At 50.2% G+C, this 121,896-nt stretch overlaps 2 protein-coding genes across 3 annotated transcripts; one reads left to right on the top strand and one right to left on the bottom strand.

Moving 5' to 3' along the window:
* The first annotated feature begins 57,433 nt into the window (after positions 1-57,433).
* On the top strand, positions 57,434-93,609 carry NUB1 (negative regulator of ubiquitin like proteins 1). Of its 2 annotated transcripts, none has more exons than XM_068972298.1 (15): positions 57,434-57,485; positions 61,084-61,201; positions 68,208-68,375; positions 70,071-70,129; positions 71,090-71,160; positions 73,823-74,005; positions 74,197-74,288; positions 75,507-75,613; positions 80,712-80,898; positions 81,730-81,837; positions 82,470-82,622; positions 88,699-88,845; positions 90,888-90,983; positions 91,628-91,805; positions 92,019-93,609. In XM_068972298.1, exons 2-15 carry the CDS (start codon positions 61,085-61,087, stop codon positions 92,195-92,197), a joined length of 1,845 nt encoding a protein of 614 aa, XP_068828399.1. In that variant the 5' UTR covers positions 57,434-57,485; position 61,084; the 3' UTR covers positions 92,198-93,609. The 2 variants fall into 2 exon arrangements, with proteins under 2 accessions (XP_068828399.1, XP_068828400.1); XM_068972299.1 differs by having other exon boundaries at positions 90,909-90,983.
* Positions 93,610-97,445: 3,836 nt separating this feature from the next.
* On the bottom strand, positions 97,446-121,377 carry WDR86 (WD repeat domain 86). The gene is made up of 7 exons (XM_068973247.1): positions 121,302-121,377; positions 120,831-121,116; positions 110,170-110,311; positions 106,790-107,192; positions 100,565-100,700; positions 97,850-97,953; positions 97,446-97,607 (listed from the first exon to the last, which is right to left on the bottom strand). The coding sequence occupies exons 2-7, from the start codon at positions 120,991-120,993 to the stop codon at positions 97,446-97,448; spliced, it is 1,110 nt and encodes a 369-aa protein (XP_068829348.1). The 5' UTR covers positions 120,994-121,116; positions 121,302-121,377.
* Between the last annotated feature and the right edge of the window lie 519 nt (positions 121,378-121,896).

Below are 121,896 nucleotides of genomic sequence, written 5' to 3' on the forward strand. Positions count from 1 at the left end.
AGGTGGAACTTTACACCTCAGGTGGGGAGAGAGTGCCCCTCGAAGAAGTGGTATTTAAGTCAAGACTTGAAAGATGCTTTCAAAAATGCAATCCAGCATTCCCTGCCAAATAGTTGCTAAATCCCTGGCATCTGTGTCTAGCCCTCAGAGGGTTCAGGACCTGGGGGTAAGGGTGTGTGACTGGTCCCTTCCCGTACCCAGGCTTACCTGTTGGGCACACATACTGATCATGGTGGTGGTTTATTCGCTAAGTTATGTCCAACTCTTGCGACCCCATGGACTGTAGCCCGCCAGGCTCCTCCGTCCATGGGATTCTCCAGGCAAGAATACTGGAGTGGGTTGCCACTTCCTTCTCCAGGGATCTTCCCAACCCAGGAACTGAACCTGGGTCTCTTGCTTTACAGGCAGATGAATTGACAGAGGTCTTTATTTTCCTATGAGGATAATCCCCTTCCCCAAGAATGTGACTCTGTACTTGATTCCCGATTTTAAATAGACTTCCCTGCTGCCTGACACATTGGAAACTTTGTTGTAAATACTAACAGGCAGTGCATTCTTCCAGTTGCTCTAAATTTTATCTTTGGATTGAGCACAGTCAGCAGGACTTAAACGGCCGCGTGATGTTCTGTCAGCCCTCGGCTGTGCCTGAGGGAACTGCTGTGGAATTGTTGAGGACGTCGCTAAAACTGTCACACAGGATTCCCCTCACGTCACCTCATGGGAGACACTTCTCGGGGTCTCCGGGCCAGAAACCACAGTCTTTCGGGGGCAGATGGTTAGGTTTTCGTCCTACAGGCAAGTGTAACTGCTTACACTTGCCCTGTTACAAGTGTAACACTTAACACTGCCCTGTGACACCGAGCCTCCTCCCACTCACTCACCCTGGGCTGCAGCGTCCCCTCCCTGCCCTTCGGTCCCCTGCCCCGGGCCCCTCATTCGGTGTGTCTTTGCAGACCACCTCAAGCTCTCTTGGAACAAGGCAAGTGCATCTTTCCTGCCTGCCTCTCCCCTCCCCCGCCCTCCCCGCACAGCGTACTGCTCCTCACTCCAAGCCCCAGAACGTTCTTCCGTCTGGAAAGGAAGGCCGACACGGGAGATGATCCAAGTTTGTTACATTCCAGTAAAGGCACCGACAGCCACAGGCTCCTGAGACGATTTCTCACATTTCCTGGAAGTGAGTTCAGGTCACAGAGAAATGGGTTTCACAGCGTAGGAAGCAGATCGAGATGTGGGCTGGGCTGAGGCTGTCCCACACAGCTATGGCTGCCCCCCACAAAGTCCCCCTCAGCCATGTTCCCACAGGCCCCTGTGAGGTACTGGGGGTCAGCAGGTCCCACACAGCCATGGCTGCCCCAGACAAAGTCCCCCTCAGCCATGTCCCCACAGGCCCCTGTGAGGTAACTAGGGGTCTGCAGGTCCCACATAGCCATGAGCGCCCCCCACAAAGTCCCCCTCAGCCATGTCCCCACAGGCCTCTGTGAGGTACTGGGGGTCAGCAGGTCCCACACAGCCACGGCTGCCCCCAACAAAGTCCCCCTCAGCCATGTCCCCACAGGCCCCTGTGAGGTAACTAGGGGTCTGCAGGTCCCACATAGCCATGAGCGCCCCCCACAAAGTCCCCCTCAGCCATGTCCCCACAGGCCCCTGTGAGGTAACTAGGGGTCTGCAGGTCCCACACAGCCATGGCTGCCCCCCACAAAGTCCCCCTCAGCCATGTCCCCACAGGCCTCTGTGAGGTACTGGGGGTCAGCAGGTCCCACACAGCCACGGCTGCCCCCAACAAAGTCCCCCTCAGCCATGTCCCCATAGGCCCCTGTGAGGTACTGGGGGTCAGCAGGTCCCACACAGCCATGGCTGCCCCCCACAAAGTCCCCCTCAGCCATGTCCCCACAGGCCCCTGTGAGGTAACTAGGGGTCTGCAGGTCCCACACAGCCATGGCTGCCCCCGACAAAGTCCCCCTCAGCCATGTTCCCACAGGCCCCTGTGAGGTACTGGGGGTCAGCAGGTCCCACACAGCCATGGCTGCCCCCCACAAAGTCCCCCTCAGCCATGTCCCCACAGGCCCCTGTGAGGTACTGGGGGTCAGCAGGTCCCACACAGCCATGGCTGCCCCCTACAAAGTTCCCCTCAGCCATGCCCCTCAGGCACCCTGTGAGGTACTGGGGGTCAGCAGGTCCCACACAGCCATGGCTGCCCCCGACAAAGTCCCCCTCAGCCATGTCCCCACAGGCCCCTGTGAGGTAACTAGGGGTCTGCAGGTCCCACACAGCCATGGCCGCCCCCCACAAAGTCCCCCTCAGCCATGTCCCCACAGGCCCCTGTGAGGTAACTAGGGGTCTGCAGGTCCCACACAGCCATGACCGCCCCCCACAAAGTCCCCCTCAGCCATGTCCCCACAGGCCTCTGTGAGGTACCGGGGGTCAGCAGGTCCCACACAGCCATGGCCGCCCAGTCACCCTCAGCCGAGTGTCCCCCAGCAGCAGCTGAACCCTCTGGCACAGCGATTCAAGAGGGCTCAGAATCCAGCCCAAATCAAGGACTGTGTGCTCATCCTGAGTGTCTGTGGCTCTGGGTCCCCTGATGACACCTCCCCAGGCGACACCTCAGCTCATTACCTCTGCCGCTCACAGCTCACTGACAACCAGCTCTCACTTGCAATCACACTGCGGGCATTTGGGGTGAAGACAGCTCCAGCTGTTGCACGCCCGGCCCGCCTGCCCACCCCTCGCGCCGTCTAGACGCTAGCACGGGCCTGTCAGCATCCAAATGACAGCACGTGCCCAAGCCACTGGGCGTCAAAGCCGGCTCCCTGCCTGCAACTGCACACGCAGAATGAAGGCCAATTTTATGGTAGTGAAGTGAAAGTCGTTCAGTCCTGTCAGAATCTTTGCGATCCCATGGACCGCCAGGGAATTCTCCAGTGGGTAGCCTTTCCCTTCTCCAGGGGATCTTCCCAACCCACGGATCGAACCCAGGTCTCCTGCATTGCAGGCAGATTCTTTACCAGCTGAGCCACAAGGGAAGCACAGTTTTTTTTTTTTTTTTATGGTAATGGGAACTCCAAAATATAACGCCAGAAACCCCACAGCACCTCACTCCTTACCACCTTCATCACGTGGGGAGGTCGGAGCACCCAACTCCCCAGGAGTCTTAGACTGAACCCTCGATTCACTGCATGACTGGGGCCACTGGGGGACCAGGGGTCACTAAGGTGCACTCACTGCTCCCAGAGCCTCCTGACCCCCCGGGATCTTCTCAAGCCTCCCCTCTCTCTCCACCCACCCCTTCAGCTAGGTGACCTCCTCTGGTCCTCCGGGCAAGGCATGGAACAGCCCAGGGCACCCACCGACTGCTGCTGGGAACCCCCTTAGAGATTATCTCAGTGCACCCCAGAGCAGCTGCAATTCACGAGGATTCACCACGTGGAGGCCTGGCTCTGGGGTACCTAGGAACCTCGGCTGCCTTCCCATCAACCAGCCCCACATTTGACCTGGCCTCCACCTTCAGACACCCCAGAACTTCAGAGCTGCCTGGGAAGATTTAGTAGACTAGCTCACACCTTTACAATCCAGCCCCACAAGCTAAGGAATACATTCGCCCTTAACCTTAGCGGAGGTTAGGTTGCAGGGTAGGGGATCAACCTTTGTCTGGGGGCCTGGATGAGCTGCACCTGTTTCCGCGGTGGCCAGCACCAGGTCATGGCCTCTCTGCTACCCAGTGCTGCTCCATCTCTGGGCCAGCCAGGCTCCCCCTGCCCCATACCACCCCGGGCACAGCCTACCCGAGGGGTGCAGGGCAGAGAGGGGACAGGACTGCCTTGGACTTCAGAGCGGTCCAGGCAGGAAAGCAAGTTCCTCTGCTCTTTCCGAGGGAGGAGAAGCTGAGACTGGCACTCTTATTTGGTCGACCCCCTACCCTCGCATCACCAGTCTACCCCACCTTCCTGCTCTCCCAAAACGAAAGTCGCTCAATAGTGTCCGACTCTTTGCGACCCCGTGGACGATACAGTTCATGGAATTCTCCAGGCCAGAATACTGGAGTGGGTAGCCTTTCCCTTCCCAACCCAGGGATTGAACCCAGGTCTCCCTCATTGCAGGCAGATTCTTTACCAGCCAAGCCACCAGGGAAGCCCCCTGTTCTCCAAAGCCTACTTCAAATCGCCCTACTTAGGGCACTTCCTGTGGGCCAGCCGAGTCGCTCCCTCTGCTGGACTGCCGGCCTGAGGGCGGGAACCGGGCCCTCACACCTCCAGGGCCCCCGACAGCACCTAATCTGTTACCAGGTGATGCCCACTGGTGAGGCTGGACTGGGAGAGCTCACACTGGGCTCCAACCCCCTCCCATGGATGGTCTGGGCTCTGGGGCAGGCAGCCTTTCCACGCAGTGCCTTAGTGCTTCCTTCTGGACCAGGGACACCACCCTGGGACTAGCCAGGCTGTCCCCCTCTCTGCCACGCTGCCAGGAGGAGACTCAGGAGGATCCAACTCACGAGCAATGGGCCTGAGAGCACCCTTGAGCCCGGGGCCTGCCTCGTGTCAGCACGGGACTAGCCGCCACCAGACGCCCAACAACAGGGTGCCACCATTACCCCCCCACCCCAAACAAAGCCCTGCCTGGGGCACAGAAGGCTTGCAGATGTGCGCCCTAGCATGTCCGGGGTAGGTTTCCCGGGCCCAAGTTGTGCCGGAGCTCAGCAGGTTCCCCTTGGCTGCAGAAAGTGTGTGTGTTTGTGGGGTGTTATGGACGCATGTGAGCACTCACACACAGGTGCGGGGCATGGAGGTGTGTGTCTGGGGGGACTCTGGGCACAAGCCAGGAGGAAGGAAGAAGGAGGAAGTGGGACAAGCCAGAGCCCCCAGACCATTTTCACATGAAGCAAAAATTTGGCTTCAGGCTCACGTGTCCCTGGCTCCAATGGCCGTGCAAGGCAGGGCCCAGGGACGGCTAGAGGTGAGGGACACCGAGCAAGACAGGGGGCGGGGGGTGCGGGGGGTCGGGGGTTGTGGGTAGGGGGAGCTGCTCTGGCCCTCGCAGGGCATGAGAAGAGGCACCACCAGGGACCAGATGGGGGCGGAAGTGCCAAGAGGGGGCCATGGAGTGTGAGCAGAGGCCCAGCAGCTCCAGGGCTGGTGGGAAAGGCAGAGCCTACCTGTACCACGGCGGGCAGGTGCTGAAGGCCTGCGGTCATAGGTGGCAGGGTCCTGCAGCGGGGGACTCATCCAGTGCCCCCTCGGGGCCCGCGCCCAGAGCCTACCGTGCCTGCAGCACCAAGGGCCATTCTGAGGAGGATCTGAAAGAAGAGGGCAGTGGGAGGGGCGGCCCAGACCCTGAGCACAGAGCAGACTCACAGTGGGCCCGAGGAGGCAGGGGAAGGTGCTAGAGGGGCCCCACGTGTGGGCCATTCCCTGGCACAGTCTGGGGAAGGCAGGAGGTGCACTGAGCAGGAGCCAGCCCTGCTGGGTGGTTCAAGAAGGACCAGTGTGAGAGCAGAAAGCTGTCGGAGGCCAGGTCCTCCTGCCGGCAGAGCTGGGAGGATGAGAGCAGAGGATGCAGGCAGAGCCCGGGCCCTGGCAGGGGAGGCCAATCTGGGAGACTCGGCAGAACGGAAAGGAGGACCGTGAGCCAGGATGGGAGCTGGATGCCTTCTGGGGCTCAGGCCCATCTCAAGGGAATCCTGGGGGTGGCCAGCAGGTAGAGCTGACCTGCTCTGTACTCCGCCCAGCTCACACTGAGCCCTCCCTGTGCGCACAGCCCTCCTGGCTTCACTCCCTGCGAGAGCAGGACAGTTGGGAGCGAGGGGCACTACCGGGGCAGATGGTGGGGTGTAGGGGGCAGTTCGGTAAGTATGGGGCTTGAGAGCAGTTGAGGATCACGTGTAGGTGGTGTTGGCCGGAATGGTGAGGAGGAAGGGGAGGCAATGAGATGGGGACGATGCCAAGAGGGAAAGACAATACCAGGCCAGGGCTGGGAGGAGGTGACCTGCGGGAAGGTGGGAGACAGCGGGACAATCTGAATGGGGGACAGGTGTCCAGGCTGGAGGATGCCAAGTGGAGACAGGGGAGGTGCCAGGCAGGCAGTGGGCAGGAAGGGAGATGTCAGGCTGGGGAAGGAGGGCAGGTGCCAGGCGGGGAGTGGGGAGGAGGCAGAGGGTGCCAGTCAGGAGCAGCACAAGGAGGTGCCAGGCGATGGGGAGGGGGGTGGGTGCCAGACACGGGGGAAGAGAGGAAGGTAGCAGGCAGGAGGGTGCCAGGCAAAGGGAAAGAGGGGAAAGACGGGGGAGAATGGGGAGGTACTGGAGGGGGAGGGAAAGATGCCAGGCAGGGGTGAGGAGGGGGGAGAATGTGAGGGGAGGGAGGGGAGTCTGCCAGGCACGGAAGAGGTGCAAGAGTGGGAGTGGGGGAGGTGCCCGGCAGGGGAGGGAGAGAGTCAGGAGTCGGGGGTGGGGGTCAGGAAAGAAGGAGGGGAGGAGGAAGAGGCAGAAGGCGGCTGCCAGGTAAGGGGAGGTGCCAGGCGGGGGAAAGAAGGGAGGTGCCAGCCGGGGGGAGGGGGGGGACAGGGAGATGCCAGGCCAGGGGAGGCGGGGGAGATGCGAGACGTGGGGGGGCGAGGGATGCCAGGCGGGCGGGAGGAGAGGAGATAGCAGGCGGGGTCGGGGAGGAGGGGTGCCAGGCAAGGGAGGGAGGGGTGATGTCAACACAGGCAGGACGGGCACGGACAAACAGGGGAGGCCGGGGCGCCGGCGCAGCGCGGCCCGGCGGCGTCTCCTCTAGGGGCCTGGGGACCACGCGGCGCGGGTCGCTCACCTGCTCCCCCGGGACCCCGGCCCGGAGCGCGGCCGCTCGCTCCCCGCTCGGCGCTCGGCTCGGCCCGGCGCCTGCGCCGCCGCTGCAGCCGGGAGCGGGGGAGGCGCAGGGAGCGTCTGCAAAGAGCGAACGGCTTAATAATGAGTTAGGGATCGGAGCGGACGGCGTCGCCCCGTGCATCCGCACTTGTGATCGCCGGGCTCGCAGGCCCGTCGTGAGCTTCGGGCTGAACACGGATGCCCTGCAGGTCTGTAGACGCGCCTGCTCCTCCGCGGGCTCACCCAGACCGCCCGAGCATCCAGTGGTCGCAGGCGGTACCCACTTCAGGACACATACAGACACACACCACACACACCACACGCGCACACACTGCCACACACCACACACACACCACACACAGACACACACCACGCACACACATCACACACACACACACACACACACCACTCATACCACACACCACACATACCACACACCACACACACACATCAAACACACACACCACACGCACACATTACACACACACCACATTCACATACCCCACACGCCACATGCACACCCCCACACACACATCACACACACACCACATGCACACCACACACACACGCACACCACAGGCACACATACCACACACCACACACACCACACACACACACACATACCCACACACATCACGTGCACACATCACACACACACCACATGCACACCACACACACATGCACACCACAGGCACACATACCACACACCACACACACACATCACACACACACCACACCCACACACACCCACACACACCATGCGCACACATCACACACACACCACATACACACACACCCACACACATCACACAAACACCACACACATACACACACCACACATATCACACACCACATGCACACATCACACACACACCACATGCACACATCACACACACACCACATACACATACACCACACACCACATGCACACCCCCACACACACATCACACACACACCACATGCACACCACACACACACGCACACCACAGGCACACATACCACACACCACACACACCACACACACACACACATACCCACACACATCACGTGCACACATCACACACACACCACATGCACACCACACACACATGCACACCACAGGCACACATACCACACACCACACACACACATCACACACACACCACACCCACACACACCCACACACACCATGCGCACACATCACACACACACCACATACACACACACCCACACACATCACACAAACACCACACACATACACACACCACACATATCACACACCACATGCACACATCACACACACACCACATGCACACATCACACACACACCACATACACATACACCACACACCACATGCATACCCCACATACACACATCACACACACACCACATGCACACCACATACACACACACCCCACAGGCACACATACCACACACCACACACACACACACACATATCACACACACACCACAGGCACACATACCACACACCACATACACACACATCACATACACCACACAAACACACCACACGCACACACACCTCACACACACCACATACATACCACACACACACACATGCTGGGACAGGCTCGGACCAATATCCCCTACCCCATTATCTGCTTGTACACTCATGGTCTCAATCTGAGTGAGTGAGCAGAAGTCCCTCAGTTGTGTCAGACTCTGCATGTGTCAGATTCTCCAGGCCAGAATCCTGGAGCGGGTAGCAGTTCCCTTCTCCAGGGGATCTTCCCAACCCTGGGATCGAACCCGGGTCTCCCACATTGCAGGCGGATTCTTTACCAGCGGAGCCACCAGGGGAGCCCCAAGATCTCATGTGGGTCCTTCCAGCTCTGCTCCTCTCTCTGCAGGGACTCTGGAAGCTCAGATGAACCTCTCTGCTCACTCGCCCATCTCTCTATCTCTGTGAACCTGACTAGTTTGAGAGCCTGGGATAAGCGAGATCCTACAATAGCTGCCCTTAAGTGACTGACAGCTCACTAGCATAGGACCTCGAGGTTCTTCCATGTTGCAGCATGTGTCAGAATTCTCTCTCTTTCAAGGTGGAATAAGATTCTGTTGCCTGCAACAGAGAAAGACAAACGTCATACACTATCACTTGTACGGAATCTAAAAAAAATGATACAAATGAATTTATTTACAAAACAGAAATATACTCACAGACAAAGAAAACAAATGTGGGATTACCAAAGAGGATGGGGGTATAAATTAAGTTTGGGATTAACAGATACACACTATATAAAATTCAATCGTAAGTGAGATCTGGGGTTGTTCACTGTAGTACTGCTTGAATACCAAGAAATTGGAGATGTCTAAATGCTCACTGACAGGTGACACAGTAAATAAATCAGGTGGCGGATGTAAACATGTGACAAGATAAACACACCACTCAATGAATCTATCGAACAGTAGGGAAACCCTCTGTGTACGGATAGAGGAGGATAGAGAAGAATCTCAAAGACGAGACAACAGAATAAAATAAAAGCGTGCAGAACAGTGTGCAGAGTGTGCCAGAGTGTGTGATGTGTGATGTATGTGCTCGTGAGTGCTCCACTGTACACACGCACAAGTCCTCTAGGAGGATCCAGGAGAAAACGGGCACAGTGGTGGCCTCTTGTGACGGGCTGGAGGTCGGAGTGGAGGGACATTTACTTTCCACTGTATCTTCACTTGTAGCTTTTGAATTTAGACTGTTTTACCCATTCAACAAATACGCAAATGCTTACAAAAATCATCTGTATCTTCTGTTAGACTTTTAATATTTTCTGATCACCTGCTATGTAAAATCAGACCAGGAATCCACGAACCCATTCGAGACCTTCTGTCTGTGTATCTCGTTCAGGGGTCCTGCATCTCTTCCTGGAGCTGGTATTACTGTGGGCCTGGCTCTGTACCAGACTGTGGGGCAGGGGTGTGAGACGCCTCTGGACCATATGGGGGTTGAAAAGTGAAAGTGTGAGTCACTCAGTCATGTCCGACTCTTTGCGACCCCATGGACTGTAGCCCGATCCTCTGTCCATGGGATTCTCCAGGCAAGAATCCTGGAGTGGGTTTCCATTTCCTTCTCCAGGGGATCTCCCTGACCCAGGGATCGAACCCAGGTTTTCAGCATTGCAGATGGATTCTTTACCATCTGAGCCACCAGGGAAGCCCCAGATGGGGGATAAATACATGTAAATAGATAGCTCAGTTGGTAAAGAATCTACCTGCAGCGTAGGAGACCCTGGTTCAATTTCTGGCTCGGGAAGATCCGCTGAAGAAGGGATAGGCTACCCCCTCCAGTATTCTTGGGCTTCTCTTGTGCTCAGCTGCTAAAGAATCTGCCTGCAATACGAGAGACCTGGGTTCGATCCCTGGCTTGGAAAGATCACCTAGAGAAGGGAAAGGCTTCCAACTCTGGTATTCTGGCCTGGAGAGTTCCACGGACTACATACTGTATAGTGGGGCTGGGAAGAGTCGGACACGATGGGGCAGCTTTCCCTTTCACTGTCACACACTGCAGCCACAGAGGCCAGTCCCAAGGCTGGAGGGGACAGAAGGTAGAGCGGAGGGTGCCGGGGGCTGGGGGAGGGGGAGTGGGCAGTTAGGCTTTAATGGGACAGAGCTGTCTTGCTGGATGGACAGAGCCCCGTGGACAGGCGGTGCTGATGGCCTCACAGCAAGGTGATAGTACTTGATGCCACAGATCTTTACACTCAAAAAATGGTTAAGATGGTAAATTTTCTTTTTTTTTTCTTTTTTTCCACAAGTAAAAGAAAAAATAATGCTGCTAGGCAGCAAGAAAGATGTGTTTCCTCACCCTCACCACATGCCCAGCTCTGGATCAGGTGTTTGTTCTTTCCAGCCCTCCTGTAGGACAGACATTAGTATTTGTATTTATAGACGATAAAGCACAAAGCTCTGGGAGGTCAAAGGATGTGTCCGAGGCCATGTAGCTCATACGTGGCAGAGCTGGGACTCAAATTGGCCTCCAGCTTCTTCCCACGCCCTACAGGAAGCCCTGGGGAAGGGGGTAGGGGGGTACGTTCACAGAAGAAGGGGTCTTCGTGCTGAGTTTTGAGAAGCTGAGCGCTGCCGGCCCCCTATTTGTGCAGGAGCAGGTGAAGACGCGTGTCCAGGGCAGGGTGTCTGGGGTGCTTGCTCAGGAGTTTGGGCTTTGTCAGGACAGGGAAAGTACAAAACTTCCAGAAATTGCTCAGATTTGATCAGATTTTTTTCTGCTTTAGTGTTTTTCTTTTCTTAAAGATTTCTCCCTCAACTGTATAAACCTCAGGCCCCAGGAAACCTGGCTGAGCCCATATAGCAAACTGTGACTGTTCCTCCTTTCCTGGGTACCTTTTATTTTCTCTAGAGTTCATCCTTAGCTTAAGCCTGCTTTATTTTTTTAGAGCTTTTTTTTTTTTTTAATTTTGGTCACACCACATGGCTTGCAGGATCAAACTGCAGGCCTTCAGTAGTTAGAGCGAAAAGTCCTAATCACTGGACCGCCAAGTAATACCCTAGGGCAATTTTAGATTCTCAGCAAAGTAGAGCAGAAAGCAGGGCCAGTTTCCTTATACTCCCTCCCCCGCCCCACCAGACACACAGCCTCCCTGTAGCCAGCATCTCCCACCAGAGCGGTTAAACTTGTTACCACTGATGAGCACGCACACTGACACATCTCAATCACCCAAAGCCCATAGGAGACCATAGCAGTCACCCTGGCTGCTGCACATTCTCTTGTTTGGATGAATGTATAACAACATGTGTCCAGCATCACAGTATCATCCAGAGCAGTTTCACTGCCTAAAGATCCTCTGTGCTCCGTCTCTTCATCATCGTTCCCTCTCCTAACCTAACCTCTGGCAACCACTGATCTTTTTACTGTTTCCCTCGGTTCAGTTCAGTCACTCAGTCGTGTCCGACTCTTTGCCACCACATGGACTGCAGCCCACCAGACCTCCCTGTCCATCACCAACTCCCAGAGCTTGTCCAAACTTATATCCATTGAGTCGGTGATGCCATCCAACCGTCTCATCCTCTGTCGTCCCCTTCTCCTGCCTTCAATCTTTCCCAGCATCAGGGTCTTTTCCAAGGGGTCAGTTCTTCCCATCAGGTGGCCAAAGTATTGGAGCTTCAGCTTCAGCATCAGTCTTTCCACTGAATATCTAGGACTGATTTCCTTTAGGATTAACTGGTTGCATCTCCTTGCAGTCCAAGGGATTCTCAAGAGTCTTCTCCAACACCACAGTTAAAAAGCATCAATTCTTCAGCACTCAGTCTTCTTTATGGTCCAACTCTCACATCCATACATGACTACTGGAAAAACCATAGCTTTGACTAGACAGACCTTTGTCTACAAAGTAATGGCTCTGCTTTTTAATACGCTGTCTAGGTTGATCATAGCTTTTCTTCCAAGGAGCAGCCATCCTTTAATGTCTTGTCTGCAGTCACCATCTGCAGTGATTTTGGAGCCCTAAATAATAAAGTCTGTCACTGTTTCCACTGTTTCCCCATCTATTTCCCATGAAGTGATGGGACCAGATGCCATGATCTTAGTTTTTTTTTAATGTGGAGTTTTAAGCCAGCTTTTTCACTCTTCTCTTTCACTTTTATCAAGAGGCTTTTTAGTTCCTCTTTGCTTTCTGCCATAAGGGTGGTGTCATCTGCATATCTGAGGTTATTGATATTTCTCCTGGCAATCTTGATTCCAACTTGTGCTTCATCCAGCCCAGCATTTCGCATGATACACTCTGCATAAAAGTTAAATAAGCAGGGTGACAATGTACAGACTTGACATACTCCTTTCCCAATCTGGAACCAGTCTGTTGTTCCATGTCTAGTTCTAACTGTTGCTTCTTGACCTGCATACAGATTTCTCAGGAGGCAGGTAAGGTGATCTGGTACTCCCATATCTTTAAGAATTTTCCACAATTTGTTGTGATCTACACAGTCAAAGGCTTTGGCATAGTCAATAAAGCAGAAATAGATGTTTTTCTGGAACTCTCTTGCTTTTTCCATGATCCAGCGGATGCTGGCAATTTGATCTCTGGTTCCTCTGCCTTTTCTAAATTCAGCTTGAACATCTGGAAGTTCATGGTTCATGTACTGTTGAAGCCTAGCTTGGAGAATTTTGAGATTACTTTGTTAGTGGGTGAGATGAGTGCAATTGTGCAGTAGTTTGAACATTCTTTGGCATTGCCTTTCTTGGGGATTGGAATGAAAACTGACCTTTTCCAGTCCTGTGGCCACTGCTGAGTTTTCCAAATTTGTGGGCATATTGAGTGCAGCACTTTCACAGCATCATCTTTTAAGATTTGAAATAGCTCAGCTGGAATTCCATCACCTCCACTAGCTTTGTTCGTAGTGATGCTTCCTAAGGCCCACGTGACTTTGCACTCCAGGACACCTGGCTCTAGGTGAGCGATCACACCGTCGTGGTTATCTTGGTCATTAGGATCTCTCCATAGCTTTGTCTTTTTCAGAATGTCATATAGTTAGATTCATTCTAATTAGCATCATACTAATAGAATGTCCTATAGTTAGAATGTAGTCTTTTCAGATTAGATTCCTTCACTTAGTCATATGCATTTAAGCCTTCTCCTTTTATGTCTTCTTATGGTTTATAAGCTCATTTCTTTTTAGAATAATACTCCATTGTGTGGATGTACCGCAATAATAATTTCCTTTTCCAAAAAAAAATGCTTGTTTGCTTGGTTTTCTACATACTTATCATCAAATCAGGAAGATCCTCTGGAGAAGGGAGTGGCTCCCCACTCCAGTACTCTTGCCTGGAGAATTCCATGGACAGAGAAGCCTGACGGGCTACAGTCCATGGGGCCACAAAGAGCTGGACACAACTGAGCAACCAACACACGCACGTCATCATCACCAAATCGACCCCAATGCTCTGCAGACTATCTGAAATTCTCAGGGCACACAGGCCCTACAGGCTCTTCTGGGGCTTTCTGACTGGTTCTACCGGGACTGGCTGCCCACAGCTGGCCTCTCCCTCCACCTTAATCTTGGCAATTCTCCCCATCTCTATATTGTTTTTTCATTCATTCAACAAATAGATAATGAGAGCTCACTGCATGCCTGGGGGACTAGAATACAGCAGTGAGTAAAATGAACCAAAAAGTTTCTTTCCATTTGGAACTAGCCTTCAGATGAGATAGACAACAGGTAAGAAAAATATGTGAGATGCTTATTCCAGGCATGCAAATTTGCTTCAATCCAGAAGAATCCATCAATGCAACCTACCACATTAACAGGCTGAAGAAAAATCACATGCACATCAGTCAATGCCGAGAAAGCATTTGATAAAATTCAACACCCATTCATGATTAAAAAGAAAAACTCTCAGGAAACCTAGAATAGAGGGACCTTCCTCAACTTGGTAAAGAGCGTTACAGCACACCTTGAGCTCACAGCACCCTTAATGATGAAAGACTATTTGCTTTTTCTCTAAAATCCAGGACAAGGCAAAAATGTCCACTCTTGTTACGTTTATTCAGCACACTGCTAGAAGTTCTAGCCAGAACAACAAGGTAAAAAGAAAAGAAAAGACATAGAGATTATAAAGAAGAAATAAAAGTATCCCTATTTTAAGATGACATGATGGTCTGTACAGAGAATCCCATAAATATTTTTTTTAAAAAATCCACACACAAACCAACCTCCAAGAACTAATAAGTGAGTTTTGCAAGACCACAGATTTTAAGATGACTTTAAAAACTCAATAGCATTTCTGCGTACTGGCAATGACCATGTGGACATTGAAATTAAAAATACAATACCATTTATGATTACTCAAGGGTGAAAATGTTTAGTGTAAATATAACAAAACATATGCAGGATGTATATGTTGAAAACTATCCGATGAAGAAAGACGTCAAAAAAGACATAAATCAGTGGACAGACAGCATGTGGATGATTTGGAAGATTCAACATAGCCAAGGCATCAGTTCTTTCAAAAATAACTGATATTTGCTGCTGCTGCTAAGTCGCTTCAGTCGTGTCCAACTCTGTGTGACCCCATAGATGGCAGCCCACTAGGCTCCCCCGTCCCTGGCATTCTCCAGGCAAGAACGCTGGAGTGGGTTGCCATTTCCTTCTCCAATGCATGAAAGTGAAAAGTGAAAGTGAAGTGGCTCAGTTGTGCCCGACTCTTAGTGACCCCATGGACTGCAGCCTACCAGGCTCCTCCATCCATGGGATTTTCCAGGCAAGAGTACTGGAGTGGGGTGCCATTGCCTTCTCCCAACTGATATTTAGGTTAACTCAGTTCAGTTCAGTTCAATCACTCAGTCGTGTCCGACTCTTTGCGACCCCATGAATCGCAGCACGCCAGGCCTCCCTGTCCATCACCAACTCCTAGAGTTCACTCAGACTCACGTCCATTGAGTCCGTGATGCCATCCAGCCATCTCATCCTCTGTTGTCCCCTTCTCCTCCTGCCCCCAATCCCTCCCAGTATCAGTCTTTTCCAATGAGTCAACTCTTCGCGTGAGGTGGCCAAATTATTGGAGCTTCAGCTTTAGCATCATTCCTTCCGAAGAAATCCCAGGGTCGATCTCCTTCAGAATGGACTGGTTGGATCTCCTTGCAGTCCAAGGGATTCTCAAGATTCTTCTCCAACACCACAGTTCAAAAGCATCAATTGTTTGGCGCTTAGCCTTCTTCACAGTCCAACTCTCACATATGGACATGACCACAGGAAAAACCATAGCCTTGACTAGACAGACCTTAGTCGGCAAAGTATGTCTCTGCTTTTCAATATACTATCTAGGTTGGTCATAACTTTTCTTCCAAGGAATAAGCGTCTTTTAATTTCATGGCTGCAGTCACCATCTGCAGTGATTTTGGAGCCCAAAAAATAAAGTCTGACACTGTTTCTACTGTTTCCCCATCTATTTCCCATGAAGTGATGGGACCAGATGCCATGATCTTCGTTTTCTGAATGTTGAGCTTTAAGCCAACTTGTTCACTCTCCACTTTCACTTTCATCAAGAGGCTTTTTAGTTCCTCTTCACTTTCTGCCATAAGGGTGGTGTCATCTGCATATCTGAGGTGATTGATATTTCTCCCGGCAATCTTGATTCCAGCTTGTGTTTCTTCCAGTCCAGCATTTCTCATGATGTACTCTGCATATAAGTTAAATAAGCAGGGGGACAATATACAGCCTTGATGTACTCCTTTTCCTATTTGGAACCAGTCTATTGTTCCATGTCCGGTTCTAACTGTTGCTTCCTGACCTGCATACAGGTTTCTCAAGAGGCAGGTCAGGTGGTCTGGTATTCCCATCTCTTTCAGAATTTTCCACAGTTTATTGTGATCCACACAGTCAAAGGCTTTGGCATAGTCAATAAAGCAGAAATAGATGTTTTTCTGGAACTCTCTTGCTTTTTCCATGATCCAGTGGATGTTGGCAATTTGATCTCTGGTTCCTCTGCCTTTTCTAAAACCAGCTTGAACATCAGGGAGTTCACGGTTCACATATTGCTGAAGCCTGGCTTGGAGAATTTTGAGCATTACTTTACTAGCATGTGAGATGAGTGCAATTGTGCGGTAGTTTGAGCATTCTCTGGCATTTCCTTTCTTTGGAATTGGAATGAAAACTGACCTTTTCCAGTCCTGTGACCACTGCTGAGTTTTCCAAATTTGCTGGCATATTGAGTGCAGCACTTTCACAGTGTCATCTTTCAGGATTTGAAACAGCTCAACTGGAATTCCATCACCTCCACTAGCTTTATTCGTAGTGATGCTTTCTAAGGCCCATTTGACTTCACATTCCAGGATGTCTGGCTCTAGATGAGTGATCACATCATCATGATTATCTGGGTCGTGAAGATCTTTTTTGTACAGTTCTTCTGTGTATTCTTGCCACCTCTTCTTAATGTCTTCTGCTTCTGTTAGGTCCAGACCATTTCTGTCCTTTATCGAGCCCATCTTGGCATGAAATGTTCCCTTGGTATCCCTAATTTTCTTGAGGAGATCTCTAGTCTTTCCCATTCTGTTGTTTTCCTCTATTTCTTTGCATTGATCACTGAAGAAGGCTTTCTTATCTCTTCTTGCTATTCTTTGGAACTCTGCATTCAGATGCTTATATCTTTCCTTTTCTCCTTTGCTTTTCACCTCTCTTCTTTTCACAGCTGTTTGTAAGGCCTCCCCAGACAGCCATTTTGCTTTTTTGCATTTCTTTTCCATGGGGATGGTCTTGATCCCTGTCTCCTGTACAATGTCACGAACCTCATTCCATAGTTCATCAGGCACTCTATCTATCAGATCTAGGCCCTTAAATCTATTTCTCACTTCCACGGTATAATCATAAGGAATTTGATTTAGGTCATACCTGAATGGTCTAGCAGTTTTCCCTACTTTCTTCAATTTAAGTCTGAATTTGGCAATAAGGAGTTCATGATCTGAGCCACAGTCAGCTCCTGGTCTTGTTTTTGTTGACTGTATAGAGCTTCTCCATCTTTGCCTACAAAGAATATAATCAATCTGATTTCGATGTTGATCGTCTGGTGATGTCCATGTGTAGAGTCTTCTCTTGTGTTGTTGGAAGAGGGTGTTTGCTATGACCAGTGCATTTTCTTGCCAAAACTCTATTGGTCTTTGCCCTACTTCATTCCACATTCCAAGGCCAAATTTGCCTGTTACTCCAGGTGTTTCTTGGCTTCCTACTTTTGCATTCCAGTCCTCTATAATGAAAAGGACATCTTTTTTGGGTGTTAGTTCTAAAAGGTCTTGTAGGTCTCCTCCCGGCCGCTACTGCCCTTGGACGCAGGGTAGCTCCTCCCGGCCACCGCCCTGACCTCGGACCGGGGTTGTCTCCTTCCGGCTGCCGCCCCTGACCTCGGACACGGGGTAGCTCCTCTTGGCCGCCGCCCCTGACCTCGAACCTAGGGTAGCTCCTCTCGGCCGTTCCTGCGCCGTCACAGCCTGGCACTCTAAGCCGCTGCCCCTGACCTCGGATGTGGGGTTGCTCTTCTCGGCCGCGCTTAGTGCGCCGGCTCGCCGCAGCCGCCTGCGCTTAGTGCTATCCCACCTTGAAGGTCAGGAATGGCGGCAGTAAGGAGATACCCCTCATCCAAGGTAAGGAGCAGCGGCTGTGCTTTGCTGGAACAGCCGTGAAGAGATACCCCACACCCAAGGTAAGAGAAACCCAAGTAAGATGGTAGGTGCTGCAAGAGGGCATCAGAGGGCAGACACACTGAAACCATAATCACAGAAAACTAGTCAATCTAATCACACTAGGACCACACCCTTGTCTAACTCAATGAAACCAAGCCATGCCCGCAGGGCAACCCAAGACGGGCGGGTCATGGTGGAGAGGTCTGACAGAATGTGGTCCACTGGAGAAGGGAATGGCAAGCCACTTCAGTATTCTTGCCTTGAGAACCCCATGAACAGTATGAAAAGGCAAAATGATAGGATACCAAAAGAGGAACTCCCCAGGTCAGTAAGTGCCCAATATGCTACTGGAGATCAGTGGAGAAGTAACTCCAGAAAGAATGAAGGGATGGAGCCAAAGCAAAAACAATACCCAGTTGTGGATGTGACTGGTGATAGAAGCAAGATCTGATGTTGTAAAGAGCAATATTGCATAGGAACCTGGAATGTCAGGTCCATGAATCAAGGCAAATTGGAAGTGGTCAAACAAGAGATGGCAAGGGTGAACGTCGACATTCTAGGAATCAGTGAACTAAAATGGACTGGAATGGGAGAATTTAAGTCAGATGACCATTATATCTACTACTGCGGGCAGGAATCCCTCAGAAGAAATGGAGTAGTCATCATGGTCAACAAAAGAGTCCGAAATGCAGTACTTGGATGCAATCTCAAAAACGACAGAATGATCTCTGTTTGTCTCCAAGGCAAACCATTCAATATGACGGTAATCCAAGTCTATGCCCCAACCAGTAATGCTGAAGAAGCTGAAGTTGAACAGTTTTATGAAGACCTACAAGACCTTTTAGGTTAACTCAATTCCTATCAAAATCCCAGCAGGAGTTTTGGTTGACAAAGAGAAGATTATGTTAAAATTTATGTAGAAGAGCAAAGGAACTAGAATACCTGACACATTTTTGGAAAAGAATCAGGTGGAGAATCACTCTCCCCCATGCTGAGCTGTAGGAATCAACACTGCATGATACCGACAGGGGTACATAGGTAGATCAATAAAGCAGAACAGAGGACCCGGAAATAAACTTGCACTAATAGGCTCCACTGAGTTTTTAAAGTTTTATTTATTTACCATGGCTGTGCCGGGTCTTCGGTGCTGCGTGCAGGCTTTCTCTAGTTGCAGAGAACAGGGGCCACTCTCTAGTTGCGGGCGCAGGGGCTTCTCCCGCTGTGAAGCACAGGCTATAGGGCTCGGGCTTCAGTAGCTGCAGCTCCTGCGCTCCAGGGCACAGGCCCCAGAGCTGTGTCCCATGAGCTTAGTTGCCCCACGGCATGTGGAATCTTCCCAGACCAGGTATCGAACCTGTGTTTCCTGCAGTGGCAGGTGGGTTCGTATCCACGAGCCACCAGGGAAGCCCTGCTCAGCTGATTTATAACAGAAGTGTGAAAGCTATTTAGTGGATAAAAAACAACCTTTCACCAAATGGTGTTGGAACAACTGGACATTCAAAGGCAAAAAAACAAAAAGAATTCCATTTAACTCTCACACCTTATACAACATTAATTCAAAGTGGATTACAGATTTCAGTGTAAAAGATAAAACTATAAAACTCTGACGTCTCTGGTGGTCCAGTGGCTAAGACTCCATTCTCCCAATGCAGGGGCCTGGGATTCAATCCCTAGTTAGGGAACTAGATCCCACATGCCTCAACTAAGACTTGGAGCAGCTAAATAAAAAATGTGCAAGCAAGCAAAAACCAGATCCAATAATTTAAAAAAACAACAACTATAAAACCCTTAGAAACAATATTAGAGGAAATCTTTGGGGTCTAGAACTAGGTGAAGAGCTCTTTGATTTGACACCAGAGGCACCACCCATAAAAGGAAAAATTGATAAATCTTTTAAAAATTTGCTTTTGAAGGACTCTGCTAAGAGGATGATAATAAAAGCTAAAGGGTAGGAGAAAATATGTGTAAATCTCTTATCAGACAAATCCCTAGTATTCAGACTACACAAAGAGTGCTTCAAACTACGGTTTAAAAAGAAAGCACCCTAACAATCCAACCAGAAACTGTGCAAAAGACATGAACAGACACTTCACCAAACAGGAAGTAAGGGTGGCAGATAAGCCTATGGAAGGCTGTTCACTGACTCTAACCATTAAAATATACACCTATCAGAATGGCTAAAATATACACCTATCAGAATGGCTAAAATATACACCTATCAGAATGGCTAAAATATACACCTATCAGAATGGCTAAAATATACACCTATCAGAATGGCTAAAATTACACCTATCAGAATGGCTAAAACAGAGCCTAGTGACACCACCTAATGCCGGTGAAGACGCAGGGAAACTGAATGGTCTGCTTGCCCATACATCACCAGTGGGGATGCAGCCTAGTCCTCTGGAAAACAGTTTGGCTGCTTCTTATAAATCTAAACATGCACTTACCACAGTCATTGCATTCTTGGGCATTTATCCCAGAGAAATGAAAACTTATGTTCACCCCCAAATCTGCCTGTGAATATTCATAGCAGCTTTATTCATAATAGCCCTAACCTGAAAACCACCAAAATGGCTTGGGTGGGTGAATAGTGGGTTAAACAAATAGGCACAACCATACCATGCGTTCCCCCTAAGCCATGGAAAGGAATAAGCTATTGATACTCACAAAGGTCCATCTAGTCAAAGCTATGGTTTTTCCAGTAGTCATGTGTGGATGTGAGAGTTGGACTATAAAGAAAGCTGAGCACTAAAGAATTGATGCTTTTGAACTGTGGTGTTGGAGAAGACTCTTGAGAGTCTCCTGGACTGCAAGGAGATCCAACCAGTCAATCCTAAAGGAAATCAGTCCTGAATATTCACTGGAAGGACTGATGCTGAAGCTGAAGCTCCAATACTTTGGCCACCTGATGCGAAGAACCGACTCATTGGAAAAGACCCTGATGCTGGGAAAGATTGAAGGCGGGAGAAGGGGACGACAGAGGATGAGATGGTTGGATGGCATCACCGACCTGATGGACCTGAGTTTGAGTAAGGACAGAGAAGCCTAGCATGCTGCAGTCCACGGGGTGGCAAAGAGTCAGACACGACTGAGCAACTGAACTGAACTGAACTGACTGATCCCTACAAGTATACAGGTGACACTAAGAATGATTATGCTGAGTGGAAAAGTCAGCTTCAAATGTTACCGTGTGATTCCATTTATATAACATTCTTGAAATGACAAAATCATAGAGAAGGAGAAGAGATTAGTGGTTGCCAGGTGTTCAGGAGAGGGTGGGGATGGGAGGGACGTTGGTGCGGCCACAGAGGGCAGCTCGAGGGATTCTGAGGTGATGGGGAGATGTCCCATCTTCACTGCTGTGCTTAGCTGGTTAACAGCTCCCAGGAACAGCAAACGCTGCTTTCTTCAGAGAAAAGGTGTTTGTGGGTTTAATTAAATTAAGGATCCTGAGATCAGGAGATTATCCTGGATTATCTGTGTGGGCTTCAAATGTCATTACAAGTGTCCTTATAAGAGAATGGCAGAAGGAGATTACACATGCGTGGGCATGTGTGGGCATGCACGCGCGCACACACACACGCACACGCACACACACACGCACGGGAGAAGGTGATGTGAAGGCAGAGGAGAGGAGGGTGTAGTGGACCAGCCACCAGAGCTAGAAGGGCGAGGAGTAGGTTCTCCTTAGAGTCCGGGAGCGGGCAAGGCCCGGCCTACAGCCTGGCTTAGGACTTCTTGTCTCCAGAGTTGTAAGAGAGCACATTGCTATTGCTTCAAGCCACCCAGTTGGTGATAATTTTTTCCAGTATCCACAGATAACTAACACTATCATATGTTATACAATAGTTTTGCAAGAGGTCACCAATGAGAAAAATTGCAGGATAAACAGGGCCTTTTCTGTATTATTTTCTATAGCTGTGTGTGAATCTATAATTAGCCCCAAATAAACAGTTTAATGGGTTGCTCAGTGGTAAAGAATCCACCTGCAGTGTAGGAGACGCTGGTTCAATCCCTGGGTCGGGGAGATCCTCTGGAGAAGGAAATGGCAACCCAGTATTCTTACCTGAGAAGTCCTGCGGACCGAGGAGCCTGGCCAGCTACAGTCCATGGGGTCGCAAAGAGAAGGACATGACTGAGCGACTGAACACAAAAAGTTTAATTAAAAAATAACAAAACAGGGAAAGGAGATGAAAAGTTTGAATACTGAGCAGTGGCCACAGGTTGTAACCATGAGGAGGCCGCTGGTGGATTTGATAGAAACAGCCTTGGGAGGTCCGTGGGGCAAAGGGAAGAAGAGGAATTACGGACACAAGCGCAGACAATCTGTTAGAGAAGTTTTGCGGGGAAGCAGTAGCTGGAGGGAGAATTGGGGTTGAAAAGCCTTCTTGAAATTGGGAGAATTGGGACTTTGCTGGCAGTCCAGCGATTGAGATTCCGTGCTTCCAGTGCAGGGGATGCCAGTTCAATCCCTGGTCGCGGGACCAGCATGTCTCGAGGTGCAGCCAAACAAAGAAAAAAAATAAATTGGGACAGTTAACAGCATGTGTGTAGTGGATGAGAAAAGAGCCAGCGGAGGGAAAATGAATGGCGGGGGGAGGGAGGGAACGATCTCTGGGACAACGTCCCCAAGTGGGCGAGGGGGAAGAGCTTGGGTTACTCATCTGCAGCAGGACTCCAACCTTGGGTGGGGGTTAGAATTGTCTGGGAGCATTTAAAGACCCCAGGTCCAGGCCACACCCCTAATGCATTAACTCGGGGTCTCTGGGATGACTTGGCAGAGATGGGGAAGGGAGAGTTTGGGAGCACGGAGGCAGGTGGATGGGCCAAGCAAGGGTGGGAGGAGATCTCTTCTGACCACTGCTGCCTTCTCAGTGAAACGGGAGCAAACTCGTAACTCAGAGGAGAATGGAGGAAGAGACGATCTGGCATGGGAAGATGGTGGACATGGGGATGACCAGGTCTGGGGAAGACGGCGGAAGCCAGCGACGGAGACAGGGTGGAGGACAGGATCAGAGTGGGAGAGGAGTTGAGAAACCGAGCTCAGGGTCCTGGAAGTAGCCTCTGTATGTGGATATTCCAAGTATCAGGAATTAATGGTGGCGCAATGGTGGACAGCATGAAGGGGCGCTGGAAGGATGCTCTCTGGACCCCAGTACAAGTGGAACTAGGGAAGCTCTACCATTGCCTTCATGCTTCAGCAAAACTGAGCTAGCTACCTAAAGATCTCACATATTGTGTCAGCATTCCTGTTTCTTGTATCCCATATCATCCTCGTTTAACTCCATCTTCAGGTCGTAGCTTAATTCGTCAGTCTTTATTATTATTGCTAAGACTATTGCAGTAGTCTCCTTACTGGTGCTCCTGCTTCTAACCTTGCTTTATTCCACTTGTTCACCAACACCCCCACTTCTTCTCCACGATTCCTCGAGAATAACTTTGTGAACCACCAGATCTGACCTGGTCCCTTCCTTGCTTACGACTCGGCCATGACTCACCATCCCTAGTGATGCTGATGGCTTGCCACGCAGCGCTGCTAAGGTTTTCTCATGCCTTCTTTAATCTACTCCACACAGTCACCCAAAGGGGTGTGCTGCCATTATCCTTCTTTTTATAAAGGATGAAACTAAGGCAGAGAGGTTGGAGAGCTCGTCCCAGGCATGTAAAGGTGACCTTATCACAGTGCTTGGAGCCTCTCAGGATTGATCAGCGTCCCTACGCAGCTTCATTACTTATCCATTTCATCCCACCTTAAACTTTATGCTTCAGTAAAACTGAATTACTTAAAGGTCCAGGATCACTCACGCTCCCAGCAAGAAGGATATGACACCAAGAGAAGGGTTAATTGAAGAAGGTTAATGAAGAGCCTCTTTATGAGATGTGGGCGGGGCTAAGGGAGGCAGGAATGATGATAAAGCATCCAGACACTAGGTCCAAGGGGGACCAAAGGGGCAAGGAGAGACGGTGATGCTGTCAAGGCCACATGGGGTCAAGGCCAAAGAAGAGGGCTGGCCAAGCGGGGGCTCTGTGGGGACATGCAGCCGCTGTCAGAGTCGTGATAAATCTCCTGATCTACCTGTCCTCCAGACCTCGGAGTCCATGCTGCGCCTCCACTGACCACATCCAACTAGAAGCTGGAAGGTGAGGGAGCTCAGATGATACGGTCCGTCAAGGTCAGCCTCCTGGGACGCAGCGCAGGCAGGAAGACAGGATGGATCAGGAGGGCCAGAGAGGGTTCCTGTCCTTTGCTTCAAGGAATAAACCCCAGGGTCTCCCCCCAGCAGACACACCAAGTCCCCTCACCCATTCATCACAGCAAAGCGCTGACAGTCAGTCATACCTCCAACAAGAATAGGGTTTGAGTCCCACTCTGCCCTGCACAGAAAGTAACAGGAAAAGAGGAAGACGGAGAAAAGCCGCTTGATGCTGGTCACAGGACCTAAGCTGATGCGCTTCGCTTCCTCTTTCCACCGCCCTGTCCTTATTGCCCTTGCCTTCTGGCAGGGCTGGTCCCATCCTTCCTTCCCACATGATCCAAGTTCTCCTGGTCCTGCCTTTCTTTAAAAAGTTTATTTACCATTGGTTGCGCTGGGTCTTTGTGGCTGCGAGGGTTTTTCTCTGGTTGCGGTGAGCGGGGGCCGCTCTCCAGCTGTGCTCCTCATTGCAGGGGGTTCTCCTGCTGCGGGGCAGGTGTTCCAGGTGAACAGGCATCAGTAGTTGCAGCTCCAGGGCTCAGTAGTTGTGGTGCATGGGCTTAGTTGCTCTGCAGGGTGTGGGATCTTCCCAGACCAGGGATCGAACCCGTGTCTCCTACTCATAGGTGGGTTCTTTACCACTCAGCCACCAGGGAAGCTCAATTCCATCTTGCTTGAGTCACCAGCTCCCTCCTGGCCATCACCTTTGGACAGAGGAGACTGCGGGGGACTCCAGCACAGCCTCTGGTTCAGACACCATCCCCCGTGCCCTGTTCTGTCCCAGTGGTCCAATTTCCCCCGGTAACTGTGACCAGTCAGCCCGACCAGTATGGTGGACCCGTTCTATGCGTGCTGGTTCACTTGAGACCTATCCCGCCTCTTGGGATGCCCTGTGAGAGATCAGCCCCCAAGTATTCTGGCCACAGGGGAAACAGAACCATATGAAGGTGGTGTCTCCCCGAGGAGACACTGCACCCTCGAGACAGGCACCTGGCAGGCTGCTGGTCCTGCAGCAGGTGCCAAAACCGAGCCTCCGGAAGTCCGTTCCCCGGTTCATCCAAACAGCTGCTGCTGAGGGTTACCATCACGGCACACGGCCCCGTGAATTCCTTGGGCATGAACTCAGTGCCACACGTCTTTCACTCTATAATGAGTTCCTTGCTTGGAGAGGATGTTGTGTGGGTTGCCATGACAATGAATGGGGCATTCTGAAAATCTGGGGCTGGCAGAAGCTCTGCGAGCGGGGAAAACAAGTCTGTTTCTGGAACAGGACTCCATTCCTAAGGGAACAGACCACTGCTCCCTCCCGTGAAGGAGCGAGACAAATGATCAGGCAGCTCAGCCATACTGGGGATCCAGTGTTGGTCTTTGTTAGTATTTGTCAGCTGGGGCCTCAGTGGAGATGATATTCGTGTCGGCCGTGATGAAGAGTAGCTACTGAAAAAGCACTGGGGTGAAAGGGCAGGGAGACCGGCATTCACAGGTGCGCGTGATGAACGAGAGATGAATTCACAGATCGCTTCATCAGCCTGATTACCGAGAGCCTCCTCTGCCCCGACGGGAACTTGCATGAAACCTTCGTGTCTTCACCTGGTGCTCGTCCTGGGACTTCTATTCATGCAGCTCTTTCCTGTACTTCCCGGTTGTAACCATTCGAGGCTCCCAACCAGCCAGCTAAGCTACTGTCCCTCACTCATCAGTCAGTGCGGATCCACGGCACCAAGCCACCTTTCCTCCAAAGCAAAGCCCACGGTCAGATTGCCTGGCCAGAGTGGGAATACTGGGAGGCTGTCCCTTCACCGCTGTCTTTCAGGACCACCCAGGAGTGGGACTGACTGCAGTGGTCAGGCACTTCCATTTGATGGTGGCTAACAGACTGGTTCCAAGTTGGGAAAGGAGTACGTCAAGGCTTCTTGTCACCCTTCTTATTTAACTTAATTGCAGAGTGAAAGTGAAGTCGCTCAGTCGTGTCCGACTCTTTGCGACCCCATGGACTGGACCCAGGCAAGAGTGCTGGAGTGGATTGCCATTTCCTTCTCCAGGGGATCTTCCCGACCCAGGAATTGAACCCGGGTCTCCCGCATTGCAGGCAGACCCTTTACCGTCTGAGCCGCAGAGTACATCATGCAAAATGCTGGGCTGGATAAAGCACAAGCTGGAATCAAGATTGCCAGGAGAAATATCAACAACCTCAGATATGCAGATGACACCACCCTTATGGCAGAAAGTGAAGAGCTAAAGAGGAACTAATGAGGGTGAAAGAAGAGAGTGAAAAGCTGGCTTAAAACTCAACATTCAAAAAACTGAGATCGTGGCATCCATCATGGCAAATAGATGGGGGGAAAAGTGGAAACAGTGACAGATCTTTTCTTGGGCTCCAAAATCATTGCAGGTGGTGACTGCAGCCCTGAAATTAAAAAACACTTGCTCCTTGGAAGGAAAACTATGACAAACCTTGACAGTGTATTAAAAAGCAGAGACATCACTGTGCTGATAAAGATCCGTATAGTCAAAAATATAGTTCTTCCAGTAGTCATGTATGGATGTGAGAGTTGGACCATAAAGAAGGCTGAGCACTGAAGAATTGATGCTTTTGAACTGCAGTGCTAGAGAAGACTCTTGAGAGTCCTTTGTACAGCCATGAGATCAAACCAGTCCATCCTAAAGGAAATCAGTCCTGAATATTCAGTGGAAGGACTGATGTTGAAGCTGGAGCTGCAATACTTTGGCCACCTGATACAAAGAACCAGTTCATTGGAAAAGACCCTGATTCTGGTAGATTGAAAGCAGGAGGAGAAGGGGACGACAGAGGATGAGATGGTTGGATAGAGTCACCAACTCAGTAGACGAGAGTTTGAGCAAACTCCGGGAGACAGTGAAGGGCAGGGAAGCCTGGCGTGGTGCCGTCCATGGGGCTGCAAAGAGTTGCACACGACTGAATGACTGAACAACTGCACAAAGACCCCTGTGAACAATAGTGTAAGTTTCCCTCCTCCACTGCATAGGCATTGAGAGCTTCTCATGAAGCTGCAGAGAGAATACTTCTCTGTTGTGTGAGCCACCAAGTTTACAGCGAGGAAACAAAATTACCTTCCTCAGCCTTGGTTTCCTCATCCACAAAATGCCTGGAGGGCCCCTATGGGTGGGAGAAGAGAAACCCCTGGGAGGCTGGGCGGAGCTCCCAGGGCCCAGCTCACCCCCTTGCCCAACGCCTCGCCCCCCTCTCTCCGTCCACACAGATGCAGGTCCACCCTGTGGCCTCCAGTCCCACATGACCCAACTGGCCAGAGCTGGTCCCAGGCAGCAGACCCGAGTACTTCTGATCGACCCAGTGTCTCCCCAGGTGGCTGATCTGCAACAAGCTTCCTGGGGCTCCCAGGGCCTCTGTTGCCCATCACATGGGCCAGAGGCTCAGGGAAGCCTGGAAGGAGAGAGCAGCTGAGACCAAGGGGAGACAGGGGCTGAGAGCAGAGGATGGGGTGCTGGGCAGGTGTTATGTTGGGTTGAACAGCCCTGAGCAGGTCAGGTGAGGCTGCCTTGGGGACAGACCACCAGCTCATCTCACCCGAGCAAACCCTGTTCACCCCGAAGCTGGCACCCACATCCCCAGAACCCCCTGACCTGCCCGCCTGTAACCTGCCGGCCCTTGATGGTCTGGGTCTTCTTGTGAACCCCTGTTTGGCCAGGGAAGATGTGGCTCTGTCTCCTTCGTAGCAGCTCCCTGGCACCCAGCACATAGTAGGGGACTGTCAAGAGGATGAATGAGAGAGGCCGATTGAACGGGAACATCACCAAGGGACACACTGGGCTCAGCATTGAGGACTGTCTCCCCAGAGCTTCAGGGCGATTTGTGATACCACTGTCCCCCAACATGGATGAAGATTTGCACCTGGGAAAGGGGAGGTTGCCTGCCCAGGGTCAGCCGGCTGGTCAGGCAGAGCTGGGCCTTGACCCTCCAGTCTGGTTTTGGAGGCAGCGTGCCAGCGGAGATGGGGGACAAATATGACTCTTGCCACCTGTCTGTTTCCTTGGAGGGACTGGCCCTGAAATGGGGGAGACAAGGGAGGGAGGCAACAAGGAAGGGGTGGAGCTGGCCTGTCCTCCACTACGCCCAGCGTTGGGGAAGCAGCTCTGGGAGGGAGCCAGTGGGGGTGCAGCTTGGAGGTGACATGGTCAGTTCCTTGGGCAATGAGCAGAGAAAGGGGCCCCAGATTTAAGCCCTATGTTATTGTCATTCTGTCGCTCAGTCGTGTCCGACTCTTTGCCACCCCGTGGACTGTAGCACGACAGGCCTCCCTATCCATCCATGAGTTTACTCAAACTCATGTCCATCAAATTGGTGACACCATCCAACCATCTCATCCTCTGTCGTCCCCTTCTCCTCCCGCCTTCAATCTTTCCCAGTATTAGGGTCTTTTCCAATGAGTCAGCTCTTCGCATCAGGTGGCCAAAGTATTGGAGCTTCAGCTTCAGCATCAGTCCTTCCAATGAATATTCAGGACTGATTTCCTTTAGGATGGACTGGTTGGATCTCCTTGCTGTCCCAGGGACTCTCTAAGCCTTATGAATCGTGTTGAATTTATGGGAGCAGACAGGATAGCCCCGGAAGGCACTCGTCGTCCACCCTTCTCCCGCCCTATCCAGCTGACCCAGCTCTGCAGGCGTCCACGCGGGGAACTGACGGGCCCTCTCTCTCCGCTTGCCCACCGCCTCATGCCCTGTGTGGAGTGCCCACTCTTTCCTCACCCAGGAGGTCCCTCCCCCCAGCCCCAGGCCTGCGATTCCTGATTCAGGACCTACGTTTGTTCAACGTTTATAGTAATGACGTTGTGACTACAACTTTTTTTTTTAAGTGTTCTCATTTTATGGAGAGAAATTTACAGATGACATGATTGGATGTTTGGGAGTTGCCTTGAAAAATAAACTGGGTAGGGAGGCAGGGGTGGACGGTAGGAGAAACTAGATGAGCCTTCGCTGTACGATTCCGTCTCCTTCGGGATACATCTGAAATTTTCCACTGGGACAATTTTCCCCTGAGGGTGCGGAAGCTAGACTGAAGGTGTGCACTCCTGAGACCCACCTGCAACCCCCCAGCGGGGTTTGAGCTGGGCATCCAGGGAGGGCGTGGCGGGGATGCGCGGGCTCTGGCGCCACCTGGCGGCCTTCGAGGGACGGACATGCTGCAGCCCTTCCTGGGCCTCCAGGAGCATCCTGGCAAATTGTTGTTCAGTCTCTAAGTTGTGTTTTTGTGACCCCATGGACTGCTGCACGCCAGGCCTCCCTGTCCATCACCAACTCCCGGAGCTTGCTCAAACTCATGTCCATTGAGTCGGTGATGCCATCCAGCCATTTCATCCTCTGTTGTCCCCTTTTCCTCCTGCCTTCAATCTTTCCCAGCTTCAGGGTCTTTTCAAATGAGTCAGCGCGTCCCATCAGGTGGTTAACGTATTGGAGCTTTAGCTTTAGCATCAGTGTTCCAATAAATATTCAGAGTTGATTTCCTTTAGAATTGACTGGTTGGATCTCCTTGCAGTCCAAGGGACTCTCAAGAGTCTTCTCCAATACCACAGTTCAAAAGCATCAGTTCTTCGGCACTTAGCCTTCTTTATGGTCCAACTCTCACATCCATGCATGACTACTGGAAAAACCACAGCTTTGACTAGACGGACGTTTGTAGGCAAAGTGATGTCTCTGATTTTTAATATGCTGTCTAGGTTTGTCATAGATTTTAATATATTTCCTTTCTGCCACCTTCATTTGCTCTGGATTTATGAATTGTCTTGCTTTAGCTTTTGCTTCATGCTCCATAGGTTTATCACCATTTTATTACTAAATTCTAATCAATTTACAAGTTCTAAAAAATTCAGATACTCTATTAATTTCAGTATGTTGAAGAGTTTTTTCCTGGTTCCTTCTGCCCTGCTCTGATATAAATGAACTGGGATTGTGGCCTGGTGCCCACCTGCTGTCCTGGATTTGCCCTTTTCTTGCTTGGGTGGAGGCCCATTTCCTGGATCCTCTTTCTTTCTTTTTTGTTTTAAAGAAAATATTTCCTTATTTATTCAGCGCTGCTGGGTCATAAGTGCTGCCTGAGGGATCTTTGACTTTTAGTTGTGATGTGTGGGACCTTTATTGCAGCATGAGAATTCTTAGTTCAGGCATGCGTGATCTAGGGTGAAAGCTGGGCCCCCTGCTTTGGGAGCACAGACCTTTAGCCTCTGGATCACCATGGAAGTCCTCAGTATCCTCTTTCTTCTCTTTATTGCTTTAACTTCCCATTTTGACTGAGCACATCCTTCAGTGGCTTTCTGAGAAAAGAGTGTGTGAGAGGTAAAGTCTTGAGACCACGCACCACTCAACGTGTCTATTTCCTCCTAACCGACAGAGGATCGGATGGTTAGATAGCATCATCAACTCAATAGACATGAGTTTGAGCAAACTCTGGGAGATGATGAAGGACGGGGAAGCCTGGAGTGATGCAGTCCACGGGGTCGCAAAGAGTCGGACACGACTGAGCGACTAAATAACAGTGATCCTTGGTAGCTGAGCTGGGTATGTAAATGCTGTTTGGGAATCTCTTTCCTTTAGAGTTTTGAAGGCATTGCTACTGCCGGGTGTGGATGAGAAATCCGAGGCTATTCTCATCCATGACCTCTCCTATGAAATCTATTTTTTTTCTTCCTGGACTCTTTTAGAGTTTCCTCTTTATCCATAGTATCCTGAAAATTCATGATGATGTGCTTTTGAGGGGGTCTGATTTTACATCATATGGGGGCATTTAGGGTACTCTTTCATTATGTATTTCATGACCTTCAAATCTTGGAATTTAGGAGAGAAAATAAAATTAGAAGATAAATCCAGAATCTCAAAATTTCAGTTTTAGAAACAGGGAACAAAAAATATAATAGGAGAGAGGTTAATTTGTAAAAATACGTGAACATTTTTCCAGAACTGAGTATCGTACATCTGTAGATGAAAAGTCCTTGGAAGTACTCAATCTGATGAATGAAAAAGGCCACACAAGGCACGCTCTGGAGACATTTCTTGGCTGCATTTAAATATTGCATAGAAATGATCTAGACCTCTGTCTGCAATTTGGGCACTAAGTGTTATGGCTGAGATGGGGGAGAATTGATGTTGTTGGTCTGCAGGTAGATATATCCAGGAAGGCTTCACGGAGGAGGTGAAACTTGAGCTGGAGGTAGATGTATCCAGGAAGGCTTCACAGAGGAGGTGAAACTTGAGCTGGAGGTAGATGTATCCAGGAAGGCTTCATGGAGGAGGTGAAACTTGAGCTGGAGGTAGATGTATCCAGGAAGGCATCACAGAGGAAGTGAGGCTTGAGCTGGGTTGTAAGGGGTCCAGGAAGGCTTCATGGAGGAGGTGAGACTTGAGCTGGGTTGTAAGTGGTAGGTGGACAGAGAGGAGCACTAGATGCTCCACATCAGGGAAGCCCTGAGCTCGTACCAACCCAGCACGCTGTGCATGCATGCAGAGGCGACTGCCCTGGGGTCAGGAGGCGGCTGGCTGGGGTATCAAGGGAAGGGGCGGTGGGTTGCTATCATAGAGGCCAGTCTGATCTGGCTGTAGTAGAGCCCTGTCCTTATCTGAGACTTTTCCATGGAGAAAACAAAGGCCTCGCTGTGTTCCGCCCAACTCCGGTCACACCAGAGAGGCGCCGGGCAGCGGAGGCTGATAAGCAGGTAGAGGTTCCTCCTAGAATGGAAGGGCAGTGGGTTCTGCTAGTGTAAGTGACCTTGGGAGGGCTCTCCAGACCCTTCCTTCTCTCCATGACCCTTCTCTCCCCAACGGAGTCAGAGTCTCAGCACCGGGAGGGATCTTAGAGCCCGCCGCAGACACTGAGCAGAGGCCAGGCAGGGCACAGGGTCTGCCCAAGGTCACGCTGCTCAGTAGAGACAGAGCTGAGCTGAGCTTAGAACTCCGTCTCTGGACTCCCCGCCCAGGGCTCTCTCCTCCCCAACGGCGCCCAGGCGCGCACAACGGGAGAGGCAGCCTCTCACCTGAAGGTCACCTGCACTCAGCTGCTCAGCTTTGAGGACGTCATGGGATGTCCCTCTGGAGAAAGAGGGGCCAGTGGGTCAGCGCGGACGGGTTGCTGTTGGCAAAACTTGACACCAGAATCTGCATTTTAAGCTCACGTTGAGGATGCAAGCGTTAAAGGCAGCTGTGTCCACTCTGCACGTGTCCCAACATAGCGTCCCCCTGCTCTGCATGTTCACTTCATATTCTCCAGGCCAGGGGGTCCTCAGGATGCCCCCCCAGCAGAGGGCCTGGAGCAGCCAGCTCCCAGGGGTACCTGGAAGCGAACGAAACATGCGCTCAGTTCAGAAATGACTCAGCTGCGCAGTGTTGCATCAAGGTTGCTGTTAAGCAAGGTACGATGGTACTTACCCTGCGAGGTTGGGGTCTGCTCCTTGGAGGCTGGGGTCTGAGGACACCGTCTTGGAATATGGGGTTTGGGGGGGATGTCCCCTGTCCTTCCTGGTTTGTGATGTGATCCCTGACCACTTTCTTTCTCCAGGAAGGATGAGTGGTTCTTGGGCTCCCCAGGTCCCTGCTAATTTAATGTCATTTGCATCTGCAGCCTTTTAGGTTATTTCACTTGTAAATTTCCCTCAATAATTCCAGCTACTTTGAGTCCTGATTGCGGCATTTAAATTTTTTAGTATTCCGTGTACCTCCCTCGGAGACATGGGGGCCCAGCTGTCATCAGGGCAGCCAGGGAGGCCTCAGGGCTCTACCAGGGTGGCTGGAACAGAGGCTTGGAGACGAATGAGCTGCAGAAGTGGTGCTCACTGCATTGCTCACCACACCCAGGGACTGTGCCACGCCTCCCCCGCTGGTGAAAACCCTCCTGGGGAAGGGCTCCCACTCCACGGCTCGTCACTTGTGGGAGGTTTTACACATCCAGACTTCTCAAGTCCCAGCCCTGCAGGCTTGTCCTCCCACTCTGCACCCAAGAGTCATTCTCCACCTTTCCTGTGTGGCTGGCTCTCGGGGCTGCACCCCAGGGGCTCCGGGTGTCTGGAGCCTCAGGAGGTCTGCTCCTCTGGGCATCCCCTTGTCCACTTCCAGCCCTCACTGGGTTCCACTAACAGGACGGCCCAACGTCAGGCCCGGGGGTCACCGTCCCATTAGGGCACCTCTTGGGGCAGCGGGTTGCCTTCACCCTGCCCACAGCTCTGGATGAGCACTTCTATCCAGTTGTTGTAAACCCACTTCCTCAAAACTTAGTGTCATAAGAGACCTTTAGAAAAAAAAAATATATGTATATAGATAGATAGATAGACTGGGCTTCCCTTATAGCTCAGTCGGTAAAGAATCAGGAGATCGGGGTTCGATTCCTGGGTTGGGAAGATTCCCTGGAGAAGGAAATGGCAACCCACTCCAGTATTTTTGCCTGGAGGATTCCATTCTTGCCTGGAGGATAGAGCAGCCTGGCAGTCCATGGGGTCACAAGAGTCAGACATGACTTAGCGACTAAACCACCACAATCACCACCACCAAAGACTGATGTGTTCGGCTGCACCAGGTCTTAATTACAGCATGTGGGGATCTTCACTCTTCTTTGGGGTCTAGTTCCTGACCAGAGAGGGAACCGGAGCCCTGCGCTGGGAGCCAGGAACCTTAGCCACTGGACTACAGGAAGGCCAATAGTTGACTTTTTTTTTTTAACGCCTCTGGGTTCTGCGGGTTGGGAACCCAGACAAGGCCAAGAGAGGACCGTAGTCCCTGCTCCACCGTGTCTGGAACCTCGGTTGGCAAGACTGGGGGACTGGGGCAACTCGAGGGCTGGGGCTGGAGTCACGCGGAGGCCACCTGGCTCCCTGCAGGTCTGATGGTCGAGACCCGTGGTCAGCCAGAACTCCAGCACAAGCCTCCGGGTGTGGGCACCCTGCACAGCCAGCTCGGGCTTCCTCACGACATGGCGGCTGGGTTCCGGGACGGAGCATCCGACGGGAGCGCGGTGAAGTCCTGAGCGTTTTGTAAGCTCACCTCTCCAGTGGCATAGTGTTACCCCCGCCCCGCCCCGCCCCCTATCTTCTACGCCCGGTCCCTATCCATACAGTCCAGCCCCCTCCTCCCGCCCCTACCCACCTCTTCCCGGCACATGGACTGAGTGACTTTGTATAGATCCTGCCTCGGTCAGACTCTAGCTTCCCGTCTGAGACCTGGGAGGGAGGTTGCTGATCCACGTGTTTGCCAGGAAGATGCTGGGGAGGCTAAAAGGGTGAACGCCCGGAATTTCTGTTTCTGGGGGGCAGGGGGTGGTGATTGTCGCCTGATAAGAGGGTTTCCTTAGCTACATGAATGCGTGCTCTATGCTCTGTCGTGTCCAACTCTTGCGACCCCGTGGACTGTAGCCAGACTCCTCTTTCCATGGGATTCTCCAGGCAAGAATACTAGAGGGGGTGGCCATTTCCTCCTCCAGGGGATCTTCCCGACCCAGGGATCAGATCCACACATAGTTCAGATCAGTTCAGCCGCTCAGTCGTGTCCGACTCTTCGCGACCCCATGAATCGCAGCACGCCAGGCCTCCCTGTCCATCACCAACTCCCGGAGTTCACTCAAACTCATTTCGAGTCGGTGATGCCATCCAGCCATCTCATCCTCTGTCGTCCCCTCCTCCTCCTGCCCCCAATCCCTCCCAGCGTCAGGGTCTTTTCCAATGAGTCATCTCTTCGCATGAGGTGGCCAAAATATTGGAGTTTCAGCTTCAGCATCAGTCCTTCCAAAGAACACCCAGGACTGATCTCCTTGAGAATGGACTGGTTGGATCTCCTTGCAGTCCAAGGGACTCTCAAGAGTCTTCTCCAACACCACAGTTCAAAAGCATCAATTCTTCGGTGCTCAGCTTTCTTCACAGTCCAACTCTCACATCTATACATGACCACTGGAAAAACCACAGCCTTGACTAGATGGACCTTTGTTGGCAGAGTAATGGCTCTGGTTTTTAATATGCTATCTAGGTTGGTCATAACTTTCCTTCCAAGGAGTAAGCATCTTTTAATGTCATGGCTGCAATTACCATCGGCAGTGATTTTGGAGCCCCCAAAAATAGTCTGACACTGTTTCCACTGTTTTCCCATCTATTTCCCATGAATTGATGGGACCAGATGCCATGATCTTTGTTTTCTGAATGTTGAGCTTTAAGCCAACTTGTTCACTCTCCTCTTTCACTTTCCTCAAGAGGCTTTTTAGTTCCTCTTCACTTTCTGCCATAAGGGTGGTGTCATCTGCATATCTGAGGTGATTGATATTTCTCCCGGCAATCTTGATTCCAGCTTGTGCTTCTTCCAGCCCAGCGTTTCTCATGATGTACTCTGCGTATAAGTTAAATAAGCAGGGTGACAATGTACAGCCTTGAGGTACTCCTTTTCCTATTTGGAACCCGTCTGTTGATCCACACATAGAGATACGTTAAAACAGATGAAGGACTTCAGATGCTAGGGAATCACTAAATCCAGGGGAGGGAGGATTTGGTGATGCTCCCAGAGAAAACTCAAGTCCCGACCTGTCTGAAGCGGGTGTTGTTGGGACACGTCTTCAGCAGAGTATAAATTAAGCACAGTGCACATTTTCCCCCTCTTTTGATGGGAATGGGCATGTTTGACAAAACTGGGATACCATCTTTTAACTGCAATTTCAAAAAACTCTTTTGTATCATTTTAATAAAATGCATGAGAAATTATAGACTGGATTGTGCTTATGGGATATATATTTTTTTCCACGCTCCATGGCGTGTGGAATCTTAGCCCACACCGCCTGCAGTGGAAGTGTAAAGATTTAACCACTGGACCGCTAGGAAAGTCCCTAAGATACCTCCTTCTGGCATCTTTAAAGTCAACCTAAAATTAGCGCACTCTAACAAAAGCAATGGAGTATTCTTACCTGGAAAATTCCATGGACAGAGGAGCCTGGTAAGCTGTAGTCCATGGGGTCACAAAGAGTCAGAAATGCCTGAGCAACTGAACACAACAGAAGCAATAAAGATGAAAAAGAAATTAAATATAAATTATTCTGACACTGAGAAGCAAATTGTAGCAGTAAGATTTCAGATTACATGAAAAGCAGTAATTGATTTAGGGGAAATAAAAATTTTGAATAAAAAATAATGAACAGATTTTTGGATTGTTTGATAATCTGATTAACTGTATGAACACATTGGAAAAGAATGTGACTTCCTTGTCAATTTGACATGAAATGCTGACCTTGATAAAGACAAAATAAAACTCATAGATTACTACTTCAGGGAGGCCATCCATGACTTCAAAGGGTTTTGAAGATTAGTCACTGAGCAAAATAATTCAAAATGCCCTGAATTCTTACAGCTCATATGTAAAAGTTGATAGTGTGCAGACAAAGTCGCTTCAGTTGTGTCAAACTCTTTGCGACACCATGGACTGTAGCTGGCCAGACTCCTCTGTCCAACGGATTCTCCAGGTAAGAAAACTGGAATGGGTTACCATTTCCTCCTCCAGGGGATCTTCCCGACCCAGGGATCAAATCATAGTCTCTTATGTCTCCTGCATTTTCAGGTGGGTTATTTACCACTAGCACCGCCTGGGAAGCCCAAAACTTGATAAAGATTTCCTCAAACGCAAAAATAATCCTTAAAATTTACACTCGTTGTTACCAACAGTGGGTGGTAAAGATGTATTAGTCAGGGTCCAATCAGGAGGCAGACACCTCATCACAACTTAAACAAGAAAGTTTAACATAAAGAATTACTTTACTAACACCATAGACAAAGATCACCTCAAAATGGATTAAAGGCCTAAAAGTAAGACCAGAAACCATAAAACTCCTAGAAGAAAACATAGGCAGAACACTCTTTGACATAAATCATAACAATATTTTTTTGATCTATCTCCTAAAGCAAATGAAATAAAAGCAAACAAAAACAAACAAAAAAACCCTACAAATGGGACCTAATTAAACTTAAAACGCTTTTGCACATCAAAGAAAACCATCAACAAGGTGAAAAGACAACCTACTGAATGGGAGGAAATATTTGCAAATGGTATGGCTGATAAGGGGTTAACACCCAAAGTATAGAAGCAACTTATACAACTCAACATCAGAAAAAAAAAAGAAAGCAGCATGATTAAAAAGTGGGCAGAAGACCTGAATAGACATTTCTGCAAAGAAGACATACAAATGGCAAAAAGACACATGAGAAGATGCTCAACATCGCTAATTGTCAGGGAAATGTAACCCACGATGAGATATGACCTCACCCCTTTCAGAATGGAAATCTGCTGCGGGAGTACCAGAGGAACCATCCACGAGGAGATGTCAAGTGTTAGAACCTGCCCCAAAACCACAGGAGAAAATGCCTGGGGGAAGCTGTTCGAGGTTCTGCTGTTCGAGGCAGAACCTAGAACTGCCCGAGGACAGTGCCTCGGTACCAAGGGAGCTCCGACTGCTGGGCATCAGGGGACCTGAGTGCTGCAGAAGCCACACGTGCTGCTAGAAAAGTCAGACCCTGCAGAAGTCGGGTGTCTGGCAGGAGTCAGAAGCTAGGGGAGCCCCTATGCTACAGGAGCCACCACCAGGAATGCCCCTGAACCAGGAAGGGAAACCTCTTTCTCATCCAGTATCCCTCCAGCGCCCTCTCCTGGTAAAGCTTCACGCATAGCCGCTGGCAAGCAAGTATTTCCAATTCAGTTCAGTTCAGTCGCTCAGTTGTGTCTGACTCTTTGCCACCCCATGGACTGTAGCAGGCCAGGCTTCCCTGTCCATCACTGACTCCTGGAGCATGCTCAAACTCATGTCCATCGAGTCAGTCATGCCATCCAACCATCTCATCCTCTGTCGTCTCCTTTTCCTCATGCCTTCAATCTTTCCCAGCATCAGGGTCTTTTCAAATGAGTCAGCTCTCCACATCAGGTGGCCAAATTGTTGGAGCTTCAGCTTCAACATCAGTCCTTCCAGTGAACACCCAGGACTGATCTCCTTTAGGAAGGACTGGTTGGATCTCCTTGCAGTCCAAGGGACTCTCAAGAGTCTTCTCCAACACCACAGTTCAAAAGCATCAATTCTTTGGCACTCAGCTTTCTTTATAGTCCAACTCTCATATCCATACATGACTGGAAAAACCATAACTTTGACTAGATGGACTTTGTTGGCAAAATAATGTCTCTGCTTTTTAATATGCTGTATAGGTTGGTCATAGTTTTTCTTCCAAGGAGTAAGTGTCTTTTAATTTCATGGCTGCAGTCACCATCTGCAGTGATTTTGAAGCCCAGAAAAATAAACTCAGACATTGCTTCCCCATCTATTTGCCATGAAGTGATGGGACCGGATGCCATGATCTTAGTTTTCTGAATGTTGAGTTTTAAGCCAGGTTTTTCACTCTCCTCTTTCACTTTCATCAAGAGAGAGGCTTTTTAGTTCCTTTTCACTTTTGCCATAAGGGTGGTGTCATCTACATATCTGAGGTTATTGATATTTCTCCTGGAAATCTTGATTCTATCTTGTGGTTCATCCAGCTTGGCATTTCACGAGATGTACTCTGCATAAAAGTTAAATAAACAGGGTGACAATATACAGCTTTGATGTACTCCTTTTCCAATTTGGAACCAGTCCATTGTTCCATGTTCAGTTCTAACTGTTGCTTCTTGACCTGCATACAGATTTCTCAGGAGGCAGGTAAGGTGGTCTGGTATTCCCACCACCCATTCTTTTTAAAGAATTCTCTTTTAAAATTCTCTTTAAGAATTTCCCACAGTTTGTTGTGATCCACACAGTCAAAGGCTTTGATGTAGTCAATAAAGCAGAAATAGATGTTTTTCTGGAACTCTCTTGCTTTTTGGGTGATCCAACAGATGTTGGCAATTTGATCTCTGGTTCCTCTGGCTTTTCTAAATCCAGTTTGAACATCTGGAAGTTCTCAGTTCACATACCTTTGAAGCCTGGCTTGGAGAATTTTGAGCATTACTTTGCTAGCATGTGAGATGAGTGCAATTGTGCAGTAGTTTGAACATTCTTTGGCATTTCCTTTCTTTGGGATTGGAATGAAAACTGACCTTTTCCAGTCCTGTGGCCACTGCTGAGATTTCCAAATTTGCTGGCATATTGAGTGCAGCACTTTCACCTCATCATCTTCCAGGATTTGAAATAGCTCAACTGGAATTCCATCACCTCCACTAGCTTTGTTCATAGTGATGCTTCCTAAGGCCCACTTGACTTCGAATTCCAGGATGTCTGGCTCTAGTTGAGTGATCACATTATTGTGGTTATCTGGGTCATGAAGATCTTTTTTGTATATGGAACTATGACAGAGGTTTGTGACATTGTACAGGAGGCAGTGATCAAGACCATCCCCAAGAAAAAGAAATTCAAGAAGACAAAGTGGTTGTCTGACAAGGACTTACAAATAGCTGAGAAAAGAAGAGAAGCTAAAGGCAAGTATTTCCAGGGTCCAGCTCAATAGTTTTTTCAGTAATCATGTGGGGATGTGAGAATTGGACCATAAAGAAGGCTGAGCACAGAAGGATTGATGTTTTCAAACTGTGGTGCTAGAGAAGACCCTTGAGAGTCCCTTGAACTGCAAGGAGATCAAACCAGTCAATCCTAAAGGAAATAAACCCTGAATATTCATTGGAAGGACTGATACTGAAGCTCCAACACTTTGGCCACCTGATGCAAAGAGCTGACTCATTGGAAAAGACCTTGATGCTGGGAAAGATTGAGGGCAAGAGGCAAAGTGGGCAACAGAGGGTGAGGTCATTGGATAGCATCACCAACTCAATGGACATGAGTTTGAGCAAGCTCCGGAAGATGGTGGAGGACAGGGAAGCCTGGTGGTCTGCAGTCCTTGGGGCTGCAAAGAATCGGACATGACTTAGCAACTGAACAACACGCTTAATTAGTTATAGGAGAACAGTGAAGGGCTACTGGGAGGTGAGATGCAATAAACTGACAACTGGCCCCAAAACTGAGGAAACTTTATCCACCATGATGGACGTTAGGCCATCTTTCTAATTTCCCTGGTAAAACTATTGTCATTTAAAGAGTTTGTCAAAGAACTTGTAGCCAACAACTAAGGAAAAAAATATTACAAAGATGTAGCAGATAATTAATAAAGATATTTTATTTTTCTGGGTTTTATTATGTTTGCGGTAGTTTTCAACTTTAAAAAAGTTCATAAAATATTTTTATCATTCTAAATATTTACTTTCATTCCTAATGTTTTATTTGTAGTTGTGTTATTTTTCTTTATGAAAAATAATTCTAGAAAATTATATATATTTTTACAGTTCCCTGGTGGCCTAATGGTTAGGAGTCCAAGCTTTCACTGTGGGGGCCTGGGTTCAATCCCTGGTTGGGGAATTGAGATCCCACAAGCCATGTGGGGCAGCCAAAATTTTTTTTTAATTAATTAAAAATTATATATATTTTTAAAATTTTATTGCCTCACAGCATTCAGTCAATGTCCCCATGCATTAAGGTATATTGCCTGCCTCTTCTGCCTGTGCACGTTAAATCATGTCCGACTCTTTGCGACCCTACAGACTGTAGCCCGCCAGGCTCCTCTGTCCATGGGATTCTCCAGGCAAGAATACTGGAGTGAGTTACCATGCCCTCCTCCAGGGGATCTTCCCGACCCAGGGATCAAATCCACATCTCTTACGGCTGCATTGGCGGGTGGATTCTTTGCCACTAGTGCCTCCTCTCCTACATTATAAATTCCTTGAGGATAGAAGTGGGGTTAAAGCTGGGGAACTTAGAAGGGCATTCAGTCTACTCCCCTGTGGACAGGAGGACAATTGAGGCCTACGGGGCAGGTCTCCTGGGTGTCAAGTTCAAGCCCTTCTCCCCAGTGTGTGGGGATAGGGTGGGGAAGGAGGGCAGGGATAGAGGTCAGGGCAGCCTGAGCCCCTGCATCTGGGTGGCAGAGTCAGCACCCCATCCCCTCTCCATTCTCGACACTAGAAAGTGTTGGGAGCAGAGCCCTAAGAGGCTGGTCTTCAAAAGTGGGCGTGGCTGGGTTTCTATGAAAGGCCAGTGGTTAGAACTCCACGCTTCCAATGCAGGGGGTGCAGGTTCAATCCCTGGTCAGGGAACAAAGATCCCACATGCCATTTGGCAGGGCCCCCCAAAATGGCGGGGGGCGGGGCATGGTTGGGGACGTGTAATCAAAGTTTTAGCAAAGTCCTGACAATCCCAGAAGTAGGTTGGGGCCAGAGTCATGACGATAGTCTTGAAAGGGAAATCAACAAGTCAAAAGATATGAGCTTAATAAAAAAGCTTAAAAGTCTTCATTTCTCCTCAAATTGTCCTACCAATTTCTATTTTGACCAACAAAGTACAAAGAAGTGCATTTCCCAGGTTGGAAAAAAGTTACTTTCAGGCAGACCTGATTGTCGTCATAGCAACACAGAATTAAAGCAGCCTCCAAGGTGGGGCTTCCCCTGTGCTCAGCTGGTAAAGAATCTGCCTGCAATGTGGCAGACCTAGGTTCCATCCATGGGTTGGGAAGATCCCCTGGAGAAGGGAAAGACTACCCACTCCAGTATTCTGGCCTGGAGAATTCAAGACTATACAGTTCATGGGGTTGCAAAGAATCAGACAGGACTGAACGACTTTCACTTTCACTTTCCTATGGGGTTAAAGTTGGGGGGGGGAGGAGGGGGGGAGAAATGCAGGAAAAAAACCAGTTCCCTGCCACTTGTCTCCTCCTGTGGTCTGGGGGACCTCTGGCCTTCCTAGCGAGACCTGCCTAGCCGTTAACCACTTCACACGTGTGTTCAGTCCTGTCTGACTCTGTGACGCTATGGACTGTAGCCCGCCAGGCTCCTCTGTTTACAAGATTTGCCAGGTAAGAACACTGGAGTGGATTGTTATGCCCTCCTCCAGGGGATCTTTCCAACTGGGGGGTCGAATCTGCATCTCCTGCATTGCTAGGTTCTTTACCACTGAGCCACCTGGAAAGCCCAGAGAGGTTGAATGTCTTTTTAAATGTTTGTGGACCATTTTAATCTTTTTTTGGGAGTGGGGTGGGGGCGGTGAAAATCTGTGGTTTTTAGTTACTGCTGGGTTCCTCTTTTATTTGAGAACTTCTTTAAGCTTTTTAAAAGAGAAGAGGGTAGATTCCCCTAGCAGATGGCGACCTGCCCTAGATCACCAAGCATCATGCCTGTACATAGTAGGTACTGAATTAATGTGTGGCAAATGAATGAACGACCATCAAACCACCTGCTTGGTGAGGTGTGTAGGGTGCTTTTTTCACTTCTATTTGATTCTGAGCTTTGGTAGAGGGATGAAGTATCTTCCTGCTTTTGAGGGGAGGGTAGCCAAGGTGAAGATGAGACATGATGGTCTGTTACCAACAGGTGAACTGAACCCCCACTGGGTTCACGATTTATACACACCGATGCCAGGAAATGAACCCAGGAGGGTGTGGCTTGCCAAAAATGGCATTTTCAGAGCGTGTGTCTGTCGTGCTCCCCAACAGACACAAATTCTGAATCTCACCACAAGAAGGAGCCCTGAACTCAGGATGATCCCTAAGTTTGGCAAGGCGGTCTCTTCAAAGGCACCCCTCACAGTTTTCAATTTCCCACACAGCTTTTGCTTCCCTGGTGGCTCAGTGGGTAAAGAATCTGTTTGCAGTGTGGGAGACCTGGGTTCAGTTCCTGGGTTGGGTATATCCTCTGGAGAACGGGAAGGATTCTCTTGTCTCTGACTGACTTTCATGTCACTTAAAAGACTCTACAGAATGCAACTCCAAATTTAGTGGAGGTACTAACATATTTTAAAGAGAAACTATTATGCCACTCTTGGCTTATGTATGCAATGATATCTAAATACCATAACAACTTGAGAGCGAAGTGAGTGAAAGTTGCTCAATCGTGTCCGACTCTTTGTGACCTCGTGGCCTATACAGTTCATGGAATTCTCCAGGCCAGAATACTGGAGTGGGTAGCCATTCCCTTCTCCAGGGGATCTTCCCAACCCAGGAATCAAACCCAGGTCTCCCACATTGCAGGCGGATTCTTTTACCCGCTGAGCCCCCGGGGAAGCCCTGAAGCGACTTGAAGTGACATGACTGACGCAACTTAGCACACACGCACGCACGCACGCACACATGCACGGAAGCGGAAGCGTCGGTCGCTCAGTCGGGTCCGACTCTTTGCGACCCCGTGGACTGTAGCCCGCCAGGCTCCTCTGTCCATGGCACTCTCCAGACGAGAACACTGGAGTGGGTACCCATTCCCTTCTCCAGGGAATCTTCGAGACCCAGGGATCAAACCCAGGTTTCTGGCATTGCAGGCAGATTCTTTCCCATCTAAGCCACCAGGGAAGTCCATATATAAACACATACCTATGATCAGTTAACCTTTGACAAAGGAGACAAGAAGATACAGTAGAGAAAAAGACAGTCTCTTCAGTAAGTGATGTTGGGAAAGCTGGACAGCATGTAAATCAATGAAGTTAGAACATTCCTTCACAGCCTACACACAAGAAAAAGAATGACTTAAAGACTTTAATATAAGACACAATACAATAAAACACCTAGAAGAGAACATTCTAGGAGAAACATTCTCTGGCATAAGTCATACTATTATTTTCTTAGGTCAGCCTCCCAAGACAGAAAAAAAAAATAAAATAAAATAAATAGGACCTAATCAACTTATAAGCTTTTGCACAGCACAGGTGTAAGAAACGCCGCGGGAAGAAGGAACCACCCCTATGGACCGTTGAACAGGGCCTTTTATTGGGCAGTCGCTCTCGGGCAGAATTCCCGGGGGTGGGTAAGCAGGGGAGCGAGGGGGGGTCTGCAAAGCAAAGGGAGTCTGCGGGGTAAAGGGAGTCTGTGGAGTCTGCGAGGTGTGAGGGGTGGGGAAGGGTTTTATAGCCCGGGCCGGGGCTCCCATATAAGGAAGAACACGCGGGCTCAGCGGTGATTGGTGTTCAAGGGCTCCGTGTCGGCTCCTGATTGGTCGGCTTGGTTGCAGGCCCGTCTCCGGGGTGTGTCTGCAGCGCCCTCTGCTGGGGCATGTCCCGACATGCCCGGGCATGCCTGACCTTGCCCTGACCTTCATCCTGACCTCACCCTGACCTTTCAAAAGGAAACCATAAACAAAACAAAAAGATAACCTACAAAATGGAAGAAATATCTGCAAATGATGCGATAGGTGAGAACTTAACTTCCAAAGTATACAAACAGCCCATGCAGTGCAATATTAGAAAAACAAATAACCCAATTGAAAAATGGACAGATGACCTAAACAGACGTTTCTCCAAAGAAGACATACAGATGACCAACAGACACATGACAAGATGCTCAACATCACTAATTATTAGAGAAATGCAAATTAAAACTACAGCAAGGTATCACCTCACACCAGTCAGAATGGCCACGATCAAAAAGTCTACAAATAACAAATACTAGCGAGGGTATAGAGAAAAGGGACCCCTCCTATGAGGCTGGTGGGAATGTAAATTGGTGTAGCCACTATGGAAAAGAGTACGACATTTCCTTAAAAAACTAAAACTATGGTTACTATCGGAGAAGGCAATGCCACCCCACTCCAGTACTCTTGCCTGGAGAATCCCATGGACGGAGGAGCCTGGTAGGCTGCAGTCCCTGGGGTTGCTAAGAGTCGGACACGACTGAGTGACTTCACTTTCACTTTTCACTTTCATGCATTGGAGAAGGAAATGGCAACCCACTCCAGCGTTCTTGCCTGGAGAATCCCCAGGATGAAGGAGCCTGGTGGGCTGCCATCTGTGAGGTCGCACAGAGTCGGACACAACTGAAGTGACTTAGCAGGAGCAGCAGCAGCCTGGTTACCATATGATCCTGAAATCCCGTTCCTGGAAACATAGCTGTAACTTTAATTAGAAATGATACATGCACACCAATGTTCACAGCAGCACTGCTTACAATAAGTCAGGACATGGAACAGCCTAAGTATTCAGTGTTCATTGACAGATGAATGGATAAAGAAGATGCTCTGCATATATACAAAGATAGAGGGAAAGAGAGAGTCCTAATAGACAATTACTCAGTCATAAGAAAGAATGAAATGATGCCATTTGCAGTATCATGGATGGCCCTATAGATTATCATACTAAGTGAAGTAAGTCAGACAAAGACAAATATCAAATGATACCATTTATATGTGAAATCTCAAAAACTTATACAGATGAACTTATTTAAAAAACAGAAATAGACTCACAGACATGAAAAGCAAACTTATGGTTACTAAAGGGGAAGAAAGGATAAATTACAAGTTTGGGATTAACAAACACGCACTTACTGTATATAAAAAAGATAAACAACAAGGACCTACTGTATACTCGAGGAAACTATATTCAATAACTTGTAATAACCTCTAGTGGAAAAGAATCTGAAAAAGGCTATATATATATATATAATACAAATATATAACTGAATTACTTGCTGTGCACCTAAAACTAATACAACATTGTGTATCAACTATGTGTGCATGTGTGCTAAGTCACTTCAGTTGTATCCAACTCTCTGCGACCCTGTGGATTGTACCTGCCAGGGTCCTTTGTCCATGGGATTCTCCAGGCAAGAATACTTGGCAGGCATGTTCTTTACCACTAGCACGACCTGGGAAACCCAAATCAAATATACTTCAATTTTTAAAAACAGCCTCATTCTCCTTATTTCTGCAAAAGGTAGACCTGCCATTTTCAGAGCTCGGAACCACTGGGTGGCCCCTGCACGGCTGCATCTCTCTGTGCTCTGTTCGCTGGGTCTTGGGCTTTCTTAGGCATCCATGGCCGTGTCTTCGGTGTCTGTACACGAGCACAGCTATCTCATGGGGTTGTATCTCCAGCCAAGATCACTCCTCTTTTACTTATATTCTTCCCAGATAGCCCTCTCGCCTGTCTCAAACACACCTCCAAACGTTATTATCTCCAGAATTGAACTGTTGAGTCCTTCCAAACCTCTTCCTCCAGAAAACAAAACAGAAACAGGCCTGGTTCTCTTCCAGGGCCTTCATTCAGTGTCTGGCCCTGCTGTCCAGCCATCCAGATACGTGAGCATGAGCGTGAACGTGACCCCTCTCTCCTGCCCATGTCCCTGGAAGGACTGCTCTCTAGCTGTCTCTGGTGAACGTGACCCTTCTCTCCTGCCCATGTCCCTGGAAGGACTGCTCTCTAGCTGTCTCTGGGTTTGACTTGCTTTTCTGCATTCCTACCACACACTGGTTCTCAGTTCAGTTCAGTCGCTCAGTCGTGTCCGACTCTGCGACCCCATGAATCGCAGCACGCCAGGCCTCCCTGTCCATCACCAACTCCCGGAGTTCACTCAGACTCACATCCATTGAGTCCGTGAGGCCATCCAGCCATCTCATCCTTGGTCATCCCCTTCTCCTCCTGCCCCCAATCCCTCCCAGCATCAGAGTCTTTTCCAATGAGTCAGCTCTTCACATGAGGTGGCCAAAATACTGGAGTTTCAGCTTTAGCATCATTCCTTCCAAAGGAATCCCAGGGTTGATCTTCAGAATGGACTGGTTGGATCTCCTTGCAGTCCAAGGGACTCTCAAGAGTCTTCTCCAACACCACAGTTCAAAAGCATCAATTCTTTGGCACTCAGCCTTCTTCACAGTCCAACAAACTCTCACATATGGACATGACCACAGGAAAAACCATAGCCTTGACTAGACGGACCTTAGTCGGCAAAGTAATGTCTCTGCTTTTGAATATGCTATCTAGATTGGTCATAACTTTCCTTCCAAGGAGTAAGCGTCTTTTAATTTCATGGCTGCAGTCACCATCTGCAATGATTTTGGAGCCCAAGAAAATAAAGTCTGACTCTGTTTCCACTGTTTCCCCATCTATTTCCCATGAAGTGATGGGACCGGATGCCATGATCTTCGTTTTCTGAATGTTGAGCTTTAAGCCAACTTGTTCACTCTCCACTTTCACTTTCATCAAGAGGCTTTTTAGTTCCTCTTCACTTTCTGCCATAAGAGTGGTGTTATCTGCATATCTGAGGTTATTGATATTTCTCCCGGCAATCTTGATTCCAGCTTGTGTTTCTTCCAGACCAGTGTTTCTCATAATGTCCTCTGCATATAAGTTAAATAAGCAGGGTGACAATGTACAGCCTTGACGTACTCCTTTTCCTGTTTGAAACCAGTCTGTTGTTCCATGTCCAGTTCTAACTGTTCCTTCCTGACCTGCATAAAGATTTCTCAAGAGGCAGGTCAGGTGGTCTGGTATTCCCGTCTCTTTCAGAATTTTTCACAGTTTATTGTGATCCACACAGTCAAAGGCTTTGGCATAATCAATAAAGCAGAAATAGATGTTTTTCTGGAATTCTCTTGCTTTTTCGATGATCCAGTGGATGTTGGCAATTTGATCTCTGGTTCCTCTGCCTTTTCTAAAACCAGCTTGAACATCTAGAAGTTCACAGTTCACATATTGCTGAAGCCTGGCTTGGAGAACTTTGAGCATTACTTTACTAGTGTGTGAGATGAGTGCAATTGTGTGGTAGTTTGAGCATTCTTTGGCATCGCCTTTGGAATTGGAATGAAAACTGACCTTTTCCAGTCCTATGGCCACTGCTGAGTTTTCCAAATTTGCTGGCATATTGAGTGCAGCACTTTCACAGCATCGTATTTCAGGATTTGAAAGAGCTCAACTGGAATCTCACATACCAGCAGATTCTTGCTCCCAAGGGGTGAGCAGGCCATGCTCCACAAGGCTTGGCTCGTTTCTCCAACCATGCCTGACATTACGTTCCCTTTGTTCTCTCTTTCTTCGACCACACTGCGTCCTTCACGGGGCTTCCTCTGGCCACAGGCTAATGTCCTTGTTGAAACTGAGTCCTGCTAAAACCAAGTTCCCTTACTGAGTGAATGACTGATCTCTCTATCCAAAACTTTATTCCTTTTCCTGTCTCATTCCCCTTCAGGATAGAAGAGTGTTAAAGAAAGAGAGGGGATTGAAGCTGAGCAGGACTCTTCTGTACCAGGGCCTCCTCTGGTACAAAAGCCCCTCTGTGTCCCCCTTTTCTTGTTTATAGGGAGAAAAAGGCTTCAGTTTCCTAAGCCTTCTTTCCTTGAGTTCCAAAGAGCAGGGTCAAGCAGTTAACGAACAGGACAGTAGAGTGACAGGACTCTAAGTTCCTCAGGGAGGAACAGAGGGAACAATCAGATGCTTATCTTTGAGTTCCTTTGCAGAAACTAAGATCCCCACCCAGTGGAGGGTGGTGACCACATGCTGACCGCAAGCATCAGATCCCACACTGGTTGGAACCAGGAGGTTGATGATTGAGATTTGCAACATCACCCTGGTACCTCACTACCAACCAACCGGAAGAATGTCCGTGAACTGATCCTGCATTCTATGACCCTTGCCCTTAACACTGTCTTTATAAACTGTTGCCTGAATGCCACTGGGGAGTGTGGGTCTTTTGAGCATGGTGCTCTGCAAACAATCCTGTCCTTTGTGACAAACACCCGTTGTGAGAGTTTGGCTTCCTGCATCACAGGCACACGAGCCCTTGCTCTGTAATGTGGTCTGTAAGATACTGCCTTCTCTGTTACCCCTGCTTGGTTAACCTCTGCTCATCCTTCAGATCTCTGCCCAAGCATCACTTCCTTCCCCCACCACCCTTTTAGCTGGTCTGCTCAGGTTATTCTGTTATTTAGTCACTAGGTTGTCTCTGACTCTTTGTGACCCCATGGACTGCAGCAAGCCAGGCTTCCCTGTCCTTCACTATCTCCCAGAATTTGCTCAAATTCATGTCCATTGAGTTGGTTGCTATCTAAGCATCTCATCCTCTGCCTTTCCCTTCTCCTTTTGCCTTCACTCTTTCCCAGCAGCTGGAAATGAAAGATGGCACCTACTAGACTCTCTTGCAGCTAGTGTTTCTGCAGCTGTCCCCAGACTCATAGCACACATATCCACGGGAGACTTGGGCAGACCAGCATAAGGTAGGAGTGTGCAGCTACCAGCAGGGCAGCAGGTACATGAGGTTCTTCCAGAGTGGCCGGGTGGCACTTTTGCTGTCCAGTGCCAGAGAGGCTAAGGGGCAGGTGGCGCTGATAAGGGTGATCCTGGTAGAAAAATTCCATGGTATGGCTGGACATTTTCCTTGGTTGTGACATCCCAGATTGCTTTATTCCTGATGCTGTTCAGCATCCAAGTCTTGTTCTTTGCCCTTCTTGAAGGTCTTAAGAGCTACCAAATACACTGTAATAAGCCCCTTCTAGAATAATCTATCCCTAGAATTGATTGTGTGCTCTGCAACTAAAGACACTGGCACATGAGCCATCAAGGTCAAGATGCTCTTTAAAGCCGTGGGACTGGATAAAAGCCGCTGAACAACGTCATCGGAGTCCATGAATTCAATTACATTGCCTACATGTGAAATTACATGAGGAAAAAAAATTTTAAGAACGCAGAACTTGACTTGCTCCTTTATCTTCTTTCATCCGAGTAGTCATCAAATACTGTATGTTTCCCCATCCAAAGCATTTGTATCCAGTAGTTGTCCATGAACTACTACTATAAGCCACATCTATATCTCTTCCTACCTGAATCATTGCAATGCCCTCCAGACCCCTCTCTCTAGTCCTTCCTGCAAGTGGTCATCAGATTGGTCTTATTTATGCCCCTTCTATCCTGCCACTCTTTTGCAAACGAAATAATAAAAGCTTTCCTATCTCCTAGACTATGAAGTCTAGATTTCTTTTTAAAATTTATTTTTCATTGAAGGATAGTTGAATTCACTCATTTCATTGAAGTATCGTATACAATGCTGTATTATTGCTGTACAGCAAAGTGACTCAGTTATACATATATACACATATTCTTTTCCATTATGGTTTACCATAGGATATTGAATATAGTTCCCTATGCTATACAGGAAGATTTTGTTGTTTATCCATTCTATATACACCGGTTTGCATCTGTTAATCCCAAACTCCCAATCTAAGCCTCTCCCACCCCCTTCCCCCTTGGCAACCACCAGTCTATTCTCAGTGTCTCTGCTTCTGCTTCACTGATAGGTTCCTTTGTGTCATGTATTAGATTCCACGAGTAAGCGATGTCACTAAACTCTTTGCAACCCCGTAGACTGCAGCATGCCAGGCTTCCCAGTCCTCCACAATCTCCCAGAGTTTGCTCAAACTCATGTCCATTGAGTCAATGATACCTACCATCTAACCATCTCACTCTCTGTCACCTGCTTCTCCTCCTGACATCAGTCTTTCCCCAGCATCAGGGTCTTTCCAGTGAGTTGGCTCTTTGCATCAGGTGGCCAAAGTATTGGAACTTCAGCTTCAGCATCAGTCCTTCCAATGAATATTCCAGGTTGATGGTTTGATCTCCTTGCTGTCCAAGGGACTCTCAAGAGTCTTCTTCACCACCACAGTCTCCTAGGAATGACTAGGAGACATTTTTTTTTTTTTTCTAATCAGTCAAAAGTGAGAGGAAGCTAAGGGGTGGGGCTTCTGGATAAGCTATGGTTTTCCAGATAAAAATGGACAGTTAGTTGACATACTTTTCATTCTTAGCCCTTCCCTTTTCTTTTCATCTGGACCACAAACAATGCCTGGAGGTGCTACTGCCATCTTTTATTATTGGCATAAAAAGTGTTAAATGGTAAGTTTCATAAAAAAGTAAAATCATGACTCAATTCAGATATAAAAATGAACATATGTTGAAGATTTTATTGAACTCATGAGTGAACTAAGCAGATGTTATATGGTTCCAAGAAGCACAGATTCATATGGAGGAAAGGAAAGGAATGTTGAAATGAATGGAAAATGGAGGTAAATCAGGTTTTCCACAGGGTGGGAGGCAAGACATTTGAACCCCTCCCTTAAAGGGCAGAATCTGCTTAGTTATAGATTAAGAACTCTGCGTGGCTATTAGTTGCCTACAGTTAGAGCTGTGAAATAGCTGTGTGCATCTGATCAGGTGGAAGGTTATGCGAGGGTAACAGGTAGGAAGGCTAGGGGTCTCCAAGCAGAGGAAATAAATTGTAAGTGTCAGACATTTTTTTTCACTTTTTAATACAAAATTAAAAGGAGGCTTCTTTCGAATTCTGTGTTGTCATGACAACACCTGCTTCTGCCTGAACTTAATTTTTCTCAAACCTTGAGCTGACCAATGCAGTTTCCCTCATAAAAATGTTCTCTTAAGCTATGTTAATAAAACTATACATTTGCTTGGAAATTTGCCTTTCTTTAAGATTCATGTCAATTGTTTTATGGCTGGGGATGACTCACCTTGTGCCAATGCTATCTCAAAGTGAATGTTGTGGGAGAGGGGCCTGATGCAACTCTCTCGGTTTTGAGATGATTCTTTGTCATTGCAGGTGATTCTCCTGCCATGCAGGAGACCTCGGTTCGATTCCTGGGTTGGGAAGATCCCCTGGAGAAGGGATAGTCTACCCACTCCAGTATTCTTGGGCTTCCCTTGTGGCTCAACTGGTAAAGAATCTGCCTGCAATGCGGGAGATCTGGGTTTGATCCCTGAGTTGGGAAGATCCCCTGGGGAATGAAAAGGCTACCCACTCCAGTATTCTGGCTTGGAGAATTCCATGGACTGTATAATTCAGGGGAGTTGCAAAGAGTCAGACACAACTGGGCGACTTTCACTTTCACTTTATCTGATTAGAAACTTGCTAACAGATATATAACTCCTTGCTAAAAACTAGCGAAAGGGGCACTCTTTTTGTCCCCTTCTGATAGCTATGTCAGAAGCGTCCTCTTGTTCCTTTTATACTTTAATAAAACTTTATTACACAAAAGCTTTGAGTAGTCAAGCCTCAACTCTGGCCCCAGATCGAAATCCTCTTCTCCGAATATCACAAACCCTGGCATAGCTCACAGCTCGCAGCCACAGCCGTTCATACTGGGAGTTCATCTGGGATCTTTAAGACAGGTAAGGATGCTTGGAGCTCTAGTTCTTTGTTCTCCTATTATACACATTTTCTGCTGTATTTTACTAACTTTACGGTGCACCTGTCTGTGAAAGTGGCATCAAAGAGACATGGAATTGACCACGAAGCAAGCGTTGAGCCCTGCTTTGCAGTTCTGTGATGCCTCGTAATGACTAAAGGCAGCCCCACAAGGGGAGCCTTGTTGGGGGTTTATACCAACCTGCTGATGCCAAGAGGCATCCAACATCCCCGCGAGGGGAGCGGCCAGAAATGGGCAAAGCATGTGGACTGAATTTTCCTTTCTCAGTCAACGTTTCCTGGTCTCTTTGACCATTTCATAACTACCTTGGAAATTGAAACTACTAACCTAATCTGCTGAATCATAAACTTTCAAGGGACTTGTGATCTATGCTGTTACTATGCACTTTGACTTAGATCCCAAGCTTAGATTGATAGTCAGGGAGTGCCTGCTGCTGCTGCTGCTGCTGCTGCTGCTGCTGCTGCTGCTGCTGCTGCTGCTAAGTCCACTTCAGTTGTGTTTGACTCTGTGCAACCCCATAGACAGCACCCCACCAGGCTCCCCCGTCCCTGGGATCCTCCAGGCAAGAACACTGGAGTGGGTTGCCATTTCCTTCTCCAATGCATGAAAGTGAAAAGTGAAAGTGAAGTCACTCAGTCATGTCCGACTCTTAGCAACCCCAGGGACTGCAGCCTACCAGGCTCCTCCGTCCATGGGATTTTCCAGGCAAGAGTATTGGAGTAGGGTGCCATTGCCTTTTCTTCAGGAAGCGCCTTAGGCCTAGTTGAGATTTACAACAGGAGCACGTTTGGAAGCTAGGTGGAGCTCTAGCTCCAAGACCATCTTTCAGGCTAAAAGTTACTCAGATTGGAAGTACAGCAGGTTTCTTCCTTTGGTAACACTAGCTGTTAGTGGACCAGAGAAGGCTCTCCAGTGGCTTTTGTCTCAACTCCTTAGATATTCTTTCTGTTGAATCTGTGGGAATGAACTGGAAGGACTGGCCCTAATAACTTGAAGACAAAAGTCACTTTTTCTTCACTGGCTGGGCCTTCACCATCTCTTTTGCTATCACTTATACAGGTGTGGTGATGCTCGGAAGGGATATCTTGGCTTTATGTTGGCCCCCTTATGATTTACCAGTCTTATTGTGGTCAGGAATAGACTGAGGACCATGCACAGGAATCCAGGAGATGAATGTTTCTCCTGGCAGTCTTAGCTTGGGAAGCATTCTGGAAGGTTACTCTGATTGCACCCTGGGTGACATCAGAGGCAGGCAAAGGTTTTAATGGTGAGGAATTGGACAGCAATCTGGGATACCATCAAGTCTATCCCTGATGGATCTCCACCCCACTTCGGTGGTAGAATAGGGAGGGATGATGATGGGACAGCTGCGCTGGTAAGGGACAGGTTAGCTCTGGCCAGGGAAGGAAGCTTAGGTGGAAGACCTGTCTCCACCCCCATCTAGAGCAGGGAGGGATGCTTCTGGTGGAAAAGGGCAAAGGCACTGGATGCTGCTTTTTTCTCTCTTACAGATGGGAGTTAACAATTTCAGCCTTACTCCTTTGAACTGTATCCTGAAAACCTGGGATAGATTCGATCCCCAGAGCTTAAAGAAGACATGCTGATCTTCCTATGTGATACTGCATGACTGTGGTATTCACTGGAGGATGGCGAACAGTGGCTGGTTGGAGGGTCTTTTAACTATAACACTGTTTTACACTTTCTAATAGGACCTGAGATCTATCTTCCCAGCCCATGTTTCCTGAGCATCAGGGTAACTCTCTTATCGGACCTCTCCATACCTTTTTACAGCTTCTATCATTTCTAAGGATGAAGGAAATTATGTATTCCCAATAAGATGGGAACAAAGCTCCCTGTCCACCTGCTTCTTTTCTCTGCTCCTTCCACTTTCTTCTCATCCAGCCAAGATGATGAATAAAAAGACCACATATCCAAACAGCAGTGAAACTGAAAACCTGCAAGACCAAAGTGTGAATCATCACTCAAATTCCCCCCAAATTTTAGTTTATAACCACTCAGAAATTTCCATTTATAAATAGAAAAAAATCAAGAATGAAGTTATTTTCTTTTAAAATATATCTTCCCATCTATGAAAAAATTAGTTAAGTACATAATTTAACCCAATGCATGTATATTGTTCTGATCCGAACAACTATAAATAAAGCTGAACTGCCCAAACTTCCTGTTTGGTGGTTTTTTTTTTGGTTTTTCTAGGAAGAACTGATAACATTTAGTGTTAAATCTCATGGTCATGCAAAGAATGTTTAAGGATTTTCTGGTTTTATTCTATCAGAAGTAAGACCAGTTATGCAGAAGTCCCCTGATTCTTCATCACCACAAAACCTGTAGCAACCAAAATGCATACACAATTTAAGAAGAATTCTTCATCTCAAGAAATTGCAGTTGAAGTCACTAAATGTCAGTTTGAGGAATAACAGAAAGGAGGCAGATTAGTAAAGAATAGTCAGAACAAGAAACATTGAATTATTGGGTCAAAGAGAATACGCATTTTAGTTTTGACAGATATGCTATGTGTGTGCTCTATGCTTAGTCATGTCCAACTCTTGTGATCCCATGGACTGTAGCCCGCCAGGCTCCTCTGTCCATGGGATTTTCCAGGCAAGAATACTGGAGTGGGTTGCCATTTCCTCCTCCAGGGGATCTTCCCCAATACAGGAATCAAATCTGTGTCTCTTGCCTTGGTAGACAGATTCTTTACCATCTGAGCCACAGTCTCAGCTAATTGCCCTCTTAAGAGTTGTATCAACATAACCTTCCACAAGGAAGGTATGAAGATTGCTGTTTCTACACAGCCTTGTCATCACAGCATGTTATCCATCTTTTTCAGTCTGAGAGGTAAAAAGTGAAATTTTGGTATAGTTTCTAAAATTGTATTTCTTCTTTAAATTTTTGGCTGCACTGGTTCTTCGTTGCTGCGTGTGGGCTTAGTTCCTCCATGTCATATGGGATCTTAGTTCCCTGATCAGTGATCAACCCACATTCCCTGCACTGAAAGGCAAGTTCTTAACCACTGGACCACAAAGGAAGTCTCTGGGTGTAGTTTTAATTTATATTTAGGGTCTCATCATGAACGAGATGAGTAATTTTTTGCATATTTACAAAGCACTTCTATTTCCTTTTCAGTGAATCATATTTTAGTAGCTTTTGGCCAGTTTTCTGCTTTGGTCTTTTTCTTATCAAATTGTGAGAGTTCTTCAAGTATGGTTTTGAAATGGAAGGCAAAATTTCCCCCCATTTTGCTGTTCGTCTTTTGCCTTAACTAAGAAATCGATTTGGCCCACAGTTAACTTTAATTTCAAAGATTTCTAAGTGTTCCTGTTCTCAAAGGAGGCTGTAGAGCCACAAGACTCTTATTCAGAAAGACACAGAAATCAGCCAGCTTCCTAAGAAGCACTGCTAGGCCAGTGGACAACATCTGCAGGTCACAGGAGGAAAAAAGGGGGACCAGAAGTTGCTCTGTGGTGTGGGCAGAGTCTTTCCCGTGGGGTCAGGAAAACGGCACACAGGGACTCTTTGGGAACATGTTGTTCAGTCGCTCAGTCGTGTCCGACTCTTTGTGACCCCATGGACTGCAGCATGCCAGGCTTCCCTGTCCATCATCAACTCCTGAAGTTTGCTCAAACTCACGTCCATGGAGTGGGTGATGCCACCCAACCATTTTATCCTCTGTTGCCCTTTTCTCCTCCTGCCAGCATCAGGGTCTTCTCCAGTGAGTTGGCTCTTCCCATCAGGTGGCCAAAGTATTGGAACTTCAGCTTCAGCATCAGTCCTTCCATTGAATATTCAGGACTGATTTCCTCTAGGATGGACTGGTTTGATCTCCTTGCACACATTTCTCTCCCCTAAAATGGACTTAGGCACACATCCCACCCAAGGCTTCTTCCCCCAAGGGCAGAAGGGCACCAGGAGGAGGGGTCGTGCTTCCCTCTCCTTGTGGAGGGTGTCAGAGTTTGCAAAGCCCCTTTCAGACAGTCTGCAGCTCCTGGAGTGATTCTAGACACAACACTTTGTTTCAGGGAATGTTTGCGCAGGGGCAAAGGGGAGGGTGGGGCACTGATATTATCTTCCCAGGTGAGGTGGAGGCTGGGCAGCTTGCCTCTATCCCCAGGGCTGAAGCCAGTTGCCACATGCAGGGCCCAGGACAGTGCTAGAAGAAGGTCCCAGGATGGGCCTTGGATTTGGTTAATGTGCTGCCCAAGCGAGCTGGGGCCTTGGGTTTGGAATGGAAGAACCAACAGTCTCATCCGAGCGAGAAGTTTCTGGGCTCTGCCGTGGGCTCTATCTTGCCTTTCCATTCTTCAGCTCGGTCCTACCGAAGGCGGATCTAACCATCTCTGGAAGCTATGCTATGACCTGTGCTCAACCAGCGGGCTTTGAGCTCCATTAGTTCCAGACAAGCCTGTCTTATGTCCTCACCTAGACACAGGACACAGACGTCAGGCCAGGGGCTTAGATGACCGAGAACAGGGGTGGGCAGAGCGCTTCGGGAGCAGGCGGATTGCCAGAGGCCCTGTCAGCAATAGCGTGTGGAGACAGGGTTAGCAGGGTCAGCAAACCCAGCAGAGAAGTACGAGGGCAAGGGGCCGGGAAGTTCACCAAAGCGGAGGCCTGGGCCGAGTGATGCACGCAGGGATGAAAAGCTGGACTTTTAGAGAAGTCATCACGTTAGACCCAGTCCGGGGGTGGGATGGGGGTTGGGGGGCGGGGGCGGATCCAGCTGCACTAAGTCCAGACTTTCCCGCCGTGGGGGGACAAGGGGCTTGCTCCAAGGTGCTCTGGCCTCTTTCGAGGATTCTGGAGGAACGAAGCCAAGCTCAATTTCCTCAGAAGTCAGGTAAACTGGGCCGGGCCAGCGGCCCCGCCCAACACCGCCTTGGTCCTCAGGGGCGGTCCCCAGGGTTGCGAGGGGAGTCTTCCCGCCAGCCCCGCCCCCGACCCCCGGCAAGTCCCCCGGGCGGTCAGCGCCCAGACGCCTTCTCGCTCTCCTCTCTGCCCCGCCCACATCCGATCGCCCCAGGCTCTACCCCCGCCCCTTGCCCCGCCCCGCCCCATCCTTGCCCCGCCCTTCCGCCTCGCCCCCCCTCGCCCCTCCCCTCACCCCAGCTGCGCCCCATCCGTGTCCAGCTCTCCCGCCTTAGCCCCGCCCACAGCCTACCCACAACCCCGCCCGGCCCCCTCTTAGCCCCGCCCATACCCCTGCTTCTCGGCCGCGCGGGGACGGGGCGGGGCGGCTCGGCGGCGGCGGCGGCCTCGGCGGCGGGGGCGGGGCCGGCCTCACCCGGAATGAAAATAAACGGCGGCCGCAGCCGCATCCGGGCACTCGGCGGGTCGCGGCTGGCGCAGCTGTGGCGCAGGTGAGGAGATGGCGGCCGAGCGTCCGGTCCTTGACCCGGGTGTCAGCCGCGCCGCCCGGCGCCCCAGTTCCCCCCGGGCGTGACCCCGACGCCGACCCCGCCCGGGCAGCGGCGGGAGGTGGGCGCCCTGCGCGGAGACTCGGCCGGGACCGGGGGCGGCGGGTCGAGGCTTCTGGACGCACCGGGCCCTTCGCCCGGCCCTGGGTTTGCTCTGGACTGACGCGGGTGGTGGGTATTTAAAGCGAGAGATTGAAATGTTTTCGGAGGGAGGCAGAGAAACATATGTATATGTTAAAATTACTCACTGGCCATACAAAAAGCTTGAGTCGTAACATTGTTACGCCATTTGGGATTTATTTGCAATCAAAGACAGATTTTCTTTCCTGTTTAATGAGAAAACGCGGTTTATTTTCTCCAGCCGTGACGATCATATTCTGTATGTTTCTCAACGTCTTCCCACACTATTATTTTTTAATAGAAGATTCTTGTAATAGTCTAAGAGGAAAAGTACTGTATTTTGAATAAGTATATGTGTGTTTGTATATGTTTGAAGACCTCTGAATAAAGGCAGCGTAGATCGATTTATTTTAAAAATGAAAGCGAAATGTTACAGGAATGATTTATACCCTTTCACTTTCGGTTTACAGCAGGGGTATTAATGAATTTCTGCTTTTTGACGGGGGCTGTGACACGGAACATTGTGTGGCAAGCCTGAAACTTTCAGTTTTCCAATTAACGTTGAAAACTGATTTATTAAACCATTTCCCCTTTTGAGTTAAAATACATATCCTCGTTTTTTTCTGTTGCCCATGAGTGAAGTTTTGTAAGTTTTAAGACAATGGTTTAATCTTTTTTTCAAACATTAAGTGGTGGACTAGAGACCCTCCTTGTTGTGTATTTGCTGGTGGGCGGAGTGTGGACGAGGAGAAGGCAATGGCACCCCACTCCAGTACTCTTGCCTGGAAAATCCCATGGATGGAGAAGCCTGGTAGGCTGCAGTCCATGGGGTCGTTAAGAGTCGGACACGACTGAGCGACTTCACTTTCACTTTTCACTTTCCTGCATTGGAGAAGGAAATGGCAACCCACTCCAGTATTCTCGCCTGGAGAATCCTAGGGACGGGGGAGCCTGGTGGGCTGCGGTCTATGGAGTCGCACAGAGTCGGACACGACTGAAGTGACTTAGCAGCAGCAGCAGCAGGAGTGTGGACCACACACTAGGTTTAGGAAATCCTTTGAGACTTCTGCTTGGTAGTTACTTGGATTACAGAGGGCTGTGCATTCAGCCTTCTAAAATGGCTTGGCTTCCGTGAATGGCCCTTGAAATGGTTACCACCCGCTCACAAGTGATACTTAATTGGGAATTTCTGAACATTTGTGAGCGGGGCTTCCCCTGTGGCTCTGTGGTAAAGAATCTGCCTGCCGGTGCGGAAGATGTGGGTTTGATCCCTGGGTCAGAAGCATCCCTTGGAGGAGGAAATGGCAACCCATTCCAGAATTCCTGCCCGGAAAATTACATGGACAGAGGGGCCTGGCAGACTACAGTCCAATTTTATGTGTGAGAAGCGGTTTATTAGTGCTTGAAAGTCTGGGGTTCTTTCTTAGGTTACCTGGATGCACACATCCCCCTCTTTGTGTTTTCCCCTTTTTCCCTTCTCCCCCTATCCTGATTACCCTCTTTCTTGCCCCCAAATTGATATAAAGTGGATTTGAACTTTCTTTTTAAAGTACTTGCTTACGGAATACACTTAAGTTGTCAAACTTGATTTAGAAATCAGGTGAATTGAGTTTTGAGGAGTGTGGAATACAGGCCCTGAATAGGAAAAAGAAAGTTGCTCATCTAGGTTATGTTAAGTCTTACCTACTTTTTCACTCTCTGGAACATGTCTCTGTCCTTCAGGGGCTAATAGCCTTTGATTTTGCTCACTGCTCATCTGACTTGGCTGCACTGCCCCATCAGCTGTTTCACTCTCTGGCAGCCTCACCCACCTTTGAGGTGCTAGTGCTAGTGAAGGAGGTGTGAAAGACTCCACTGCTGTGTGAGCGCAGGACAGAGAAGCAGCAGGGACTTTTCCAGTGTTGTGGGCACAAGTCCCAGGACTAGTTATGGCGCTGCCTAATCTTTCATCCTTGAGTGAGTCCTTTTACAGACTTGGGCTGTGGCTTTTCGTGTGTAAGATGATGACCCGGCCAGTATTGATTTGAATAGGACGTGTAGATCTGCTTTTATGCTTCTATCAGAAAATATCATGCGAAACTTCTCTAGCACTGTAAACACTAAAGTTTTAACTTAATTCTCTTATTTTTAAAAATATTTGTTTATTTTGGTGGGCCCAGGCCTTGGTTGTGGCATCCAGAGACTTTGTGTGGCATGTGGGCTCTGGTTCCCTGACCAGGGATGGAACCCAGCCCCCCTGCATTGGAAGCACAGAGTCATAACTCTGGACCACCAGAAAAATCCCTAAATTTTCAATTTTAAAATTTCAGATATAGAAAATGTATATTATTGGTAGTTCATGGTTCAAGCTAGCTTTTCTTTATACTTACCTGCCAGGGTGATTGCTCTTTTGTGTTAAAATAGCCAACATACGGAGCCATGTATTTTGGTAAATTCTTTACCACAGAGCCACTGTGTTGAGTTGTTTAAGTTTGCTGCTTTAAGGATCTATCTTTCTTATTTTATCTTTCCTCTTAGAGAGTGATAGCAGGTTAAGAAATAGAACAGGCTTCCCTGGTGGCTCAGTGGTAAAGGATCCGCCTGCCAATGCAGGAGATGTGGGTTCAATCCCTGGGTCAAGAAGATTCCCCTGGAGAAGGCAATGGCAGCCCACTCCAGTGTTCTTGCCTGGGAAATCCCATGGACAGAGGAGCCTGGTGGGCTACAGTCCATGGGGTCGGAAAGGATTTGGAGATGACTTAGCTATCTAAAGGGCTTCCCTTGTAGCTCACTCGGTAAAGAATCTGCATGTGGTGCAGGAGACCTGCGTTCGATCCCTGGGCTGGGGAGATCCCCTGGAGAAGGAAATGGCAACCCACTCCAGTACCATTGCCTGGAAAATCTCATGGACAGAGGAGCCTGGTGGGCTGGAGTCCATGGGGTCGCAAAGAGTCAGGCACGACTGAGCGACTAACACACTTAACACTTAGCTATCCAAAACACACAACACACCCAAGAAATAGAAAAATTACTTACTTACTGCATATTAGCAACTTTGAAACATGTATTCTTATGTAACATCTATAATGGATATATGATACATATTTCCTTCTGTGTGTAATATACTTATCTTTTAGAGAATTTTGCTGCTGCTGCTGCTGCTGCTGCTGCTGCTAAGTTGCTTCAGTCGTGTTCGACTCTGTACGACCCCATAGACCGCAGCCTACCAGGCTCCTCCGTCCATGGGATTTTCCAGGCAAGAGTACTGGAGTGGGGTGCCATTAGAGAAGTTTGCAGCTAGTTAAAACCTAGTCTAAAGTACTTTAAACTGGACAGGGAGGATTGGAGGAGACCTCTTGCTTACCCAACAGTGTATTGAGTAACTTATAGACATTTTGAAATGTAGTGCAGAGTATCATTGATGTACTATTTTGCTTTCAAGGATGGCACAAAAGAAATATCTCCAATCAAAATTGACCCAATTTTTAAGGGAAGACAAAATCCAACTTTGGAAGCCTCCATATACAGATGAAAATAAAGAAGTTGGCTTGGCATTGAAGGTATTTCTCTTTTAAGATGTTGTTAATTAGCAGTGTTGTAAGTCTCCTTGGTAAGTAAGATTCTGAAGTCACCAGAAATTGCCAGGCACAAACAGGTAGGCTTTCGGCATAACCAGAAACAATGGTGATAAACAGGCTCCCATGTTTTACTAGCAGTTGGCAAGCTTATTTTTGTTTAAGAAGATTTTATTTATATGAGAATGTTAATCTGATGGTTTTGGCGTGTGCCGTTTCTAGTGCTTCACAGTGTTACCTAAGATGGTTAACAGGGTGTTCATGCTGGTGGGGCAGCGCCAGAGGCAGAAGGTTCGGGTGCAGCGTGTTCCGGGCTGGTGTTCGGGCCGTTCTCTGCCCTCCTGGTTAGTGTGCTCAGCTGCAGAACACTGTTCCCCTCCCTAGCTTTGTTTACGCTATTGGCTATCTGTTCATTTTTCCAAAATACATTTTCCTAATAATTGTACCTCAGTTTTTAATGGTCTCATCAAAAATGGCCTCACTTTTCCTAAGTGAAATTTCTAGAAACTGAGGTTGGCTTGCCTTTCTAAGCTGAGGAACATTATAATAATTTCTGAGCGAAATCTCACTATGTTGGAATGTCCTAGAACATACTCCTCTTGTTTTCTCAGTCTGAGTGTATTTTGGTAAACAGTGTAACCTCTGTCAGGGAGTAAGGGTTGTCAGGAGGGCATCGCATTGTCCTATTCTGTGACACAGTGATGCGCTTGGGAGGTGACCGCTGTGTCAGGGTCTTGGAGTTCTCTCTCTCCTTTTCCTGACAGGACTCCCTTTTTTTTTTTTTTTCTTTTCAGTTTTTGCAGACCTTCTCTTTGCAGACCTTTTCTTCTGAATTTGATTGTTACAATCTCTTGGCTTGGGAACTAGGTGGGGCTGTGACTTCTGTCCCCAGCTCCTGGCACAGAGCTCCTAACACCCTTGGAATTCCCGAGTGGTGAGGCTGATAAAAGGGGCAAGAGAATAAGGGAAACCATCAGCTGCTGCTGCAGTAAGCTGATTTAGAAACAGCAGTGGTTTGGTACTGGGAGAATCACTGTGGACGTAGCGAGAAGTGATTGGACTCTGGATATATTTCCAAGTAGAGCCAGCAGATTTTGCAGGCTTGCTCAAACTCATGTCCATCGAGTCAGTGATTCCATCCAACCATCTCATCCTCTGTTGTTCCCTTTTCCTCCCGCCTTCAATCCCTCCCAGCATCAGGGTCTTTTCCAATGAGTCAGCTCTTCGAATAAGGTGGCCAGAGTATTGGAGTTTCAGCTTCAGCATCAGTCCTTCCAATGAATACTCAGGACTGGTTTCCTTTAGGATTGACTGTATCTCCTTGTAGTCCAAGGGACTCTCAAGAGTCTTCTCCAACACCACAGTTCAAAAGCATCAATTCTTCAGCACTCAGCTTTCTTTCCAGCTCTCACATCCATACACAACTATTGGAAAAACCATAGCTTTGACTAGACGGGACCTTTGTTGGCAAAGTAATGTCTTTGCTTTTTAATATGCTGTCTAGCTTGGTCATAAGTTTTCTTCCAAGGAGTAAGCATGTTTTAATTTCATAGCTGCAGTCACCATCTACAATGATTTTGGAGCCCAAAACAATAAAGTCTGTCACTGTTTCCATTGTTTTCCCATCTATTTGCCATGAAGTGATGAGACCAGATGTCATGATCTTAGTTTTATGAATGTTGAGTTTTAAGCCAACTTTTTCACTCTCCTCTTTCACTTTCATCAAGAGGCTCTTTAGTTTTTCTTCTATTTCTGCCATAAGGGTGGTGTCATCTGCATGTCTGAGGTTATTGATATTTCTCCCAGCAGTCTTGATTCCAGCTTGTGCTTCATCTAGCCTGGTACTTTGCATGATATACTTTGCATACAAGTTAAATAAACAGTGTGACAATATACAGCCTTGATGTACTCCTTTCCCAGTTTGGAACCAGTCTGTTGTTCCATGTCCAGTTCTAACTGTTGCTTCTTGACCTGCATACAGATTTCTCAGGAGTCAGGTAAGGTGATCTGGTATTCCCATCTCTTAAGAATTTTCCATAGTTTGTTGTGATCCACACAGTCAAAGGCTTTGGCATAGTCAATAAAACAGAAGTAGACGTTTTTCTGGAGAAGGCAATGGCACCCTACTCCAGTACTCTTGCCTGGAAAATCCCATGGACGGAGGAGCCTGGTGGGCTGCAGTCCATGGGGTCGCTAGAGTGGGACACGACTAAGCGACTTCACTTTCACTTTTCACTTTCATACACTGGAGAAGGAAATGGCAACCCACTCCAGTGTTCTTGCCTGGAGAATCACAGGGACGGGGGAGCCTGGTGGCCTGCCGTCTATGGGGTCGCACAGAGTCAGACACGACTGAAGTGATGCAGCAGCAGCAGATGTTTTTCTGGAACTCTCTGCTTTTTGGATGATCCAACAGATGTTGGCAATTTGATCTCTGGTTCCTTTGGCTTTTCTAAATCCAGAGAACATTTGTGAGTTCTCGGTTCACGTACTGCTGAAGCCTAGCTTGGAGAATTTTGAGCATTACTTTGCTAGTATGTGAGATGAGTGCAATTGTGCCATAGTTTGAACATTCTTTGGCATTGCCTTTCTTTGGAATTAGAATGAAAGCTGACCTTTTCCAGTCCTGTGGCCACTGCTGAGTTTTCCAAATTTGCTGGCATATTGAGTGCAGCACTTTAACAGCATAATCTTTTAGGATTTGAAATAAATCAACTGAAATTCTGTCACCTCCACTAGCTTTGTTCGTAGTGATGCTTCCTAAGGCCCACTTGACTTCACATTCCAGGATGTCTGGCTCTAGGTGAGTGATCACACCATCGTGGTTATCCACATCATGAAGATGTTTTTTGTATAGTTCCGGGTATTCTTGCCATCTCTTCTCAATATCTTCTGCTTCTGTTAGGTCCATACCATTTCTGTCCTTTATTGTGCCCATCTTTGCATGAAATGTTCGCTTGGTATCTTTAAGTTTCTTGAAAGTGAAAGTGAAGTCGCTCAGTGGAGTCCGACTCTTTGCAACCCCATGGACTGTAGCCTACCACACTCCTCCGTCCATGGGATTTTCCAGGCAAGAGTACTGGAGTGGGTTGCCATTTCCTTCTCCAGAGGATCGTCCCGACCCAGGGGTTAAACCTGGGTCTCCCACGTTGTAGGCAGACGCTTTACCATCTGAGCCACCAGGGAAGTAATATTTTTTGACGAGATGTCTATCCCATTCTATTGTTTTCCACTATTTCTTTGCATTGATCACTGAGGAAGGCTTTCTTATCTCTCCTAGCTATTCTTTAGAACTCTGCATTCAAATGGGTATATCTTCCCTTTTCTCCTTTGCTTTTCGCTTCTCTTCTTTTCACAGCTATTTGTAAGGCCTCCTCAGACAACCATTTTGCTTTTTTGCATTTGTTTTTCTTGGGGATGGTCTTGATCACTGCCTACTGTCAGGCGCTCTGTCTGTCAGATCTAATCCCTTGAATCTGTTTGTCACTTCCACTGTATAACTGTAAGGGATTTGATTTAGGTCATACCTGAGTAGTCTAGCGGTTTTCCCTACTTTCTTCAATTTCAGTCTGAAATTGGCAATAAGGAGTTCATGATCTGAGCCACAATCAGCTCCTGGTCTTGTTTTTGCTGACTTTATAGAGCTTCTCCATCTTTGGCTTCAAAGAATATAATCAATCTGATCTTGGTGTTGACCATCTGGTGAATGTCCATGTGGAGAGTCTTCTCTTGTGTTGTTGGAAGAGGGTGTTTGCTATGACCAGTATGTTCTCTTGGCAAAACTGTTAGCCTTTGCCCTGCTTCATTCTGTACTCCAAGGCCAAATTTGCCTGTTAACCCCAGGTATCTCTTGACTTCCTGTTTTTGCATTCCAGTCCCCTATAATGAAAAGGACATCTTTTTTGGGTGTTAGTTCTAAAAGGTCTTGTAGGTCTTCATAGAACCATTCAACTTCAGCTTCTTCAGCATTACTGGTTGGGGCATAGACTTGGATTAGTGTGATATTGAATGGTTTGCCTTGGAAATGAACAGAGATCATTCTGTTTTTGAGATGGCATACAATTACTGCATTTCGGACTCTTGTTGACTGTGAGGGCTACTCCATTTTTTCTAAGGGATTCTTGCCCACAGTAGTAGATATAATGGTCATCTGAGTTAAATTCACCCATTTCCGTCCATCTTAGTTCACTGATTCCTAAAATGTCAACGTTCAGTCTTGTCATCTCCTGTTTGACCACTTCCAATTTACCTTGATTCGTGGACCTAACATTGCAGGTTCCTGTGCAATATTGCTCTTTACAGCATCGGACTTTACTTCCATCACCAGACCAAGTGCTTAGTTTTGGGCCACACAAGTCTGAGAGTTCAAGGTCGAGGTCTCGGCCAGAGATATTCTGGAGCGAGTTGGTGGTGTATAGGTGTGGCTTGAAGCAGTGAGCCTGGCTGACATTACTAACCAAACAAGTAGAGGAAGGAAAGGTGTCTGAAGGCTGAGTCCTGGGTCACTTTGGTGTTTATAGAGTTTGGAGAGATGACAGGAGCCAGGCAGAAGGGGCGGCGAAGGAGCAGTCGAGGTGGAAGGGAGGAGGAGAGGGTGTAGAAACCAAGTGAGGAGGCTGGAGAGTCCACTGTGTCCACGGCTGCTGCTAGGTCAATTTCAGGTAATTGAGGAAGGGGCTTGGTGAAGTGGAGACACTGAGCGATTTTGACAAGAACTTCAGAATGTCCGTGTGGAAGCCGACTGGCAGAGAGTAGAGATTTAGAGGGGTTGGAGATGTTGAATGTTGATTGCTCCTGTTCAGTTTTTTTATTTTCTAATTTACAAAAGGATTCACTGAAGGATTCCTTTAAATTTGCCTTTCCTCTCGTATAAATATCTTTAACAGATCCTGACCACTTAAAGGCTGAGGGGTAAGGGAATGCTGACATGTGGGAGCCCGTGCACTGAAGACAGCTCATAACTGAAAGCGAAACCTGTTTTATTAGGGCTATAATTAGCATCCTCGAGAAGGCCCTCTGTCCCACGGGAAAATTATCCATGTTGAGTCAGGCAAGCATAGGTAACCCTGGTGACCCGGCCTGTGCTCTCCTGCCCAGAGGGAACTCCCTGGTTGCTTAGCTGGGCTCCGACCAGAGGAGGGAGCCTGGGCTCTGAGGTCAAGGTGTGCAGGCGCAACTCTGCCGCTGCCTGTGGGCCTCAGCGAGTTGTGGGAGATCTCTGGTCCCAGTCTCATCACTTACGAAATGGGGGCCGTGGTACCTCCATGATCCAGTTGCTCTGAGTGTCTGAGAGAATATGTGTCCAGCACCTGGCTGATGTTTATTAGATGTAAGTACTGATGTTAATGGGCTTCCCTGGTGTCTCAGCTGGCATAAAATCTGCCTGTAGTGCAGGAGACCTTGGTTCCATCCCTGGGTTGGGAAGAAGATCCCCTGGAGGAGGATACCACTCGAGTGTTCTTGCCTGGAGAATCCCTATGGACAGAGGAGCCTGGCAGGCTACAGTCCATGGGGTCACAAAGAGTCAGACATGACTGAGCGACTAAGCATAGCACAAAGGTGATGGGGACTTTCAGAATAGGGCTACTTGCCTACGAGACCAAACTTTGATTAGAAGCATGGAACTTTCAGTCCCACCCTCCTCCAGCCTCTGGGGAGGCCAGAGGGCAGAGGAGATCACACTGGTCAGCAGTGGTCAGTGATTCAGTCAGTCATGTCCATATAATGGAGCCTCCGTAAAAACCCTTAAATGACAGGTTGCGGGAGCTTCCAGATGGGCAGACACGTCTGTTGGCCAGAGAGGAGCACACCCTCAGGAAGCGAAGTCCTCCGGTCCTGTACTCTGCACCCTTCCAGGCTCTGCCATGCCTGCGTCTCCATCTGGGTGTTCATTCGTTCTCTTTACAATAAATTTTAAAAATAAGGGGAGCATTTTTCCGAGTTCTGTGGTGTTTGTTCTAGCAAATTGCCAAACCTGAAGGGGCACGGCTTGTAGGAACCGTCAACTGTGTAGCCCAGTCAGACAGAAGTGTGGGTGACCTGGGGACCTGCTTACCTGCTGCCTGAAACGAGGGCAGACCTGTTTGATTGAGCCCTTAGCCTCTGGCGTCTGCCTCTGATTCACGAACTCCATCCTTCGTGACAGAGTTGAATTGAATTGTAGGATATCCAGTTGGTGTCAGAATTGATTGGTGTCAAAAGGGGTAAAAAAAACCTTCACAAGGTAATTATATTTATGTTTTCTAGAGAATTATAGAAAGTTTTTTTGAAGTATTTTTATTGAAAAGGCTTCTGTGTTTTCCAGGAATTAAAAACAATGTATACTCTTGGTTTGTTGAAAAAAGCTGTATGTATATAATTAACTACAAAAATGATAGAGTGTGTTTTCAAAAATACATTATACATATCACCAATATTGGTGTTTTCTTTAGTCATTTCCTATGTGATTGTTTATTTAAAGTGTGTATTATAAATAGGTTTATATTAATTTTTTAAAAAGATACCCTGATCTGCTTTGTAACTTTTATATATCAAGAACATCTCCCTTATTAGAAATACATACTTAGACCATCATCTAACCTGAGTTGTTCTCACAAATTAGAAAAGTTAGAAGCTTTTCTGTTTTCTCGTTTCTTGCCCACACTCTGCAGTGGTGAATAGCTGAGTATTCCTTAAGGTAGTTTTGTGTTGATGTATACTGCAGTCACATAAGTTGCAGCCTACCTTTCTTTTCCCCCAGCATAATCCCAACTAGTCTCACTTTATCTAGGGAGTCCGTTTTCCTACCCTTCGTTTTTATTTTTTCCTGGATCCTCTTAGCTCTGTGCCTCTCAAGATGTCAAGCCACTGTCTAGATTTCACTGTAACGGGGTGAACGCTGCCCGTCAGTTCTTTTGCCTTATGTTCTTGTGTGCACTGATGTGTATTTTACTTTTTTTGAGTTAGTACTATATTGATCTGTGGGTTTTTTGTTTTCAACTTTTCTTCATAGGACCTTGCTAAGAAGTACTCTGACAAGCTAGAATGTTGTGAAAATGAAGTAGAAAAGGTAATGGAAGAAATACGTTGCAAAGCAGTCGAGCGTGGCACAGGAAATGAGCACTATAAAACAACAGGGATTGCCACCATTGAAGTCTTTCTACCCCCACGGGTAAGAAAGGTGAGTAGGTCCCCAGACTTAGCTGGCTGTGCGTGCTCAGTCACCTTGGCGACGCGATTGAAGAAATAGTGAGTTCTTTCTTTTTGAAGTTGCAGTCCAAAGATAAAATTCTTTTAAGTTATTTTACATATTGAACGTTAATAAACCTAAAAGTTACTTTTATGGATTCTTAAAACCGGAACATCTAAAAGGTAGTGTGGGCTCCAGGCATTACAGAGCTGTGCATCACATTCTTGCCTTTTCTAGACTTTAAACAAACGTTTAGCAAAAATGGGGAATAAAAGATTACTTCAGGTTTTCTGAAACTGTAGGCAGTAGGACACATCACGCAGGATTTCATCTTTCTTTCTCTTTGCTGGTGGAGCCAGAGCACAGTCAGCTGAGTGCCCAGGCAGGCACTCAGGAGTGTCCCGGGCACGTCCTCAGGAGTTGAAGTCCAGAAGTGTCACGGAGGCAGGGCCCCCAGAGGGGGCTGCCCCGAAGGACTGATCAGGGTTCGTTATTCTCAGAAGAAATGAAAATAAGTGTGTATCAGAATTACCCTGTGACTCAGCTGTTTTACTTCAAGAGAAGTGAAAACTGTACAAAAACTGTACCAGAGCACTCGCAGCTGTGTTCACAGTGGCCTGAAGGTGGGAACAGCCCTAGTGCCTGCTGGTGGACAGACGGGGTGCACCCATACAGTGAGTTATCCAGCCATGAAAGGGGCGAAGCGCCACTCAGAAGCGCCGTGAAAGAAGCCAGACACAGAAGACCACATACTGTGTAGTTCCACTTCTATGAAACATCTAGAATGGGCAGATCCATAGAGAAAGAACATATATTCATAGCTGTCTGGGGTGGGAAGCGGGAGGGATTAGGAGGATAGGGCATGTGTGGTGAGGAGGTGGCAAAAATGCTCTGAAATTTTATTATGGTAACAGTTGTACAACTCTGTAAACATACCAGAAATCTCGACTCTTATACTTTAAACAGGGAACTTTAAGATATGCAAGTTACATCCCTATAAAGCTGTTAAAAATTTCTAGGAAGAATAAAGAACTTGATGAGAAAAAGGACGTTATATATGTATCTGCCTCAGAATACCAGTTCATGAGTTTAAAAGGCAGTATGTATATACAGACTCCTCTCTGTGGGGTCACGCAGAGTCGGACACAACTGAAGTGACTTAGCAGCAGCTACTAGTACCAAGTACCTGGGAAAGCAGACCACTGATCAGAAAGCTGATTGGTGAGTGTGGAATCCGAGCAGATGATCTGCACGGTCTCGTCCTTGGTGGCCCTAGTGAGTCCATATTTCCTTCTGAAGCCCCGTCATCGGGGAAGGGGAGGTGCCAAAAGCTGTCCTGCCGCTCCCTCCTCTGTGGCTGCGGAGGGTGCTTACCAAGGTGGTCCTGGCGCCGAGGTTGTGGGTGGGTCCTCGTGGAGCAGAACAGGACCTGCCCTGCCCCCAGCAGACCTCCCCTGAGAGGCGGAAGCCCGGCCTGTGAGAAACACTGCTGCCCCTGCAAGGACTTCTGGGTCACGGGCAGGTTTTGTTCAGTAGCTTCCTGCCTGGCACGTGTCCTTTTAGTCCTTAACCAGAGAGACCTGCGTGTTTTTACATCTTCTTATATCAACTTGTCTGGTTTTATAGGCAGAGTAACAGTTCCCAAAAGTGTCAAGTTCAAGTGCATTTTGTCTTATTTTTATACAGGATAGGAAAAACTTGTTGGAGACCCGCCTGCACATCACTGGCAGAGAACTGAGGTCTAAGTAAGTATCTGTGTGCCTGTGGCCCAGGGGCGCTCAGCTCCCTTACACCCACTTGTTTGGTCTCGTCTCCCAGTGGAGGGGAAACTGAGGCTTTGAGGCTAAAGGGCTTGTTCAGGCTCACACTGGCATTTAAGGGCAAAGCCAGGACTTGTACCAGTCTCCTTTACTTCCCAGTGTGACTTGAGAGCAGGTGGGAACCCTGGATGCGTGTCCTTGGTCCATGTTTGAATCAGTAAGTGATAGAAATAGGAGGCAGCCTGATACTGGCCAAATCATTAGTTTTGAATTTTATGCCTTAATGCATCAATGGCTTGCTGTGATGTTCCGTGAAGTAGTTTGACCAGTCTCAGGCTGTTGGCCCATCTGTAAAAAGAAAAAAAATACCGGCCCGTCACATTCTAGTGAGAATCTGACTTTTGAGACCTGGTCAGTTGTTTGATCTCCTTGAACATTTCTCAGTGGTAAGTGTTTTGATTGCCTCCAGGGCTAGGTAGTCTGTGTTTCCCCAGCTGATTTGCCTCATTTTCTTCTTTGGCCTGCATCAGGGCCGTTAGGGCTGGGTTCAGGAAGCCTCGTGCACTCAGCACAGTGAGCGGTGTATGAACAACTGCCCCGTTAGGGGCTCCTGCAGGGAGACCACAGGAGGTGTCGGGGATGGGTATCCTCCTCTCCTGCAGCTAGGGCCCTCCTGTTCAAACGGGTACACAGCACCAGTGGTCTGTGCTTCACGAGGAACCAAGCAGTAAAACAGATGGTGCACAAAAGGACATGGTCTCGGACACAATTTCGAATAGCCATCTAGTAAGCTCGCTCTATCTGAAGTAATGTTTGTGCATCAGCCATTTGGAATACTGGGTGCTTCTGAGAAGAATATCTAAAATAGCTGTCACGGTAAAAATCTGTTTAGTGGAGAACACATAACAAATTGGGTTATCTATAATTCTCTGGTTTATTTTACAGAATAGCAGAAACCTTTGGATTTCAAGAAAACTACATCAAAATTGTCATAAATAAGAAACAACTTCAACTAGGTATGTTACAGCACAGTATGCAGAATTTTTAAAATCAAGTTACTAGAGAAATACTGACTTTGTATCTTTTCCCCCTCACTCTTCCTCTATTCAAAAATTTGGGGTGGCGTCATTGTGTATATAATGTAAAGCGAGTTATTTTAGAGTTTGATGCTCAGTGGAGGTCTGGTGGGATGCTGCAGGACGGAAGTCTGGGTGTGCTGCGAGGGAGACGGCACTCCCGCTCCATCTGAGTGAGCACGGCAGGAGCTGCGGCGGGGAGCACTCCCGCAGAGAGCCTCCGGCAGAGCTCTGTCGTGTGAACTTGAGGGATTGGAGTGGTCTGGCGTATCTTTGAGTGTGGACGATGAGGAGAGACTAGTGCTTCTTCAGGATGAGGAGCAGGAGAGGCCACGTGGTAAAGGTAATAGTGGTGGTTTTAACCAAGGGTGATTTTGCCATGCAGGGGACATTTGGCAATGTCTGGAGACAGGTGGCACTAGTGGTAAAGAATCTGCCTGCCAGTGCCAATGCAGGAGATGTCAGAAACACAGGTTTGATTTCTGAGTCAGGAAGATCCATGGAGAAGGAAATGACAGCCCGCTCCAGTACTCTTCCTGGAGAATTCCATGGACAGAGGAACCTGGTGGGCTACTGTCCATGGGGTCACAAAGAGTCGGACAGGACTGAAGCAACTTAGCACACATGCTTAGAGACATTTTTGGTTGTCATGACTTGGTAGCAGGGGGCCAGAGGAGGCTGTGCTCCTAACAGTTAATGGGAGGAGACCAGGGATGGTGCTGAACATCAAGGCGCAGAAGAGCTCCTATCCAGGGACTTCCCTAGTGGTCCAGTGGCTAAGACGCTGTGCTTCCCATCCAGGGGCCTGAGTTCAGTCCCTGATGGGGGAACTAGATCCCACATACCACAACTGAGAGTTCATATGCCGCAGCTAAGACCCGGCACAGCTAATAAACAAATAAAAATAAGTATTAAAAGACTTACCCAGCTCACAATACCAGTAGTACCGCTGAGAAAGCCTGAGTTCGAATATCATTCATATTAGTGTTTCCCTCTAGGGAGGGGGAAAGCCACTGATGCTGGGGAGTGACCCACAATTATATTTGTGTTTCAGAGGTCACTTTGGCTGCAGTAGGGCAGTGGATGTGAAGGGGACATGAATGGACAGGGGAGCCCAATTAGCTTCTGGAGCAGTTCAGGCAGGTGCTGTGTCTGTTTGGTTTCCAGTAGGTTCCTGTGGCCTCCAGAGAGAGGTCCACATCCAGCCTGGCTGGAGTGCGGCCTTCCCAGCCCAGCCCTGGTCTTTCTTTCCAGCATTCCTGCCAGCCATTCCTGTGGCCTGCTTTAGAGATCATTTCACTGGCATCTCGTCTCTGTGTGTGTTCTGTCTGTGGTATCCTTCATTGTGCAGAAGTCTTTGATTCTGATGTTATCAAATCCATCAGTTTTTCACCTTATTGTTGATGTTTTAAGAAGTTCTTTGCCCAACCGCAGGACCACATGGATAGTCTTCTACAATTTCTTATATGAAGTCTTTATCTATTCAGAGTTCCCCTCTATATGTAAAAGCTAGGTTCCAGCTTGATTTTGCTCCTGGTATCTCCTACTAAATGTCTTCAGTAAACACGCTTATTTTCTGGTGTCCTCTGATTAGGGCTGTTTTTCTGTACTTCCTGTTCTTTTCATGTACCTGTGGGTTTGTTCCTGAGCCAGAACCATAGAGTTGTTTGTGTGTTTTTAATTATTGTGGCTTTGTTGTAGTTTTAAAATCTCGTAAGATGAGTATCCCTCATGGCTCTTCTTTATCAAGGTAACTTGGCCACTGATGGATCTTTATTTTTCAGTATAAATGTTAGAATGGTTGTTGAGTTTTTAAATATGTATATGTACATATATGAAGGTGTGTTCAATGAGAGTTTTCCAGAAATGTTCAAATTTATGTTTGTAGTTCATAATATTATTTCGTTATTTTATAATGTTTGTGATCTGTATTTACTCTTTTTCATTTTATTTGCATTTTGACTTTGTTTTTGTTAGGTTTGTATGTTTGATTAATTTTTTTCATAGAGCCAGCTTTTGGTTTTGTTAATATTCTCTTTCATTCTGTTTCATTGACTTTTCACCTCTGTCTTTACTCCTTTCTTGTGTCTGAGAACATGGACAGTAAGTGGTTTTCTCGGGGCCATGGGGTTAAGAAGGGATGGAACCCACGGTATTTGTTTTTACCACTTCAGTAAATCCCCTCTCCCAGTGCGCTCCTGCCCTCTGGCTCCTGGCCCATGGCTGAGAACTGGATTATGTCTCTAGCTGGAGGAAGGAGAATTCACCTGCAGGACTTCCTCATTTTCCTCTTATGTTGCCTAGCAGAGTGCTCTCTCTAGAGTAGATTCTCAGACAGTGATTGCTTTGGTTTGATTTTAGGATGAGAATAAAGAATATTGAAAAGGATTAATATAGTCAGCTCATTTTACTGACTGATTTTAACCCATGCTTAACAGTTAATGCAGTTAAACAACCAGATTTAAACACATTCTTAGCAATTGTGGCATGGTGGTTTGCAAGGGCTAATGCAGGCTGAAGAATCCCACGTGACAGAGAAGATGTCCTGTCAGCCAGTGCATTTAATGACTCTCTCTGTAACGTGTGTTTCTGATTGTGACAGGGGACACACTTAAGGAGCAGGGAGTGACCCACAATGTGAAAGCTATGGTTCTGGAGCTAAAGCAGTCTGAAGAAGACGTGAGAAAAACCTTCCAGGTTGAAGAAGAAAAGCAAAATGAAGCCAAACTTGAAGAAAAAAGAATTCAGAGGACTAAGAGAGGACTGGAGATCCTTGCGGAGAGAGGTACACAGAGCTTCAGACTTTCCTGCTCAAGTCCTCGAAGGGGGCGGTGAGAATGGGCTGGGCTCGGGGGTGGAGAGTTGGGGGTATCACATTTTTCATTGGCCTTTCTTTCCCAACAGTCTCACATATTTTATGTCCCCATCACTGCTTTCTAACCTTGAACTAATGGAGTTCCTCTTGGGTTTTTGCAGCTGAGATGGTGGTGGATCCGGAAGCCACACCATACTTAGACATAGCTAACCAGACAGGCAGATCAATCAGAATCCCTCCATCAGAGAGAAAGGTAAGTTCTGTAAGAAACGTGTGGCTTGCTCTTTGATTTGCTGTCAGAAGTGGATTCTACTTATTTTGTCTTGGAATGTTACATAAAGGACTAGGAACAGCCTTCTGTCTCCAGTTGATAAACGGAGAATGTAACCTACAATGAGCATCTCGTCCGGCTGGCCCGCCTGGAGAGTTCAGTGCAGAATGGCAGGGCCTCCCTGTCCTGGAGCAGTGGCTTCCTGTGGCAGTGCTTGTCTCGGTGTAGTTTACTTTCCTCAAGGCCACATGCCCTAGGGGATGGATCAGAATGGGGGCCAAGAAAAGCTGACAGCTGGTTCTTCCGCCTCTTCCCTCTGGCCCTGCAGCCCTGCTCTCTAATTGGAGTAAGGGGACATGGCTTTACCTTTGAGTGTATCCAAGGGGGTCTTTCTAGCCGCATCTGCAACTTGGCCCTTGAGATCAGTCTCTGAGCTGGAATCCAGTAGCTTCTTACATGAAAAGCTTTAGTGGCTGTGGGTCATGTTGATTTTAATTTTTCGATCTTTAAAGGACATTTTTGAGTAGGTTTCACTATGTGGGTTACATTGTTTAAAGTTAAATTTTAATAAGAGAACTTTGTAACTCTCACTGAGTTCATTTTTTTATGGTAATTATTTTCTCACTGCAAGTATTATATCCTCATATTAAATGATAATATTTAGATCTTTGTGGAAAACCTTTACAATATTTATATAAGAATTCAAATCTAAAAATATTAATGAACTTTAAGGAAATTTGGATCGTCTTACAAAAATTGTTTCAGAAATGCTACAGTTGACAGATTCTTCAGAGAAAAACCAATTAAGAATAGAAAGTGAAATGAATGAATGAATGTTCTTTCTAAAAAGGATACAGTCATTACTGGCTTTTTAAAAATATGTTTAGTCTTATGGATACTAGAAATAGACCCAGATCAGCAGATACTAAAATAAATTGATAGAAACAAAGGGACAGGCACATTAAATGTCCCTCAAAGGGACAGACTCACTAAATGGAGTTCTTGTTTCAGTGTTTAAATGAGATGAAGCTTTAATTCTGTTTTCCTTAATTTTGACTTTTAGATTCAGTTGTGGTCTTGGGTTTTTTTTGTTTGTTTGTTTTCATGTTCTTTGATTTCTTTAGACTTAATATGCTTTTAATATAATTTGTTTTATTATAGTTTAAAGTGATGTTTTTTTAAATCCTTATTTTTCCCTAGGCCCTTATGTTAGCTATGGGATATCATGAGAAGGGCAGAGCTTTCCTGAAAAGAAAAGAATATGGAATAGCCTTGCCATGTCTGTTGGACGCTGACAAATATTTCTGGTAGGCACTTTTGTCCTTGATGGATGCCAATTTGGAGGAGGGTGGCAGTTACGCACAGCACCTTCCCCACCCCTGTGCACCCCAGACTTCAGGCTTCCCCCAAGATGGTCAGTGTAAAAGAATAGTTACGATGTAGACTGACTGGTGAACTCTTTTCTCCCCATTGTATTTCTAATTGATCGCTAAAGAATTTTATAAACTTATTACTAATTTTTTTTACAACAAGCACATAGGATTTCATGTCTGTTTCTTATTATGCATTGCCCGCCTGAGCTACAGCTGACTCTACAGTCCCCGTCAGCTTTTCGCCTGATGGTTTTGGTATTCACGTTGCTGATCATTCTCCAAATCCATTGTTTCATAGGGGCTCAGAACAATGAAAGCTCATTATTCCTTCTGTGTGTATTGCTGGAATTCATTTGAAAAATACTTTTCCTTATCAGTCGCTGGGTTCTCCTGAGGTACAGTTTGTACAGAAAGACAGAACAAAATGCTTGGTTTCTCCTTATTTTCTTGTTTTCAGAATAAATGAGTGGCTTCCCTAGCCTCTTCTAAAGATGACATCACTGGTGAGGCTTCCCTGCCCTTTTTTTTTTTTTTTAAGTGTCAGTCTGAGCTCATGGATTTTAACACATTTGATATGTTTCAAACCTCAGTGCTTATGGTGCCCGTCTTCAGTGGGCAGGTGGTCCTGCAGCCCTTTGCCCTGATAGGGTGGTCTTTGTACTCTGCTGCCTGTTGTCCAAAGCTGGTCTAGACTCACCCTGGCTATTTCCTGCCCCAGCACTTTCTCTGGTGCCTCTTAATGGGAAATGATACTGAGACACTATGATCCAGGCAGATGGAACATTTGAGAGATAGACTTGATGCTTGCAGTGGTCGAAAGGTAATGGCTTTAGTGTTATTTTATTTTCCATTTTGAGAAATTCCCAATATATACAGTATACTTCAAGAAGATAAATGTTGGTATTTTTAGTTTGCCAGCTGTACAAGTAGCACCTTGCATTTTAAGTGAACCAGCTTAAACGTAGGCAGAAAGGGGGATTTTTTTTTTTATTTCCTAAAATATTTGGGAGGCAAGGAAGTAACCAGAATGGGGGCTTGGTGCCTCTGCCGTTTTCTTCTCCTGCCTCTTTGTCTCTGCTTTTATCTGAGCGTCAGCATTATTCTCTTCTGGTACAGGCAGTGTAGGCTGTAAGTTAGTCATTAAATTCAGATACATTTTTTATTTCCTTCCACAGTTGTTTGTAACTTTCTGTTATGGAAAATCTCAAACATATATAATAATAGCGATTAATATAATGAATTCCCACAGACTTTTCATTCATCTTCAGCAGTTATCAAGACAGGGTTGATCTTGATGTGTCTAACCCTTGAAATCATTTTCAGGTCTCAGGGAACCCTTGAAAAACAATAATAACTCTCTCTTCAGTTCATAGTACATTCACATGTTCAGTGAGTAATAGATATAATAATCCAATAATAATTATCAGTGCCTTTTTAGGTAGAAAACGTTATTTTCTGGGGAATCTGTTTACTCAGGCCAGCTCACTAGCATACTTCCTGTGCAGGTCCCCTCTCTCCGTCAGAGGTCTACTCTCAACCAAGGCAGTGTGGAGATGGAAGAGGCGTCCCCTGCCTCCTTCCCCCCGTGACATCTTCCTGCCTTCTCCGAGTAGCTCGAGTTCTCTCCCAGCTCTCTGTTGCACATCTTGGGGTGTGGTGCGTAGCGGGCCTGAGAGCAGCTTCTCTCCCATTTTCAACTAGAAAGGGGAGTTCTGCTCTCGGCCAGGGTGGAGTGACAGGGACTGGGTTTCCTCTCCCCTGCCTCAACTGAAACAGGGGACAAACTGTATACAAACAGTGGTTTTCTGGCGATGCAGGACAGTGGTCCCTGAGGTGGGGAAACAAACGCAGGGGAGCCTGTGGATTGTTTCAGCTCACTGCCTGGCGTTCCCAGACCTCAGCGTGGGGAGGAGAAACCCAGGCAGGGCCTCCCGGTCTCCCCCGAGTGCACGAGCTGGAGCTCAGGGAGGAGGGAGCTGCCTGAGGGACAGCATGGTGAGTGCAGAGGGCACCCCGGGGTTCTGCCGGGTGACGTCAGCACGCACCTATGAGGGGACCCCGTCCCCCCACAGAGAATTCAGTGGGGCGTGGCAGCAGGGGGAGGACTCGTTTCGCCCTCCAGACTGCTCTGGTCCCACCTAACAAGGCATCACACCACCACCTTAGATGACATTTTAACTGCATCCCGAGCAACGATTAATGGTACTTACTAGCTCAGACAGTAAAGCATTTGCCTGCAATGCAGGAGACCTGGGTTCGATCCCTGGGTCGGGACGATCCCCTGGAAAAGGAAATGGCAACCCACTCCAGTATTCTTGCCTGGAGAATTCCATGGAGAGATGAGCCTGGTGGGCTATAGCCCATGGGGTCACAAAGGTCAGACATGACTGAGCAACTAACACACAGACACTGAACCCAAGCACAAGAAATACAAAAAAAACTGCACACAATCCGGTTCCTTGCTGCTAGTAACAAAACTATAAATGACTTTTTAGCCAACTTTCCTTTTTTAAAAAGAGCAGATACTAAGCTACCCTGGTGGCTCATATGGTAAAGAATCCACCTGCAATGCCGAAGACCCAGGTCCAATCCCTGGGTCAGGAAGATCCCCTGGAGAAGGGCGTGGCTAGCCACTCCAGTATTCTTGCTTGGGGAGTATTCTAGCCTGGGGAATCCCATGGACAGAGGAGCCTGGTGGCATATGGTCCATGGGGTCACAAAGATTTAGACGTGACTGAGCGACTAACATTTTTACTTTCAAGCTTTAACTTACCTTTCTTGAAATTAATATCTTCATGTAAAAATGTGAAACTTTTAAGGCAAATATAGTAGATTACTATTAAATAACTGACTTAAGCCCATATGTGATTTAATTTTTCTAAAGCAAGGCTCAGTATATTTTATTTAAATCTGTTATACATTGATTTTAATGTTTTTAACATGAAAATTTATTGGCTATCAACTATTAAGGCTACTAAAACAAAATCAATAAAACATACTCTAAGACATAATTTTACACCAAGGCATTACATTTCTTAGTGACATGATCAAGTTCAAATGTAGTCCTAACAATTTCTAATTATATAAGGTGATACCATCTCTTTTACGATAAGGCTGCTATGTGAATAAAGCGTGTTATGCTTTTAAAACTGAAAGAATGAAGTGACCTCCTTTGCATGAGTCCTGCGCCTGTGTTTGGTTTTGGCTGCACACACACTCTGTCCTGGGTCAGACTTGTATGGGCGATTTTATTTTTAACTGAAAGGAGAGAGGCACTTTCTGTCCTTGCTCTTGACGCATGTTAGACATGAGTGAGCCTCTTCACACGGGTGGGACTTGGAAAGGCGTGCTAAATGCCGGCTGCTTTCCTGAGGACAGCGGGGTGGGCTCTCCCAGAAACGCAAGGTGTCTACAGGGAGATCAGTCAGTCTCACCTGGAGTGGAAGGTTAGACCACTCAGGGCCCATGAACTTCTTCCTCTCCCGTCAATGTCAAGTTCTCAGGCGAAGCAGAGACTCGAAGAAGGTGCCCCTCACCAGGTCAAACAGCTGTATGTGTGTGCGCGCGCGTGTGTAAAAGATGGTGTGTATGTAAAAGAGCATTCACAAAGATGAAATGATCCAGCAAAGCAACCACAAGTAAATAGGAAAACCCTGCCCTGAGCGGTTATTCTTATGCCCTAGTGGATTATCCAGTGTGGACCCTGGCATGTAAGCATTCCACTTGGGAGACTTCTGCTTTTTTTTTAAGTGTAAATGACAGAGCGCTTTTGTTTTTTATTTTTCCCAAGCAGATTTTGATGGGCAAGATGTGAAACAGTCTGACTTTTAGTAGGACTCTCAACAGAAACAGAGGTGATCTCTGCAGTTCGTGGATGTGTAGTGCGTGGTTCCATATGTTTTACTTTCTTGCCGAAGGGGGTTCAAACTTGAGATCTAGATTTCCATTATGAGTTTCTAACATAGTCCCAGTCTGAAGTCAGATAGTCTCGAAGTCCGTCTGTGTCAGCCCTCCATCACCTTGTCGGTCTGCTCCGTTTGTATCTGGGTTCAGCATTGGGCCCTGAGATCAGCTGGGCATTCAGAGCCTGGCATTTTTCTGGACTGCTTTTCTCCCACCTTAATGTCACCGGACATGAGTGCCTTTGCCAGTCTTCATCAGTTGAGGCATTCATAGTAAGGGGGGATTTTTTTTTTTTTTTTTTGGTGTGCTTTTTAAAGCCTTGATTCTCACTTTGGCTGTATATTAGAATCACTTAGGGGGATTTGGGCTTCCCTGGGGGCTCAGTGGTAAAGAACCCAGTTGCCAACACAGGAGACAAGAGGTGCAAGTTCAGTCTCTGGCTCGGGAAGATGCCCTGGAGAAAGGGATGGCAACCCATTCCAGTAGTCTTGCCTGGGAAATCCCATGGACAGAGGAGCCTGGTGGGCTACAGGCCAGGGGTTCGCAAAGAGTCGGACACAACTGAGCAACCAAACAACAACAGGAGGAGGATTTCAGAAATAGAGCATCCAGGCCCTACCTCCAGAGGCTCTGTCACAGTTGATCTGGTAGGGTCCCACAAATGGAAAAGACGAAACCTCGTCCCATCCTGGCAATTCTAATTTGCAGTCAGAGTTGGAAACCACGGCTTTAAAGCATGGTCTCCCCATGTTTGCTGAGGGGTACTGACCCAGTGGCCCTTATTTCCGCTTCCCGCCAGGCCTCTTTCCCCACATAGCAAGGGTGTGTGTGTCCGTCTGTCTTCTCCCCCCTCACAAGGCAGATGGTATTGAGCTTCTGTTTCTGAACCCTCACCGCTTTCTTTCCTCATTGGAAGAATTCAGATTATATGTAGAGTTCCCTTCACAAACATTGGGATCTCTGACTTAGTCTTTGGAAATACACCAACAACTGGAGGAAAAAAAATATCAGTAATTCACAAAAAAGCGGTGTAAAGCTACTCGCAACCAGAGGGAAAAAATATCAGTAATTCACAAAAAAGGGTTTGTTGAGCTGCTGGTCAGTGACGCCACGTCCTGTCTCCTGGCAGTGAGTGCTGCAGAGAGCTGCTGGACACAGTGGACAACTACGCGGTGCTCCAGCTGGACATAGTGTGGTGCTACTTCCGCCTGGGCCAGCTCGAGTGCCTGGACGATGCCGAGAAGAAGCTGAAGCTGGCCCAGGAGTGCTTTAGAAAGTGTTACGGGGAAAATCACCAGAGACTGCTCCACATAAAAGTACGTTGCTGTAACTCGTTTTAGGTATTACTGAGCCCTTTTCTAGAATTTGAGTTTATTCCTGCTAAAGTATTTCTACTGCCAAAGGTGATTAAGTGATAGTAGTTTGCAACGAACTCTTTTATTTTATTTTTGTATCATTTGGCCATGCCATGGGGCATATGGGATCTTAATTCCCCAACCAGGGATCCATCCCATGCCCCTTGCATTGGCAGCACAGTGTCCCAACTACTAGAACTCCAGGGAAGTCCCCTTAAGCTGTATTTTAAGGGGATTGATAAACATTTTAAAAGTTAGCCTATGACTTTGGTCTATGCAGCATTTAGCCCAGAAGTGACACAGTTTTCTAGTCACACAAGCCCATGGATCACCCTGACTGAGAGAGCTGGTGTCTGTATTAAGTAGAATTTTATGAAAGATTTAAATGAGAAAACAAACACTTTGAACAGGATCAGCTCACGTGAGTGAGTCATGGCTCCAGAGCTGGGCTTTACAGTAAATAAGGACTTTTCTCAGTGATTTCCACGGGTCATCAGAATTCTGCTTGGGAATCACAGGGCAACACAAGATATTCCTGGTTGGGGATTTTGCACACTTCATCCTGCCCAGCGGGGCCCCTAGCCTGTGTGCCTGGAGACAGGGCTCTGTTTGGGACAGTGTGAGTGCCATTGTCCCCTGCGAGCTTTACTTTTGCCATCATCAACAGGGAAGATAGAAACAGTTTAGTAACGCCATTTTGCCTCTGTAGAGATGAAGGGAATTATAAATGTATTATAGTCCTGTAATGAGAAATTAGATAGTTTCATCCTTTTTTTCTCCCAATAATTGTAGGGAAATTGTGGAAAAGAGAAAGTCCTGTTTTTAAGACTTTACTTGCTTCAAGGCATCCGAAATTATCACAGTGGAAATGGTGAGGAGGCTTATGAATATCTCAACAAGGTAAGAAAAGAGGGCTCCAAAGTCGGAACCGCCTTTACCTACTTTGTGTTTTAGTGGTGTGTGACTCCCGAGGGACGTGCGTCCCCCTCCGCTGCGCTCTCCTTCACGTATGCTGTGAACATATTTGTGTCTGTGAGTGCAGGCAGGATGCTGTAATGAGGGAACCTTACCGAGGCAGTGGTTTTTACTGGCTCCAAGTTTCCAGTCCTCATCTGGCTGAGGTGGGTTGCTGCTGGCGTGGCCTCCAGGGTGGCTCCTGTCAGCACCTCTTCTGGCCAGCAGAGGGTGTAGGAGAGTCCAGGGCGAGCCTCCAGGGAGGCGACCCGGTCATTTCTGCTACGAGGCCATTGGCTGCACCCAGCTCCACTTCAGGGGACTTCATTATCAAAAAAAGAGGAGGGAATAGATCCCAGCCCCTCCCACCGTCCTTGGCCTATTTTCTCATGTTACCCTGCGTGTAAGTCCGGTGAGCAGAGACGCGTTGTCTGTTTACACTCGCACTGGTTGACAATAGGTCACATTTAGAGTTTTTATCTAAAGGGTACAACCCAGTTTTCTTTAAGTGTTAGCTTTGTGTTCAGCTTTAATGTTGCTAATGGTTACACGATCCTTATATTTTTCTCTGTCTGTAGGCATGTCAACTCTTGAAAGAGCTATATATTGATCCATCCAAAGTTCACAATCTGATGCAGTTGGGATTTAGTGCCCAGGAAGCTCGGCTTGGCCTGAGGGCGTGTGACGGGAACGTGGACCACGCGGCTGTCCACATCACCAACCGCAGAGAGGTACCGTAACGTGGTCTTGGCAGCGCTTGGTGAGGCCTGTGCCTTTGAGTAGGTGCAGTCCCAAAGCGCCTTAGCTCTCGGATATGAAAGAATAGAGACAAGACAGTTCCATAGCAGGTATTATTAACAAGGAAATCTTTATCTCTTCAGACTGGGAAGTCAGGAGAAAAATTTGTCTTTTTTCTTGCATCAGTTTTCAGACAGTACAGTTTCCTTCGTTTTACCCTTGCTGTGGTGGCAGATCGCTCATAAGTATAGTCTTAAATACTATAGTCAAGCAGTCTTCTTTCTCTCTCTTTTTTTCACATAGTGTATTTCTGGAAACCATTTTAAAGGGGGCTGTGTTTTCCATGGGGTCATTGTTACAGTTCAGGACGACATTCTTGCCTAGAAAAATGAGTCAAATCATACGAGCAATTAACAATATGTTATGAAAGCAAAGATTCAAAATTATAATCATTTAAAGCAGAAATAAGTACAGTTTTTAAAAAGAAACTTTAGGATTTGGGGAGTTGGAAGGATTTTTACTATGTCTAATATGCTGCTTTTACAAATGAGGAAAACAAGGTCAGGGGTGGACTTTTCTGGGGTCATGGGTCACGTCGTTGGCAAAACCTGAACTGAGGCTTTGGTTTTCCCCTGTACTTTCTAATTCCCATATGAGAAGAGCATTCTGAGTTTTTACAGAAGGTTCTGAAAAGCCAAGAGATAAAAAGTGGTAAAAGTTCCCACTTCACTTCCTAACTTTTTATAAGAAGCAAAAACAAGTTGTTGTTGTTTTTTAAAATAGTGGTGTCCTATCGGATGTGCATTTAATGAATTAAACTATAAGCCTTTGGAGAAAATAAAACCAACAGTGTAAATATACAACAGTTGACCTTGCTCACTCTTCCACCCATTGACTGTGTAGTTAGGATGCTTTTGGGTGAAGGCAACAAAGGGTGCAGGAGAGGCCTGCTGGCCTTCTTAAATGGGAAGAGCCAGAGGCGGACTGAGTTTCAGGTTAGTTTTAGGGGTGCTTCGCCCTGTCCTGAGTTCTGGTTTCTGTCTCTCCACCTCCTCCGTGTTAGCAGGGTCATTCCGTCACAGCAAGAGAGGCTCCCAGGGCCCTCAGAGACCTCCTGAGCTGCTCACTGATAGGCCGCCCTGGAGCCAGTTACTGTGGCCAAGGGCATGCCAAGACCTGAGTGGTTTGCACCTGTTTCCCTCGCTTAGGCACGTCAGGGCCTCCCCGGGGAGCTGGTCAGCCTCCCACACCCTTGGGCGTGCTAGGGTAGCTGGAGGGAAAGAGTAGCTCCGAGGCCCATGGAATGTGAGCTCCAGTGAATCTGCCGTCCTCTCAGCTCCTGAAGCTCTGAGTTTGAGCATCTCACTGAGTTGAGAGTTATATGTGATGCCTACAAGTTTGACTTTCTTGTGCTTCGTGGCCCTGAGTTCAGGCCAGCTTCTCATCTGGCAAAAGCAACAGACTAATGAAACCGAGGTCACTTACAGCGCTGACATGTTAAGGGCTTGTGAGAGGCAGCGTGGCAGCCTTCCTAAGAGACGTGCACTCGTTCGCCTAGACGTAGCCATGACTGGAGAAGGGAATGGCAAACCACTTCAGCATTCTTGCCTTGAGAACCGCATGAATAGTATGAAAAGGCAAAATGATAGGATACTGAAAGAGGAACTGCCCAGGTCGGTAGGTGCGCAATATGCTACTGGAGATCAGTGGAGAAGTAACTCCAGAAAGAATGAAGGGATGGAGCCAAAGCAAAAACAATACCCAGCTATGGATGTGACTGGTGATAGAAGCAAGGTCCAATGCTGTAAAGAGCAATATTGCATAGGAACCTGGAATGTCAGGTCCATGAATCAAGGCAAATTGGAAGTGGTCAAACAGGAGATGGCAAGAGTGAACGCTGACATTATAGGAATCAGCAAACTAAAATGGACTGGAATGGGTGAATTTAACTCAGATGACCATTATATCTACTACTGCGGGCAGGAATCCCTCAGAAGAAATGGAGTAGCCATCATGGTTAACAAAAGCATCCAAAATGCAGTACTTGGATGCAGTCTCAAAAACAACAGAACAATCTCTGTTCGTTTCCAAGGCAAACCATTCAGTGTCACAGTTATCCAAGTCTATGCCCCAACCAGTAATGCTGAAGAAACTGAAGTTGAACGGTTCTACGAAGACCTACAAGACCTTTTAAAATTGACATCCAAAAAAGATGTCCTTTTCATTATAGGGGACTGGAATGAAAAGTAGGAAGTCAAGAAACACCTGGAGTAAAAGGCAAATTTGGCCATGGAGTACGAAATGAAGCAGGGCAAAGGCTAATAGAGTTTTGCCAAGAGAACGCACTGGTCATAGCAAACACCCTCTTCCAACAACACAAGAGAAGACTCTACACATGGACATCACCAGATGGTCAACACCAAAATCAGATTGATTATATTCTTTGCAGCCAAAGATGGAGAAGCTCTATACAGTCAGCAAAAAAAAGACTGGGAGCTGACTGTGGCTCAGATCATGAACTCCTTATTGCCAAATTCAGACTTAAATTGAAGAAAGTAAGGAAAACCACTAGACCATTCAGGTATGACCTAAATCAAATCCCTTATGATTATACAGTGGAATTCAGAAATAGATTTAAGGGCCTAGATTTGATAGAGTGCCTGATGAACTATGGAATGAGGTTCGTGACATTGTACAGGAGACAGGGATCAAGACCATCCCCATGGAAAAGAAATGCAAGAAAGCAAAATGGCTGTCTGAAGAGGCCTTACAAACAGCTGTGAAAAGAAGAGAAGCAAAAAGCAAAGGAGAAAAGGAAAGATATAAGCATCTGAATGCAGAGTTCCAAAGAATAGCAAGGAGAGATAAGAAAGCCTTCCTCAGCAATCAGTGCGAAGAAATAGAGGAAAACAACAGAATGGGAAAGACTAGAGATCTCTTCAAGAAAATTAGAGATACCAAGGGAACATTTCATGCCAAGATGGGCTCAATAAAGGACAGAAATGGTATAGACCTAACAGAAGCAGAAGATATTAGGAAGATGTGGCAAGAATACACAGAAGAACTGTACAAAAAAGATCTTCATGACCCAGATAATCACGATGGTGTGATCACTCACCTAAAGCCAGACATCCTGGAATGTGGAGTCAAGTGGGCCTTAGAAAGCATCACTATGAACAAAGCTAGTGGAGGTGATGGAATTCCAGTTGAGCTATTTCAAATCCTGAAATACGATGCTGTGAAAGTGCTGCACTCAATATGCCAGCAAATTTGGAAAACTCAGCAGTGGCCACAGGACTGGAAAAGGTCAGTTTTCATCCCAATCCCAAAGAAAGAAAATGTCAAAGAATGCTCAGACTATGGCACAATTGCACTCATTTGACACGCTAGTAAAGTAATGCTGAAAATTCTCCAAGCCAGGCTTCAGCAATACGTGAACCGTGAACTTCCTGATGTTCAAGCTGGTTTTAGAAGAGGCAGAGGAGCCAGAGATCAAATTGCCAACATCCGCTGGATCATCGAAAAAGCAAGAGAGTTCCAGAAAAACATCTATTTCTGCTTTCTTGACTATGCCAAAGCCTTTGACTGTGGATCACAATAAACTGTGGAAAATTCTGAAAGAGATGGGAATACCAGACCACCTGACCTGCCTCTTGAGAAACCTATATGCAGGTCAGGAAGCAACAGTTAGAACTGGACATGGAACAACAGACTGGTTCCAAATAGGAAAAGGAGTACATCAAGGCTGTATATTGTCACCCTGCTTATTTAACTTATATGGAGAGTACATCATGAGAAACGCTGGGCTGGAAGAAGCACAAGCGGGAATCAAGATTGCCGGGAGAAATATCAATCACCTCAGATATGCAGATGACACCACCCTTATAGCAGAGAGTGAAGAGGAACTAAAAAGCCTCTTGATGAAAGTGAAAGAGGAGAGTGAACAAGTTGGCTTAAAGCTCAACATTCAGAAAACTATGATCATGGCATCTGGTCCCATCACTTCATGGGAAATAGATGGGGAAACAGTGTCAGACTTTAGTTTTGGGGGCTCCAAAATCACTGCAGATGGTGACTGTAGCCATGAAATTAAAAGACGCTTACTCCTTGGAAGGAAAGTTATGACCAACCTAGATAACATATTAAAAAGCAGAGACATTACTTTGCCAACAAAGGTCTGTCTAGTCAAGGCTATGGTTTTTCCAGTGGTCATGTATGGATGTGAGAGTTGGACTGTGAAGAAAGCTGAGCACCGAAGAATTGATGCTTTTGAACTGTGGTGTTGGAGAAGAATCTTGAGAGTCCCTTGGACTGCAGGGAGATCCAACCAGTCCATTCTAAAGGAGATCAGTCCTGGGATTTCTTTGGGAGGAATGATGCTGAAGCTGAAACTCCAGTACTTTGGCCACCTCATGCGAAGAGTTGACTCATTGGAAAAGACTCTGAAGCTGGGAGGGATTGGGGGCAGGAGGAGGAGGGGACGACAGAGGATGAGATGGCTGGATGGCATCACTGAGTCGATGGACGTGAATTTGAGTGAACTCCGGGAGTTAGTGATGGACAGGGAGGCCTGGCGTGCTGCGATTCATGGGGTCACAGAGAGTCGGACACGACTGAACTGAACTGTTACTGAGCAGGTCTCTCTCGTAACTTTTGACTTTACTGTGTGTCCGGAATATTGCAGTGCAATACTCATTGTCATTTCCTTGGTTTATTTTCCTAATCCTCGTGTAAGGAGGAATAGCCTGTATCTGTGTGGTTAAAAGAGAACTGACTTAGACATTTGTGACTAAGGGAAAAGTATCCTTTGAGGCCCCAGCTTTGTGTCAGCTCTGAGACAGAAGAGGCCGGAGGCCCGTGTCTGCTGGCTGGCTGGCAGCGTCTTCCTCTGCTTAAAGGTTCTTCATGCTTCTTAGCCTTTGAAATATAAATGGAAGAAGCTGGGATTGAAAGCAGAGGATGAAACAGGGTAAAGGCATTTAACACGGTGTGTGTGTGTGAATGCAAGTTGAAATGTGAGCGATAAGAATACTTCTGCTGGCCTGGGTGGGTTTTGTGGGGAAGCAGGAGAGTTCAGCTTGGAGGCGGAGCTGGGGTCTCGGAGCCGGGGCCGCCTCTTTGGGTTCGAGGGGGGCCACTGCAGGTTCTGAGTAGGTGCGGGAGCTGACAGGCCTATGTAGAAGGCCTTGGAGCGGGGAGATGGCCTGGGAGGCATTAGAGGATGTGGTGGGGGTGCGGACAGTGTCCAGGTGCAGTGGGGGTGCCGGTCTGCAGAGCTGCTGGCTGTCCTTGGCCCAGTTGTTCACAGGCAGGTTCTCCGGTGTTGTAAACAGGAGCATACAGGCGGGGGTGGTCTTCATCTCTGGAAACGTTTGGGGCAGTCACTCCTTCCTCCTGGTCCTGCTGCCAGCTGGGAATGCTTGGTCTGGGGCGAGGATTCCCTTCTTTTCCTGAGCAGTGAAGCTGTGATCCTGTTCTGAGAATGTAGAAGGGGACCCTTGTGCTTGGGCTGAGCCGTGGAGGTAGGAACAGATACATTAGAGGAGAAAAGGCTGTTTTCTCTGCCCTCCTCCCCACGTTGGGCCAAAGACCGACCCCGTCTAGAATGTACAAGAGGCCGTCCCCCAGCTCTGCGGCCAGTGATGACCTTGACTGGGTCACCCAGCTGTCTTGAGAGATTTCTGTCTTCTCATTGGCAAAATGATGAGGCTGGATTCAGTTAGTGGTTTTTGAACTCATTTTATTTTTTTTAAGCAGCAGAAATCCTTTTAAAATGACACTTGTGGGAATTCCCTGGCAGTCCATTGGTTAGAACTCTGCACTTTCACTGCCAATGCTGGGTTCAGTCCCTGGTCGAGGAGCTAAGATCCCACAAGCCCCACGTTTGGCCAAAAAAATAAATACATGCAAAAAAAATATTTTTTTTTAATATACGCATAAAAATAAAATGACACTTTTTTTCAAAACAAGCTCAGAATTCTCCTGATTAGGACTGAGGTGGGAAGAGGAGATGGCACTGATCTACAAAATCACAATCCCTAACTCGGTGACTTTGCTGTTTTCCTAAAGGAACTGGACCAAATAAAGAAGGAGGAAAGAGAGAAGAAAAGACGCCGCCTGGAGAACATTAACCATCTGAAAGGAATGGGCTACTCCATGCGAGCAGCCAGGCAGGCACTCCATCAGGCCGGCGGGAACCTGGAGGAGGCCCTGAAGGTAACCCTTGCCTCATACCTCCCAGAGCAGCCTGGCTCCCGGCCCGGGTGCTGTCTCCTCCACTTGCTCATCTGAGCGGCTCTCTGGTGCTTCATGGCACCAGGAGCCCCGCCACTGTGGTCTGGCTGCTCTCCATTCCTGCTCTGGATCCCAGGGTCAGAGGTCTCGCTCTTTCACCCAGTAGCCGAGCCGGAATGGTGCGCCCCACCCAGATGCGGCAGGGCTCCTAGGGCGAGAACTCGGGTGAGGTTTCTGGTTGCAACAGAAGGAGCTTCACAGTAACATGGAAGAAGAGTAAGGTGGTTGAAGTTTCAGTTTAGTTTTTTTGACTTAAAATATTTTATTTGAATATCTAATTTTATCATGTAGTCAGTAGTACATGTTGGCAACAGGGCCTTTTAAAGAAATCCTCAGCAGTGAGTCAGAAGCTCGGAGTCCAGATGAGTGGTATAACTCTGCTGCTGCTGCTGCTGCTAAGTCGCTTCAGTCATGTCCGACTCTGACCCCATAGACGGCAGCCCATCAGGCTCCCCGTCCCTGGGATTCTCCAGGCAAGAACATTGGAGTGGGTTGCCATTTCCTTCTCCAGTGCATGAAATTGAAAAGTGAGAGTGAAGTCGCTCAGTCGTGTCCGACTCTTAGCGACCCCATGGACTGCAGCCCACCGGGCTCCTCCATCCATGGGATTCTCCAGGCGAGAGTACTGGAGTGGGCTGCCATTTCTTTCTCCAGTGTATGAAAGTGAAAAGTGAGAGTGAAGTCGCTCAGTTGTGTTCAACTCTGTGCGACCCCATGGACTGCAGCCCACCAGGCTCCCTGTCCCTGGGACTCTCCAGGCGAGAGTGCTGGAGAGGGCACCATTGTGCTCTGCCTGGGTCCATATCCTCCTGATTTGTGTTCACGGAGCAGACTGGTGCTTAATGAGGCAGGCACTGTGCTGATTCTCAACAGGCGAAGCGGCGTGAAGCCCTCGCCTGCCCTTGGGGAGCCCATAGATGGGTGGAGAGCACAGTGGGGTCAGAGCAACCGTGTGGGACCCACAGCACCTTGGGGGAGCAGGACTGCAGGCTGGGTGGTGGGCCCGGTAGATGGAGGAGAAGTGGGGGAAGCTTGAAGCGCTGAAGCACTTTCATTTCTCTGACTTCTCAGAGAAATAAAAAATATTCTGAATACGCGGAGTGACTGATGGGGCTCAAAGCTAGTTTTTAATTATACAGTCAGTTCAGTCCAGTCGCTCAGTCACGTCTGACTCTTTGGGATCCCATGGACTGCAGCACGCCAGGCCTCCCTGTCCATCACCAACTCCCAGAGCTTACTCATGTCCATCGAGTCGGTGATGGCATCCAACCATCTCATCCTCTCTCGTCCCCTTCTCCTCCTGCCTTCAGTCTTTCCCAGGATCAGGGTCTTTTCTTTTAATTACACAAATAGGACAAAAATACATTTGATGAATGTAGAACTATTTAGGTTAAAAGGGAAATTCCCCAAAAGAGCTTTATGAGGTTGAGAGTAAATATCATGTGACAGAAATCCAGGTCTGAAGACCTCTGCTCTTCTCCATGACATTTTAAACCTAGAGCACATCACCTTCCAGAGAAAAATGACCTTAGCAGGCAACCCTGGACTGCTTTGATAGCTTTCTGTTTGTAGCTTTTTACGACCTTGTCATCCCTAAGGCTAAGCTCTAAGAAAACGTCTGTTTCTGTTTGGGATCCTCCTGCCCACTCTCTCAAACCCTTTCCTGCTTCCTCAGATGAGACCTTTTTGCCTGAATAATCTTGTCCATCCTTCAGACCTCGACTCAGTCAGGCCCCTTGGCAGGAGCCTTCTCTGAACAGGGGCCTCCTCCCCAGCCCCTGCCTGGTTGCGGGTCCCTTTTCTCTGCTCCCACAGCACCCTTGCCTCGTTCACCACACTTCGTGCACCTGTCTGTGCGTCCCATAGCTGTGTCTGCTGAGCACGTGACAGGTGCGTAGTCTGCGCCCGAGGGAGTGAGCAGACATTAGGGGTGAGCGAAGGGAATTATTCCTGTGTGTTTTCAGATTCTTCTCCATAATCCTCAGATGTGGTGGTTAAATGATTCAGCTCCAGAAAGCAACAACCGTCAACAAAGTCCGTCTCAGGAAAAGATTGACCAAGTAAGTGAAAGTGCACCGCGCCCTCTCCGCAGGCACCGCCTCGTGTGGGCCTGGCTGGGGTGACATGGTTGGTGGCCCGGCAGGGCCGAGTCCTTGGCTCTCGGGGCTCCAGGTGTCACCAGGCCTGCCCCGGGGAAGCAGACCACGGCATTCCCTTCAGAGTAGGACACCCAGGCAGCAACATGAAGGTGTTCTTCAGACTGTCTCCTCTTCTGTACACACGCCTCTTTGTGCGTTGACCCATTTCTGACCGCCCATCTCCCTGCCTGTGACCTGCAAGGGTGTCACTGTGGTGACTCTGGTTTGGGCCCCCGTCCCATTAGCCTGCTGGCAACACTTAACCAACGAGCCTGGTCACTAGGCAGATGGACAGCACATCCTCTGGCTCGAGCTGGCTGCCTTTCTGAGGTGACTGCCCAACGCAGTTGGCCCAGGTCCCCCTCCTTCCTTCCCAAGCTGCCCCATGCGCACGTTAGCAGAGGAAGCCGGTGGTCCAGGTGTGCGGTGGGTTTTAAACTTCTCCCCCTGCACCCTCGCCACCAGGATTAGACTCCCCTGGCCCCGCGTGGGGGGGCGGCCGTGGGGGGCACGTCTGCTCTGTGCGGCGGGCCCTCTGCAGAGCCGCCTCCTCCCTGTTCCCCCAGCTGGTGTACATGGGCTTCGATGCGGTCGCCGCCAAGGCAGCCCTGAGGGTGTTCAGGGGTAACGTCCAGCTGGCGGCGCAGACCCTGGTACACAATGGAGGAAGACTTCCTCCCGACCTGCAGCTCTCGGCAGAAGACTCTTCGTCCACACCGTCCACATCCCCGTCCGACTCTGCAGGTGGGTCTGGGGTCTCGGAGCACCAAGTGGGAGCTGGTGGGTGGAGGGGGTGCCTCGTCGAGGCCTGAGCAGGGCGTCCCTAGACGCCCACCCCATGGGCCCCTCGGCACTGTGGCCGGTGAAGGCAGAGCTGAGGATCAGCTCGGTCTCTCCGTGGACGCGCCTTTCTCTTTGTCTCCCTGAGCCCTCGATGCCCACGCTTCTTTACTGCAGGCACCTCTAGTGCCTCAACAGACGAAGACATGGAGACAGAGGCTGTCAATGAGGTCCTGGAAGACATCCCAGAACACGAAGAAGACTACCTTGACTCAACTCTGGAAGACGAAGAGATTATTATTGCAGAGTACTTATCCTATGTAGAGAACATAAAGTCGGCAGCAAAGAAAAACTAAGCGACGAACAGAAATAACTGTTAAGTTTCTGCTTATAAATATTCTGTCGTTTTCAAGGTGTAATGCAGGCCTTCTTCTTCTTCCTTTTTACTGATTTTGCTGCAAAGTGCTGCTTCCTGAGGGGTAGGAGGGGTGGGCAGGGAACAGGGATGTAGAGAGTGAGAGATGGGGGGTGGGGCAGGGTGCCAGTCCCCAGGGGTGGCCTTGGGAACTGAGCCGCCTCTGGCCTGACCTCGCTGTCACCCGCTGCCTTCAGGTTCTGCGGCCTGAGCGCCACCCTCCCTGCTCGTGTGGCTCCCGGGGAGGGCTGCGCGAAGAGCGGCTGGGGAGGGCTGCGCGAAGAGCGGCTGGGGAGGGGGAGGTGGGCGTGTCTCCCGCCCTCCCCCTCGCCCTGCGCTCCTGCCCTCTGGAACCCAGTGCTCGGTCGCCTCCTTCCCACAACGCAGCCCTGCCTCCTGCTTCGCCCTCTGCTGCTTCCCGAGCGTGTCCCTTAGCGCCTCAGCTGTCCAAGTGCTTTGGGAGCCTGTTAGAGACAAGGCGTTGCCTACTGCAGCCACACCAGACCGTGACAGAGGCCTTCAGCCTGAGACAGCAGTGTTTTTCCTGCTTAGCTGAGTAGACGTTCCCCAGTGGCTCAGACGGTAAAGAGTCTGCCTACAGTGCGGGAGACCTAGGTTCCATCCCTGGGTCGGGAAAATCCCTTGGAGAAGGGCATGGCAGCCCACTCCAGTATTCTTGCCCAGAGAATTCCAGGAACAGAGGAGCCTGGCAGGCTACATACAGTCCATGGGGTCACAAAGAGTTGGACACGACTGAGCGACTAACACTCAGCAAAGTAGGCCCTTGAAATTCTGGGTGGAAATTCAGAATGTATATATATTCAGAGTTCTTTACAGATACAAAATCTCTTATTAAACAGGAAAGTCTTAAATGCCAGCCAAGGCAACTTCCTTTTAATTAGCATTCTGAGATGCAGCGCTGCCATAGTAAATCCATTGCTGGCTGAGATGCCTATCAGAGATTTAAGATATATTTTCTCCATGTCTTTGTGTGGGAGTTGGGTATAATACAGAAGACTTTCTAAAGGTATGTAGTTACTAGCCTCTTAACAGCTCAAGTAACTGTTCTGAGTTGACCATGCCTTCCTCTAAACGTGTTATTAAATGAAGACCCTCAGCAGCACCAGGACACAGCTGGGAGAAGCCTGTGTGGAAAGAAATGCGCACCAGGTGTGTTCCCAAGACTTCCTGCCCCGTTGGAAGCTCCACGACTGAGGGTAGAGGGGTCACACAGTTGCCGTTGAGGGGCTGGCTGAAGTGCTTCCGCTTTTTCAGAAATCATAGAGCTTGGACAGCAGGCTAGTGTAAACGGGTAGAAATCTTGTCATTCTTTCAAAAGTGGATGGTACAGGCGAAAATAAAAGACGGAAGATACATTCCAAAATTGTCAGCCTAACTTTGCAATGAGTTACTCAAATTCCCAAACTGTTTGAGTGGTGACAGTGTCCGGGTGGTGTAGAGCTTCATTTAGGTTGGAGGTGTCAGCTTCCATTGACTTCCCATGAGGATCATCAGTGACTGTCACTAAAGGTCAAGTGTACAGAGGCTCTGGGCCTCGGGAAGGGAGTCGGGGTGGTGGTGGGTGCTTCCTAGCCTGATGGCTGAGGCTGTGAGGGGGTCCCAGCCTCATGTAAGACCAAGGCAGGCTTGGATTTGGGGCCTGGGTTGTAGCGTTTGGCTCACGAGGTGCTGCCCTGGGCGTGGCCGGGTGTGGCTTCTCGTTTCCCCAGCTGCTGCTTACTGACCATGGCAGAGGCTAGGGGAGCCAAGCCACACTGGCAGTTCTCACGCTCCGCTTGGGTGTGAAGAGACACAGAGAAGCCCGTTCGGGGCTCAGGACAGTGTAGGTGTGCGCTGTCCACCAGCAGGGCTGCCCATCTGCACACACTGATGGGCGTTAGCCCTGGCTGTGCCTCCAGCTGGTCGTGTGACACCTGACAGGCGGTGATGGAGCATCGCTCCCTGCTCTGGAATGCAAGAGAAAGAGCAAAGGACATTTGTGATGAAAAAGCTGTTAAACAGGAGGAAGGGTGCTGAGCCTGAAATCACAGAGGAGACGGGCTTTTGGGAATGGTTCTCCTTGGAGAGTCAGAGGGAAAGGACACTGCGGATGTTGGACAATGAGATTCCAGTAGGGGTGGAACAGGCTGAGTGCCGTGTTCATGAAGTCACAGGGGCTGTCCTAGGCCCACCAGAGGGTGTGAGACAGAGGTTGGAAAGATTGCTGAGTCCAACTACAGAGCACCCTGAGAGGCAGGCAGCGCTCCAGACATGAGTGGCGCCTAGTGGGGCCGTAGAGGGCTCCACACAGGGGTGGGATGGCCAGGCCTGTGGGCCGAGGGGGTCAGCGGAGGCTGCCGGCACTGGCCAGGGCGTGCTGACGCAGTCAGATCTGATCCCATCACCTACATGAAGCTCTGGCTGCCCTTGGCTCTGGTGACACCGCCACATCCTGTCCATTTTCCCGCCCATAAATCCTGTGAGTACTTCCTGTCCTTCCCCTACCCAACTAAAGGGATTTATCAGAGGCAAGGATATATTACCAAAGGCAAAGAAACAACCTGTGGTTATCTGGTCTTTATAGCTTCCTCAACATCTAGCAAAGCCCTCTTAGGCTGCTGAAATGAAAATTACTCTATAAAATTGATAAACCTTTAGCCAGATTCATCAAGAAGAAGGGGGAGAGGGCCCAAATCAGTAAAACTAGAAAAAGGACTGTAAGAGACTACTGCAAGCAAGTGCACAGCAATAAAACAGACAGCCTAGAAGAGCTGCACGAGATTCTCAGGTGCAAGTTCCCAAGACTGAACCAGGGAGAAACAGAAGACACAGACCGATTACAAGTACTAAAATTGAATCTGTGATTTAGAAACACCCAACCAAATGTTTTTGGCATCACCGACTCGACGGACACGAGTTTGAGCAAGCTCCGGGAGATGGTGAAGGACAGGGAAGCCTGGTGTGCTGCCGTCCATGGGGTTGCAAAGAGTCAGACACAACTGAGCAACTGATCTCACTGAACAAACCAAAGTCCACGAGGAGATGGCTTCACAGGCGGATTCTACCAAACATGTAAAGACGAGTTAAACCCATCCTTCTGAAACTATTCCTAACTGTTCCTGCAGAGGAAGGAACGCCTCCAAACTCACTCACTGTATGAGGCCACCATCACCCTGATGCCCAAACCAAAGAGCGCACACAAAAATTACTGAAATACAATTTACCCAAATATATCATGCTGTATACATGCAAAATAGTTTTCCATTTCTTACTCTTGGAGAGGCAGGCTGGAGAAAACCGAATGTGGCAGCCCACTGTAGGATTTGCGCCCAGGGGCTGTTTCTCAGGGTAGAGTGAGGGAAGATGCATGTGGTTGGATAGGACGCCATGCGCGCGCGTGCTGTCCAGACAGGAAAGCAGCATCAGCTGTGAGCACCAAGGACCGAGCGTCTGGTCACTCACACTGCCTCTGCCAGCAACACAGTCCGAGAAGGGTGAGTATAAACATCAGCACAGGTACTCAAGGGGGTTCTCTCTGCCCGCCCTCCCTGGAATGAACTTCAGCTTCCTGGAAAGCCCTTCAGGACTGGGAGGGCCTGTCCTTGGCCCTGGAGAACCGCTAGGAAGTGAGCGCTCCCAGACCTGGCGGGCAGCCCCCAGGGACCCCTCATCTCTCCTGGGTGCTGCGTCCCACCTGAAGAAGGCGGGGTGACGCTGCTTCTGCGGGTCCTCCTCACCAGCCAGCCTGTTCTGGCTAGGCCCCTGGCTTCCCAGAATTTGGGGCCGTGGCCCAGAGCACAGTCTCAGAGGTAGCGCTGCGCTTTCTATCGCCCCTGGAGTCAGTACTGTTATCTCTTCATGTGGCCAGAGGGCCAGCGTCCTTACCCACCAGGCATGGACCTGGGCATCCCGGGGTGCATCTGGCATCAAGACACCTTTCTGCACCCACACCCACCTCTCTGCATCAGAGGCTGCCTCTGCCTGGGGAGGCTTGCCTTTAGCAAGATGCTCAGTTCTCAAGGGGATTCCCTGGTGGCTCAGAGGGTCAAGAGTCTGCCTGCAATGTTGGAAGACTTGAGTTCGATCCCAGGGGTGGGGAAGATCCCCTGAAGGAGAAAATGGCAACCCACTCCAGTATTCTTGCCTGGAGAACCCCACAGATAGAGGAGCCTGGCAGGCTACAAGAAACAACATCGCAGAGTCAGACAGGACTGAGCGACTTCGCTTTCACTTTCCAGCTCTCAAGGGCGGACACTGTCTTCCTCAGCATTTCCTCTTCCTGCGACGGCGGCCAGCCAGGGCCGGGCCTGGAGGCCACCATGGATGTGGACTGCGGGCATCAGCGGAGGGGCTGGAAGAGGGCCCCTGCCGGGTGTGAGGGGGCCGCTGAGGCGGCTCCTCTCAGGGTCTCAGAGCCCGAGCCCCACTTCTCCCTTCACCCGCTCTTGGCAGGGGCTTCCCCTGCACACCCCCAGGGCCTGCCTTGTCCACACCTGAGAAGGGGCCGCCTCTGTGCCGGCGGGAGGAGCAGCGGATCCCCGCCGTCACCCAGGCAGACCGCGGGGCTGACTCCTTGCCCCCTGGCCCCCCTCCAGCTACCCCCCGGCTCAGGGACACTGCAGTGACACTGGGGGGGCAGAGGGCTTCACCGCCGGGGGTGGGCCAGGCCCCAGCTTCGCAGGCACTCTCCTGCCCTCTGAGAGGGCGCGGGACAAAGGCGAGGCACCACAAGGCACTTCCAAGGACCTGTATTTCATCCTTCACAAGCGGACAATCTGCCAAAATAACGGCAGTCCGTGGGGTTCTGTCTCGGGCGCGGCTTGTGGGATTTTAGCTCCCGACCGGGGATCGAACCCAGGGTCCCGAGCGTGAAGGCGCCCAGTCAGAACCACTGGACCGCCAGGGGAAAACCCCAGTCCGTGCCTTTTTTGAAGCGTCCGTCAGGCTCAGCAGGAAAAGACTTGGCTTCCGGGGACCTCGGGCGCCCGGAGCCCGGGCGGCTGGAGACCCTGAGAGTCGCGGGAGGGTCCAGGGAGGGCCGGATGGAGGGGCGGGCGGGGGACGCGGGCGGGGTGGGGGCGGGCGGCCCGGCGACGGCTTCGGAAGGCCGCCGGCGCGGGGGCGACGCACCACCCGCCGCGCCAGTCTGCCCTCGCGGTCCGGGGGGCGGGGGGCGCCGTCGGGGCGTCTCAGGCCGGCGGGAGGGGCGCGGCGGCGCAGCCCACCTTGTTGCTGAAGAGTCGCGAGAGGCTGCGCTTGGGGGCGGCGGCGCGCGGCGGCGGGAGGCCGCGGACGTCCCAGAGGCGCAGCGCGCCGTCGTGCGAGGCGGTGTAGAGCACCTGGCCGTGCACCTGCGGGCGCGGGGCGTGGGCGGCCGGCGGCGGGGAAGCCCCGCCGCCCCGACCCGGCTCCCGGCTCGCCTGGACGCGGCCCGCGCAGCCCTGGGCGGCCTCGGCCGGGGAGGCTCTGCCCGCGGGCGCGCGCGGCCGCCCGGGATGGTGGGGTGGGGGGAGCCCTCAGCCCTTCCCTTCCGCGGGCGCGCCACCAACCATTGCCAACCAGCCGCGGGCCCGGGCGAGGGCGGAGCGCCTACCTGGATGCAGTTGATGACGAAGGCGTGGCCGCGGAACACCCTCCGCAGCGCTCCGGACTGGGCGTCGAAGGCGCGCGCGCGGGCGTCCCCGCTGCCCGTGAACACTGTGGACACACGGCGCCGCTGGCCTCGCGCCCTCGTCCCCTCGGGGCTCCGCGGGGCTGGGGTGGGGGCGTGGACGGGCGGGGGGACGGAGAGTGACGGAGACCCTCTCCTGGCCCATCCGCTCGCCTCCCGGGGATGTCGTAATTGCAAATGGCAAACAACCCAAGCCCCTTGAAAGGAAGGAGGTGGCACCTTCACTGTCTTTAGTACGGTTCCCTCAAGGTCAGCATGGGGAGCCGGGGTTCCGAGGCGCCCCACGTGGGACGCAGCCAGCTCTGCAGGGCTGCGGCGGCCCCACCGCCCTTGGGCTTCGGGTCAGTCTGCCCTGTCCTGTTGAGACAAATGGCTGGGCCCACTTGAGTTTCTGATTTAAGGAGGTCTGCGGTGGGGCCTAAGAACCCTCCAGTCAAGTGATGCTGATGACGGTCAGGGATCCCACTGAGAGCACTGGCCAGAGGAACTCCCTTGTCCACTTACTACCTTAGCCTGGGTTCTCCCGGCAGCTGACCTTGACACTAGGATTTGAATGCAAACTGTTCATCTGGCAGGGCATTCCAAGAAGTGGGGAGACAAACAGGGACTCCCTATGCAGGTGTGTTAGTGAGCAGGTAGGTGACTGCTGGGGTACTTGAGAGAAGGGCTGTCTGAGCTGTCCCACCTGGGGACAAGGGCGCTGGGCTCCTTTTCCATCAACTCCTAGTCGTCCTCGGCCAGAGGACCTCAGTGCTGCAGCAGGAAGTGCCCCTGAGTGTGGTACCGACCATCTGCTACAGCCACCCAGCGGCCTGAGTGAGCCGCAGGAAGCACCCTCGGGGGCTCCCTGTTCCCGCTTCCTGTGTCACCTGCCCGTTCCCAGGTTTTCTGCTAAAGCTAATGAATGTGGGCCTGAAAGGGAAGTTTTGTTTGCCAGCCTTTTCAGTTCCTTTCCAGCCGCCCCTTCCACCAGTGTTGCTGGGCATCCTGAGTGTGGGAAGAGGGTCTGGAATTTGGTCTGATTATCCTGCAGCCTGTGGGAAAGACCAACGGCCAAGTTCCTTAACAGCCGGCAGCAAGCAAGTAGGGTCTATGGGATCTGCTGCAGCCGCAGGTTTCATTCCAGCTGCTGCCACAGGGAGGCGCTCTGGGCAACGTTCTTCTCTGTAAATTAGAGACCCTGGCCAGGAGCAGAGCCATAATCACACTTAGAGCCTTGGACACAGAAAACAGGAGGCGGTGGGGGTTCATCTTTGTGCATCAGACACCTAAGTCCTCAGGGCATCTTGGGCACTATTTTTGGAAATCTGTTCTATCTTCATTTAACACCTGTGCTGTGAAGTCCGCTTGAATTTTCCTTTGTGACTCCTCCTCCAGCCCAGTCGGCTCCCTCATTCCTGCGCTAAAAGGACAGTTCTCAGGCTCAGCTCCATGTGCGGCTGGCTTCTGGCGGTGGTTGCTGCTGCTGCTGCTGCTGTGTGTGTGTGTGTGTGTGTGAGAGAGAGAGAGAGAGAGAGAGAGAGAGAGAGAGAATAACTGGGAAAAGGGTGCTGATGGAAAAATATAACACTGGGGATCGTTTTAGGAAAGAAATGTCCAGGAACGTGGGGCCCCACTCCCATCTAGGAGTGGTCAGGTTGTGCGTTTTGGTTTCCCAGCACAATGCCTGTCTTCTGGGTGTGTCTGGGCTGTAAATATGGCAAGCCACTTGGAGAGAGCCAGGAAAGCCCAGATGTGAGAGTTTGAGATCTGCGGGACAGAGTGCTTGCTGACTCCCCAGTAAGCCACTCTACCCTTCTTTCCTTCCAAAATAACTCTGATTAGTCCTGGCAGCAGTATCCCCAGTAAGAGGTTTTATTATTCCGTCTCTTTTATAGGCAGTAGTCAGAGAGATGTATGCCGAAGTTTCTGGGTGGAATTTCCAGAAAAGATCTTTAAAGGGGTCTACTCATCTAGAAGACATTTTGCCCTTTCCTCCTCTTCTTCCTGCTCGCCTAAAACATGATGGCTGGCACACCAGCAGCTCTCTTGAACCACGAAGTCCCCCCTTAAAGATAGATGATATGTACTAAGGATGATGAAGCAAAGTCAAGAAAGGAAACTGGGTGTCTAACATCTTTGTGAAGCCATCCATTTCAGCCTAGATCACCAGACTCTAAAATTCTTCTACCTGAGAGAAGAATAAACCACTATCTCATTTAAATTCCCTGTTATCTGGATTTTCTCTTATCTGTAGTCAAACCTAATGTCAAGTGAAGCTAAACCCACGGGCCCCTCAAGTCTGGCTGGAGTTAAGCAGTGTCACTGTCTCACTCAAGAATTAGAATGTGCCCTTGAGACCACTCTTAACCTGAGGTTCTCTGAACATGCAGGTCACTGTACATCGTAGTGGGTAAAGGTGGGGAGAGGCCCCCACACCCTTATTTGGAACTTGTTTGGCTGGAGGAACAAACACATGCATGAAGGAGGCACGACTGCCACTCCTGGCCGCCACCCAAACTAAGCTGCAGCTGAGGCTCAAGGAGGGCAGAGTGGAGTCAGCGGAAGCAGAGAGGCCTGGCTGAGAGCGGACGTGCTGGGGGGTGAGGCGTGACGGGACAGGCAGGCCGGGGCTCTGGGGAGCGTGGGGTCACTTACAGGTGCCCGCGTGGTACTTGAGGGCGCTCACACTGTGTCTGTGGGCCGTGAACGTGCGCACGCGCTCGCCGGTGTCTGCCAGCCAGCACTTGACTGTCCTGTCGGCGCTGCCCGAGTACACGTGCCGGTTTACCAGCTGCGAGGGAGGGGGGGTGTGGGGGGGAGGGTTGGCACCAGACACAGCGGGCCGGCTCAGAAGCCCCTCCAAACCTCTCTGTGTAAGCGGGGAGGGGCACGTGCAGGTCTTAGTGGAGAAACTGTGGGTGAGCCAGAAATGCCCCTTCCCCGGGGGTCCTGCCCGGGGGTCCCACCCGGTCGCCCACTCTGGTGCCCGAGGTCATACTGCCCACCCCCCACCTCCTCTGCAGGGCAGTGGGGGTCAGGCAGGCTTGCAGGCATCAGACAGACCTGGCTGCAGAGTCTCACTGGCCTTTGGCCCTTTGCCAAGTCACTGACTCTACTCTCAGTTGCTTCACCCACAGTGAGGACCCCGCCAGCCCCTTCCTCGTGGGGCTCAGACCCAACTACACAGCGCTCAGCACCCTAACTGCAGGGGCCAGGAAATGCCGGCTGCCGCTGCTGCCATTACCACCAGGGGTTTCTTGTCAGCCATTTCCTACTGTGGAACAGCCTGGGCCCCGGGGAAGGTCATGGGAATCCACCTGTAGCTACTGCAGGTCCCGGTATCATCCCAGCTGAGAAAAAAGCTCCCAGGGGAGGGCGTTCACGCTGGACTTCCACTCCAGGGAGGGCACGCAGGAGAGAGAAAGGTCTAGAAATAACCTGACTGGCCGTGGCATGTGAGGTAGCCCTCTGCTGGGACCAGAGCTGGACACCCAGGGGCCATCACGAGGTCCTGGCCCCCGCCTTTGGAGACAGGCTTCCCGGTTCCCGCATGCCTCCCTCACCCCGCTGGAGTGGCACTCACACCCCTGGCACTCACAACCCTGCAGGAGGTGAGGAATGGCCCAGGGAGACAAGGGCAGGGGGGCGTGAGGAGGTGCCGGTGGGCGGGTCCCCAGCTGCCACTAGCTGGCTATGGCACCAGGTCTCCTCCACTTGGCAGAGCCCAGGAGGACGAGGGGCAGGCGACAAGCCCCGGAGAGAGCCAGGGACTGCACTGCTGGGGCCTGGAACCCCTTGGGGCTTAGGGAAAAGGAGGCCCTTCGGGGACAACGGGTGGTGGGCGGAGCGCACGCTCCTGACGTTGCCACCGCCCACTCCTGACTCAGTGGCCCCTTATTATCTCCTAGTTTAAATCCCGGAGGATAGGACTCTGGCCCACCTCCTCTTCCCACCCCAGCCACCGCACAGGTCAGACTTGGCCTTGGGCAAATCGCTAAGACAGAGGCTTCGGGGGTTTCCTGTGGACTAAGTGGGCGACCAGCCGGGCCTGTGCCTCCCAGGCCCTGCCCTGCAGTCCTACTGGGGTTATGACCAGCCCAGCCAACGGAGCCTGGCCTCTGGCTTCTCTTACTGGCGTCCACTCTCCCAGGACAGGGCCAAGGTGACATAGGCCTGCCCGAGCGCTCTAGCAGGATCCAGAACCCCACCTGAGTCCTCCCTCCGTCTGTGCCACCGTTGATGGCGGCAGGGCTCCTGCTTGGCGCCCCCACCTGCTCTCGGCCTTTCGGGCCCTGTACATGGAGTCTGGGATGTGGCCAGCTTCCCCAGGCTCCTATGTCCCCACTGTCCCTAGAGGACCCTGGACACACATCGTCTTCCCCTTTACAAGTCCTCTCTGCCCGGGAGGTGCCCCCAAGTGGATCCCCCTCATTCTTTATGGGAGATCCGCCCTCCAGGGCCCCTCCTCGAGCTGCCCAGCACCGTCTGCCTCCTGCCCCCCAGCTGATCGCCACTGGCCCCCGTGTTTCCTGACTGTCCCCCCCCATTTCCCTCCCAGAGGCAGCCCGGACCTCCAGTGACCATACTCTCCAGACTGCCCACTAGGACTCCCAGACCTCTCAAGGGGAGCATGTGAGGCGGAGACCCCAGTGGTGGGTCTGGGCCCCACGGCCTCCACACCTCTGCCCCCTCTGGTCCACAAAGGAGGCACGGAGGGTCCACAGCAGCTGTGGCAAAGGGAGGACGCCTCTTGCTCAAAGCAGGGGTCCTGATGCTGCAGGGCCTGGCGCATGTGCCCCAGAGCCAGCAAGCAGGGGCTTCCCTGGTGGCGCAGTGCATGGGCGTCCGCCTGCCAGTGCAGGGCACGCGGATTTGATCCCTGGTCTGGGAAGCTTCCACTTGCCATGGAGCAACTAAGCCCATCAGTCCAGTTCAGTCGCTCCGTCGTGTCCGACTCTTTGTGACCCCGTGGACTGCCGCACGCCAGGCCTCCCTGTCCATCACCAACTCCTGGAGTTCACCCAAACCCATGTCCATTGAGTCGGTGATGCCATCCAACCATCTCATCCTGTCGTCCCCTTCTCCTCTAACTAAGACATAAGCAACAACTCCTAAGCCCTCTTGCCCTAGAGCCTGTGCCCCGCCCCAAGAGAAGCCGCCGCAATGAGGCCCATGCACCACAACCAAGAGTAGCCCCTGCTCCCCGCAGTGAGAGCATCAAAGACCCAGCTGAAAATACACACATGATTAATTACAGAAGGAAGAAAGAAAGAAACTACCAAGCAGCACACTTTCAAAGCACAAACCCCGAGCCCAGAGGCTGACAAGCTGGCAGACGCCTCACGGCTTGCCTGGGCTGGTTTCCTGAAAGGACCCCCGGGGGGCAGCACGGGAGCCCAGGGCGGCTCCAGGCAGATGGAGACAGCAGGAGGGACCTGACAGGGTGAGTCCCAAGGGCCGGTCTCGTGAGACTCCCAGCAGCCAAGGCGGCTCCGAGGGACAGGACCTGGGGCTGTCTCCCTGCAGGGTGATCGCCCAGAGGGCAGCTCGAGGCCCGCAAGCCCAGGGGTCCGCGCCCATGGCCCTGCGTCGGGGGCAGGCCTCACCCTCGCCTTGGCTCATGACAGGCCTTGTACCGGAGCAGCAGGAGAGAATCCCCAGGGCCAGGCGGCGCGCAGGGCCAGGTGCAGAGCATCGTGTGACCCTGACACACCCTGAAAAGCTGCTTGTTAGAAGCCCAGGTTACACATTCAGCCCTGGGTTCAAATCCTGCCTCTACCCTTACCAGCTGGGAGACCCTGGGCAAGTTGCTTAACCCGTGCTGAGCTTCCATCGCTTTGTGTACCAAATGAGAAAAATTAACCTCCATCGTGAGGATCAGTTCAATCATGTCGGCAGCCTGGTGGAACCTAGGAGCTGGAACGTACACCTAAAAGGCAATAGCAACCTCTGCCCCCAAACACCCCCCTACCCAGGGGCTTTTGCAGAAAAAGAACGGAGCGCCCCCAACAATGGCACGGGTGGTCAGGCAGGCACCCCACCACCCTCGGACTGCCCCACACCTAATGGCACCTTTCCTGTCCTTGTCTGGCTGTCCTTGAAATATTTCTTTAAAAAGACATGAAGTAGTATAATCCATTTTGTACACTTTTGTGTGTATTACATTTTAAAAAGTTAAATATAAAAAGAATAAAGTATTTCAAAAAGATATCAACTAAGCATGACAGAGTGTTAATATCTCGTTTCAAGAGGCGGCCACACAGAGTCTGTCTTAGCGTCTGCTACGCTTCATGGTTCAAATGTTTCACAACGAAAAATTTAAAAAGCATAACATATGAAGGACAGGAAAGACTCTCCACTTTCTCTTTCTTCACAAGGACCACCCACCTGAGCCCAGACCCTGGGAGCTTCTGGGAAGAGCGGGGGTAAGGGAGCAGCCCCCTTGGTGGTTGGCAGGCTTGACCTTGAATTTGCTAACTGGAAGTGAGCCCTGGCCTCTGCTCTGGCCCACATTCTCCACAGGAGGCCCGTGCACACCTGGCTCCACCCCGACCTGGCTTCTGGAACTCTCTGGGGCCGGCTCGCTTGACCCTGGATACACGTCCCCTAGTGAAGGAGAAAGGCAGAGGCCCCGCGGGTCTTGGCCGATTTCTCGGGCCCCGCCTCTGCTCCCAGAATGTTCCGCCGAGTGGGCTGCAGGTGGAGGATGCCACAGTGGATACCACATCCATGCAGGCCCATGGCTCAGGGGCAGGTTCATCTGTTCTCCTAGCCTCTGAAAAAGCGGCCCACAAGTTCATCTCCAAGCTCAGAAGGGCCTGACCAGGCACAGTGTACCCAGGGCAGCCCCCCAAGGGGCTAGACTCCAATAAAAAAAAATTTTTTTTAATTAAAAAAAGATACCAGGCAGCCAACTCTCAGCTCAGCACCCACGCCATCACCAGTCTTCCTCAACCAGGGTTTGAGTTAGAAAGACACCATTTGTATTAATACAACCAGAGACACATGGCCACTCTGGGGTTCACCAGGGTCAGAGGTCATTCTGTCCAAGCAGAGTGGAGACCTCCTCTACTCCACTGGTCCTGGGGTTCCAGGGCTGCCCTTCACCCCCAGAACCCAAAATCGGGCCTCCTGGCGCTGCTCTCCAGGGGACGGCCTCACGCTGCTTCCTGACACCTCGGACACACCCCCATCGCTGCCCTGGTTGGCTCCTAGAGCCTCGGTGTCACCAAGCCCTGAACCCCAACCTGCTCGTCTCGTGTACAGGAACCGGCCTGGAGAAGGGAAGAGGCCTTGGCCGCAACCGGGACCAGGAACACCCAGACCCTGATATTTCAACAGAGGGAGGGACCTCATCCAGCAGATATGCTCACTGAGAGTGGCCAGCGCATCCCTAGAGGCTTCAGAGCAAGTATCACGGGCTGACGGGTGTCAAGAACAGGCTCCACGGCAGGCACCCTGTCTCCGTCGACTCAGGAAACCCTCACGACTGCCGAGGGAAGGCACAGCTCCGGGTCCAGGATCCCTGATCCAGACCGCGGGGCCCGAGTTGTTTCGGGAGCTTTTGGACTTGAGGAACACACGCGTGTTTCCACAGCGAAATATATGCGGGTATTCCCAGGAAGTGGGATGAGCTGACCTACCCCCAGTCCCATGTCTGTTCAGGCCAGGCTTTGCCGCCAAGTGAGTTTTGATGCCAAGGCTAAGGAAAAAACTTCATTTCTTTTGGGAACTTCTGGATTTAGGAATTATGGACCACAGTTGGGCTTCCCAGGTGCCTCAGTGGGTTAAGAATACACCTGCATTGCAGGAGACGCAGGCAGACGCAAGTTCAAGCCCCAGGCCAGGAAGATCCTCTGGAGGAGGGCATGGCAACCCCCTCCAGTATTTTTGCCTGGAGAATCCCATGGATAGGGGAGCCTGGTGGGCTACAGTCCATGGGGTCGCAGAGTTGGACAGCACGGAAGTGACAGCAGGCATGCAGAGACCACAGTTTGTGGGTAGACCTGATCCTCATCTCACAAGGAAGGAAACAAAGTTCACGTATGAACGACAGCCCTCACCCTATTCCTATGAATGTGACGTATTTGCAAACAGGTCTTTAAAGAAGCAGTTAGGAGCTGCTGGTGGTCCAGTGGTTGGGGCTCCACGCTTCCATGGCAGGGGACGCAAGTTTGATCTCTTGATTGGGGAACTAGAATCCCACACATCATGGGGCATGGGCAAGATAGATGTAAGAATAAAAAAGTACCCTGAACATTTATTGGAAGGACTGATGCTGAAACTCCAGTACTTTGGCCACCTGATGCGAAGAGCCATCTCACTGGAAAAGACCCTGATGCTGGGAAAGACTGAAGGCAGGAGGTAGAAGGGGACGACAGAGGGTGAGATGGTTGGATGGCATCACAGGCTCAATGGAGATGAGTTTCAGCCAGCTCTGGGAGATGGTGAGGGACCGGGAAGCCTGGCGTGCTGCAGTCCATAGGGTTGCAAAGAGTCAGACACAACTGAGCAACTGAACAACAACAACTTTAAAAGAGGTAATTAAGCTAAAATGAGGGCACTAGGGTGGAACGTCATCCAGTGTGGCGAGTGTCGTTACGAGAGGAAGTGTGGATGCAGAGGGAAGACACGTGAGGATACAGAAGGGCCATCTGTAAGCAGAGGAGAGCGCCTCAGGAGGAACCGACCCTGCCCACGCCCTGCTCTTGCACTTCCAGCCTCCAGAGCGGCGAGCCGACCAGTCTCTGTTGTTCCAGCTGCCCCCTCTGTGGTTACTTCGTTACGCAGCCTGAGCTGACTGGGACACAGGGTGGGCTGCCGCTCGGAGCACGACCCGGGGAAGGTGCTGGGGGCCCCCGGCAGTCAGGCAGGTCTCACCTCCAGACAGATGACGGAGCCCTGGTGCTCCCGGAACACACGCAGCTGCTGGCCGCTCAGGATGTCCCAGGCGCGGACGGTGGCATCCGTGCTGCCGGTGAAGGCTGTGCGGCCCGGCGCGTCCAGCACCAGGCAGAGCACGGCGCCCGTGTGGCCCCGCAGCGTCTGGTGGCAGCAGCCGCTGGCCACCTGCCACACCTTGGCCGTGCCGTCTGTGCTGCCTGTCACCAGGAGGCCCCCAGCCACCGCCTCCTCCACCCAGGGGGCCCCAGCGTAGGCCAAGGTCAGCACACAGTTGCGGTGACCCCGGAACTCCCGGGCCACCTGCCCCCTGTCCACACTCCAGGCGCGGGCCGTCCGGTCGTAGGAGCTGCTGAAGAGCTGGTTGTCAGCGACCAGGATCCTGGTGGTGAGACGGGAAGGGTCAGGGGTCAGGCAGCAAAGGGCTGCCTGACAGGTCGGCACAAGGTCCCCTGTGACTGGTGACTGACATGTTCAATGAGCCCAGGAGATGGATGAGAAACCAGAAATGCTCTCAGCAATTGGGAGACATGAGTCGGAGAAAAATCTCAAGGCCAAGGAAATCTCGAACCCCCTTTTCAAGGGACAATGAGGCAGCCAGGGGAGGCCGTGGGGGAGCAGAGCCTCCCAAGCAGTAAATATTCCTGATTCTTACTCCCGTTCTGATGTACACTAGGCATTTCTCCGCAGAAAATACACTAGAACTCCGTGTGTAACTTCACAGGGCATGAGAGCAGACCCTAATTTACACACTCACCCCCAAAAGCAGCTGCCTGAAGCTGGAATGGGGTGTGTCATGTATGTGTGGACAGAGGGGTCAGGACCCCCACCACAGAGTAAAACCTTGTGACCCCTCTTTTTTCTGAAGTTTATTTATGTGTTGGCTGTGCTGAGTCTTTGTTGCTGTGGGCTTTTCTCTAGTTGCAGCGAGTGGGGGCCTCCTGTCTATCAGGCATGCAGGCTAATCATCTCACGCCCCCTCTTTCAAAAGGTCTCGCCTGGGGACTTCCCTGGCAGTCCTGTGTTAGGACCCCGAGCTTCCACTGCAGGGAGCATGGGTTCCATCCCCGGTCAGGGAACTGAGATCCCGCATGCTGTGTGGTGCTGCCAAAAAAATGTAAATATTAAAACCGTAAAAAGGTCTCACCTGTGAGCCAAGCACGGGCAGGAGGAGAGACAGACACAGAGCGGAGTGGACCCTCCGCCCACCTCTCACCCAGGATGGTCCTTCCGCCCACAAGTCTTTAAGGAAGCAGCCTGCACACTCTCAATAGGCGCCGGAGTCTTCCCTAATGCCGGGAGGTGGGGTTTTCACCGCGTGGGTGCTTCTAAAGGCAAGTGATGACCTGGCACCCTGGGTGACGTCCCAGGGGCCCGAGTCACATCTGCGTGGCCTGTGACGGCAGGGACGCTGGGCCGGACCGGTGTCCCCAGAAGCTCACACACCTGGCCCTGCTCTGAGAAGCAAAGGCCACGTCCTCACCCAGGGACACCAGATGTTTGGGAGCACAGCTATGTAACCATGCAAATACGCACCCGGAGATGTTCAGAACAGCCAGCTGCTCAAAAGGAGGCCCTGAGGGGTGTGCGTCTGTGCTTGAGTGCATACGTGTGCTTGCCTGTGGACATGTGTGCTCAGCAGAGCATAATTTCTGTGCAGATTTACTTCTCAGGAGTCACCTGCAAATGCAGGAGACCTGGGTCCCATCCCTGGGTCGGGAAGATCCCCTGGAGAAGGGAAAGGCTGCCCACTCCAGTATTCTGGCCTGGAGAATTCCATGGACTGAATAGTCCAGGGGATTGCAGAGTCAGCCACTGAGCGACTTTCACTTTCATTTCTGAGGAGCGGTTGGATATAGTCACCTGAGATGAGACCCTCTCCACCTGCCCCCTCCTCTGTCGGCCCTTCCAGCAGCACCCAGCCTCACAAGAGGAGTCGCCCCCAGGCCCACACTCTTCCTCAGTCACAGACTTCTTTCTCGAGATAGACCACTACTGGGAATTAATTTCCTGGCAGCCCAGTGGTCAGGACTCTGAACACTCACTGCTGAGAGCCTGGGTTTGATCCCTGGTTGGGAATGAAGATTCTTCAAGGTTCAAAACCATATATATATATATATATATATATATTTAAATAAATAAGTGGGACAGCACGCTGGGTAGAGGCCAGCAGTAGCTGAGACTCAAGTCCTCATCCCAGCCCTCCTCCACCCCTGCCTGGCCGGGCCTGGCCTCCCAGGTCCCTGGTTCCCACCTGCTCTGGCTAAGGGGGATGGCGGCTTGGGGGAGGGGAATCAGAGCTCAGCTGCAGGAGGCGGGGGCTGGAGCTCTCCCGGGGTCCCCACTGGGGTCCTTCTCTCAGCACCATCCTGAGTCAGTGAGACACTTCAGCCTTTCTCCTGCCCTGTGGGAGCACCCATCCGTCGGGGGCTGTTAATGACCAGGCCGGCCCACCATTTCCACCCGCTGTGTGCAGGACCAGCCGGCCAGACGGGTCCCACCCAGCCCCAGGCTCCGCAAAGCCCACACTGGCTGAAAACAGCCTTTGGTCCCCGTCCCCTGCAACCACGGCCCCCACAGCGCCTGGTTGCACGTTCTTCGCCTAGTTAACTCCCCAGAGAGGTGCCCTTCCCGGCCCGTGAGGTCAGGAGGGCCCAAGGGCAGGTGCCCAGAGTCCAGCTACTACCAGGCAGTCCCTCAGGGGCGGGGTGGGGGGGGGGCAGGGTTTGAGACGGCCTCAAGTTACAGAAATACTGTCCAGCCGATCAGATCAGCAAGGAATTTCCATGGCTCAGCTCAGACCCAAACTCGATACATTTTTGGAAAAACTCAAACCTCCGTGAGAAGGAATGGCTGGGATATTTTCAACAGCAACAGGGAAAGGATAGGTTGAAAAACACCCTCGACTCCCTCTGCAGAACAAGCCCCATTCTGTTCCTCTTCCAAGCGCCCAGTCCAGCATCAGGCACCAATTAAGCCGTTTCCTCTGGAATCTGCTCCCATCGGTAGGAGCTGTAGCCTCCAAGGCCTTTCCCTGCACACAGCTGGGAGCGGTTGTGCACAGGGCCAGCGAGGACATCCAGGCACTAGTCTAAGGGTTGGCGATGCCTCCCTGTCCGCACCTCCGCCTCCCAACCTGCCCCCCCGACCCCCAACACACACACACGCCTGCAGCCCTGGGCAGTTGGCACTTGTCACACCCGGGGACACTTCTGTCCTGGGGCTTCTATCGCCCTGTTCTCCTGGCCACCTCCCCACATGTCCACACGTGCTCCCCACAGAAGCTAAGCTCCTCCAGGGCAGGGGCCCCACAGCCTACATCTCGGTCTCCAGTCCTCACTGCCCCCGGCCCCACTGACCTGTTCACGATGGACGTGTGTCCCCGGAACACCTGCAGACACTGCCCGGTCAGCACATCCCACTTCCTGATGGTGCAGTCAGCGCTGCAGGTGAAGGCGGCCTCGTCCTCCAGCTGGCAGAAGGTCACGTAACTCTCATGTCCTGCAGACGAGGGGAGGACATGTGAGTGCTGTGGGGCAGGCCTGCTCCCTGAGCGTGTTTGAGACACGGAGGAAGGGAAGAAAGCAGCTTGCAGGCAGTTTGGGCTGAACCCAGAAGGGACTAGCGCTTCAAAACGGAGCTGTAACTCTGGGAGACTCTCAGGAATCGTGCGGAGCCAGGAGCAATTCAGGGAGCACTCAGCCTGCCCCGGAATCCTTCCTCCCTCCTCTCCTTCCCTCCTCCATCTTAACCATCTTCTTTTAGTCTTTTTAAAAGAAAATATTTATTTGCTTATTTGCTTGGCTGTGCCGGGTCTTAGCTGCAGCACGTGGGATCTTGTTCCCTGACCAGCGATGGAACCCTGGGCCTCCTACACTGGGAGTGCAGAGTCTTAGCCACTGGACCACAAGGGAAGTCCCTCCTTTTCTTCAAACTTTTCAGCTCCTTGTATTTACTCAGTCATTCAACGAGCCCCATGTTACAGAGGCAGGAAAAACAGAGGCCAGCAGCACGGTCTTTGGAATCAGAATGCCCAGGAAAGCAGCCTGGTGCTGCTACTGGCTGCCTGTGGGCAAGTTATTTCCCTCTCTGTGCCTCGATTTTCTCACCTGAAACGGGGAGAGTGCCGCTGCCTGAGTCACGGGGCCACTACGCAGGGTGCGTACACGCTAGCTGTGAGCTGTCCTTACGTTTGGGGAGAGACCCTGGCAGGCAGAACACTGGCCCCAAAGAAAGCTGGTTCCTAATTGCTGGATCCTAGAAATGTTACCTTCCTTGGAAAAAGACACATTTACAGATGCAACTCATTAAGGAGGACCTTGAGATGGGGAGATGACCCTGGATATCAGGATGGGCTCTACATGCCTTCACAAGCATCCTCAGAAGAAGGCAGAGGGAGGGCTCAGGACACAGAGAAGGCATGCTGAAGAAGGAGCAGAGACGTGAGGCTGCTGGCCCTGAAGACTGGAGCGAGGAGGCCACAGTCAGGGATGCAGCGGTCGCCAGAAGCTGGAAAAGCAACCGTGGTCTTCCCTGCAGGTTTCAGAGGAAACCTGGACTTTTTCCCAGTGACACTGATTTTGGGCCTCCAGACTTGTGCCATAATAAACTTGTTTCAAGGAAACCCAGTGTGATCATCAGTCACGGCATCGACAGGAAACACATAGAGATACAGGGATAAGTAAGACACGTCCCCTGCAAAGACTTTGCCAACAAAGGTCCATACAGTCAAAGCTGTGGTTTTTCCAGTGGTCTGTATGGACATGAGAGTTGGACCACAAAGAAAGCTGAGCATTGAATTGATGCTTTTGAACTGTGGTGCTGGAGAAGACACTTGAGAGTCCCTCAGACTGCAAGAAGATCCAACCAGTCAATCCTAAAGGAAATCAGTCCTGAATAGTCATTAGAAGGACTGATGCTGAAGCTGAAACTCCAATACTTTGGCCACCTGATGCAAAGAACTGACTCATTGGAAAAGACCCTGATGCTGGGAAAGATTGAAGGTGGGAGGAGAAGGAGACAGAAGATGAGACGGTTGGATGGCATCACCCACTCGATGGACATGAGTTTGAGCAAGCTCTGGTGGATAGTGGAGGATGGGGAGGCCTGGTGTGCTGCAATCCATGTGGTCGCAAGGAGTTGGATACGACTGAAGAACAACAACTTGCCTTCCAGGAGAACAGCCAGCCCAGAAGGAGGGACAGTTGGCCAAGCATGACAGGTGCAGGGACAGTGCGTGACAAGGGTCAGCAGAGCAGACGCTGAGTGTGGTGGGTAAGGAGGGGTCTCTGCGTTGTCTGTCCAGAGAAGAGGAAGTGTCTGAGCAAGGAGACGGCACACACCAAGCAGGAGGGGCCCCGGGGGCCAGGACTCAGGCGCTCGGCAGAGAAGGTGGATGAAGCAGGCAGAGCGAGGGTGGAGGTCTGGGACGGAGCGAGGGCCATGCAGCCCAGGGTCTCGCCAAGCGCACCTGGCCATCGCTCTCACGGGGCAGTTGTCCGATCTTTCGGCTCTCACCCTGGCTGTGGGGTTGACCTTTATGCCTTGAGCCTTATTATGTAGCCCTGGGGACCCTTGGTCCCTGGACACAAAACTTGTATGTACATGGCTGAATCCCTCCGAGGTTCACCTGAAACTCTCACAACATTGTTTGTTTATCAGCTACGCCTGTGTGCTAACTTGCTGCAATCTTGTCCGACTCTTTGCCACCCCATGGACTATAGCTCACCAGGCTCCTCTGTCCATGGACTTCTCCAGGCCAGAATACTGGAGTGGGTAGTCCTTCCCTTCTCCAGAGGATCTTCCTGACTCAGGGGACTGAACCCAGGTCTCCCGCATTGCAGGCGGATTCTTTACCGCCTGAGTCACCGGGGAAGTCCTTCATGGCTATACCCCAATACAAAATAAAAGTTTAAAAGAAAAAAAAAAAAGAAGTGTTTCCATCTCGAATATAACCACGTCCAACAGTAAACTGAAGCTGATTCTACTGGAGGGGAATTCAGGGACCAGAAAAATCAATGGAATCAAAGGAATGTGAGACCTCAGAGCTATGTCACAGACAAGGCAAGTGACGAACTCAAAACGGGAACGATGTGAGGGATGTATTTACGATATTAAAGAGATTGATCAGATTTCCAAAATTTCCTCTCAATGTCTGGTATCAATTAGACAAGGATTTAGAACCTCCTGAGCAGTTTCGAACTGATTCTCACTGTTTTTTTTTTTTTGGCCTGGGGTTCAAGCTTAATTACTCTTGAAAGAACCCAACTTCCTGGGTTCTGAGAAACAGAATTTTTTTTTAAAAAAAGTAAGAAATAAACATTTTCTTGGATAGCAAATACCAGGCCTCTAGGAAAACAACGTTTGTGAATCAAGTAAATATGAGATTGTCTCCATCAAAGTGCACATCAGTTTAGAAGTTGAGGGTAAAATGTGTTTGGCAAAATGCGGCCCAGCTTTCTGCCAACACCAAAATGTTTATATAATATTTGAGGGTTGTCAACACGCTCTCCCTGAGATTGGATCTGCCGTCAGGAGGGATTGGGAGTACTCAGCACCAAGACAGGGGTCCCCCAAAGCCCACCAAGGCTAGGAGAGTCCCCCTCAGGGCACCACCCCCAGTCCAGACTAAGACTAAGGCGCTTAGTCCAAAATCTAAGCTCCTTCCATCCTGTCTCAGCAGCATCTGACAGCAGGAAGGCAGAGCACAAGTGGACCCACCAACCAGACCAAGGGAAGCACTGAAATCCCAAGGCTGGCACCTCGGCTCGATGGAACTGTACTCATTGACCAAGACTGTGAGAGTGGGGCCGCTCCTCTGATTTGTAGAAGTTGCAACAACGATGGACACTTGACTGCAAATCAACAGAAGTATAAACAAGGCTTGAAGGAAAGAGGTAACAATGAAAAGAAGTTTTCCAGTGTGGAAAAGCTCATCTCTGAAGCTGGGCCAGGCTGACCCTCCACCCTCTCGGGGGCCTGGCCGGGCTGGCGGGGGTCCCTGCACCGGTCAAGGCTCTTCCGTGCACACGTTCCCTTCTCCGGCACCAGACGCCATCTCACACCCAAGGGAGCCCTCCGGGCTTGGAGTCCTTGTCGCACCGGGGTCCTGGGGGCTGTGAGCAAGCCCCTGGCTGTAACCCACAGACTAGAAGCCACCAAGCAACAACAGGGCCCCATCACCCCGGCAGGGTCACCGAGGATGCAGGCGGGAGGCGCCCTCGAGTCCCCGGGGGCCACAGAGCCTTGGCCACGAGCTGTTGGAATTGTGCAGAATAAGCAAGAAAGCCAAACGAAAAATAAATATTTTCAAAGGGCTGCAGAATGCAGATAAAATGTGGTTATTTTGTTCAAGAGAATATGCTGAGGCTCAGGGTTTCCTGCCAAGGTAGTTGGCCCTCCCGGCCTCCCGGCTCGCACGCCCTTGGACGTGCTGGGGGGTTGAGTCGAAGTAACTCTCCATGGGCAGGAGCGGCTCATCCCGCCGGAGACCAGGGTCTGCAGGGGCAGAGGGGCCCGGGGCGGGCACAGCCCAGCTGAACCCGCCTTCAGCTCAGCATGACAAGCTCTGCTGCCCCTGGAGTCTTCCGTCTGCGCAGTGGGGCCCGCTGCCCTTGTCCAAGCTGCTCTCTGCGGCCCCCACCCCTGGGGGCTCCCTGTCCCACCCCTGGGCTCCCTGTCCCCCCCAGGCTCCCTATCCCCCCACTGTGGGTTCCCTGTCCCCCTCTCGGGGGCTCCCTGTCCCCCACTGTGGGCTCCCTGTCCCCCCCAGGGGGCTCCCTATCCCCCCCGTGGGCTACTTATCCCCCCGTGGGTTCCCTGTCCCCCCTCTCCGGGGGTTTCCTGTTCGCGGTCCCCCACTGCCATCAGGGCTCAGACAGTCGAGAGCTCTACGAGGGGCCTCCAGTTCAGGAAGTGTCCCCCAAGGCCCGGAAACCAGGGTCCTGCCTCCCTGGACGAAGACCCCTCCGCGCCATGGCCGCCTGGGGAGGGTCAGCCCCGATGAGACCCAGGTTCTGCGGTTTCCACCCTCTGCCCACATTTCCAAAGTCCCTTCATGAGACTCTCCGTGAGTGACCATTTGGGAGAGGCCACTGGTTTCCTGCTGCTGTCTGAGCACAGAAGCTCTGGCCGGAATGGACGGAGTCTGACAAAGCCACGGGGGACCGCGGTGTGGGCCACATGCCCCACCAGGCTCCCACCCCTGCGCTGGTCTCTGTTGCCACCTCAGTGCCCGTCCTCAGCCCCAGCCTCTCTGGTCCCACAACCTCGACCAAACTGCTGTCTGCTCCCATCCCATTCTCCTTGATCCGCTCCCACAGGAGAGCACTCCTCCCGAGGACGGTGGTCTCCACAGAGCTGGAGAATGAGTCACCAGTGTGGGCTTCCTTCCCATCCGTGCTGAAAACCCAGGGCTGCTTATTTACGGAACGCTTCCTTGACCAGGACAAAGCTAAGAATGATTTTGTTTCTGTCTGAGCGTCTCCCCTGGGCGCCTACGTGCCCTTTTAAAAGCACGTATGAGATGACTCAGCAATCCCACTTGTGGGTACACACCCAGAAGAATGGAAAGCAGGGCCTGGGAGAGAGATTTACACACCTAGGTTCACAACAGCATCACTCACAAAGTCAGTGGAAGCAGTGCCAGTGTCCGAGGATGGGTGATGGATAAAGCAGATGAATTAGATCCACATGAGGGAAGAGGGTTCTGCTTTCAAAAGGAGGGACATTCTGCCCCGTGTCACAGCCTTGGGGACACTGAGTGGAGGGAAACACGCCCATCACAAAAGACAAAGTAATATGTATAAAATAAAAACATAAAAAGACAAATTCCACTTACACAAGGAACCCATGGGAGTCAGGTTCCCAGAGGAAGAAGCAGAATGGTGGGAGCCAGCCTCAGTTTCCTCATCTACAAAATGGGATGATACAGGCTTGCGAGAAGCAAATACGGAAGAGCTTTGGAGCCAGCACTGTTCAGGGCCCAGGGGATGCTGTTTCTCATTTTGTGCATGAAGGGTAAGTCAGCAAATGCAAGGAGCAACTTCACTTTCACTTTCATGCATTGGAGAAGGAAATGGCAACCCACTCCAGTGTTCTTGCCTGGAGAATCCCAGGGACGGGGGAGCCTGGTGGGCTGCCGTCTGTGGGGTCACACGGAGTCGGACACGACTGAAGCGACTTAGCAGCAGCTCTATATTCCCTGCCTTGATGCCCACCATGACCCTCTGAGGTTAGGTAACTATTCTTATCATCCCCAATTCAGAGATTAAGCAACTGAGGCTCGAGAAGTTATGTAACCAGATTCAGGCCCAAGCTGCCTGGCTCCAGAGCTCAGGCTCTGGACCGTCAGTGGTCCTTTCTGCTTTCTGGTAGCAAGTAGGGGTCATCTAGACAGGCAGGCGCCCACCAGGCTTCCAGTAGATAGGAGTGTGCTGTTTGTCTACAGGGAACGGAAAACAATCACCACCCCTATCAGGTGAGAAGGTGCTGTTAGAAGGAAGCTTGCAGGGGAACAGCCATCATGGGCTGGAACCTCAGGCTGGGTCCCTTACTTAAGTGAGAACAGACCAGGAGAGGAACAGCCACCGGGGGAAACGCTGTTGTTCCCACTGATCCCGTGAAGTGCCCCAAAGAAGTAGGTACCCAAAGGCTAAAGGAGAAAAAGAGGCAAACAGGAAGAATTACAGTAAAAACAATTGTTCCCTTTACAGAAGGCAATTAAGACTTCTCTCTCACTGCGAGCTGACCAATTACATTTGAAAGCCAGTTCAAGGGTTCATAGTTTCTTGGGGGCAGAGCTCAGGGGACTGGTTTTGCAGCCTAGTCTCCAGGGGTCCCCACGGGTGACAGTGTGCCCGCCGAACCTCCACCACCAGGTACTGCCTGGCTCTTCCCACCCCCTGGCACAAGCTCCCTAAACCCTGCAAGATTCACATAACTGCCTCTGGCCCCCAGTTGCTTCTGCCACCGTGAGCTTGTCTGCGGAAGGAAACACAAGGCAGAAACTGCCAACCCAGTCTGCTCTGCCCGACAGACCCAGGAGGGAGCCCCAGCGGGCTGTCCCTTAGCTGCCTTCGGTGGGCTCAGGGCTGTGTGGGGCCCGGTCCCCACCTCGATGAGGCACCTTCCACAATGGGAGTGGAAAGAGCCTGGATCTGGAGTCAGGAGACCTCCAGGGATCAGGCTGCCGCTGACCAGCCGTGCGGCCCTGGGAGGGCACGCCTGTCCTACAGATCTGTCCTGGCAAGAGTCAGGCCAAGGGCGAGAAGCCTTCCCATCCAGCTACGTGACCCCGGACAACCCCTGCAACCACAATGTGCATCGAGGATGTTGACAACAGTACCTGCCTCAACGAGGTGAGTATGCAGAAAACACTTAGAACGTGTAGCATGTCGGTAAATATCTGCACCTCTCGTCTGCCTCATCAATAAGCTGGTGTCATCAGGGCAGCGCTGTTCACAGCAGCCAAGACAAGATGGCACAAGCTAAGTGTCCATCGACAGATAAATGGGTAAACGTGTGGTACATATATATAACGGAATATTACTCAGCCATGAAAAGAATGAAATATAGGACTTCCCTGGAGGTCCAGTGCTTAAGACTCTGCACTTCCACTGCAGAGGGGGTGGATTCGATCCTGATAGGGGGTCTACCCTGGGCTTCCCTGCTGGCTCGGCTGGTAAAGGATCCGTCTGCAATGCGGGAGACTTGGGTTCGATCCCTGGGTTGGGAAGATCCCCCTGGAGAAGGGAACGGCTACCTACTCCAGTATTCTGGCCTGGAATATTCTAAGTCCACGGGGTAGCAAAGAGTCGGACACGACTGAGCAACTTTTTCACTTTCTTTCAGGAGAGCTAAGATCCCACTTGCCACAGGGCATGGCCAAGAAATTTTTTTAAAAAAAAGAATGAAATAATGTCATTTGCAGGAGCATAGATGGACCTAGAGATGATGAGACTAAGCGAGTACAATATGCAATCGCTTACATGTGGGATCTAAAACGCAACCCAAATCAGCGCATCTAGGAAACCAAAAACAGACTCACAGACACAGAGAACAAACTTGTGTTTGCCCAAGGGGAGAGGAGATTGAGGAGCACAGGAGTGGAAGTTTGGGATCGGGGAGGCAAACTATCGTATCCAGGACGGCTAAACAAGGCCATGCTGAATAGCAGAGGGAGCTACAGTCAACATTCCGTGACAAGCTATAATGGAAAAGAAAATGAGAAGGAATATATTTAAGTCTATATGTGCACAACTGAGTCAATTTACTGTACAGAAGAAATTAACACAACATCATAAACCAACTATGCTTCAATAAAGTTTAAAAAACTAATAAACAGGGAATTCCCCGGAGGTCCAGTGGAGAAGGCAATGGCAACTCACTCCAGTACTCTTGCCTGGAAAATCCCATGGATGGAGGAGCCTGGTAGGTTGCAGTCCATGGGGTCTCGAAGAGTTGGACTCGACTGAGTGACTTCACTTTCACTTTTCACTTTCATGTATTGGAGAAGGAAATGGCACCCCACTCCCGTGTTCTTGCCTGGAGAATCCCAGGGACAGGGGAGCCTGGTGGGCTGCCATCTATGGGGTTGCACAGAGTCGGACACGACTGAAGCGACTTAGCAGCAGCAGCAGCAGCCAGCAGTTGAGATGCCGAGCATCTGCTGCCCAGGGCGTGGGTTCGGTCCCAGGTCAGGGAAGTAGGGTCCCATAAGCCTCACCTCGAAGCCCATAAATAAAATAAATAAACTGGTGTCAAGTCTAATCATCTCATAATTGTAAGGGTTAATAACAGAAGAAAATATGTACTTAGAAGAGTGTTGATAAAATATAGAAACTAAAATTTCAGGACATCTTATTAGTACTTCGCTGATCCAAAAATATCCTATGGTGTGGAGTGGAGCTGGCAATTCCTTGCCTTCCATGGGGCGGGGGTGGGGGGGGTGCACAAGAATCATCACAAACTCAAAATGAGTCTCTTACAAGTCAAGCCAATGAGTGCAACTGTGGGAAAAGGAAAGTCCCCTCTGTCCCTGACAACTGAAGTGCAAATCTTTATAACATAAGACTCAGTCGTGATAGAAAGGATCTTGGCAGCAGTTATCTCATTTGACAGCATTTTCCTGTCGGGTGGGACGGCCCCCAACTAGCCCCCAATCAGAGAGTCTAGGTGGGGCTCCCCAGGCCAGCTGACCATCAGAGCCACTTTGCAGTGTGTTAGACATGCCAGTTCTGGGCCTTCCCTGGGGGCCCAGGTGGTAAGGAATCCACCGGTCAATGCAGGGGCCACAGGTTTGATCCCTGGTCTGGGAGGATCCCACATGTCACAGGGCCATCGTTGAAGCCTCCGAACTCTGGAAACCCTGCTCCCCAACAAGAGAAGCCAGGGCAGCAAGAAGCCTGAGCGCCACAACTGGGGAGTAGCCCCCGATCGCTGCAACCTGAGAAAAGCCCGCAAGGAAGACCCGGCTTCAGTGTGTGCTAAGTCTCTGCAGTCGTGTCCAACTCTCTTCGACCCCACTGACTGTAGCCCGCCAGGCTCCTCTGTCCATGGGATTTCCCAGGCAAGAACACTGGAGTGGGGTGCCATTTCCTCCTCCAGGGGATCTTCCCGACCCAGGGATGGAATCCGTGTCTTCTGCCTTGGCAGGTGGGTTTTTTACCACTAGAGCCACCTGGGAAGGCCAACACCACCAAAAATAAAGAAAGAAATTCCAATTCTAGAGTGCCACCCCAAGGGCTCAGTGAAACCCAGACGTGGGAATCTGCATTTCTGAAAGCCCTCCAGATAAAAGTGTCGCACTTGGGAAACAATACCAACTGGATTTAAATTTTCTAACAGATCTACATCTGGCCAAGTGTGACTGTCTGCGAGTGGCGGCGGACTCCCCACTACCCACACCGCCTCCCAAAGAGCAGGCAGCGCCAAACTGCACCCCGCCGGAGCCTTGAAACAGTTACCCTCACTGCTCTCGTTTAAAACCAGCAGGGGCAGGAGCACCCAGTCCTGAAGCTAATTTCCTCCCCGTGGCTACAGGAGGCGGGGGAGGGGCGGGAGAGGGGAGAGGAGGGGCGGGGTGGGGGGCGAGGGGGGCGCCGGGCAGGCCACCCAGGATTTGCTGAGTGTGGTGGAAAAATCCGCGGTGACAAACAACTGCGCGCACGGCAGGCAGCCTGGTGCCTCTGCCAGGGGCTACAGGGGCCACTCAGAGAGCGGAGGGGCCTGGCAGTCTGCTGCTGCAGGCATGTGACAGGCCCCCAGGAGGGGGAAAAACATCCACCTCCCCTCCAGTAAATACACAAATATAAATCGGTGCGGGTGTATCCGCAGGGCTCTTCTATGAAGCAATACTTATGCCGAAGTGTATCTCCTGCCGTTTCATGGCGTTTCCTAATTGCAGAGGAGACCAAGCAGCGAGAGAGAGCAGGGCCGGGGTGGGGGGGGGAGGGGTCGCATGAGGGAGGGGGTTTTCGACTCTGCCCCTCCCCGCGGGGTGGGGCTGCGTAAACCGCCCGCCAGCTACTTAATTAACTCGGTGCCTCAGTCTCCCCGCCTCCGCAAATGGGCTCAGTACCACACCATGTAGACAGCACCTCCGCCGCCGCAGTGCCCAGGCCGCCGACCCAGCCCCTGCTATGTCCAAAGGCTCGGGGACAGGAAACATCCGGCCACAGGTCACAAGGCCAGCGAGAGAGAAGGCAGGGCGACGCTCAGCTCAAGGGACAGAGGTGCAGTTTTCTTTCCGTTTGTCACCACTGCGGTGATGGAAATGGTTTCAACCCAGCTGTTGATCGGACACTGCGCCCCTCGCCGCCGCGCCCCTTGCCTCGCTGGCGGAGATCGCGACCTCTCTGCACGCCCACCCTCACCCCCCACCGGGGGAGCTCTTCCACGAGGGTCCACGGTGCGTGCGCGCTGGACTTGGGGGAAGGGGTCTGCGGACAGGTCAGAGGCTGGCGAGAGGCGGACAGGAGGGCAGAGCGAGCGGTCGGAGGACGCGGCCGGGCGGGTCTACCTTGTAGGAGGGCGCAGCACGTGCCGTCCGCGGTGCTCCAGAGTCGGGCCGTGCCGTCCTCGCTGCCCGTCAGCAGGCGCTGTCCGTCGGGGCTCAGGCTGAGCCAGTTGATGCCCCCGCGGTGGTCGGCGCAGACCCTCAGAGCAGACCCTCCGCCCCCCATCCCGCGGGTGGGGGGGCCCTCGGAGGAGGCTGCGCGCCGCTAGGGAGGGGCCCCTCGGTGTCTTCGCGGCGGTTCCCTGCGGCTGCGTCCCGAGGCCATCGCGGGGCCTTCGGCTCCCGGCTCCTGCGGAGGCACCCGACGCGGGTGAGGCGGGGAACCCTCGCTACCGTGCGCCCACCCGGCCTCCCGGCCAGCTGACTCGCAGGGGCTGCGTCGCAGAGGGAGTCCGCGTAACGGGCGAAGCAGCCGCAGCCCCACCGGCGCGGAAAGCCTCCCGCCCCGCGCTCCCCGGGGGAGACCGCACCCACCTGCGCACGGTTGTCTCGGGGCGCGCTGGAGAGCGCGGGGTGCCGGGGACCGGTGAACCCGGGGAGTGAAGCGCCCCGCGCGTCCTCCTCGGCCAGCGCCGCGCGCTCCGGGCGGCCGAGTGGCGAACAATACAGTCCAGCCAGGCTCCTCCTCAGAGACCACCCCTCAACCTGTCCCCTCCCACTTCTCGGGCCTGCCCTCCCGCAGCACCCACCCCGACCGCCGCTCCCGATCTCTCAGGACCGACCTTAGCCCGCGGTCCCTGCGCCTGCTTCCCGGGACGCCGCGGCTCGCGTGCGATCGTCCCGGCTGCCCGGCCCGCGCCTCGGGGCTCCAGCCCTCGCCGCCCTCGCCGGGACCAAAGGCCGGGACAACGAGGAGGAGAACACGGTGGACTGCAGGGTCGAGGTTGGGGAGACGCACACGCAGGGAGCTCGCTCAGGCCCGCGGCAAGTTGGCTCCCTCCAGGCTCCTCGAGGACCCTAAGGACCCTGCAGAGGCACTCTTGGGGAATCTGGGGTCCGTCCTCCTTGGAGAGCGCCCTTAGTCCGCCTTAACTGGGGAATCGCGTGCAAATTCCGAATCCTAAGAAGT

Source organism: Capricornis sumatraensis, chromosome 5, assembly GCF_032405125.1.
Source record: "Capricornis sumatraensis isolate serow.1 chromosome 5, serow.2, whole genome shotgun sequence".
Lineage (NCBI taxonomy): Eukaryota > Metazoa > Chordata > Mammalia > Artiodactyla > Bovidae > Capricornis > Capricornis sumatraensis.

Coding starts and splice junctions, on each gene's coding strand:
- NUB1 (XM_068972298.1), top strand. CDS start 61,085: ATGGCACAAAAGAAATATCTCCAATCAAAATTGACCCAATTTTTAAGG. Junction 75,614..80,711: donor GACGCTGACAAATATTTCTG/GTAGGCACTTTT, acceptor GTCTCCTGGCAG/TGAGTGCTGCAGAGAGCTGC. Junction 82,623..88,698: donor ACATCACCAACCGCAGAGAG/GTACCGTAACGT, acceptor GTTTTCCTAAAG/GAACTGGACCAAATAAAGAA.
- WDR86 (XM_068973247.1), bottom strand. CDS start 120,993: ATGGGGGGCGGAGGGTCTGCTCTGAGGGTCTGCGCCGACCACCGCGGG. Junction 110,312..120,830: donor GTGCTGCGCCCTCCTACAAG/GTAGACCCGCCC, acceptor CCTCGTCTGCAG/GACATGAGAGTTACGTGACC. Junction 107,193..110,169: donor CACACGTCCATCGTGAACAG/GTCAGTGGGGCC, acceptor TCTCACCACCAG/GATCCTGGTCGCTGACAACC.